The following is a 144,179-nucleotide window of genomic DNA, read 5'->3' as shown; positions in this document are numbered from 1 at the left end:
AGAAAAACAAATGTTTAGCACAGAAGAGAAGAGAAGAGATCTGACAGTGAGGTGGAGGCCAGTGAGAAACACCACACAGTTGGGAGAGGGTTTTGTAAGGTATAGGATAATGGAGATGCGCATAGTCAATGGGAACCTTTTTTTTTTTTTTTTTTTCTGGAGACAGAGTCTTGCTCTGTTGCCAGGCTGGAGTGCAGTGGTATGATCTTGGCTCACCGCAACCTCCGCTTCCTGGGTTCAAGCAGTTCTCCTACCTCAGCCTCCAGAGTAGCTGGGACTACAGGCTCAGGCCACCATACCCACAATTTTTGCATTTTTAGTAGAGACAGGGTTTCACCATGTTGGCCAGGATGGTCTTGATCTCCTGATCTAGTGATCCACCTGCCTTGGCCTCCTAAAGTGCTGGGATTACAGGCATGAACCACCATGCCCGGCCCTTTTTTCTTTTTCTTTTTTTCTTTTCTTTTTTGAGACAGAATCTCACTGTGTCACTCAGGCTGGAATGCAGTGGCATGATCTTGCTCACTGCAATCTCTGTCTCCTGGGTTTACCATGCCTGGTTAACTTTTGCATATTTAGTAGAGACAGGTTTCACCATATTACCCAGGCTGGTCTTGAACTCCTGGCCCCAAGTGATCCGCCTGCCTCGGCCTCCCGAAATGCTAGGATTCCAGGCATGAGCCACCACGCCTGGACCCATTCTCTTTTCTATTTGAGCACCACACAGACTCACACTAGAACTTTTGTCCACGCCTCACCACATGTGGAGAATCTAGGGAGTGGTGAGGAGATGATGAAGAAAGCCTAAAGTGTTTGAAGTTAAACAAAATCACTTCCAGATGGAAAAGTCAGAAGGATAAATTATTTAAATGTCATAAGTGACGTCAGAGGGGAAACTGATACCCATTTCTCAGTTATATGAAGGCGTATGAAATAAAGCATGTTGACAGTGCTGGCTGTCTCCCTTTAAAGACACTGGAGAGAAATGGCCAAACCCCTTGTTATGTTGAACTGATCACGCAAAAAGAGACTCTCTTTCAGTGATGCTGTTTAGATCTGAAAGGAAGGTACAGAAACTCATTCTATGGAGAACATCATAGTATCGAGTATTCAAACAGAAGATGTTTTTGGCTCTCTTGGATCCTGTAGGGTAATTAAAAAAAAACCAAACTTTTATCTCTTTAAGTTTTCGCCAGGTTCGGAAGGTGAAAAACCTATGCAACTATATTTAGAAAGAAGGTATTAGAGTAAGCAAGTTCTGCTCATTGAGCATTGATAATTATCAGAAATCTCAAAGGGGAGTCTGTTCCTGCAGGGTCTCTCTGTAGGAACTGAAAAACTCTGCAAATTCATATGAATGTTAATTTTATGCATGTGCCGAAAAGGACAGAGTTTGCTATTCTGAACCAAAACTTCAGAGCCCTGGAGGGTCACCTTTAGCTCATATGAATTATTTCTCTTTCATGGTGCCCATTTCCCAGAAGATCTATTTTGCAGGCACACAGCAATCGTAATTATCAGTCCATACTTTCAGGAACAGCATGTATGTGTGTTAAGATATTTACATTTTGTTGTTTATATCTCTTACATTTTTTATAATCAAAAATAATATTTATTATCTCTTCCATTTTAAGTGTATTGCATATTTCTTCAAAGTTAATTCATAGCAATTGAGTCAGGATGATGGTTGCTTTTTTTTTTTTTTTTTTTTTGAGACAGAGTGGGTATTACTTACTGAGAGGGACGTGAGAGGGCTTGTGGTGAGATGGAAATAGTCCTGATCTAAATGGTGGTCACCTGAGTGTACACATATGTAAATACTCATTGAGCTGTTTACTTAAGATTTGTGTACATTATTTAAATTATGCTTCATTAAAAATAAGCAATGCCATTCCTTAGAAAATATTTTTAAAATACAGAAAGGTAGAAAGAAAAAAAGTCATTTATTACTCAGGTAAAACTACCGCTAGCCTGGTAAAGTATTTACTTTCAGTATTTCTTTTAATGTATACTCTTTATGAATTAAGATTATAGTTCATATACAATTTATATCCATTTCTCCCACATATTTAACAGAATCATTTTTCATGTAATTATAAACCCTTGAAAAATGTCAGTTTCTCTGAAGATAATGGGGTTGAATTGTGGATGCCCACAGACAGAGGAACACTCTGAGCAACGTGGTGCTAAACCTCAAATTTCAGTGTGTCCTGGCTCAGTGCTCTGTGGGAGAGACATGTAGATTTGCATAAAACTATGGAACAGTGAGGTGATTGACAACTTCAGTTTGTCAAACGGAAATTAATTTTGGAATGATAGGGTGTGTGTAGGTGCTGGTGACCTGCAAGCAAATCAAAAGAGGTGTAGCTTCCTAAGAGATGCCGTCACATAGCTAAATCTAGAACATGTTACATTAAGAGATGGAAATGTGAATATTTACCTCAGAACTGCCTTACTGGTGTGCCATGGATGGGTTACAGTTGGGTCATGATACTTATTTCCTATTCCCCTTGGGTGTCTGGATGAGGCTTGAGTGGCTGGAACCCCTGGGTCACAAGCTGATGCCTCTGTTGACCTCAAGTGACATTCACTAAGCACATCCTAAAGTAAAAGTGGTTGGGAGTTCCAGCGCCATGTGGAAAACTGTCTCACCTTCCAAACTTGTTTGCGGCATGAGATTGAACATACACCTTTGAGTGAGCCATACTCTAAACAAACAGCATAAATTATTATGCAGTTTCTGCTGGAAGTTAGCACGTTGAAAATTGCTTTCACATCTCTTCTCAATTTGTCCAGACAAGAACCCTTAAGGTATGTGGTAGTAACTTATAACTGAAGAGTCCAGAGGTCATGGAGGTTGATTATTTTCCCAAGGTCACATAGTTAGTAGGTGGCAATGTTGGTGTTCAAATCTAGATTTTTCTATCTGATCCTTCTACTGTTTAGATGGTTTTTAATTCTCCGTTTCTTTTAAACTGCTGAAACTTTTTCTCCCCCCAAACCAAATATTTGGCAGAACCATAATAAATAGAAAGGGCTAAACACAGAGCTGCTGTGGTTGAAAAGGGAGTGGGGGACCTAGCGTGCTTTAGCAAAGCCCTCTGCTCATCTTCCTTGGCACCTGAGTCACCTCTGTGGGACCTAGACCTCAAGGGACCCAATTTGAAGATGCTGCCCTCTTTCTTATCACTCCATCAGGATTAGTCTTGGCAGTCCTTGACCATTGAAAGCAAAAACCCAGTCCTTTTATACTATGCACTAGTCAGTTTGGCTGCTATCACAAAATACCTTAGACTGGGTAATTTATAAATAACAGAAATTTATTGCTTACAGTTCTGGAGGCTGAGAAGTCCAAGGTTAAGGCACCAGCAGATTTGATGTCTGGTAAGGGCCTGTTCCTCATAAATGGCACCTTCTAACTGTGTCCTCATGTGGCAGAAGAGATGAACCAGCTCCTTTTTCATAAGGACACTAATCCTATTCATGAGGTCTCTACCCTCATGATATAATTACTTCCCAAAGGCTGCACCTCTTAACTCCATCACCTGAGGGTTAAGTTTCAACATATGAATTTTTGGTTGGGGGAACACTAACATTCAGACATAGACCAACATTAGTTTTCAGTTTTTGAGGTTTTAATTTTAGTTTATCTCTTGGTTCATTGGTCAGTTGCAGTGTGTATTTCCTCAAGAAACAACAAGGGTTATATTTTCTTGAGCTTGTACATATCTGATACTGCCTTAGTTTCCTATTATACAAAAATAATAACTCAGCCTGCAATGAAAATTCATATTCACGAACATTCAACCCCCAAACTCTCTAGATGTTGCTCCATTGTCTTCTTGTATTTAGTGTTGCAAACATGTTAACTCGCATACTATAATATTTACATCTTTCAAGTTAATTTCTTTCAGCCTAGATTTTGACAAAATGTTTTTTTGTTATCCTTGTAATAAAAAATACAACCAGAAGTCTAAATGAGGTTATCTATTTAAGATTCTACTTGTAATATGGTCACTCATTTCAATATTCAAGTTGTTTCTCAGGGTCGAAAATTTTCTATAACTCTGTCTTCATTTATTTCTTCAGTTTCAAGAGCTATAGCTTTTTCTGCATGGGTTTTTAGGTATGAAAGACTATGAACAAAGCTTAAATCTATCATTTTTTCTCATATTTTTATCTCTATGTAATTTTTTTCCAAATTCCAGGAAACTGTCTCAAGTAAGTTCTCCATATTATTCATCCACTTTTCTGAAGTTTTAAACTTGGCTCTTTATAGGTCCCAGGAATTATTTTAATTTTTCTATTGCATTTTAATTTTTTCTTGCAACCCTCCTTGCCTTATCTGTGTTCATTTTTATCTTATTCTAATTTCTTGTCATCTCACTCTCCTCTTTTCTTTTTCTTCTTTTTATTTTTTTAATGGTTTTTTTGTTCCTATTACATGTCCCTGTCTTTTCACCCTTATTTTCTTAAGAGTGAAAATCCATTAAGTTTCTCTGACTACTCATGTGTAAATATTCCATTATCATTGTCTATTCAGACATCAGTGCAAACTGTGGAGTGAGTTGAGTGAAAGAAATAAAGAGGACTGGACACAGTGGCTCACGCTTGTAATCCCAGCATTTTGGGAGGCTGAGGCAGGTGGATCACCTGAGGTCAGAAGTTTGAGACCAGCCTGGTCAACATGGCAAAACCCCATGTCTACTAAAAATACAAAATTAGTCAGGCGTGGTGATGTGCACCTGTAATCTCAGCTACTTGGGAGGCTGAGGCAGGAGAATCACTGGAACCCAGGAGGCGGAGGTTGCAGTGAGCTGAGATCATGCCACTGCACTCCAGCCTGGGCGACATAGCAAGACTCTGTCTCAGAAAAAAAAAAAAAAAAAAGAAAAAAGAAAAAAAAGAAATAAAGAATGGGTCTTCACCAGGCATTATAGTAGTTCCTCTCTCTTTCATAGGAGTTATGTTCCAAGAATCCCAGTGGATGCCTGAAACCATGGGTAATACCAAATCCTATATATATTATATAGGATATATAATATACTATACATACATACCTATGGTGAAGTTTAACTTATAAATTAGGCACAGGAAAATACTAACAACAATAACTAATAATAAAATAGAACAGATATAGTAATATGTCATAATAAAATTTATGTGAATGTGGTCTCTCTCAAATTATCTTACTGTATTGTACTTTCCTTTCTTCTTGTGATGATATGACATGATAAAATGCCTGCCTGATGAGATAAGGTGAGGTGAATGATGTAGGAATTGTGATATAGTGTTAGGCTACTGTTGGCCTTCTGAGGATCTGTCAGAAGAAGGACAATCCTGACATCCATCAGGAGCAGACGATGGTGTTGATGACTAATAGGTGAATAACGTAGACAGTGTGGACATATTAGACAAAGGGAAAATTTGTGTCCCATGCAGGACAGAGTGGGATGGTGCAAGATTTCACCATGCTACTCAGAATGGCATATAATTTAAAACTTATGAATTGTTTATTTCTGGAAATTTCCATTTAATATTTTCAGACTGCAATAACATAATGTTGACTGCAGAAAGTGAAACTTCAAATAAGGGGAGACAACTGTATTGGATAAACAGAATAGAGAAATATGATACAGCCATAAGAAGGTATTTAGTATAGCACTAAATACATAGAAGATGTTCACTACGTTCATTCCACGTAGTGAACATGGAATTTATTTTCCATGTGATTTTGCACATGAAATTTCATGAATGACTTAAAACATTATCACTCCTGATTTACAAATGAGGTTTAGGGAGATTAAATGATTTTCTCATGTTCACGCTGCTATTTGATGTCAGACTTAAATCTCCCACATTTCAGTCATGTAAGGAGATCCTCTGAGACCCAGAGGTCATCTGGAGACAATGTACTGTAACATCGTCAGGTTCCACATGAAGAAAGAAGCTTGCAGAAGAGGAGACTTTTTAAGGTTTTGTAACTAATTAGTGGTTGTGTCTGGACTGGAACACACTGCCCATAACTAAATTTTCCTTTCCTATTTATTGAAATTGTACAGAAAATAATCACATACAATTTGGCTTTATCCTTCCTTCTGCAGAATTCACCCCCCCGTCATGCTGGGCTGTTGTTTTTGTCTGCACAGCTTCCCTTTCTTTAGGGGAACCATTTCTCTCCTGTTCTCCGTCGTTCTGGTGAGATGGTCAGTCATAGCACCTGCCCGCCTGTCTGCATGTACAGCACATATAATGTATCTTATAATAAAGACAACGTTTTCCCTTTGTGTGCAATAATGTAAGTAAGTGGGGGAAAAGACTGAAATAATACTATTATTAATGATGATATTTGTGTTTATAGAGTAAAGAAGTTAAGTGTGTCTTTATTAGACAGTACTGGATGAACAGTACTGTGAAATGTGAAATAGCACGAAGGGCGTCTGTTGCACTTTATCTGCCATTCCCAATTCCCTAAACTGTTGCCACTCACATCAGAAAAGCTGAGGACAGCAGTATGTATCTTTGGAGTATAAGGTGATAAGCTTGTGGCTGGGAATTTTGTGGGTTCTAATAAAAAGACCCCTTTCCTCTTTTACCTTCTTTCTTACCTTACTTATGTTAATATACACACCCACATGTTCTGGGGATGGTGGTAATATTGATGCCATTTGTTTTCCTGAGTCATAGAGTACACTTGCAAGCTACAAAACCAAATGAGAGTACACTTTTAAGAAGAAGAAAGTGCAAATGAAATACAGAAATAATACTCCACACAGACTTGAAAAACCTAATGGTTTAACCCAAAGTCCAACCTGATGTGTGAAATAGCCTCTGAAACTCAAGCTAACTTTTGAACAGCCAGAGTGGTGTGGGAAGCAATTTAAAAATGATTACTGACAGTGATGTCTGTGTGTGCTAACTGATGAGAACATCACAAGCCGCAGACAGGAACCCAGGAGTCCTGATGTGTGGTGCAATCTCCTCACCCTCTGGAGAAAGTCCCATTGGAGGAGGAATGGGTGGCACATGAATCAGTTACCCAGGACAGAGTGCTTTCCATGGTGTGCCCTTTTATGCGGCAAAAATTATGCTTCTGGAGTTGTAACGTAAGTTGAGTCATTTGGACTCCTGGGGGTGAAGGCTACAAGTACTCAGTGGATTCTGTGAAATTATTCTGAGATCACCACTACCAATGATGGCCTGGAGGAGAAGAAGGAGGGAAAATTAGGGGCCTTATCATACTCTGCACCATGTCCTCCCTGCTGGGAAATGGGCTGTCGCAGAGGCCCAGAAGACCCAAATAGACCTACATCTGTGACTCAGAGCTCGCCTTGGCCTTGCTGTGATGGCTTAATTTGCCTGCTGAAGTGTTGGTGCCGTACCCTCTGTGAGTGAGTCAAGCCCCTTAATAGACGACATCCAAAGCCCCCGAGAAATCCACTCCACTTTGCCAAGGAATCAGCGGTGACTGCCTCTCCTTGGCTGTTCTTTTTCCTTCTTCCTCCTCACGTATTTTGCCAATGTGTAAAAAGTATCAGATATGTTAGGCTAAATTTTGTTTCCCAAAATTCATATGTTGAAGTCCCAACCTCCAGTACATCGGAATGTGACTGTTTGGAGATAGGATCTTTAAAGAGGTAATTAAGTTACAATGAGGCCAGTAGGGTGGGTTGTAATTCAGTAGGTAGGACTCTGCCCTGATACAAAAAGGAGATTAGGGGCCAGGGTGGTGCTTCACGCCTGTAATCCCAGGACTTCGGGAGGCCGAAGCGGGTGGATCACCTGAGGTCAGGAGTTCGAGACCAGTCTGATCAACATGGTGAAACCTCGTCTCTACTAAAAATACAAAAATCAGCCTGGCGTGGTGGCAAGCGCCTGTAATCCCAGCTACTCAGGAGGCTGAGGCAGGAGAATCGCTTGAACCCGGGAGACAGAGTTTGCGGTGAGCTGGGATTGCACCACTGCACTCTAGCGTGGGCTACAGAGCAAGACTCCATCTCAAAAAAAGGAGATTTGGACACTGACAGGTACAGAGATAAGTCCAAGTCAAGGAGAGGAGTCGCAGAAGACACCACCTTGCCAACGCCTTGATCTTGTGATCTTCCAGCTTTCTGCACTGTGAGACAGGAAATTTTTGCTATTGAAGCCACTGAGTCTATGGTACTTTGTTACAGCAGCCCTGGAAAGCTGCCACCCCAGGACTGTGTTCTGGCTCATGCCGTTGATGCTCACTGGGGTTCTGGAGGAGGGGGCCCATGCCTGGTGGGGTCTGAATGGCAAACACAGACCACTGGCTCGGGCCCACTCAGATGTGCGGCCCTGCAAACAGGGCCTTTACAGTTCCAAGTGCCAGGTGACAGATTTATTATTTTTTTTCACATTAAAAAACGTCAAGCTGATCAAAGAAACAAACACTTTTAATGAAACATATGTGGGACACTTAGAAGGAGAAGATTTATAGTGTGTCTGCTGTGAAACCAGAAGGCTTATGGAAAGTGTGAAGTAGGAGGAGAAAGATAAGGGACTCTGATGCCAGAGGAGACACGGCCTAAATATTAAACAGAAGGAAAAATCATTCTTGTCTATAAAATCACACTCATTTCCGTATTGAACGTAAATCACTAGTATACACATAGGCCATTTTCATCTAACTACACTCGGGTCTTTTCACACCCATCACAATAATGTACACTTTGATCTGAGGGAAGGAAATGAAACTTAGATATTGAGATGTAAAATTGTCAGGATTGCTTCAAAATGCAAACTCTAAAAATGCCCCCTCACCCTCATTAGAATGTTGAGGGTCAAGAATAATGCGGATGTATTTGTCTAGTTTTCACAACTAGGCAATATGTTAACTCCCTTTTGCAAATTCGGATCTAAAATAAAATCCTGCATAAAAATGGAATGCTGGCTGGGCGTGGTGGCTTATGCCTGTAATCTCAGTGCTCTGGGAGGCCAAGGCAGGCGGATTACCTGAAGTCAGGAGTTTGAGACCGGCCTGGCTAACGTGGAAACCTTGTCTCTACTAAAATTAGCTGGACGTGGTGGTGTGTGTCTATAGTCCCAGCTACTCAGGAGGCTGAGGCAGGAGAATCGCTTGAACCCAGGAGGCAGAGGTTGCAGTGAGCTGAGATCATGCCACTGCACTCTCGCCTGGGTGACAGAGTGAGACTCCATCTCAAAACAAACAAATGGAATGCTGCCGTATGAAAAGACAGCGAACGATTCCACTTTGGAATGCTTGTGCCACCCACAGTATGGGCAGGGTGATCCTATGTTTCACGTGGCACGAAAGCTGGTTTTGAATATTTTGGCTAGATATTAAATTAATGTTCATTACATTTCTAAAGAAGCCTGCAAAATATGTGTGGGTTTGTCTGTATGGTTTTAAGGAAGGATAGTATGTGCATTTGCTATGATATACAAATTATGACCAATACATTATTCCTTTCATAATATTTACAAAATATCTTGCCTTCAAATCAATTTGGAAATATTCACAAACCTGTTGTCTGTGTTTTCACAAATGTAGATTTTTCTTTCCTGTTGGCAATTTCAAGCTTGGGCTGGATAGCAGGTGGTAAGCTTAGGAAGGATGGGGCCAGGGAGCAGGGTGCAGCTGGGATTCACCCCTGGCCTGGCTGCTCTCCGCCTCTGGTCTCTTTCCTTTCCCTGGAGTGGGTCCCGGGAAGAGGGAACTCTGAACATCTGGAAGAACGGACTTTTCTTTTTCCTTCTTCTCAAGGGATCAAGGTCATCGGGAAGTAGAGGCCTGCGTATAGAGCCAGAAATGAAGTTTGTGTGTGTGTGTGTGAGAAAGCGTGTATGTGAGAGAAAGTATGTGTGTGGGAGTGTGTGTGAGAGAAAGTGTGTGAGAGTGTGAGTGTGTGTGAGAAATTGTGTGTGAGAGTGTGAGAGTGTATGAGAGTGTGAGAGAGGGTGTGAGTGTGAGAGGGTGTGTGTGTGAGAGTGAGCCAGTGTGTGTGTGTGTTTGAGAGAGTGTGTGTGAGGGTGAAAGTGTGTGTGTTTGAGAGAGTGTGAGTGTGAGAGTGTGTGAGAGAGTGTGTGTGAGAGTATATGTGAGTGTGTGAGTGTGTGTGTGAGAGAGAAAAGAGTGTGTGTGTGTGAGAGAGAAAAGAGTGTGTGTGTGTGTGTGTGTGTCAGAGAAAGAGAGAGAGTAGAGGACAAGATTGGAGGAATGGGAGGTTTCAGGGTGATTCCTGTCTGTGGGGTCACATAAGGAGATCCTGGAAGAGACATTTGCTTCTGAGTATTCCCAGCTCCCAGCTTGGGGGTGAATTAGGTTAGGGGTAAGAAATGTCTGTTTCATGAGTCCTGCCTGGCCACCAGCCCTCTGAAAGAACAGCTTCAGATACTATGACACTCTGCCTACCCCAGCCGAGTCAACCCCTCTTTCTTCACGTTTTATTTTTTATCTGAAACAAAGTTCATTGTTTCTAACATGTGGCCCAAATATCTTGGAGTGTCATAGAGATACTTGAAAAAGGCTATGAAGGTGTGAAGTCACTAAGCATGGCTCTTCAACAGAAATAATTATTTTTACCTGAACATAAGTTTGAATTCATCGAATGTATGCAGATCTCCCTTGGGATTAAAAAAATAAAATTTATTGTAAATCGTTGCTAAATTCAGGGAAATTTTTTGGTCATCTCTTTTTTCAAATCTGTGTAAATCACAGCTATAATCATTTGGAAGTCTGCAATTTTATTTTTTTAACTTCAGAAGAGTCTTCTTCATGGAATGGATTGTTCAGATCCTTCATATGCCCAACTGCACTCTGCTTATAAAATCCTAGTTTTATGATTATAACTGCAAACCCAACTAGCCTTTGGGTTACTGCTTAATGAGAACATGACAGTGTCAAGATGTAATACTCTGGGCAATTAAGGAGATGGTTTTATGAGGACCACTGCGATAGGGAGAATGCTCATTGATGAGGAATATCTCAGGGGAAAGAAGGAAGGGACTGTAGGGTTTTGTAGAAGCAGGTGAATGAAAGAGTCATCTACAAGTCATACGGTAGGCATGAGGAAGAAGAGTGATGCATTTTGTTTAGAATATAAAAGAGCAGCGTGGTTCATTGCATTTAACCCTTTCCAAAAATACCAATGGGTGCAGAGGAGGGCGGGGGATATCTTACTCAGCATTGTTTTCTAGAAGCACAGGACTCAAGTAAAGTTCAACCTTGTCACCAGAAACATTGTATATTGACTTGACTCAGCCACTCTGGCAGAATTTCTCTGTGATCCATTTGCTGAGTGTTAAGTTTAGTGTCACAAAACTCAGGTGTCCAAAGATTAAACTTCTTTTTCTGTAACTGAAATAAGATCTCAATTCTTTTTTCTCGCTGATGTTGGGGAATTAAATATCAGTTACTTTCATGTCAACTTAATCACCATAGGATTTTGGTCACCTGAGTATTTAGTCTTTCATTCAGAGCCAAATCTCTCCTTTCTCCTTCTCCCTGGGTGTTGATCAAAGTACCAGTTAAGTTCCATTCTGGTATTTGGAGGAGGCATTCCTCTGGTCTCAGATAATCAGCATCTCTTCTCTCTGTATTAATAGCAGGAGGGTCCTAAGGGCCCTTGTCTCTGTCCACGTGTTTCCCTCTGTGTCCTTGTTCTCCTGCATGTTAGGTCCCTACAGGTCTAGCACCATTCTTTCAGCACATCCGTGCCCCTGTTGGGTACAGCAGGGAAGAACACAAGGCTTGTGGTGAGAGGCCTAATTTAATTTTGAGAGCTACCTTTAAGAAACAGGATAAAAAATGATGATTTTCTGGAAGTTGAATATATTAATTGGTATATTTCCTGGCTTGGAAGCACTTTCATTTTGAGTAGGCATCAATGAAAGCTGAATGATTTACTTTATAATTTCATACCTCTTTTGACTGGAAGAACTTTCCATAGGCCAGCACTTGGCTCATACATTTTAAACCGTTCTCCTCTACTACCCATCTTGTTCTGGTTCTTGGTGCTGTAGGATATGTTTACATCATATTGTAACTTTGGGCTCAGTAACTTTGTGCCATGACTCTGGCTGGGTTGGCACAGTGGATGCTAGGAAGAGTTTTGGCACCCATTTGTATACTTGGATAGCTAGCATAAACAATTATACACAGAAGTGGCTGGGAACCATGTAAATATATCTGACTAAACTCAAATATAAATGTATCCTCAATTCAACTTCCTCTTAGCTGTATCCAAAATATGCTGATGGCTACTCCAACACCATCTGACACAGAGGGAAGTGTGACAGAGAGGAAGTTGCAATGAAAAGAAACAGTGGTCTTAACCAATTGCGTTAAAATATTTTACTGTTGTGAATTTCATAAAAACCTCAGACCATGTGAACACATTGCCAGGACTTCTTCTGGGGCTTTGTAAAGGGGGTATGCAAATGAGGGCTCTGAAGCTTCAATTTCCTTAGCTTCATGATAAACCCTTCTTTTTGTGCATGGAGGACTTCAGATGCTCTCTCTACCTCACCAGTATTGTGGAAGGCTCAGGGTATCATTATAAATCCTCTCCGCAGACATGTCCTACTACCATTTTCACTTGACTGTTGCAAAACTGTGTTGGAACAAGGGACTTCTCCATGAGACTGCTGATTACCTAGGCTTCAGCCTCTACTTTGAGGACCGATAAACCTTTTTTGAGATTCTTGAATTTAGAGTTTCTAGAATTTCTTCCCTAGTTTAGGGCTTGGCTTGGAGGGAAGGGGCAAACCATTTAAATCCACCAACATCTAAACTATTCTCTGACTCCCCTTTTCTTCTTCCTCCCTTCTTCCTTCCACATGCTGTTCAACATGAGTGTCTTTTTGGGCCAGAAAACTATAGTCACATCATCAGGCATTCTCTCTTCCTTTCTGGCTTAACATTTCAGACTATTAGCTTTTTGAAGGTCAGAACTCTTTTTCTTCTTCAAAAAGCTCTGCTCTTGCAATGGAAAGATTCAATTTTCAAGAACTTTGTATCTTTTGCAAATTTAAAATATCTGTTTATGTCCCCTATCAAGTTCTTTGTTTTGGGCTAATTCATTGAATACCATTGATTTAATGAGTGGAGGACTGTGGACGCAGTTATGGTCTTTATGTTTTATCTAGCCACATTCCCTTTCGGGCTTTGGAATTCCAGTTCTTGGTTGACAATTTTCTTGAGAAAACTTGTCATATGGGATTATTAAATTCTTGTGAGGTATGGCATTAGTGACTAATTTTCAAAATGGTATCTATGGCATTCTTTTACTGTTTATTCATTTATTAAAAAACAATTTAGTGATCACATACTACATTGATGCTACCATAGATGTTACAGTTTTGTTGGAGATACAAGTTGAAAAGACAGGCATGGTTTCCACCCTCATTTAGCTTACCATTTAATTGAGAGAATGTACAACAGATACAATTATATAATTTGTAGAATATTTAACTATATTATACACTACTAATGGAAGTACAAGTTGCCATGAGAGAGAATGGTAGAAAGATTTAATTCACATAATCTTAAAAAAAAGTAGTTTAGGCATTACAATGCCTGATACTTGGAATTTGTGCAATAATTATTTATTGAATGACCAACTGGATGAATGAATAATAGAAGGAAGTGGAGTTCTTCCTTCTTTCCTTCATGCCAAGGAACAGAGACAAACTTTCTAGAACTCTTTCTGTGTATTTTCTGCTTAAAAGACATATATTTCTGTTTCTTAAAGATCTAGTTGATATGGGACATGGGTAGGAAGATAAGGCATTAAACTTAGTTTTGAAAGATAGAATGTCAAAATTAATACCAAGGTGAAACTTTAGCTTCTAGACCAATTTTGTAAGTAGTACCATGATTCCTAATAAGTGCATCTTGTGGGATATAAATGGTCTTATAGATGAGGAAAGTGAGGCACAAACAGGTTAGGTGCCCTATCCTACTAGTTGTATTCTACAATCCAAGGCTATCACTTTCTTCATTGACACAGGGCCTCAGTCTTTGCCCACTGCACTACCCTGGTTACATACTATACTCAATTTGTTAATCATTTTTGAATGTCTCCTTATGTCATGTATCCAGGTACCAAGACAATCAGTGATGCCTCAAAGAGTTCACAGTTGGTAAGACAGACCACAACATAATTAATAGAAAAATAGAACAAATTCTAGTAAATGAGAGAGATAAGAATAGGCTTATATAGCTGTACTGTTCAATACCATAGACACTAGTGAAATGTAGTTATTTAAAGTAAGATTAATTATATAAAATTAAAATTAATAAATAAAACTGGAAATTTAGTTTCTCACTTGCACCAGTCACATTTTTGTTCTTAACAGCCACAGGAGGCTATAGGTCATCATGTTGGGCAGTGCCAATGGCAACATTTTCATTATCATAATAGGTTCTATTGTATAGTGCAGGTCTAAAGCTCCTGTTATGATGATGTGGCAAGTCCAAGGAAGCCAAGGGTGAACTCTTGTGATGATGGAACTATTACCAATTCTGGAGAGGAGTCATCTTTGACAGTCTGTGTATCAGTCAATAGATTAAAATGACACCAGTATTTTTTAACAGAAGGAATTAAATATAAAAAATTTATAACTAGATATTGGAGAAAAGGAAAAATGAACTAAAGTATCATCCCCAGAGTCTAGGAAACAAAGTGCAGTGGTTAGAATTATTAAAATTTAGAAACTTGGAGATGGGATGTGTGGAGCTGAAATTAAGACTTTTGAGGAGAGGCTACTAGCTGGCTGGTTCTAGTGTCTTTGGGGGACCCTGTGGGGCTGGGAAACAGACTTTTGAGGAAGAGATTCTGCTCGACTGGTGCTGGTGTCTCTGAGCTGGGAGAAGGGGCTTCATGGACTGAGACCCAGATGTCTAAGTGGGAGTGGTAACTGTTGATTGCTGGCTTGTTCTCATGTTTTTGAGGGAGGATAATGAATCTGGTTCTGGGAGTGTTAGGAAAACCACAAATTGTAATGGATAGTAGGTATTGAAATGAACTGCCACTACAGGGTGGAAAGTGTGGCTAGGGTGATGCCCCCAGGAACGGGAAGAAAACAGGAGGCAAACACAAAGCAGTAAATCTCTTCTTCCTCCTTCCAGTCTTCTTCTCACACCCCTTTGGTTAAGCCTAACAAGAAGCCAGCATCAAATGAGAAATGTAGTTTGCTGAGTCTGCCAATATAATGAAGTAGTCTATAGGGAGGAAGGAGGGTTTTTATAATAAATAATTTGACTGGCCTTTATCCCTAATTCTTAGGAGGGGTACTCTAAATACTTGGAATTTCTTGAGTAATAAGAGTGCTGTTTTATTCATGACCCCTTGGATCACACCTGAGCTTAGGCTAGTGAGATGACTCAGGTGGGGCTCATCACCAGAAAGATCAACCAAGTGATTAAAGAGGGACTTTGAGCCAATCTGACGTCTGGGGAAGAGAGGGGAGTTGGAAATTATTTAATCAATCATGTCTATGTAATGAAACTCCAATAAAAACTCTGGACACCAAAGTTCAGAGCTTTTTGCTTGGTGAACATATCAATATGCCTGGATAGTGATGTGCTCTGATTTAATGAGGTAAAGGCACAAAAGCCCTGTGTTTGGGACACTCCTAGACCTTGCTATATCTCACTTCGTTTGGTTGGTCTTAAGTTGTATCCTTTAATAACAAAACCGTAGTTGTAAGTATAGCAATTTCCTGAGTTCTATGAGTCATTCTAGCAAATTATTCAACATGAGTGAGGCCATGGAAACTCTCAGGATATATACCCAGTTGGTCAGAAGTGCAGGTATCCTGGGAACCCCTGAACTTGCAGCTGGTATATGAAGTGCAGGTAGTCTTGTTGGGGACCATGCCCTTAAACCTGTGGAGGCTGATGCTAACTCTGGGTAGTTGGCATCCAAATTAAATTATGTTGCAGTATTGCATGGGGATAAGTGAGAGACAGATTTGAAGCTCTGAATCAATAGTTTGATAAATTGGTCCAGTGTGGTAAAACTGCAAATTATTATGAAGTGGTAATATTCTGATTGTTTATTGCTGTGTAACAAACTACTCCCAAATTTCTGCTCACAGATTTTGTGAATCAGGAATTCAGAGAAAGCTCTTCCTGGCTTTATAATATCTGGAGTCTCAGTTGGGGTAATTTGAATGGTACAGTTAACTTGGATTATGAGGGCTGGTCTGGAGGACCCGTTTTGAGGAGGCTTCTTCATTCACATGTCTGGTGTTTGGGCTGAAGTACTGAAAGGTGGGCCCAGCCGGGACTGTTGACCAGTACATCTACATGTGACCCTGTTAGCTTAGAAGTCTCAGAAAAGTTGACCTTCTTACATGCTAGCTTTAGGGCTCCAAGTGTGCAGGTTCCAGTGAGCAAAGTGAAAGCTGACTTTGAGGTCACATAGCATCACTTCCATCATACTCCATTGGCCAAAACTGCCAGCCCACCTGATTCAATGGGAAGAGATAGAGACCTCACTCCCTGATCACAGGAGCACCAAATAATTGGCAGTCACATTTTAAATCTGCCTTAGGTAGCATCCAAAAGGTTATTGATGTGACAAAATTTGATGCAGAGAAGCTCAATTACAGCCTCTGCGGGAGAATCACAGCTATGTACAGCCCAGGCCCTATGGTGGGTGACTACACAACTAATGCAAAGGTGTTGTATCTGAAAATAACTCAATAAATACACTTTGAAATGCAACCAGTTACCATATTGCATTGCAATTGATTTTCTGTAACTCCACTTAAACTACAATCTTTGTGAGAGCAGGACTTACATCTGTGTTATCCACCATGGTATTCCTAGTGCCTGGTACAGTATTTGAGACATAGTGGGCAGAGTAGATACTTCAGACTTTTTTTCAATATCTTAAAATTTATTAAAACTTGTTTTGTGAACTAACATATGATCTATCCTGGAGAATGTTCCATGTGCACTTGAGAAAAATGTGTATTCTGCTATTGTTGGGAGGAATGTTCTCTATATGTCTGTTCAGTCCAGTTGGCCTGTAGTATGTTCCAGTGTTTCTTTTTTTATTGATCTTCTGTCTCTTTGTTCTATCCATTATTGAAAGTAAGGTTTTGAAGTCTTCTACTATTATTGTCACACTGTCTATTTCTGCCTTCAAATCTGTCAATATTTGTTTCATATATTTATGAACTCTGATGTTTGGTGCATATATGTTTATAATTGTTGTATCTTCTTGATGAATTGACCTTTTTATCATTAGATAATGTCTTTTTTTGTCTTAAATGATTTGGACTTAAACTCTATTTGTCTGATATTAGTATAGCCACCTCTGCTCTCTTTTGTTTACTATTTGCATGAAATATCCTTTTACATCCTTTCACTTTCAACCTATGTGCATTCTTAGATCTAAAATAGGTTTACTGTAGAAAATGTATAATTGGATTATCTCAGGAATTTTTATTTACTACATTTTTGTTTTATTTTTAATAATTTCAACTTTTATTTTAGATTCAGGGGGTACATGTGTGGGTTTGTTACCTGGGTATATTACATGAGGCTGAGGTTTGAGATGTGATTGATCCTGCCACCCAGGTACTGAGCATAGTATCCAATAGTTAGTTTCTCAACCCTTGTCCTCATCTCTCCTACTCACTTCCCTCTAGTAGTCCCCAGTGTCTACTGTTGCCATCTTTATGTCCTCAAATACCCAGTGTTTAGCTCCCATCTATAAGTTAGAACATACGATATTTGATTTTCTGTTGCTGCATTAATTTTTTGGGACAATGACTTCCAGCTGTATCCATGGTGCTGCAAAGGACATGATTTTGTTCTTTTTTTGTGGCTAAATAGTATCCCATTTAATCCCATTTTTAAACGTGAGGAAGGAGACCCAGAGAATTTAGGTAATTTGTCAAGATAGCAATAAGTGGTGCAGTGAGGTTTATTGAAGAATCTTTATGGATTTTAAAGTATAGATGAAGGGAAATAGTAGGAAGGGCATTCTAAGAAGAGAGAACACCATGAGCAGAGCCCCAGAGGCATGAGAAATATGGTGTGTCTGTGTGTGTCTGTGTCTCTGTGTGTCTATGTCTGTGTGTCTGTGTATGTCTGTGTACTATACCAAATGGTATGTTGGTAGTTTGATGTGTGAATGGTCAGGACATGAAGCCAGAGGGATGAACACAACCCATATCACCAAGGGCTTTGAATACTATGCTAAGGTGCTTAGATTTTTATCCTATAGATGATTGGGAATACTTTAAGTAGGAAAGACAAGCTTAGATTTATATTTGATAGCTTTTCATATGGCGCTATGAAGGATGAAATCAGGGAGGATAAGATGCGAGAGAGGCAGATGGTCAAGAACTCCTGTAACAATGTTTACAGAGATGACGAAATCCTGAAACAGGGCCATGTGGTGGTGTCTTCCCTCAAGACTTCCTAATTACAAGGCTGGATTCAGACCTAGAAACTAAAAATAAGGACAATACAAAACCATAAAGCCCAAAGCTTGCATGCATGCTAAAATTAAAAATGTGTCTTTTCAGATTTTGTATTGGAAAATTCTGGGTAAGTTCTTTGAAGTTGAACTTTTCTCTTTTATTGGTTGTAATTCACTGGTGTTTTTTGCATGCATTAGAACGTCCTTTAGGTAATCCAGCAGTGAATATCAGCAGCGATCTGCTGGTTACAGTGCCAGCTGGCCAGGCTGGAGGGTCATAATCTTAGGGTTGACCTTGTTGACATCTATGATATTAATGAGAGTATTAATATACTCATCCTACAAATTATAAAAGCACATCTCTATAAGCTAGGCCTAAGATACAGAAGCAGAGCTCTTCAGAGTAAATATTATAGTGGTCAGGATTTTAGAGCCAGACTGCCTGAATCTATATTATGCTTCACTACTTACTACCTTGGACAAGATACAAACAAACAAACCACTCTGTGCCTCAGTTTCTCCATATGTAAAGTGGGATCAATAACAGTATCTGCCTTATGATTTGTTATAAGGACTAATATCTTTAAGGTAGCACAGTGCCTGGCATATAGTAAGCACTCAATAAAGTAAGCACTGAGCTCCAGGCTCAGTTCTCCATACTCTCTCTTTTGCATCCTAGAATTCAACAGCCCTAGGGCTCTAAAGTACCCTTGGCATGTTGATGACTCCTAAGTATTTATCTCCAGCCCTGACTCTTCTCTGAGTTTTAGGGTTGAATGTCCAATTGTTTATTCTACCTCTCAGGATGACCTTGGGAGTTTGATAAAATGGGATAATGGTGTAGAGAAAGAATGATGGGTCATGACATCAGTTCTCATATGACTTTGCCACTTAACCAGGTATGTGACTTGGGACATCTCAGTTCTGTCACCTGGACTAGATGGCCTATAAGCTCCCTTCCAGCTCTGCATTTCTAGAGGCGAAAGTGATTTGCAAATAACGAGTCATGATACATACATAAGCCATTTTTAATATTATACTCTTTCCAGTCAACCCTGCACACAGTGGTTCCTTGGTGTTCCAAGACCTAAACTAGTTTGTCCAGTTGGTGAGCACTGTGGTGGTAGCTTCCTGGTACAGCACTAAGAGCTCAAGCTCTAGAGTTAGATCAGGTTCAAAATCTAGCTGTACCACTTGTCTGGCTGGCAAACTTATTGAACCTTTGTAATCACCCATTTCCTCATATAAAATAATCTTGCGTTCTTTGGAATGTATTTGGCTACAAGTAACTGAGCACCTGATTGGAAGTGGCTTAAAGAGTAAGGACATAAGTGCATTATCTCAACACAATGCTTGACAACAAGCCTGGGCAGAGGTGGTTCCAGAGTTGGTTTAGCAAAACTAGGTTCTTGTTTTCCTCCGAGATGACTGTCAGAGAAAGATGTAAAAAGACAGGAAGCACAGAGGGGGACTTTTCCTTTTCCATCTGTTTTTTTTTTTTGTAAGGCAGGAAAACCTTTCTAAAAGATCCCCTAGCAAAAATGTCCTCTGGTTCCATGGGCCAGGCCTGGGTTCCACGTTTATGCTTCAGTTACAAAGAATTCTGGGAAATGTAGAATATGTCATTTGCAGCCTTTGTCAAGTGGAGGTCAACCCTGCCCACAAGGAAAGGGGAAGGACGTAGATTTTGAGCAGGCAATCAACCGTGTCTCTGCCAAAAAAATCTAGCTCAGAGGATGATGAAAGTCAAATGGATATATATTTATTTATTTGGCTGAAGTTAATTTATAGCAGTTATTATATGCCAGGCACTGTTTAACATCAACTCATTTCCTCCTCATAACATCATGAGGGAGGTACCTGCACAACAGTGTCTCTCCAAAAGGTGTGTTAAAGCTTCGCACAAAGTGGGCTGCCTGGGAATGCTGATTTTTCCATCTCTCCTCTAATTCTGCCACGAGAGCACATATGCATACTGGATGGAGGGGCAATAATAAAAGTAGAAGCAACTACTTCAAATGCCCTCCTCCTACCCATTCTAGTTTCTGTGTTTAGTTTTCCTTCTCTGGTGGATTCCTGTCAGTTTCAAAAGAACTTGTGAAATCCATTCCAAAATTCGCTTCCCTACTTACTTTGTTTGAAGATGTGTATGCAAACGGTAATTTCTTTTTCACTCCTGATTGTTAATTTTTTATTTTAAAGTGACCAGATCACTAGGTCACCCAGGCTGGAGTGCAGTGATGCGACTGTAGCTCACTGCAGTCTTGAACTCCTGGGCTCAAGCGATTCTCCCCACTCACCCTCCTGAGTAGCTGGGACTACAGGCACATGCACAACCATGCCCGACTAATTTATTTTTTTTTTTTTTTTTTTGTAATGGCAGGTTCTTGCTATGTTGCTGAGGCTGGCACTCCTGATTTTTGGTAGCCCAAATCAATGGAGAATAAATATTTTCTCTTTCTAAGGAAGACTGAAAATAAGTTGCTGGAGAGACTAATAAGGCCTTATGGGGAATTGTCTTTGAGCATTCTCTTTTTGTTGGACAGAGGCAGCTTAGAGTGTAGTGAGAACTCTATGATGACATTGTCTTATAGTGAGATTGCTTTAAAATAGAATATTTTGAGTATATTGTCAATTAACCAGATTTAGATGACATTCAAGAAGGGTGGGCCTTGTAATGATTTCTGCTGCAGTGTTCACATGTGGTAAAAAGGCAGTGGGGTGGGGGGAGCCATTTTAGCGGACCTCCTTTTCTAAGGACGTGAAGGAAGTGAGCCAAGCATTTGTGACATAAACCAGTAACTCAGGAAGGAACAGGAAAGGATTATCACAAGTTTCCTAGCTTGGGACACTGAAAACATAAAAACAAGGTCACATGTCCACACAATGAAGAAAGGAACCCCTGCAAAGGGAGGAAAAAACAAGTGAATATAACTCCAAATAAAGACCATCAGAAAAACATCCTCGTTAGCCTGACAATCAACCAAGAATAACATATGAGTTCATCAAGCCCCAAATAGGGGAAAAGACGGATGCCTCAGCCAGCTAATTTAAAAATTAAGAAGAGCATTTCTCATCGTTATGCAGAGGACAGTTCCAAAGCAGATCCTCCTAGAGCAGAGCTAGCCCCCTGAAGCGGGGGTTTCCTGTAGCGACGAAGCAGCTGCACCTTTGATGACTCCTTGGATATTAGCAAAACACTCGCTAAATATAGATGAACATCAACAACTCATAAAAAGGGAACAGGAGTGGGAAACACCATACAAAAGGTGAGTGGGCAAGAACAAAGACATCTTTCTGCCAAGACAATTATCACGTGCAGCATCGAAGCATTAATCACAGAATCATTTAAAAGTCCAAAAGCCAAATAAGAATAAAAGTCTCATGCAGGAAACTGTCACATGTCGGGCAATGGAAGCAAACTGCTTCCCAGTGTCTTTTCCAGTGCTGTATTTCATGGAGTGGAAAGAAGGCACGGCATTGGTGAGGCCCTTGAGAGTGTTATAATGGCCAGGTGGCAAAGAGCGGCTCAGGCTGCTGGTCTGGAGTTTTACCTACATTCTTTCTTTCTCTGTTGAAATTTCCTTTACTGTATGGGAGGTGGTAAGAATTTTTATCTTGATTTCCCCCAAGTATGTGGGATACTCAAGGAGGCTGCACCTTGAGTGGGAGCATGTTGGACGACATCACTCAGGACCAGGCTACATCAGGCATCAGGTAAATATTGTTTTCTCAAAACAAAGCCAAATATGTCAAGTTCTCCTCTTCCCTCCTGCTTGGTGTTTTTTTTGTTTTTTTTTTTTTTTTTGAGATAGGGTCTTGCTCTGTTGCCCAGGTTGGAGTGCAGTGGTGCCACATAGTGCACTGTAACCTTGAACTCCTGGGCTCAAGCAATCCTCCTGCCTCAGTCTCCCAGGTAGCTAGGACTACAGGCATGCAGCACTATGTTCGGCTGTTTTTTAAAACAATTTTTGTAAAAATTACAAGAAATTTTTTTTTGCTGTGTTGGCCAGGTTGACCTCAAACTCCTGGCCTCAAGTGATCCTCCTGCCTTGGCCTCCCAAAGTACTGAGATTACAGGCGTGAGCCATGGTGCCCAACTGTGTCCAAATTAAACTCACTAAAGCTCTAAACAGTTCTTACTTGTTAAACACCATGTGTACATGATATTGGACTTGGCCCCACCAATAACACATCAAACCAAATAAGCAAGACCCTCCTTCTAGAAAGGCTTAGTCAAAGGAGGTTTTGACATGAACAGATGGAAAACTGTAGATGCTACTCCAGAAATATAGATAGTTCCTGCTAAACACAGAAATAATCTCATCTTAGTATCCTGAAGAAAACTTGGTGCCCAACACTGCAAATATAGCTTATAATACCTAAATTGCAACCTATCAAATAGTTCTTAAATGCTCAAAGGATCTATAGAAACAAATAACTCTGTTAGAAACCTCATATAAAAAATACATCCTCACATCATTTGGTAAATCCTCAGTCTGGTTCCATACATATCAGTGACCATTACTGAAATAAAAGTTAAGTCAGGGCAGGGTTAACTAATGAAAGGGGTTCAGGGAACCCCACGGATCTATTTATTTATTTTTTGCTGTATAGGGATTTTTGTAAGTCCTGGAGATTTATGAATTACTGCTTATTCATTCAACTGGATTGCTTCATATGCATCACACCACTTGTGCAAGACCACCTGGGCAACAAGATATATTCTTTATTAACCAGAGATTTTGGTGAAGAGCTTCTTCTACCCTTTGCACACTGTGGAACTGCTTCTCAGAGCTCGGGAGTGGCTGTCGTGAACTCTGTTCTCATTCTCATTGCTGGGGCAGATGTCCTCGGCAGCACTGCTGAGCTTCACTGCACATGTTGTGGCTGTCACTACCTGTATATCTCTCTTGGCTCAACATTTTGAGCTGTGCTTAGAGCTTCCTGAGGTCAGAGTTTAGCAGAGGGTCCATAATAATACAGCTTTAAGGCATTTTTGTCTGTGAATGTTTTGAAATGAACACAAAACCACAAAAAGTTGAAGTGAACATTTACCAGCATTTTGGTTCAAATGGAACCAAAACAGCGTTTTCCTTCTCCTTGGACCTTCTGTTTTCCTGCCCTCAAGAGCAGCCTTCAGGTGTGGCTTGTTGCAGGCTGTCATTTCCAGTCTCTAGGCAGTGTGGCAGCATCTGATCTCTATGTTCTGGCATCTGCTTTTTTTTTCTCTCCAATTGGTGGGAATATGGGAATTCCTGTGGAAACTTGATGTTATATGCTAGAGAAAGTAAAAAACCATCAACTTTAAGAAAACCATTATTTTGTGTTTTACTAAGAAAGAAAAAAAATGCTGTCAAACCATGTTATGCCATAGATTTCAAATGCATCCTGATTTGAGAGATGATAAAGTAGCTAAAGAAAGTGCATTTAAGATTTGAAGAAATACACTTCCATCATTTTTTTGGGACTGCATATAGAAATTTGGGGTCTAACAAGCATGGACTAAACACATCTATACAAGATAAAGATGCTTCCCCGGAAAACCTCTGTCTAATGTCTACCTGTACAAAGTTTGCTCCAGTGGGACTTCAGGACAAGATTCTTTGCTGGAGACTTTTTTTCAAATGTCACCCACCATAGGAGCTATTAAAATGGAATGGATGCATCAAGTCAACAAACTTTCAAGTGTTTTTTCAGTCTATGACATGGCAGAAAGACAAGCATGATAGATAACAGCAGCACGAACGACAACACAACCACAGCAGTGATAAGCACAGGTGTGCAAAGGGCTTTCAGAATCAATGCTATTGTATCAGCTTGTATTCTTCTCCCACAGTGTTGTGAGAAAGAAGCTCACATGCCTTCTGGAGAAAAGTTTTGGAAATAACTCACTATTTAAGACAAACTGGAGTAGGTTGTGGTCGGGAGGATGGTGCATATTTGTAGCCTTGATTTGGCTCTCATGCATCAATGTTTGTTTTAAAACTTAAAAAATAAACATATAATAATTCCAAAGAAATATGTCTAATATCTATATACAATTTCAAGACTAATGATAAAATGAACCCAGTAAGAGGAGAAATAGTATTGATATTTGTGGAGCCTTAGGCAGGACCTCCCCAGATTGTAATCCCCTCTTCTACTCTCCAGAGATAGTCACTATCCTGAATTTTGTGTTAATAGCACCTTTGGTTTTCTTTATGTATAGATATTCCTAAATAAGCTACTACTTACTTTTGCCTGTTTTAGAACTTCAGGTAAATAAAGGTTTATGTATGCATTTTTCCTGAAACTTGCTTTTTGATTGCTCAATGTTATACATTTCAGCTTTAACTATGTTAATGTGTGGCTGTATTACATTCCAGCATATGACTGTGTCATCATTCATTCATATATTCTTCTGTTTACAGATGTTTGGCTTGTTTTGCTCCAAAGAACAATGATACTGTGAATATTCTTATGTATATTGACTGGTAAACATGTGCACAAGCTTCTCTTGGCTCGATGTCTATATCTATATCTATATCATCTATATCTACATCTGGGATTGGCTGTATTATCTGGGAGTGAATACATCTGGGAGTGGCTGTGGAGTGTGCACAAGTTTATTTATTTATTTATTTTTGAGACAGAGTTTTGCTCTTGTTGCCCGGGCTGAAGTGCAGTGGCATGATCTTGGCTCACTGCAATCTCCGCCTCCAGGTTCAAGCAATTCTCCTGTCTCAGCCTCCTGAGTAGCTGAGATTACAGGCTCGTGCCACCATGCCCAGCTAATATTTTGTAATTTTAGTAAAGATGGGGTTTCACCATGTTTGCCAGGCTGGTCTCAAACTCCTGACCTCAGGTGGTCTGCCTGCCTCGGCCTCCCAAAGTGCTGGGATTACAGATGTGAGCCACCGCACCTGGCCTAAGTTTAATTTTACTAGGTGATGCTAAATAGTATTCCAAATTGAGAGTAACAACTTTGCTCCCACCGCCAGTGTTCAGGAGTGCCTGTTATTCCATATCCTTACTGGACACCATTTTAATACTTGATATGTCATACTTTAAAACGTTTTGCCACCTCATGGGGGTGAATGGTATCTCCTAGTGATTTCATTATGCATTTTCCTGATGATTCATGAACATTTCCCCATTTGTGTAATGGGCATTCATCTTGCGTCTTCTGTGAAATGCCCCTTCATCTCTTTTGCCCATAGGCTGTGTGTCCCCTCTTCGGTTGTTTTTTTCTTGAATCATTGAAGTTCTTTATTTTATGGATATTCTTCCTTTGTTAATTATAGTTATTATAGACATCTTCTCCCAGTTTTGGGGTCTTGCTTCTTTACTCTCTTTTGTTGTCTTCTGATGAGTGGAAGTCAATGTGGTTGAATCTATATTTTTTTCTTTATAGTTCTTTTTGTGACTTGTTTTCTCTCCTCCTTCATCCTAATGTCACAGAAATGTTTTCCTATTTTTTACCTAAAAATTGTGAAATTTTCTTTTCCATATGTTATTCATCTATCTGGAACTGATTTTAGTGAACAGTGTGTGTGAGGGGAACCCATTTTCTTTTCTTTTCTTTCTATCCTTCCTCCCCCTCCTTCCTTTCTTTCTCTGCTTTCTCCCCTCCCTCCCTCCTTCCCTCCTTCCTTCCTTTCCCTCTCTCCCTCCCTTTCTTCCCCTCCCTCCCTTTTTTCTCCTTCCTTCCTTCCCTCCCTCCTTCCTTCCATTCTTCCTTCCTTCCCTTCTTTTTCTTTCTTTCTTTCCCATTGTCCTAGCACCCTTACTGAGGTCTTTCCTTTCCCACTTATTTGCAATGTCAGATTTTCTATATATGTGTGAGTCTTCTCAGGTCTCTCTAATGTTTTCCATGGACAATTTGTCCCTGCACCAATACCACTGTGTTACTTATTATGACTTCATAATTAGGGCACGTTATAGTTTATAAGTCTGATTGAAATCTGAATTGGTCAGGAACAGGCGGATTGATATTGATAAATGAATGGTTTCCTTTAAATTAAAAAAAAAAAACCTCAGGAATATCAGTTCTAAAATGTGCTAGCTTTGATGCAGTATAAGAAAATGAAAGGATAAAAAGTCTTTCCCTTCAATAGCCCTATTTGAGGCAAATGTACATTCTTGCTTTGCAAATATAAAACAGAAAGCTAGGATATACTTTTCTGAAGACTAGTGATGATTACCTATTTTTATCTCTGCAGAGGCGTGAAGATACGTTTGGGTTCTCTTCTTACAGGAACCAGAAATTAAGCGATTGAAATGTAAAGTGTTGATGACATACACACTGTACTTTCACAGACTTTTACTCACAAGGACATTGATTTCCCTTTCCTCTTCCATTCACTCAAATTTCTCATCTGGGTGAGAAATTCCTGTCTTTATAGGGAGCTCTAGCTCACCCAAGTTGATCCCGTTTTATTTTAATGAAAAAAATGTATGCAATGGAACAGAAAACAGTTCTCCCTTGGTTCTCCCAAAGATGCCTTCTTTAGAGTTATCTAAAGTTTATCAGCAAAATAACTTTGACTAAGTTAAATGGCGATGTGTCACACACCCAAAACGTGTGAAGCAATTTGAAAAAATATTTTAAATATGCCATGGATTTGTAAATTAATGCAGGGCTCACTGTGCTTGAATTTCCATTTCTAAACTGCTTCATTTGCATGCAAAGAGTGGGCAATTTTTGTGTGTGTGAAAATTTAGCCTTAAGAAATGAAAATCAAAAACTCAGCAACTTGAAAAGAGCTGTTAGGCATAGAAATTGTTTAATCGGTTTCCAGCAGGGCCAATGGTGTTGGCATTTTGAAATACCAGATTGGATTGGCATCCTAGAAAAAAAATCCTCAGCTCAGAAAAAGTCGCCTAAAAAAGCCACCATCTACAAAGTGGTGAAAGAAGATAGCCGAGATATGACAAATGCCAATGAAATAAATTCTGCGATCGAGAGAGAGCCTGAAGTGTGAAATGAACAAATGTTAAATGTGATAAAATTTCTGTCAGTGCTACCCCAATCATGTACTCTGACAAATACAATGCTTGATCGAAAAAATCAGGTATTTTGTCTAAGAGCGTTTTCTTCATGGATATTTTACGAGGTCGCAACACTGTGGGTGCATTTTCAATGTGATGTTTCTCACTTTAGAGTGTAATAAAGGGTCCTTAATAACTTCCTTTCTAACCAACTTGAGATCCCCAACTTAGATTTTCATTCCAGAGTTTTTAAAATGCAAGTTTAAAATAAGATTTCATCTAGACACAGAACTACATTTTGTGGCACTTTTGTAGCTCAGACCTTGAAAAATAGACCAGAATACCATATTTTATTAGAGACCAGTTTTCTTTATCCACCATATCTCAAATGAAAGTACCAAGTTAGACTACCTGTACCTAATAATAATCATGATGATGAAAAATAATAGTAATAATAAAAAGACCATAATAATAATAATAATAAACACTGTGTATTCATTTATCACACACACATTTATTGGGTACCTACTTTGTGTGGGATATTATTCCAGGTTCTAAGAATGTAAAAATGATTTAGAAGCAAACCTATATTCTCAAGAATCTCATAGTTTCTGAAATAAGCTTCTTTCTAGTGAATTGTACAAGTTTCCTCATCTAGTTTTCTAGTTTTCTCCCAAAGGACCAGCTGAATACAAAAGACTTAGAAAACAAGGAAGTTGATTATATCCTTTGTTGTTTTTTCTTGAGTCCAAGCCTATGGAACCCGCTAAAAGAATATGATACTATTGTCTTACCATATTTGAGCTAGATGCTTTGCTCACACTGGTCTTTCTCCCCAGAGGAGAGGAGAACATTGGCATTTCTCTCTTCCTTTCCCAAGGCTGGGGATGGGATTCTTGGATAAGAATGAGAGGATACCATAACTTCTTATTCCTGGGATCAATTCTATTAGTGTTGTCACTGGGAAAAAACAAACCACACAGCCCAACCCTTTCAGATACGCGTCCTAAATTCTCAACACAATGCTCGTCACACACCAATGTTTGTTGATGGAACAACTGACAATTCAGGGATGACAGACATGGAGCTAGAGCGTCTTAGAAAACAGTTCTATGTGTCAGAGTACTCTAGTATAGTTTCAAAATAAGACAGAATCAAACAACAAATATAAACATATGCCCATAATGTATGTGTTCAAAACTAGTAAATCCTAGAATATGCATGTAGGAAGATGGAAGAAAAAGATTGTATATTTGGGGAAACACTGCAGAAATGGGCCCTCTGTGTAGATTCTGAGTCATTGCCTTTTCTTTTTATTTTTCTGTAGGGGATCTTGCAGACTGAGGTGTATATGGTTTATATGGCTCAGGCTGAACTCGAAGGGCCAACATTTGGGTTCTGTTTGAATAACTATCAAATTGCTGTTGAGTACTGAATAATCTTGTGATTTACCAACTCATAGTGGATACAAAAAAATTACTTCTAACATATGGCCACACATGTGAGGTATGTGTCCCTGTATCTAAATTTTATCTTCAATGAATCGGGATTTATTTTCTTTAGTCAAAAATCCATACTTCTAGTTAATGGGTACAAAAATACAGTTAGATATTAGGAATAAGTTCTAGTATTTGATAGTTCAGTAAGGAAGGTGTACTAAACAATCATTTATTATATATTTCAAAATAGCTAGAAGAGAAGAATTGTAGTGTTCCCAACACAAAGAAAAGATAAATATTTGAGGCGGTGGATATCCCAATTCCCCTGATATAACCATCACACATTGTATACATGTATCAAAATGTCACATGTACTCCCAAAATGTGTATAATGATTATATATCAATAAAAATTTTTTAAAAATCCATACTCCAAATGAGAGTAGATTAATCTATGGCAAATGCTTCCAGATGTATGTTAAATGATACTGAGCATAAAATCCATTACAAAACCTTGGTATAACTCCAACTAGTACACATTTGACAAAGAAGGTGAGGCAGAGGGTTGGGCAGCTACCCTCAAGTGACACATCTGTGAACTAACAGCTCATATCAGTTAGGAATGCTTCTAGCTTCCAGGAACAGAAAATCTGACTAACAGTGTCCTAGGCAATAAGTATTTAACTTTTGAAAATAACAAGAAATATGGCACCCCGGTCACCTGCACAAGGCGCGCGACGGCCCTTGCGAGTTCGCTCCTGTGGTCGTCGTTCCTCCCCGAAGTGTTCACAACGTCACCGGGGCGCAGGTGGGCCTGTCCTGTGAAGTGAGGGCTGTGCCTACCCCAGTCATCACGTGGAGAAAGGTCACGAAGTCCCCTGAGGGCACCCAAGCACTGGAGGAGCTGCCTGGGGACCATGTCAATATAGCTGTCCAAGTGCGAGGGGGCCCTTCTGACCATGAGGCCACGGCCTGGATTTTGATCAACCCCCTGCGAAAGGAGGATGAGGGTGTGTACCAGTGCCATGCAGCCAACATGGTGGGAGAGGCTGAGTCCCACAGCACAGTGACGGTTCTAGATCTGAGTAAATACAGGAGCTTCCACTTCCCAGCTCCCGATGACCGCATGTGATGGAGAAATGGTCTTAGAAACATTGATCATGGGATGATGGAAAAGTCAAATAACGGATCTTTGTGCTTCATGAAGAGTTGGAAAACCTGTGTGTGTAGATGACCCCTTTTGTGTGTTTTTAAAAATTAGATGCAAACTAGATTTGTATGCAGATGTAGTTTTTAGCAGGGCAAACAGTGAGAAACGGATTTGCATGTGGCTTTTTTATACTTTTGAAATGAATTGTTCCATGAGAAGTCTTTTTGTAATTACTCTCTTCCAGGGAGATCACAGAATGGCCTGTTTGCAATTTCTAAAGGGCTCGTGTCAGCTGTGACTCTTTACCTCATTTGTCTATGACCTATTAGTGGTGCTCTGTGACTTAGTGTGTGTTGTAGAAGGAGGGATGAGGGTCCCAGCTGTCCTCTGCCTGACTGTAACTTGCTGTGTGACCTGAACAGGTCCCTTCCCCTCTCTGGGCCCTGGTCCCTTCATCTGTGAGTATGGCATTTTAACTGGATGTTATCAATGTCCCTTTTAGCCCTGCCATCCTAGAGTAAGATGGCCTTTTGGGAAAATAACAGGAAGTGTGGTCTTAGTGTTCTTTCTAAAATGGTATTCCCTCAGAAACAAATTCCATTGCTTTACCCCAGTGTGTGGACAGCTGGCTGTAGCTCTTCTATTCCTAACTTTTTCCCTTTTAAGGAGATTTAGTTTTAGGTGGGATGCTTTACCAGACTCAGGAGCACCTTGGCTGGGTCTTTGGAGACTAGAGCATCCATTTGTTAGCCTAGCATTCTCTTTTTTAAAATTTTATTTTGAGACAGGGTCTCGCTCTATCACCCAGGCTGGAGTGCAGTGGCGTGATCATGGCTCACTGCAACCTCCACTTTCTGGGCTCAAGTGATCCTTCCACCTCAGCCTCCTGAGTAGCTGGGACCACAGGCATGCCCCACCACACCCAGCTATTTTTTTTTTTTTTTTTTTTTTGTAGAGACAGGGTCTCCCTATGTTGCCACCCAGGCTGGTCTCAAATTCCTATGCTCAAGTGATCCTCCTGCCTTGGCCTCCCAAAGTGCTGGGATTATAGGCATCAGCCACTGTGCTTGGCCTAGCCTGGCATTCTCTAAACAGGTGGTTAGAAGCGGTGGATACCAGGCTTCTGACGATCAAATTGTAAAAAAAGGGGTCAGGTGTTATCTCCAGACTGTGGAATTAGATTGTAGTAGAATATATTTTACCTACAAACATTTTGACCTCACCCAAGAGTAAGGCTCTCTTTTTTTTCTTTTTTAATGAAAAAAGAAAGGAGAATATTTGCTATCTTATCTTAAAAAAATAGATCCTTAGGTGATTACAATTTTAAAATAAGAATTGAGATCCCTTACTATGCACAGTCCTTTAAGTTCATAAAGCTTGATCCCAACTCTGGGAGATGGGGCAGGACAGGTGTTAATGTCCCTGCCTTTAGCAGATGAAGAAACCAGGCTCTGAGAGGAGAGGCTACTTGCCCAAGGCCTGAAGGCCTCTGAAAGAGGAGCAGAGCTCAGGGCACCTGGCCCTCCTTGGTCCCCTCTCTACTCCACGGTGCTGCTACTCAGGGTCATCTCAAAACTATGTAAAGGCAGATGTTGCCAATCCACAGGCTTCAGGGACTCTTATCAAGACTCATCCCAACTTTTAAGGCACACTTTCATACCACTCACATTGTGCATTACATTTTGGAGTCCTTGTTGGAAGTGAACTTTCCGCCTGTAAGCCTGCCATTCCATATCTAAAATATTGGGATGGCATCACCTTCTGTACTATGCAGCAGAAGGAGACTGGCCTGGGATTCTGGAAACATGAGATCCATTTGCATATTAATCCCCGGCTCACTGTGTGACCCTGAGCAAGTCTCCTTCACTTTCTGTGCTTCAGTGTCCTTATTTGAGTAAAAAGGGAATAAAACTAGAAAAATAAAAATAAAAATAAAAAAAAGAAAATAACAAGAAATACGCAGGTAGGCACTGTTAGGTTGGTGCAATGGCTCAGCAATGTCTTTCAAATTTTTCAAAGCCTTGTCACTCCATCCTCAGTGTATTGTTTTTTATTTGTTTTATTGTTTTTGCTTTGTGGGTTTTTTTTGTTTTTTTTTTTGTTTTGTTTTGTTTTGTTTTCCCTCATGGTTATCACCTCATGTTTGCAATATGGCTTCCTCAGCTCCAGGCGTCTCATGCTCATGCCAGTATCCTACATAGAAACTGGGAGCCAAAGGCTAAAAATCTTATCTTCTGAAACTCCATCTTTTTAGACAGTCAGGGGAGCCTTGAGAATTCTCTCCTTTATTTCTTATTGGCCATAATGGGATCACACATCACCCTACACCAGTCACTGGGCCAGGGGAATGGGATTATCATGAATTGTTAGAGCAGTCATAATTTACTCCCTGACACTGGGAAAGGCCCACCTTTTCTGGGATCTGGGGATATCTGCTTGCTACCTGAACTCTCTCTCGGATTTCTGTGGTCAGGGAAGAAGATCATGGTCAGTGTCTGTCCAGAGCCTGTAGATGTGGAAGGAGCTGACAGAAGCAGTATAGAGACTAAGGCAGTGGGTTAGACCAAGGGCTATGGAGACAGAAGAGCCCAGACAGAATTCTGGATCTGCTATAGTTGAATTATCTGTAATAATACCTATCTCAAAGGGTTGTTATGAGAATGAAATGAGATAATGTGGCTGAAGCACTTAGCACAGAACCGGGTATGTGGTCAACGACTAATAAATGGGGACCTTTTTCATCCTCCTAGAGCTGCAGGTGCAGAATGGAGAACCCTCTGCTGCTACATGTAGATGAAACTTTGGGGCTCACTTCTGGAAAGAGCACTGGTTTTAGAGTCAGAAGACCAGGGTTGTAATCCTGACTCTGTCATTAACTTGCTAAGTTTAGTGCTTGTGACTAAGTCATTTCCCACTTCAAGGCCTCAGTTTCCTCAAATGTAAGGTGGGGATTAGGGCTGAGTGGTGTCCAAGTTCCATTTAGCTCTGACATTCTAATGTATTCTGATGTATTCAACGGTGGACTTTTTTTTTTTTTTTTTTTTTTTTTTTTTGAGACAGAGTCTTGCTCTGTCACCCAGGCTGGAGTGTAGTGACACAATTTCAGCTCACAGCAACCTCCGCCTCCTGGGATCAAGTGATTCTCCTGCCTCAGTCTCCCAAATATCTGGGATTACAGGCATGCACCATGATGCCCAGCTAATTTTTGTATTTTTTAGTAGAGATTGAGTTTTACCATGTTGGCCAGGCTTGAAATCCTGACCTCAGGTGATCAGCCCACCTCAGCCTCCCAAAGTGCTGGGATTACAGGCATGAGCCACCACGCCCAGCCTCAATAGTGACTTTTTGTTATACACAGTTAGTGACATGGATCCTGGGGGGATCTTCCGGGGCCACTTGCATCACACTCATTGCTGACCAGTGACTTCCTATACTTTTGCAAATGGCACTGTTAGCCGTTGTCTACATGAAGGTGGAACATAATTTAGGGGCTCGTGCTCTCCCTGTGATTCATATGGGATCTGCAGTTCCAGTTTGTCACTTAAAACAGCCACCAGAATAAGTCTGATGCTGCCTCACTGCTAAAATGGAGAGCAACCTCATCTAAAAGTGACTCCCTGGATCCGAAATCCCAAGAAGCCTTCTCTGTCCTGCTTCCCGGAAAGACTTGATGTACATTTGGAGCCCAACTGGATGTTCAGAAACGTTCTGAGTTAACTTTTTACTTCTTTAGTTTCAATAAAAACAAGGCAAATGCATAATTAGCATTTTAACAATAAATAAATTAGAACTTGTGATTGCTGTAACAATATACACTGTTAGAAGAGGAATTGAAGAACGTCTCTAAAAATAAAGGCAAAATCATAAACATGCTCTCTTTTCTTTCTGGAAATCAGAAACACACCAATGGTTTTATGACAAAGGAGGAATAATGAAAGGAACTGAAAACTTTTCTTCCCACCTAACAGTGGGAAGGTAGTTGTGTGGAGTTGGATGGGGAACAGTTGTATCCAAAACAATAAACTTGCCCTAAAAGGCTTGATTATTATTTCCACTTAAAAAAAGCAACAACAAGGATAAATATAAAACTGATGTTAGGAGATTTTAAAAAGCTGCAACCTATGAAAACTAAGTAGGCTTTTGCAAAATACTGTTCCAATCAACAGAATTGTTCCCTTCAGAAAAACTGTCGGATGCTCCCCACACTCCATCCTGGCACAGCCTGGAAATTGTCTTTCTTCCTGTGGGACATGGAGCTGTTCAAACGCTTCATAAAGTCTGTCATGCCCTAGAAAATTCTGAGTATCATCGTGGAATAATCAGCCTCAGATTTAGTGTTACAAATGTTTCAGGGCCTGTTGCAATTCAGGGAAATTTGGGGCTCGTGGGGAAAGGCTGGCGAGTCCATGCTCAGACAAAGTGTTCCCCACGAGTAGAAGTCCATTGGAAGGGAGTGGCCCATGGTTCACAGCTTTGCATTGGCTTAGACTTAGATTTAACTGTATAACACAGGGACAGGGGCAAGGAGTATCCTGCGTTTTGAGTTTTTCTAAATTGCTTTGTGGTGATGAATCCTGAGACCTGTATGTCTTAGGAAACAAACTAATGAATGCACAAGCACAAGAAGAATTCTATGAAGGGAAATGATCCATATTCTGAAAAGTATTCTTCTATGTTTAATATTTTGTAGGAGAAAATGGATCTGGAAGAGAGATACTGAAAGAATCTTAAAATTTGGATATGCACATGAGTACACATGCAAACTCTTGAATTTTAACTCCCTTGTCTCCTTTTGGGGTGACTATGGTAACAACATTTATCTGGTAATGAACTTAATGAACTTCTCCTCTTCTCTCCACCCCTACCCTCTGAGCCCTGGCCCCCACTTTGGGAGGAGCTTTAAGAACATGACTGTGTTTAATTAAAATCTGTGGAAGAACATATACTTGAGTATATGAAGGGTCCCTATGGACTGGGGGAAACTAACGTTGGGTAAAAAAAAGTAGAAGAAAATTTGTAATAACAAAAGCTCCCAAGGTAAGAAATAAGCTAGGGCCCTAGGAGCAGCTTAGAGGACTGGGGAAGGACAAGCAGGGCTCCCTCAGGCCAAAGCTCATTAAATAGAAACGGAGCTGAGGGAAGAAGAAAGTGAAAGAATGGGAAAGGCAGACGGGCTGTACGTTCACAGGGCTTTGCAACCAGCTCATAGCATTTGGAAGCTGATCACAGAAATTTAGAGCTGGAAGGGAGCTTAAAGATCACCAAGTTCAACCTCTTCACTTTGCAGATGAGGAAACAAAGAGGAGTGCTTTGCCTAAGGTCCTGGCTACATCAGAGGAGAAGCAGAGCTGGGGTCCAGGACGTCCCACTGTCAGGCTGGAAGTGCCCCAACACTGGGCAGGCAGTGACCCATTTGCTTATAGATTCGAACTTTTGTGCTCCCTGAAATTTCACTAGGAAATGATAAAGAAAATTTAGGAAAACAGAGTTTAAAAATAACTTAAAAAGTGACAAGGGAATAATAACACAGGTTATGGTGTAAAGCCAGGGTTTTTAAATGCCAGATGTATACTACAACCACCGAGGAAGCTTGCAAATAAATACCATGATAAGCCTCCACATCAGACTAATTTACTGAGAGTCAATGTAAGTGAAGCTCTGACACGGATCATTATAAAAAGCTCCCAGACAATCTTAATGTGCGGCCAGAATTGGCATAAAAGATTTCAGTTTGGAGACCAGCCTGACCAACATGGTGAAACCCCGTCTCTACTAAAAATATAAAAATTAGCTGGGCCTGGTGGTGCATGCCTGTAATCTCAGCTACTCAGGAGGCTGAGGCAGGAGAATCACTTGAACCCGGGAGGCAGAAGTTGCAGTGAGCTGAGATAGTGCCACTGCACTCCAGCCTGGGCCACAGAGCGAGACTCTGACTCCGTCTGAAAAAAAAAAAAAAAAAAAAAGATCTCAGTTTGAATTCCGCTATTGGCTGTGTAACTTGAGTCAAGTTACTTAACATCTCTGAGACTTGTTTTTCTCATGTGTGAAATGGAGCCAATAATATCTGCTTTCTAAGGTTGTTGAGAGAATAGATGAGATAAAGCATATGTCCTGTCTGGCACAAAGTAGGTACTTGTTATTAAATGTTTCCTGTATGAGAACTTCAATCTCAGTGATTATAATTGGCGACTCGGTTTTTATTCTGTAAGCTATAATTAGTGAGTTTCCTCTCCTATTGTGTTCCTAACTATCTGAGCACATTCTCAGCAATCCTCACCTAAAATTCAAGAATCGTTCTCAATTTTCAAAATAAGGTAAAGGGGAAGAGTGTGTAGCCACTGAGAAAGTCATACATAATTCACTGACAAGGCTACTTCTCCAGGGATTCTGGTAGGCTGCCTGGAGGAGGCAAGGCTACTGGCTGGTGTTAGGGATAGTGCGAGGCTTCCGAGAGTGTGACCACATGGTTGGTGATACGGAAATACAACCTTAAATGACATCGAGTCACGTATTGAGACAATCATTGCTTTTCTAATCTTCTTTCAGTGCTTCTGCTGGTATTAAGGACATTTCACTTGATAATATCACTATTTAACAGGACATAATCTCAGAACCTTCTTACTTAGAACTTAACATTGTATCACTTTCATTCTGTTTATGCTTATGGTGCCTTTTATTTATTGCAAGTGGTACTGGTTTTCCATTATAGTAGTAAATTTCTGTAAGGAAAAAATATGCCAACTTCAAGACTTTTAAGTAAAACTAGGTAGGAGGGAGCAGATACAGCAAAATTTATGATGTCATATTCCTGGGTTTTGGATTCCTGGGTTCTCTTTTTGGATCACCTATGAGACCTTAGGCTGGAACAATAACACATCCTTCCTTGGCCTCAGTTTCCTCCACCCTAAAATAAAAGTGTTACGACTTGACAATGCCTAAGATTGCTTCCAGTTTAAGCGCACCTGATAGTCAAATCCAACACAGCTTGGTGTTTTAAGGATTGTCTCGCTCATCAAAGATACATAGAAACCCCATTTTAAAAAAAGAAAATGGTGGGAAGGAAGTTAAAATTTTCTCTCTTTGTTCCTATCCCCAGAAGAAGTTGTGGGTTACTGGTTCTAAATAAAGCCATTCTTTACTGGGACCTATGCTTGTCTGCGAGAGTCCTCTTCTCTTGCTGATAACCCACATTCACTAATTTTAAAGATTGTTATGAGCTGGGCAATTGCATGCATTCAGGTGTAATGCCCAAGCCAGGTGGTTCTTTTGTGAATCTCCCAGATCATTCCATCTATAAGTTATTGCTAGGTTGTGTATTCCCCTCTTTTTAGCACTCCTGAAAAATCTGAAACACAGGACAGTTTCTCCCCACTACAGAGTCGTAGTAAAATGTGAATTGGTATAAAACAGCATTCATCTGGTGGTTTGGACACAAAGTTGGCAACAGCACTCTGCCCATTGTCACCAGATTCCTACCTGCGTGAGTGTTGGTCCATAGCACACAGATGCTGAAGGTGGAGGGGTGCGGTACGGGGGCATGAGGGATGGTGGAAGACTTTCTGTCATTCCCTGAGGTTGAGAAGGGCAGGGACTGGGACGAGGCCAGCAAGGTGCCCCGGGGTGCCAACTTCAAGGAGGCACTCACAGGTTCCTACAGGTGTTTTCCTCAGTCCTGGCTCTCTGCAAACTGCTTGTTCATGGGCTGCTGAACAAACAGTTTAGAGTGATCTCAGCCTACAGCTTCTCTCCACACTGTGCTGGGTGATAGAGTACTACTAAGTCATTTACTAATTTATTACGCACGTCAGCCTTCACCACGTGGCTGCATGGTTATTTTCAGTTTTCAGTAAGCTTCCCTCCTCCACCTCTTTAAAGTCTCCTTTTTCAGTGCCCACTCCTGCACCATCCATTTGGCTGTGGTTTGTTTCTCAGATAAGAATGTAAATGAACTCTGACAATAAGGGTTGTAAAGATTCAAATTCAGCCAGATCTTCTCAATGTCCTGAGTCCCAGGAATGGTCCTAGACCCTTTCTTGTGCATTATCTGATCTAATTCTTTCTAATACTATTACACCAACATCAGCAAAGGAGAAACTGAGGCTCCGAAAATGACCTAGTTTGCCCTCATGTAATAATGGGTTTCTGAAACTAGTGATTTTACATGGCCTCATTCTGCAGAGAGTTTTTTGTTTGTTTGTTCGTTTTTGAGTTTTCTAATAGAGGAGAAATAGTGGGGGCATTTTCCTGAAAGTCAAAGTATTTGGAATGAATTGCAGCTTCCCTTGATTAGGGATGGAAAATACTGCTTGACTAGATACTGTAATTCTTTTGGTTATAAGTGTTTCAAAGAATAAGGAAGAGAGAGGTGGATGCCTCAATGAGAGTTGATTCTAAGGCAGGAGATCCATGGGCCGTGTGACTTTAGGTATCTTCATAAAGGGAAGGGCGGAGGGGCTTGGGTATAAAGCTACAGGCAGACATTCATGAATCTTATTCAATGAAATGACCTAGCAATGGTAGGCAGCTCTGGGCATGAGAATAAATTGTTTGGAAGTGTGAGAAAATTTTGTGTTATGAAATATAGAGGTTGTCAGCAATTGAAATAGAGAGGTTGTCAGCAATTCATAAATTCATATATGACTTCATGCACTCATTTGAACATACTTAGTGAGCAGCTACTAAGTGCCAGATGTTATTCTTGTCATGAGAGGCTATAGTGGCAAACCATCAGACAAGAGCTTGGCTCTCTGGAAGCTGTAGACTGAGATCACTCCAACATTTAAAAGTTGAGCAGAGAAGGGGGAATGAGTAAGGAGACCAGGAAAGAAAATGACCAGTTATGTGGCTGGAAAATTAGGAAGGAGTGGTTTTAGGTAAGCCTAGAGAAGAGTGTTCCCAGACAAGGAACAACAAGGCCACCAGCCGTGATTTAGGGGACATGAAATTAAGGACAGGGAACTCCACCCCTGCACCCTGACAAATTGCAACATTTCCTTTTCATCCCTTTCTCACAAGGCTCTATTGTAACATCATTCACATCTTGACAGGGTAAATGACACACACGACAATAAGAAAGCATGTAGACATAAATACCTATGTTTGCAAAAATGCTGGGCTCTTGCTGCATTCTTCTGGGAGGCCAGTCTTCTTGAATTTTCTGTGCCTTAAAGTGAAACATTTGAAGTTGTGTTCTTTTGTGGGGTCAATGCAGAGCTGAACACTATACATAAATGTGCAGCCCTATGAATATGGCACAGATTCCTGAAATGATGTATGTGTCTGCCAGGATCAACCATGGGCCTTGCCAGATCGTTGTGGGAGACGAGGTTCCAGAGAGTAGCCTGCCACACAGAGAAAAGCTGAAATGACAGCAGCCCCTTCAAAGGCAGGAAATTGAGAAAATGTTCCTCAGAAACGAATTTCCCCTTGTGCAATAATGACAATGTCAATATACCAACCCATTTGATCCTGAGAATAATTACAAGTAACATTTGTATAATCCTTGGAAGTTTATAAAGTGCTTCTATGGGTGTTATCATATTTATTTTATTTGAGCTTGGAGTGTGTGGACAGCTCAGATGAGGAGTGCTCAAGTCCTTGCGAGGCAGCTTGCTTAAGTCTGTCTGTCTCCTTTCCAAAGTGAAGCCATGGAAACTGTGGCAGCCCCATAGGATGTGGTGATGTCCTGCCTTTAAATGACTTGCTTCCTGGAATTCTTGGAAGTGAAAAATCAGGACTCTGAATCATGAGATTATGAGACATTTTCTAATTTCCTTTTTATATTTTAGAGTTTTCCATATTTTCTGTTACAAGCATGGACTACTTTTGTGATTTAAAAAAAGTTATTTAAAAAATTAGGGAAAGAAAGCTTCTGAAATGTACCCCAGTTGACAAGACTTGCATCCCAGGGCAAGGCTGACCAGCAGGATTGGCGGGCTGCTTTGACTGAGCTTCCTGAACCAGAAAAGTCATTGCGTTTTTGAATAGGGGCCATGGAGATCTTCTAGTCAACCCCTTAGCACAACAGTCAGTGTGCGGAGAAAATAACCAGCCAGAAACAGTGTCCTACTTCTTTAAAATAGATACTTGGAAAGCTTTAATGCCAGCAGAGCAAAGCCAAAGATATTGATTCTTTTAGCTCAAGTATGATGAATTCTGAACATGCTATTTTCTCTTTATTTATATTCTATTAAATAATATGAGCTCCTTAAAGAAAATGTGTTGAATTAAAATTAAAAATATATATACATTTTTTATGCACTAAATATGACCACAAAATTTATTTCCCCTAGTCTTTTTTAATGGAAGTAGGTGAATTTTTTTTTTTTCTTGCAGGTTCATTAGTTCAAGTGTGGTTGTCTGAAGTAATACCGCGCAGGGCTACCAGTCCTTTTACATTATGACTTCCTTGAGTTGAGTTTTCCTAATTTTAATTCTAATTTTAAAAGAAGGGCAAGTAGGTAAGCTATCACTTTTGCCTCTCCAAGACTTTCTTTTTCATTACTCAAAAAGATGAATTGGCTGGGTATAATACTCTTGGTTTACAACTTTGTCATATTCAAAATATATTAATCATTACCTCATTTTTTTTTTTTTTAGCATTTAGAAGAAAAATGTATGAGGCCAGCCTTTTATTTTATGTAAACTGATTTTTTTCCTACCTATAAATGTATAATGTTTAAAACTTTATCCTAGTGGTTATACATTTCTAGATGGGTCCATGTGTTTATTTCTTTCCACTGTTTTTCTTGGAACATGGTAGATGTTCATCAAGATGTTATTTTATATTTCCTCCCAACATTTTAATTTTTCTCTGAATATTTAATTTTCTCTGAACTTCTGAAGTTTTCCCCCATATCTCTAATCGATTTTCTGCAGTGTCAATTACACTCCTTTTTGCCTCCAGTGTAGTTCTATATTCTGTTATTGCTTTTCTAATTCCTCTGAAATCTTTTCTATTTGACTATATCACTATATCACTTTTAATTTTATCCTGTTGACTTTTGTCCTCAATTATTTATCGCTTAGTGGTTTTTTTTTTTTTTTTTTTTTTTTTGGCCTCATGGAAGTTAAATTGTTCTCTATTTAAATGAGAATTCCAGATAATTTTTCTAGATTCCAGTTTTTATAATAAATTTTTTCAGAAGTCTTTTCATTTTCCGAGTTTTCATAAAATGTTCTTTCCCACTTGTATTCAATTTACATGCTTTATTTATTTATTTTATTATTTCTACAAATACATGGAAAGAATGCTTCACTCAGTCTTGGCCTTGCTTTTTGGTGCTGGTAACATTTCTTTCTCAGTGGTATGGCTAGATATCATTTACAGGGTGACTGTTTGGGACCAAGACGGGAACTTCTTTCTGTATTTCCTAGCTCTGATATTCTGAAAAGACTGAATGCACAAAAATGAAAATTTCTGTCATATAACGGCTACTAAAGCTCTCCATTTCTTTGCTTTCCCTCAGCCCTTATATCACATCACTCGAAAGGACAGTATCTCCTGTGATCCTAAATGCTACCCTATGTTACTCTGTATTTCTTGACAAATATCTTATAAGGGCTGTGCTATAATCTAATCGTTACTTGCTCAAGAGTCTTGTAATCGGAGTTTACATCCCAGTTCTACTTCTTCAAGCTTTGTGAACTTTGCAAAATTGTTTCATATCTTTGAACTTCAGTTCCCTAAAATGAAGATAACAATAGCATTTGTATTATGGAGTGTTGCAAGGTTTTTTTTTTTTTTTTCATTAATTAAGCTCTTTCTAAGAGACAGGTGGCATTAGGTGCTATTATTGCAGTGGTAAACAAGAGAACCTAGGTCCCTGCTTTCATGAAGCTTATATTCTGGGACAAGAGACACACAAGCAAGAAATGAAGACATAAAATCATAAAGTAATGACAAATTATGATAAATCTGAAATTAAATGAGTGAAACAAATGATGAAATAGATATTAACTAGGGGTAGAGGGTAGAAGTTGTTTAGATGTAGTGATCAGGGATAACTGTTTAGAAGAATTGCCGCTTGAGCTACAAACTGTAGGATGAAAATGAGCCAGCCATGTGGAGACCTGGGAGAAGAATCTACCCCTCAAAGGGAACAAGGGCAACAATACCTTAAATACAATGTCATAATTACAAAAAAAGACCCCTCAAAAATACCAGTTATCAGCAGATGGCAGTATCCATATAGATAAGAAAAGAAATATAGGTCAATAGAGTTTGAAATATCCAATTGTTTCAGATTGCCATGTCTTAAATTGGATGTCCAGTATGATTCACCCTAATTTGGAATGAGTAAGTAGCTATGTTTTTAAAGCCAACTCAAGTCAAAATTACCAGCCCTGTTGACACCCTACTACCTGAAAGGTTCTTCTCTCTAAGGGTCCCTGCCACAGTTGCTTCTTCTCACTTTCCTTTCTAAGCTTCTTTTTCTGTATTCAACTTTTTTCAATTTTAATTTTTTAAATTTTTCCATAGGTTTTTGGGGTACAGGTGGTGTTTGATTACATGAGTAAGTTCTTTAGTGGTGATTTGTGAGATTTTGGTGCACCCCTCACCCGAGCAGTATACACTGCACCCTATTTGTAGTCTTTTATCTTTTGCTCCCCGCACTCTTCCCCCCAAATCCCCTAAGTCCGTTGTATCATTCTTATGCTTTTGTGTCCTCATAGCCTAGTTCCTACGTATCAATGAGAACATACAATATTTGGTTGTCCATTCTTGAGTTACTTCATTTAGTAGTCTCTAATATCATCCAAGTCACTGCAAATGCTGTTAATTCATTCCTTTTTATGACTGAGTGGTATTCCTTGTTATATATATACCACAGCTTCTTTATCCACTTGTTGATTGATGGGCATTTGGGTTGGTTCCATGATTTTGCAATTGTGAATTGTGCTGCTATAAACATGCATGTGCAAGTGTATTTTTTATATAAAGACTTCTTTTCCTCTGGTAGATATCCAGTAGTGGGACTGCTGGATCAAATAGTAGTTCTAGTTTTAGTTCTTTAAGGATTCTCCACACTGTTTTCCATAGTGGCTGTACTAGTTTACATTCCCACCAGCAGTGTAGAAGTGTTCCCTGATCACCACATCCATGCCAACATATACTGTTTTTTGATATTTTGATTATGGCCATTTTTGCAGGAGTAAGGTGATATCGCATTGTGGTTTTGATTTGCATTTCCCTGATTGTTAGTGATGTTGAGCATTTTTTCATATGTTTGTTGGCCATTTGTATATCTTCTCTTGAGAATTGTCTATTCATGTCCTTAGCCTACTTTTTGATGGGATCGTTTGTTTTTTTTCTTGCTGATTTGTTTGAGTACATTGCAGATTCTGGATATTAGTCCTTTGTCAGATGTATAGATTATGAAGATTTTCTCCCACTCTGTGGGTTGTCTGTTTACTCTGCTGACTAAGCTCTTTAGTTTAATTAAGTCTCAGCTATCTATCTTTGTTTTTGTTGCATTTCTTTTGGGCTCTTGGTCATGAAATCCTTGCCTAAGCCAATGTCTAGAAGGGGTTTTCCAATGTTATCTTCCAGTGTTTATAGTTTCAGGTCTTAGATTTAAGTCCTTAATCCATCTTGAGTTGATTTTTATGTAAAGTGAGAGATGAGGATCCAGTTTCATTCTCCTCCATGTGGCTAGCTAATTATCCCAGCACCATTTATTGAAAAGGGTGTCCTTTCCCCACTTTATGTTTTTGTTTGCTTTGTCGAAGATCAGTTGGCTGTATTTGGGCTTATTTCTGGGTTCTGTATTCTGTTCCATTGGTCTCTGTGCCTATTTTTATACCAGTGCTATGCTGTTTTGGTGACTATGGCCTTATAGTGTAGTTTGAAATCAGGTAGTGTGATGCCTCCAGATTTGTCCTTTTTGCTTAGTCTTGCTTTGGCTATGCAGGTTTTTTTTATGGTTCCATATGGATTTTAGAATTGCTTTTTTCTAATTCTATTAAGAATGATGGTGGTATTTTGATGGGATTGCACTGAATTTGTAGATTGCTTTTGGCAGTATGGTCATTTTCACAACATTGATTCTACCCATTCATGAGCATGGGATGTGTTTCTATTTGTTTGTGTTGTCCATGATTTCTTTCAACATTATTTTGTAGTTTTCCTTGTAGAGGTCTTTTGCCTCCTTCATTAGGTATATTCCTAAGTATTTTATTTATTTTTTTGCAGCTATTATAAAAGGGGTTGAGTTCTTGATTTGATTCTCCACTTGCTTGCTACTGTTGTATAGGAGAGCTACTGATTTGTGTACCTTAATCTTGTATCTGGAAACTTTGCTGAATTCAGTTATAGGAGATTTCTGGAGGAGTCTTTAGAGTTTTCAAGGTAAACAATCATATAGTCAGCAAACAGGGACAGTTTGACTTCCTCTTTACCAATTTGCATGCCCTTTGCCTTTTATTTCTTTCTCTTGTCTGAATTCTCTGGCTAGGACTTCCAGTACTATGTTGAAGAGGAGTGGTGAGAGTGGATATACTTGTCTTGTTCCAGTTCTCAGAGGGAATGCTTCCAACTTTTCCCCATTCAGTATTATGTTTGCTGTGGGTTTGTCATAGATGGCTTTTATTACATTAAGGTATGTCCCTTGTATGCCGATTTTGCTGAGAGTTTTAATCATAAAGCAATGCTGAATTTTGTCAAATACTTTTCCTGCAGCTATTGAGATGATCACGTGATTTTTGTTTTTAATTCTGTTTATGTGGTGTATCACATTTATTGACTTGCATATGTTAAACCATCCCTGTATCCCTGGTATGAAACCCACTTGATCATGGTTGATTATCTTTTTGATATGTTGTTGGATTCAGTTATCTAATATTTTGTTAAGGATATTAGCATCTATGTTCATCAGGGATATTGGCCTGTAGTTTTCTTTTTTGGTCATGTCCTTTCCTGGTTTTGGTATTAGGGTGATGCTGGCTTCATAGAATGTATTAGGGAGGGTTCCCTCTTTCTCTATCTTGTGGCATAGTGTAAATAGGATTGCTACCAATTCTTCTTTGAATGTCTGGTAGAATTCTGCTCTGAATCCATCTGGTTCTGGCCTTTTTTTGTTGGTAATTTTTAAATTACCATTTCAATCTTGCTGCTTATTATTGGTCTGTTTAGGGTATCTAATTCCTCCCGATTTAAGCCAGGAGGATTGTATTTTTCCAGGAATTTATCCATCTCTTCTAGGTTTTCTAGTTTATATGTATAAAGGTGTTTACAGTAGCCTTGAATGATCTTTTGTATTTCTGCGGTGTCAGTTGTAATGTCTCCCATTTCATTTCTTATTGAGATTATTTAGATTTTCTCTCTTCTTTTCTTGGTTAATCTTGCTAACAGTCTATCAATTTTATTTATCTTTTCAAAGAACCAGCTTTTCATTTCATTTATCTTTTGTTGCAAAGTTTAAATGAGGTAATGCTTGTAAAGCACTTAGCAGAGTGTATAGGAAATTCTAAGTAATAGCTGCGGTTGTCAATATTAATATTATTATTGCTGTCTTTGAGTAGAGATATATAGAGAAATATTGATTGGAGTAGAGGGCACTCCAGTGCACCCCCATGATGGGGAAAATCAGCTCTCCAATTTTGTGATTGGCACAGATGATGAATGCCTGAATCTTGGTTGACAATGGGAGCATTTTTTCAGCCCGACATACAACTGTTGAGTCACGAAGCAAGTTTTCCAATCTGGTTTATTGCTTCTTGATTAGTAGAGCTTTCTCCAAAATTCTGGTAAGAGTTTGACTGCAAATCCCAGTTTTCTTATTCTGTGGTGTTTCATCTTCTGGGTCTTCATAGATTTTATTTATTTTATTTTTTTTTAATTTTTGAGATGGAGTCTCACTCTGTCACCCAGGCTGGAGTGCAGTGGCAAGATCTCAGCTCACTGCAACCTCCGCCTCCCAGTTTCAAGTGATTCTCCTGCCTCAGCCTCCTGAGTAGTTGGGATTACAGGTGTGCACCACCGTGTCCGGCTAATTTTTGTATTTTTAGTAGAGACGGGGTTTCACCATGTTAGGCTTGTCTCGTACTCCTGACCTCGTGATCCACCCGCCTCAGCCTCCCAAAGTGTTGAGATTACAGGCGTGAGCCACTGTGCCCAGCCTATAAATATTTTTATGGAAAGGCTGATGGTAGTGTGTCCAGAGTTGTAATCCAGTTATAATTTTAAATTGGAAGGCTCAGGTTTTCTTCCTTACAGTTTTCAAATACAAATTATCAAATTTCACCAGTTAGATACATAAAAATAAAACATGTTGCATAGGGGATATTTTTAACTTCCTAGAGTTGCTATCAGCCATTCTGCTTTTATCCAGATTTCATTTGTTAAATGTGTTCTCTAAGCCAGAGTTGATGGAACCTTCTCTTTTGCTTCATTATCATGTTGATACCATATCATTCTCATATGATACCATAATGGAATTGCATGTTTTGCATTCTTATGGACCTTTTAAACCACTTATTTGTATTTTCTACAGCATTGTTCAGGATCAAGCACAGAGAGGAATTCAATGCCCTTGGCACTGAAATTTGAATGTATTTGAAAAGGATGCTTGAACTCCACTGTATGATATAGCACTCCTGCTGAAACCATTGTTATGCTAAAAAAATAAATCTTGGGGTATAGATTATCTCTCCATGTTATGGAAAGATACATTTTTAGTTGCAATGTTTTGAGATAACCTCGATTTGGCTCACTACAGTTCAGATTCAAAGCTGCTGTATTTTCTTATTGATGGGAGTGCTGGGAGGAGCTTTTTTGGTAGTGATGAAAAGAATAGCTTTCCACTGGGTAGGGGTGGTACTGTCCAGCCTGAGTTTTGCTAAGGCTGCATCCAATTACCCACTAATAAATTTAGCACTGATGTGGCACTTAATTGTAAAGTGTTTTCAGTTCTGTGAAAAAGTCTCCTTGGACATAGGTTATTACCATTATCACCCCATTGTTCACAGATTCTAATGTAATTCCATATGTCCCATGGGTTTTGGGTTTCTTTAGTTATTTCCACTAATATTTACTGAGGTGACATTTGGTTGTTTGTACCATGACAAATGAGGGTGAGGGTAGAATGCCTTGTTCTGTGGTTGGGTCATTGGGACATTGAGACATGGAAAGGATGCCTTTCTTTTGAGCATAAGAAATACAAGAAAACGGGCCAATTAGCCCTACAAGTGAGTGCGGAAGATGCCAGGGACATGTGGTTAAGTTACATAACCATGAGAAAGTCAAAAGAGGTACCGTTCTAAGGCCAGAGAAACGGGGTCACTGCCTTGGGGATCTGGCCTTATCTCAGGTGTGCTGACATTCATGGGGCCATCGAGGCTCTAGTTTCTCCAGTATCTATTCCTGATGATAAATAAGCTAGTGGAAAGGTAGATACTAACCTGAACTACAAAGACTCAATATGGCCAAGGATTTTTCCAGCAATGCTCTCCTGAAAACTGTCAGCACATTTTGCGCACTTGTCTCTTCCAGTCTGTTCTGGGGCTTTAGACACAGTCACTTGAGAGTATACTGGTTATAAAAATCCCTTTTTCAAAGTCCATGGGACAAAGCAGAATCACCCTCAGTTTAAATTAGAGCCACGTCTTAGGAATCAAAGTTGCACTGAACTGTCATCTGTCTCAGGGGAGAGGGAGGTAGGGAAAGACATCACTATTTCCTGTGTTTGAGATGATGTGTTAGGTAGTTTACACACATTGTTTTGTTTAATTCTTACATCAGTCCCTTGAAGGTTTTCTTATCATTATCCCCTTTTTCATAGAGAGGAAACTGAGGCCAGGAGATGTGTTTAACTTGCCCACAGTACCATGGTGTCCATGAGTCTGGATTCAGTCCTAGTAAACCACTGGTTCTCAAACTTCAGCAGGTATCCGAATCAGTTGCAGAGCTCTTTAAAACATGAATGGCTAGTCCTCATTTCTAGAATTGCTGATTAATTTGGTTTGGGGTGGGGCTCAAGAATTTGCATTTCTATGTCTTTTGCAGCAAACTGGATGGAGCTGGAGGCCACTATTCTTTTTTTTTTTTTTTTTTTTGAGGCAAAGTTTCACTCTTGTTGCCCAGGCTGGAGTGCAATGGTGTGATCTTGGCTCACCGCAACCTCCACCTCCCAGGTTCAAGCAATTCTCCTGCCTCAGCCTCCTGAATAGCTGGCATTACAGGCATGCGCCACCACGCCCAGCTAATTTTTTGTGTTTTTAGTAGAGACCGGGTTTCTCCATGTTGGTCAGGCTGGTCTTGAACTCCTGACTTCAGGCTATCTGCCTGCCTCGGCCTCCCAAAGTGCTGGGATTACAGGCGTGAGCCACCACGCCCTGCCTGGAGGCCATTATTCTAAGTGAGGTAACTCAGGAATGGAAAACCAAGTATCCTATATTCTCATTTATAAGTAGGAGCTAAGCTATGGGTATGCAGAGACATGCATAGTGTTATAATGGACTTTGGAGACTCAGAAGGGGGAGGATAGGAGGGGGATGTGGGATTAAAAAGTAAATATTAGGTACAACGTATACTATTGGGATAAAGTGTGCACTGAAATCTCAGAATTCACCACTATGCAGTTTATCCATGTAATCTAAAACCATTTGTACCCCAAAAGGTATTGAAATAGAAACATTTTATTTTTTTTAAAAAAAGAATGTGCATTTTTAAAATAAGTTCCCAGGTGAGTCTGAACTGCTGGTTTCTAGACCACTCTTTGAGAACCCTGTTTTACATGGTACTGTATCTTCAGAAACATGAGTCTAATGGGACAGGTGGGCTTGGTTGACCGACTTAGGATTTTAATCCTAAACATGAATCCAAACCCCATTAAAGGTACTCAGCCTGCTTTTGCAAATGTCCCCTGGGTCCCTGGGTTCATTTTAAATTACCCAGTCTATGGTATTCTATTATAGCAGCAAAAAATTGACCGAGACAGAGGTGATCCCACTCAACCTTGGTAGATGAGCTGGGAAGTGATAGGAAAGGAAAGGAAGCCAATAAAGGGCTCAGCCTCATGCCACTTACCTCCGTGGGCAGCTGAAGGTCTTGTCTTGCTGAGGAATTCTGGCAGCCATCTGGAGTTACCCAAACAGAGGGGTGAAGAAGGTGGGGGTATTTATCTACTCCCCTCCATTCACCTTTGGCTGAGAGCTGTTTCTGGGGCATTAACTTTCCCATACTTCTGGCTTCTCCTACTCCTAAGGCCAGAATAGACCCTTCAGGCAGAATGTGAGCAAGCTTCAAGGTGTGCAGACCTGAATGCCCCCAAGTGGTATTGATAGGCAACTGCTCCACCAGAGCGAGAAAATAAAGGAGGAACAAGAGAACCCAAAAGACATGCGGGGGCTCCTACTGTTTCTTGCCCACTGCTTGCTTCTAGAACACCCACGTTTTTGGCTTTTTCTGTTCAAGCCCATCCTTCCAGCCTTTCAAGGTGCCTTCATGTTACTTCGTCCTTGAGCCTGTTTACAACATCTCCTAATTTAGTCTCATTTGAAAATTTAATTAACAGGCTATTTACCCCTCTTCCATATCATTAATGAATTTGATATCTTTTTAATGAAGATATCAAATAAGACCAGATCAAGCATCAATTCATGAAGCTCCCTTCTTTATCCTCCCTGCCCCTGCACCTTCCCTGTTGCATTTTCTCACAACTCAGCGACCATTTACTGTCACTTTGGCCCGCCAGGCCTTCAAGCCATTTCTTGGTCCTTGTCACAAGTCATAACCAAGATAATCTAAGTGAATTTGTCAAAGAGCATTTAATGAGACACTGTGTTAAATGTGCTGCTCTAATCACAGAGTATTAGCTGCATTTCCTTTGACCAACTAATTTTTCAGTTTTCTCAGTAAATAGTTTCCTGTGGCAAGCATTCAAACAAATTTTAATAAATCCCAGTGTTGGTAGAGCTTTATTGTGGGGAAAAAAAACCCCGATGATACCACTTACTTTGTAACTACAATATTTCTGTGAGAGGTGCGAAAACATACAAACATACATATATTTTATAGGTGGGGTTAAATGATTCATCTAACGCACCCAAACAAGACACTTGAGTCCACAAACAAGTCCTGATCCTGTCTCTGATTGATTTCCAATGTCCACTTGTTTCCACCACCCCGTAAAGTCTTTTAAAACCTATCTGACTGATACGGTTTGGCTGTGACCTCACCCAAATCTCATCTTGAGTTGTAGCTCCCATAATCCCCATGTGTTGTGGGAGGGACTCAGTGGGAGGTAATTGAATCATGAGGGCAGGTTTTCTCGTGCTGTTCTCGTGATAGTGAGTAAGACTCTTGCTATCTGATGGTTTTATAAAGGGCAGTTCCCCTCCTCACGCTCTCTTGCCTGCCGCTATGTAAGACGCGCCTTTGCTCCTCCTTCACCTTCCGTCATGATTGTGAGGCCTCCCCAGCCATGTGCAACTGTGAGTCCATTAAGTCTCTTTTTCTTTACAAATTGCCCAGTCTCAGGTATGTCTTCAGTATGTATCCGTATCATGCACTGGATATGGAGATAACCATCCTTCCTGATACTAGGTACTAGGCAGCAATACCTTGACTTTGCTAGAATTAATCCCCCCAGCCCAATTTATTTTTTAATTCATCAGACATATCTTCTTACTTTCATAATAAATGGAACAAGAAATTATGAAAATGTTATTTTATTAAGGCATCTTAATGCCTAAGATATATAGAAATATAGAGCCTGAGAGTTGGAAAAGACATTAGAAGTTATCAGTTTAGGCCTTCTTAATCTGGGGTCTGTGGGTGTCTTGAAATTCTGTGTGCTTTTCTGCGTACCTGTGCATTTGCTTCCATGGCTTTTGACAGCATCTCCCAGGATACCACAGTCCAACTCTTGCTTTCAAAAGGAATGTGAACCCTGAGATGGGCAGATCATCTAAGGTCAGGAGTTCAAGACCAGCTTGGCCAACATGGTGAAACCCTGTCTATACTAAAAATACAAAAATTAGCCAGGCAAGGTGGTGCATGCCTGTAGTCCCAGGTGCTTGGTGGGGTGAGACAAGAGAATCGCTTGAACCTGGGATGTGAAGGTTGCAGTGAGTCAAGATCGCACCACTACACTCCAGCCTGGGTGACGGAGCAAGATCCTGTCTCAAAAAAAAAAAAAAAGGAATATGGACCACTGAGAGTTGAAATTGTTTAATGGTAATGCAACCCACCAAGTATTCCCAGCTGTGGTCTACCTCTGGACACATTTATTTATCCATGCAGATGTGAAAACAAGCAGGCAAGCCATGGTAAGCTTGGGAGGCCTCCAAAGTGAGCCTTCTGCAAACTATGAGCCTTTCCAGGCCTTGGTATCTCAGTCTCCCTTTTCTTTCAGCCCGTGCCACGTATGTTGATTGATGCTCCCAACACCTCAAAATAGCCCTTTCCATTGGTGGACAGAGAGTTCTTAGAAAGTCTTTTTTTTTTAGAAAAAATATTGAATTAAAAATAATCTTCCAGGACTATGAGCAAGCCATCTAATAACTTTTCCACACAGCACAATTCTTCTACTTGATGGTAGCCTCTATGTCCTCCCAAGAGATCTTTTTTATGAACATCTTTAATTCTCACAACAGGTACTAAGAGGATGTGGTTTTAGCCATTCAACTCACCCAGCTGACCTCTCCTGGACACCCTCCAGCTTTTCAACATTCTCCTTAATGAGTCACTCACTTGGAACTTAAGCCAGGTGTACTCTAACCTGTTAATGTGCAGTTGATTTCTAAAGCTTTTTAAAAAATCAATCAAGCAATCAGCAAGAGTTTATATCCTTTAAATGCTTCATATAAATACTTAAAGTCTGAAGGCAAAACAAGATGTAGAGAGACTCAGGGATGTATCAACATGCACAAGTTTAAGGGGGGAGAAGCAATTTTATAAATTCTTGGTTCTTGAAGCCCTCATGAGGAAAGGAAGTGTGGTTTTAAATAGTGTGCAGAGACACCTAAAACAGCGGTTCTTCAGCATGGGAAATACTGTAGCCACACTAGCACAAATCCAGTCAGTGGTACTAAACTCTACTGGTGGTCATTGTATTCACTACTGTCATGCATTCATGGGAAAATAAATGCTAGTTTTACTTAAGAATGTTCTTAATGAAGCAATAACAATTATTAAGTTTATTAAATCTCAGCTCTTGAGTATATCTTTTTTGGGTTCTGTGGAAAGTGTGTGTTTATTTCTATTTTGTTTTAAAAATAGGCATTCTGACGGGTGTGAGATGGTATCTCATTTTGGTTTTGATTTGCATTTCTCTAGCGATTAGTGATATTGAGCATTTTTTCATATGCTTGTGGGCTACATGCATGTCTTCTTTTGAAAAATGTCTGCTCATATCCTTTGCCCGCTTTCTAATGGGGTAGCTTGGGTTTTGCTTGCAAATTTGTTTAAGTTCCTTATAGATTCTGGATAGTAGACTTTTGTCAGTTGTATAGTTTGCAAATATTTTCTCCCATTCTGTAGACTGTCTGTTTACTCTGTTGATAGTTTCTTTTGCTGTGCAGAAGCTCTTTAGTTTAATGAGATTCAATTTGCCAATGTTCATTTTTCTTGCAATTGCTTTTGGTGTCCTTGTCATGAAATTTTTGCCAAATCCTATGTCCAGAATGGTATTTCCTTAGTTATCTTCTGGTGTTTTTATATTTTTAAGTTTTACATTTGTCTTTAATACGTCTTGACTTGATTTTTACATGTGGTATAAGGTAGGGGTCTAGTTTCAATCATCTTCCTATGGCTAGCCAGTTATCTCAGCACCATTTATTAAGTGGGGAGCCCTTTCCCCATTTCTTGTTATTGTCAGCTTTGTCAAAGATCAGATGGTTGTAGATGTGTGGCACTATTTCCGCACTCTGTCCTCTGTTCCTTTGGCCTATGTGTCTGTGTTTGTACCAGTACTGTGCTGTTTTGGTTATTGTAGCCCTATGGTATAGCTTAAAGTTGGGTAATCTGATGCCTCCAGCTTTGTTTTTTTTTGCTTAGGATTACGTTGGCTATTCGGGCTCTTTTTTGGTTCCATATGAATTTTAAAATAGTTTTTTCTAATTCTACGCAGAATGTCATTGGCAGTTTGATAGGAGTAGCACTGAATCTGTAAATTGCTTTGGGCAGTATGGCCATTTTAACAATATTGATTCTTCCTATCCATACACATGGAATGTTTTCCATTTGTTTGTGTCATCTCTGATTTCTTTGGGCAGTGTGAGATCTTCACTTCCTTGGTTAGCTGTATTCCTAGGTATTTTATTCTTTTTGTGGCAGTTGTAAATGGGATTGCATTCCTGATTTGGCTCTCGCCTTGGATGTTGTTGGTATATAGGAATGCCGGTGATTTTTGAATGTTGATTTTGTATCCTGAAACTTTGGTGAAGTTGTTTATCAGATCAAGGAGCTTTTGGGTAGAGACTATAGGGTTTTCTAGATATAGAATCATCTTTTCTGCAAGCAGGGATAGTTTGACTTCCTTTTTTCCTATCTGGATGCCTTTTATTTCTTTCTCTTGCCTGATTGTTCTTGCCAGAACTTCCAATACTATGTTGAATAGGAGTGGTGAGAGAGGGCATACTTGTCTTGTGCCAGTTTTCAAGGGAATGCTTCTAGCTTTTCCCCAATCACATGATGTTGGCTGTGTTTTGTAGTAGATGGCTCTTATAATATTTTGTAGTATGTTCCTTCAATACCTAGTTTACTGAGGATTTTTAACATGAAGCAGTGTTGAATTTTATTGAAAGCCTTTTCTGCATCTATTGAGATAATCAGGTGGTTTTTGTTTTTAGATGTCTTTATGTGATTAATCACATTTATTGATTTGCATATGTTGAACTAAACTTGCATCCCAGGGATAGAGCCTAGTTAATAATGGTGGATTAGCTTTTTGATGTGCTGTTGGACTCAGTTTGCTGGTACTTTGTTGAAGATTTTTGTATCTGTGTTCATCAAGGATATTGGTCTGAAGTTTTCTTTTTTTGTTGTGTCTCTGCCAGGTTTTCGTTTCAGGATGATGTTGGCCTTACACAATGAGTTGAGAAGGAATTCCTCCACCTTATTATTTTTTTTAAAATAGTTTCAGTAGGAAGAGCATCAGCTCTTCTTTATACATCTGGTAGAATTTGGCTGTGAATCTGTTTGGTCCTGGGCTTTTTTTTGGTTGGCAGGCCTTTTATTACTGATTCAATTTAGGAACTTGCTATTTACCTGTTTAGGAATTCAATTTCTTCCTGGTTCAGTCTTGGACCAGGAATTTATCCATTTCTTCTAAATCTTCTAGTTTGTGTGCATACAGGTATTCATAGTAGTCTCTGATGGTTTTTTGCATTTCTGTGGAGTCAGTGGTAACATCTTTTTTTTCATTTCAAATTGTGTTTATTTGGATCTTCTTTTTTTCTTAGTCTAGCTAGTGGTTAATCTACCTTGTTAATTTTTTCAAAACAACAACTCCTGGATTCATTAATCTTCTGTATTTTTTGTGTGTGTTTCAATTTCTTCAGTTCAGCTCTAATTTTGTTTATTTCTTGTCCTCTGCTATCTTTGGGGTTGGTTTGCTCTTGCTTCTCTAGTTCTTCTAGTTGTGATGATAAGTTGTTAATTTGAGATCTTTCTAACTTTTTGAGGTGGGTGTTTGTTGCTATAAACTTCCCTCTTAACATGTCCTTAGCTATGTCCTAGAGATTCTGGCACATTGTATCTTTGTTTTTATTAGTTTCAAAGAATGTCTTGATTTCTGTCTTAATTTCATTGTTTACCCAAAAGTCATTTAGGCGTAGGTTGTTTAATTTCCATGTAATTGTAGGGTTTTGAGTTATTTTCTGGTTTTCTATTTGTATTGTGCTGTGGTCCAAGATTGTGGTTGGTATGATTTCATTTTTTTTTTAATTTGCTTAGTATTGTTTTGTGTCTGATTGTGTGGTCAGTTTTTGAGTATTTAATATATGGCAATGAGAAGAATATACGTGTTGGCTTGGGGTGGAGAGTTCTGTTGATGTCTGTTAGATCCATTTGGTCAAGTGTTGAGTTCAGGTCCTAAATATCTTTGTTAATTTTCTGCCTCAATAATCTAGTACTTAATAAGTTAGTAGCATGTTGAAATTTCCCACTATTATTGTGTGGGAATCTGAGTCTCTTTGTAGGTCTCTAAGAACCTGCTTTATGAAAGTAGGTGCTCCTGTGTTGGGTGCATGTATATTTAGGACAGTTAGGTCTTCTTGTTGAAATGAACCCTATATCTTTATATAATGACTTTCTTTATCTTTTCTAATCTTTGTTGGTTTAAAGTCCATTTTGTCTGAAATTAGGATTGCAAACCCTGCTTTTTAAGTGTTTTACTTAGTAGATTTTGCTTAGTAGATTTTTCTCTATCCCTTTATTTTGAGTCTTCGGGTGTTGTTGCATGTGAGATGGGTCTCTTGAAGGCAACAAACCATTGGGTCTTGCTTTTTTTTTAAACCAGTTTGCCACTCTGTGCCTTTTAATTGAGACATTTAGTCCATTTACATTCAAGGTTAGTATTGATATGTGTGGATTTGATCCTGTCATCATGTTGTTAGCTTGTTATTAGGTAGGCTTGCTTGTGTGGTTTCTTTATAGTATCACTATTCTATGTACTTAAGTGTGTTTTTGTAGTGGCTGGTAATGGTCTTTCCTTTCCATATTTAATGTTCCTTTCAGGACCTCTTGTAAAGCAGGTCTGATGGCAATAAATTCCCTTAGCATTTGCTTGTCTGAAAAGAATCTTATTTCTCCTTCACTTATGAAGCTTAGTTTGGCTGGATATGAAATTCTTGGTTGATTTTTTTTTTTTCATCAAGAATGGTGAATATAGGCCTCCAATCTCTTCTGATTTGTAGGGTTTCTGCTGAAAGGTCCATGTCAGCCTGATGGGGTTCCCTTTGTAGGTGACCTACCCCTTCTGTCTAGCTGCCTTTAACTTTTTTTTTTTTTTTTTTCATTTCAACTTTGGAGAATCTGATGATTATGTGTTTGGGGGATGGTCTTCTTGTGTAACATCTCACAGGGGTTCTCTGCATTTTCTGGATTTGAATGTTGGCCTCTCTAGTGAGGTTGGGGAAGTTTTCATGGCCAATATTCTGAAATATGTTTTCCAGTTTGCATGCTTTTTCTCTGTCTTTTTCAGGGATGCCAGTTAGTCATAGATTTGGTCTCTTTATATAATCCATATTTCTCAGAGGTTTTGTTCATTCTTATTTATTTGTTTTTCTTTATTTTTGTCTGACTGAGTTATTTCTGAGAGCCAGTCTTTGAACTGAGATTCTTTCCTCAGCCTGGTCTAATCTGCTGTTAATACTCATGATTGTATTATGCAATTCTTGTAGTGTGTTTTTCAGCTCTATCAGATCAGTTTGGTTCTTTTTGTAATGGCTATTTCATCGATTAGCTCCTGTATTTTTATTTTAATTATGATTCTTAACTTCCTTGGATTGGCTTTTGACATCTCGTGAATCTTGATGATCTTCACTCCTATCCATATTCTGAATTCTATTTCTGTCATTTCAGCCCACTTAAGAATGCTTGCTGGGGAACTAGTGTGTTCATTTGGAGGAAAAAAGGCACTCTGGCTTTTTGAGTTGCCAGAGTTCTTGTGCTGGTTCTTTCTAATTTGTGTGATCTGACATTCCTTCAGTCTTTGAAGTTGATGTCTTTCGGATGGATTTTTTTGCCTTTATCTTCTTTGATGCCCATGGGAGTTTGATTATGGTATAAAGTGGATTCAGCTGACTGGCTTCAATTCTAATCAGCTCATGGGTTTTGGAGGAGCCTTCTCTGATTACTCTCTCTATGCTTGCATTTTTTTGTTGTTAGATGTTTTGGTCCAGAGGGCTTTCGCAGGCAGGGGCCATGGTTGGCAGAAAAGCTGTATCCTTGCCAGGTCAGCCCTAATCTAATCTGCTGTCTGTGTCCTTCCTGGGGAAACACAGGGTTGTTTCTGGCCACTGAATTCAGGTGGAAGCAGGACCGCTGGGTTGGAAGCTCTCTAGGTGTCACCCATCTGACTATGGGAGGTGGGGGTCAGTGGAGTTGTCCACCCTACCATCCAGGTGTTTCCAGGGCAACAGGAGGCTGTGCTCCTTGGCAAATTCAGGCAGAAATAGGACTGCTGAGTTGTAAGTTCTTGCAGGCATGGCTTGCCTGGCTACAAGCAGTGGAGATGGATGGGGCTGTTACCTTGCTGTTTGGATTCCTCCTCAGACAAGAGGTCATGCCAACTGTCTGAGTTCCCATGGAAGCAACATTACTGGGCTAGAAGCTCTAGTAGACATTGCATGCCTGGCTATCCGTGGTGGGGGGGTGGGTGGGGTCACATGCTCTGCTGCCTGGGTGCTTCCCAGTACATCAGGAGGTTGCATCCTCCAGCTGAGTTCCCACAGAAGCAGGACCACTGGGCCAGAAGCTCTAGCAGATGTTGTCCGCCTGACTACCAGTGGCAGGGGTGGCTGGTGAGTATATATTTTTAACATTTTGTATGATTAAATGGGAAAGATGGATAAGACACTTCTGATGCTAAATGAGGTATGATGGTCACCTTGAGGAAAAGTACCTGTGAGATCATTTGTGCTGTGAACTGATCTAGCCATTTTTTTCGTGGAATACCATTTTTACTTGAAAGAACAACTGGCAGAAAGGCGAGACTTATTCAGATCTGTTATTTGGCAGACACATTCTCAAAAATGAAAAAAGTGAACCTGTCACTTCAAGGGAAACAACTGACAGAAGTTGTTGCCTATGATAAAAATTTGAGCTTTCAAGTGAAAATTAGAATTTTGGAAGACTTCTATCTACCACCATGAACTTGACAGCTTCACAATACTTAAAGACTTTTGTGATGAGATTGCTGGTGATAGTAACAAATACAATTTTTTAATATTGTATAATTAAATGTGTCAACATTTGAAAGATCTGCATGACTCAGGGAACCAATATTTTCCAAATGAATAATGCATGATGATATAAAATCACACATGGGCAACCAATCCATTAATGTGTAAGATAGACCAACTGATTTTACTGTAACAGATTACAAACATTTCACTGATATGGTTTCACATCCCATATTAAAACCAACCTTAAGAAATTACCCATGTTGAGTGTTGGGTGTCAAAGAAGAAAATCTATAATTATCTGAAAAGGTTATGAAAACACTTCTCCATTTTCCTTCTATAGATCTGCATGATGATGAATAGTCTTAATTTGCCTGAACTAATCCAACATATTCCAACAAATAACATGCAGAAGCAGATATGACCATCCAATTATCTTCCATCAAACCAGATACTAAAGAAATTTGCAAAAGTATGAAACAATGTCACTCTTCCCACTGCTCTTGTTTTGTAGCAGAATTAGTTTTCACAAAGATATGTATGTTAACATATAAAGAGATTGTGAGTGCTATTTTAAGATGCATTAGTATTTTTTAGAATTTCTCAGTGTTAACATCTGATATAATAGGTACTCATAGATATAATCCACACAGACAAAAGCTCATTGATATTCTTGATGATTTTTAGAAAGTGTCAAAAGGTCCTCAGACCAAAAAGTTTGAGAACCATTGAACTAAAAACCAGAGTGGAAGATGAATGGATAAATGAACAGGGGAAGGGATTAAATAAACTGGAAATGATGTGGTGGATGGGATTAAAAGTGCAGGTAATAGAGAAGACTGAGATATGTAAAGCATGCAAGAGGTAGGTCTGGGGTGATGATTGGTCTGCAAGGAGCACTTATGGAGGACAGAAATAATTTATGACAAAATCAAGAAAAGAGATCAAGGGATTGAAAACAAATCACAAAAATTGAAAGAACTTGTATTATGAACTTTGAAAATGGGAACATTTGAATATAATTGTTATACTCCTTATGCCCCTTTGTGCTAATGATCAAATGGGCTTAAATAGTAGCATAGCAATCTGAGCCACAGAGATGGGATAAAAGTATTTCATATTTTGGACTATTGGAATATTTATTTAGTAATAACAATGCTCTAATTTATTGGGTATAATCTATGTGCACAGTAATATACTACGTAGTTTATTATTTTATTTTAGAACCTCTTAAAGTGAATTTACCTTTGTGTATGTATTATTAGTATAAATTTCAACAAATTTTATTTGAGTGGTGTTCAGCCAAGAAAGGTGAAAAGCTAGTATATCCTAGGTTTGATCCTAAACATGATTTCAGTTTTAGACTTTAAAATGATGTGGACATTTTGCCGAAGAAACTATTCTCTTTCTTTCTTTCTTCTTTTCTTTTCTTTTCTTTTCTTTCTTTCTTTCTTTCTTTCTTTCTTTCTTTCTTTCTTTCTTTCTCTTTTCTTTCTTTCTCTTTCTCTCTCTCTCTTTCTTTCTTTCATTTTAGGCCTTCTTCCTCGTTTTTTTTGTTTTTTGTTTTTTGGTGACATTGCTTTTTAATCCTCATTCAGACAATGCAATCCACATAAAGCATTAGAGAGAATCCTTTTGTATAGTGTATTTTGCTTAGGTACTGAGTCAACTGTGTATCATCAACTCTGTTGATTTACCCTAAGATAGCTCTTCTCCATTCCTTTTCCATGCATATACTTTTCTTTGACCTGTCTAAAGAAGCCTTTGTTAGAACTTCTCTATGTAAGGGGTGTCTTTCCTTGACAGCTTTATGATTCACCTTTATTTGACTGTTCCAGGTTTGTACTTGGCCTTCTGTCCTTAAATTAGAGGCATATTTCACTCTTTTTTTGAGAAAAAGAAAATTTTGTAGACATTTTTTTTGTTTATGGTTCACAGATCTTGAAACTCCTGATTTGATCTTTCACCTCCATTTCTTTGGATTATTACTTCATCCAGTCTCATTCTCTTCAAAATATAGTATGAAGTAATTCATCTTAATGGAGTGATTGACTTCCTCATACTCTCATCCAAACGCAGAACAAATCTGCAACCTGGGTGAACAGTGGTCTTGGGGTCCTGGGTGCTAGCTACCCCTGGGAACCCTCAGATTGCCCAAGATCTCTCAGAAAAATGTACCCACCTCAACCATTCCCATTAATTCATCACACTCAGTACCTCACAAAGGTTACCCCCATTTAATTCGCGCAGTGGCTTTATATCAAGTTTTTAGCCAGCGAGACTAACCAATGGAGAAGTTTACTAACTTTCCCAAAGCTCAAAGAGAACCAGAGGCAGAACTGGGATTTGAACCTAAAAATATCTGACTCCGAATTCTACATTCTCCACTTTCTCTAAGGATGCTTTAAAAACAGTATCAAATCTCAACTTCTGGCAAATTTAGGTCATGCTCAACTAATTTATCCCTAGGAATTTTTATGCTGTGAGTTTGACATTACATGTAAGAAAATAAGAAACCATTCATTAAAGATGATGGATAAAAATAAATGAAACAGAGTCACCTACACATTTTTCTCTTATATTGCCAATTGCTTTTAAGTGTTCTGTTGAATACCAGAAAAGTGTCAAGGAGTCATAGATACAGCACAGAAGGTCTTCACTTCATTTGCTTCATCCTTGAAAAAAGAGTAAATTGTAATAGAACAACTCAGATTAGTTTTCTGGTTTTTGTCTTTTATAAGAAAATTCATTTTGATTTTCACGGCCCAAAATATAACATAAAGTACTTCATCTACTAACCAACATCTACTCAGTTATTCCTATGGACTCCAGTTGAAATTATGTCCAAATTCTTCCATGAAAGAACCATCTTCTTGATTTGTATTTTATGTTAATGGGAATGGTAATGGAGATTGTAAAATCCATTTATTTTAATGTTATCTTAGACTATGAGTAATGATTAAGTAGAAAATCCTCACCTTCAAAAGCATGTACATGATAAAGGTTTTTCTTTTTTAAAAGTAAAGAGAGAGAAAGAGAGAAACAAACCTCAACCCCCACATACCCAAATCTTCTCTAAGACACACATGGAATCTTTTAAATTACATTTGTATCAAATTAACTTGGGTGGTCTGAGAGTCATCAGGCATGCAGAAAAGGGTTCTCTTAAAAAGCTAATTTAAGAAAGTTGTTAGGGCATTGACAATAGAAGCAACCTGTTCCCTTGTTGTCAATGTGTTTTCTTTTAGGGAAATTTGCTTTTTCCTGCCCATGCTGAAAATATCTACATCGCTCCAAGAGCTCAGCCTTAACATCTTCATGGGTGGCTCCAAGTGGCTGCCATTTTTACCATGTGCAGAGTGACAGCTTCTCCTTATGCTTTTTCAAATAGTATAATGATTAAAATATTGTTGGGTAGACTCATATGTGTGCATTTAAGTCAACAGCACTCAAAACTTACCAACTTTTTTTGTAGTCAAATAATATTTCAGCAATTCAATTATTCTTTAGAAAATGAACAACTCTGGAAAATTTTGTTTATTGCATTGCTCTCTAAAATATCCAAGGGATGGTGCTGCACTATGAAACCATAAACAGCAGGGGTAGATTGTGAATGCTGAGCTGCTGTTAGAGGAAGGAATGAGAAAACAGAGGGCAGCGTGGGAATAGGATTGATGAAATGCATATTTGTACAGGACTATCATGACTCAACTGGGGAGCCACCTGTATTGCCTCCGGAAATGATAATGATGCTGATCTCAGCTAGAATTTATATAAAGGCTTATTAAAACAAGACAAAACAAAACTCATAATGTATGGTATGCCTCTTCTCAGGACAAATTTCAAAGGTTTTGGGAAAGGTTGGTCTGTGAGACCAAAGAATGGATGCTTGATTCCATCTAGTTCATATTCAAATTGTTCATCCAGGTGAAGTGTTGGACTTTGTACCATTTTATCCCTTAATAAATATATACCATAAATATATATTGTATATATATGTATATACATGTACATATATATATAATATGTAATATACCATATTGTATAATATGATAAGTATTTAAAATACTTACCATAGTAAGTATTTAGTTGTAGATATTGCACCCAGTGCTGGAAATCCCATCAGCCTGTATTGGCTGCTAGCAACATGTGTCACTTCAAAGATCTGTAATTAGGGAAAGGAGTTGTTTGTTATAAATATCCAACACTCGTTCAATAATGACTTGGTGCTAGGCACTGTTCTAAGTGCTTGACTTCTGCTAAACTCATTTAATCTCATAATTTTAAGAAGTATAATTTCATGCACGTCCGTGTGAAGAGACCACCAAACAGGCTTTGTGTGAGCAATAAAGCTTTTAATCACCTGGGTGCAGGTGGGCTGAGTCCGAAAAGAGAGTCAGTGAAGGGAGATGGGGTGGGGCTGTTTTATAGGATTTGGGTAGGTAAAGGAAAATTACAGTCAAAGGGGGGTTGTTCTCTGGCGGGCAGGAGTGGGGATCGCAAGGTGCTCAGTGGGGGTGCTTTTTGAGCCAGGATGAGCCAGGAAAAGGACTTTCACAAGGTAATGTCATTACTTAAGGCAAGGCCCAGCCATTTACACTTCTTTTGTGGTGGAATGTCATCGGTTAAGGTGGGGCAAGGCATATGCACTTCTTTTGTGATTCTTCAGTTACTTCAGGCCATCTGGGCGTATATGTGCAAGTCACAGGGGATGCCATGGCTTGGCTTGGGCTCAGAGGCCTGACATTCCTGCCTTCTTATATTAATAAGAAAAATAAAACAAAATAGTGTTGAAGTGTTGGGGCGGCGAAAATTTTTGGGGGGTGGTATGGAGAGAGAATGGGCGATGTTTCTCAGGGCTGCTTCAAGCGGGATTAGGGGCAGCGGGGGAACCTAGAGTGGGAGAGATTAAGCTGAAGGGAGGTCTTGTGGTAAGGGGTGATATTGTGGGGATGTTAGAAGAAACATTTGTTGTATAGAATGATTGGTGATGGCCTGGATACGGTTTTGGATAAATTGAGAAACTAAATGGAATAACAGAAGGAGAAAAACAGGTATAAAAGGTCTAAGAATTGGGACGACTCAGGATATCTGATTAGAGAGTGCCTAAGGAGATTCAGCATAGTCCTGCCAGCAAAGATTATTTATTTACTTCAAGAGTTAAGAATGGCAGTTTGGGGCTAGCACCAGGCGATATCAACTGTGATGGCTTGGAAAAACAGTGTAAACCGGCAGCGTAAACAAGAGCAGAGCATGTGTGAGTAGTTGAGAACAGTGAATAGGAGTATGACTAGACAGAAGATAGTAGGGATGACAAGTTTTTTGGGGCACAGTCTAAGTTGGTCTGGTGTCTGGAATGAGACTGGGGCCTAATAAAAATGAGCGTCTATACAGGAGCTTAAATGGGCTGTACTCTGTAACATTCCAAGGACAGGCCTGAATTCTGAGAAGGGAAAGTGGTAAAAGTATTGTCCAGTCCTTTTTAAGTTGGTGGCTGAGCTTGGTGAGGTGTGTTTTTAAAAGACCTTTAGTCCATTCTACTTTTCTTGAAGACGGAGGACTATAAGGGATATAAAGGTTTCACTGAATACTAAGAGCCTGAAAAACTGCTTGGGTGATTTGACTAATAAAGGCTCGTCTGTTATCAGACTGTATTGAGGTGGGAAGGCTAAACTGAGGAATTATGTCTGACAGAAGGGAAGAAATGACTGTGGTGGCCTTCTCAGACCCTGTAGGAAAGGCCTCTACCTATCCAGTGAAAGAGTCTACCTAGACTAAGAGGTATTTTAGTTATCTGACTCGGGGCATGTTGAGTAAAGCTAATTTGCCAGTCCTGGGTGGGGCAAATCCTCGAGCTTGATGTGTAGGGAAGGGAGGGGGCCTGAATAATCCCTGAGGAGTCGTAGAATAGCAGATGGAACACTGAGAAGTTATTTCCTTGAGGATAGATTTCCACAATGGAAAGGAAATGAGAGGTTCTAAGAGGCGGGCTAGTGGCTTGTACTATAGCATAGCCTGCCTTTGCTGGTGTGTGGCAATTAGGCCTGGTGGAACTGCCATCAATAAATCAAGCGCGATCAGGGTGAGGAACAGGAAAGAAGGAAATTTGGGGAAATGGGGTGAATGTCAGGTGGATCAGAGAGATACAGTCATGGGGGTCAGGTGTGGTATCAGGAATAATGTGGGAGGCTGGATTGAAGTCTGGGCCAGGAACAACGGTAATTGGGAGACTCAACAAAGAGTGAGTATAGCTGAAGGAGCTGGGAAGCAGAAAGTATATGCATCAGGTATGAGGAAGAAAATAGATTTTGGAAGTTATGAGAACTGTAGAGAGTGAGTTGAGCATAGTTTGTGATTTTGAGGGCCTCTAAAAGTATTAAAGCAGCGGCAGCCGCTGCACGCAGACATGAGGGCTAGGCTAAAACAGTAAGGTCAAGTTGTTTGTACAGAAAGGCTACAGGGTGTGGTCCTGGCTCTTGTGTAAGAATTCTGACCGCGCTAACCATGCCTAGGAAGGAAAGGAGTTGTTGTTTTGTAGAAGGTGCTTGGGTTTGAGAGATCAGTCGGACACGATTGGCAGGGAGAGCACGTGTGTTTTTATGAGAATTATGCCGAGATAGGTAACAGATGAGGAAGAAATTTGGGCTTGATTGAAGTAATGGGGGCTGTCTGTGAAGCTTTGCAGCAGTACAGCCTAGGTAATTTGCTGAGCTTGATGGGTGTCAGGGTCAGTCCAAGTGAAAGCGAAGAGAGGCTGGGATTAAGGGTGCAAAGTAATAGTAAAGAAAGCATGTTTGAGATCTAGAACAGAATAATGAGTTGTAGAGGCAGATATTGAGGATAGGAGAGTATATGGGTTTGGCACCATGGGGTGGATAGGCAAAACAATTTGGTTGATAAGGCGCAGATCCTGAACTAACTTGTAAGGCTTGTCTGGTTTTAGGACAGGTAAAATGGGGGAATTGTAAGGAGAGTTTATAGGCTTTAAAAGGCCATGCTGTAGCAGGCGAGTGATAACAGGCTTTAATCTTTTTAAAGCATGCTGCGGGATGGGATATTGGCATTGAGTGGGGTAAGGGTGATTAGGTTTTAATGAGATGGTAAGGGGTGCATGATCGGTTGCCAAGGAGGGAGTAGAGGTATCTTATACTTGTGGGTTAAGGTTGGGGGATACAAGAGGAGGACGCAAAGGAGGCTTTGGATTGGGAAGAAGGGCAGCAATGAGATATAGCTGTAGTCCAGGAATAGTCAGGGAAGCAGATAATTTAGTTAAAGTGTCTCAGCCTAATAGGGGAACTGGGCAGGTGGGGATAACTAAAAAGGCGTGCTTAAAAGAGTATTGTCTAAGTTGGCACCAGAGTTGGGGAGTTTTAAGATGTTTAGAAGCCTGGCCGTCAATACCCACAACAGTTATGGAGGCAAGGGAAACAGGCCCTTGAAAAGAAGGTAATGTGGAGTGGGTAGCCTCTGTATTGATTAAGAAGGGGATGGGCTTACCTTCCACTGTGAGAGTTACCCGAAGCTTGGCATCCGTGATGGTCTAGGGGGCTTCCGAGGCGATTGGGCAGTGTCGGTCTTCAGCCGCTAAGCTGAGAAGATCTAGGAAGGAGTCAGTCAGACAGCCTTGGGCCAGAGTCCCAGGGGCTCTGGGAGTGGCTGCCAGGTGAGTTGAACAGTCCGATTTTCAGTGGGGTCCCACACAGATGGGACGCAGCTTAGGAGGAATCCCGGGCTGCGGGCATTCCTTGGCCCAGTGGCCAGATTTCCAGCACATGTAGCAAGCTCCTGTGGGAGGAAGTTCTGGAGGAACGCCTGGCTGCTGCGTTTCAGGCGTTTGGAAGTTCTTGTGTGCTGGAGATGTGGCTGGGGTTTGTCTCACAGTGGAGGCAAGGAATTGCAACTTTTTTCTATTATTGTACACCTTGAAGTTGAGGTTAATTAAATCCTGTTGTGGGGTTTGAGGGCCAGAATTTAATTTTTGGAGTTTTATTTAATGTCGGGAGCAGATTGGGTAATAAAATGTATTTTGAGAATAAGACAGCCTTTTGACCTTTTAGGGTCTAGGGCTGTAAAGCGTCTCAGGGTTGCTGCTGAACGAGCCATGAACTGGGCTGGGTTTTTATATTTGATAAAAAAAGAGCCTAAATGCTTCTGATTTGGGATAAAGAAAAAGGAGCATTAACCTTGACTATGCCTTTGGCTCTAGCCACCTTTTTAAGAGTAAATTGCTGGGCAGGTGGGGGAGGGCTAGTCACGGAACGAAACTGTAAGCCTGACCAGGTGTGAGGAGGGGAGGCCATAAAAAGATTACAGGGTGGAGGAGCGGAGGCTGAGGAAGAATTGGGACCTAGCTTGGCCTGGCGAGGAGGGGAGAGTTCAGATGGGTCTGTAGAAGAGGAAGATTGGAAAGACTGAGTGATGCTTGGGGTTGGGACTGAGGGGACAGGCAGGAGGGAAAGAAGGAAGATTTTGGATGAGTTGCACTGGGCACAGAGACTAGGAAGGGACTGATGTGTAAAAGAATGCCTGGACGTCAGGCACCTCAGACCATTTGCCCCTTTTAGGACAAGAATTATTTAGATCTTGTAGGATGGAAAAATTGAAAGTGCCATTTTCCAGCTATTTGGAACTACTGTCAAGTTTGTATTGGGGTCAAGCGGCATTGCAGAAGAAAATAAGATGCTTAGATTTTAGGTCAGGTGAGAGTTGAAGAGGTTTTAAGTTCTTAAGAATATAGGCTAAGGGAGAAGAAGGAGGAATGGAAGGTGGAAGCTTGCCCATAGTGAAGGAGGCAAGCCCAGAGAAAAGAGTAGAGACACGGAGAAGGGGTAGGGGTTTCTTGCCATCCAGAAAAGCAGAGAAAGGGTTGGGGCATGGAAATAAGGAATTGGGGCACAGAGACAAGAGGTTGGGGTGTGGAAATGAGGGATTGGGGTGCAGAGATATGAGGTTGGGGTACTTGCCCCTCCTCTAGAAAAGCGGGACTTGCCGCTAAGAGTGAAGGAGAAGGGATTGAGGGGTACTTGCCCCTCCCCCAGAAAAGTGGGACTTGCCGCTAAGGGTGAAGGAGAAGGGGTTGAGGGGTACTTGCCCCTCCCCCAGAAAAGCAGAGAAGGGGTAGAGACAAGGAGAGAAGGGGTTGGGGTACTTGCCCTTTCCCCAGAAAAGCAGACAAGGGGTAGAGACAAGGAGAGAAGGGGTTGGGGTACTTGCCCCTTCCCCAGAAAAGCGGGACTTGCCACTAAGGGTGAAGGACCAAGGCAGGTGTCCCTGTGTGGTCTGACACCTTTGAAACGTGGGTGAATAATCAGAGAGGTGTCCCTGCAATGATTAAACACCAAGGGTAGGCTGCCTTCCCAGTCCGTGACCGGTTTCAGAGTTTTGGGTCCACGGATAAAACGTGTCTCCTTTGTCTCTACCAGAAAATGAAAGGAATTGAAATTAAGAGAAGGGAGAGTTTGAAGTGTGGCGCCAAGATTGAAAGGAGAAAGAGGTTGAGGGATAGTGAGGGAGGTTGGAGAAGAGAGTAAAAAAGAGGCCTCTTACCGGATTTGAAGTTGATGAGGTGTTTCTTGGGCTGGTCGGTCTGAGGACCTGAGGTCGTAGGTGCATCTTTCTCATGGGGCAAAGAGCAGGAGGACAGGGGATTGATCTCCCAAGGGAGATCCCCCGATCCAAGTCACGGCACCAAATTTCACCAAATTTCATGTGCGTCCGTGTGAAGAGACCACCAACCAGGCTTTGTGTGAGCAATAAAGCTTTTAATCACCTGAGTGCAGGTGGGCTGAGTCCGAAAAGAGAGTCAGTGAAGGGAGATAGGGGTGGGGCTGTTTTATAGGATTTGGGTAGGTAAAGGAAAATTACAGTTAAAGGGGGGTTGTTCTCTGGCGGGCAGGAGTGGGGGTCGCAAGGTGCTCAGTGGGGGTGCTTTTTGAGCCAGGATGAGCCAGGAAAAGGACTTTCACAAGGTAATGTCATCACTTAAGGCAAGCCTGGCCATTTACACTTCTTTTATGGTGGAATGTCATCAATTAAGGTGGGGCAAGGCATATGCACTTCTTTTGTGATTCTTCAGTTACTTCAGGCCATCTGGGCGTATACGTGCAAGTCACAGGGGATGCGATGGCTTGGCTTGGCTTGGCCTCAGAGGCCTGACATATAATAATAACCCTATCATTATTTCCATTTTTATAGATGAGAAAACTGAGGCACAGAAAGATTAATTAACTTATCCATTTTATTAGTCTATTCTCATGCTGCTAAAAAGAACTGCCTGAGACTAGATAAATTATAAAGGAAAGAGGTTTAAATGACTCACAGCTCTTCAGGGCTGGGAAGGCCTCAGGAAACCTATAGTCATGGCAGAAGGGGAAGCAAACATGTCCTTCTTCACATGGTGGAAGGAAGGAGAAGAATGAGAGCCAAGTGAAGGGGGAAGTTCCTTCTAAAACCATCAGATCTCATGAGAACTTATTAACTATCATGAGAATAGCATGGGGGAACTGCCCCCATAATTCAGTTACCTTCCACCAGGTCCCTCATACAACATGTGGGGATTATGGAAACTACAACTGAAGATGAGATTTGGGTGGGGATACAGCCAAATCGTATCATTTCACCCTGTCTCCTCCCAAATCTCATTCCTCACATTTCAAACACAATCATGCCTTTCCAACAGTCCCCCAAAATCTTAGTTCATTTGAACATTAACCTAAAAGTCCAAATCCAAAGTCTCATCTGAGACAAGGCAAGTCTCTTCTGCCTATGAGCCTGTAAAATCAAAAGCAAGTTAGTTACTTCCTAAGTATGATGGAGGTACAGGTATTGGGTAAATACACTCATTCCAAATAAGAGAAATTGGCCAAAACAAAGGAGCTACAGGCCTCATGCAAGTCTGAAATCCAACTAGGCAGTAATTAAATCTTAAAGCTCTGAAATCTCCTTTGACTTCATGTCTCACATGCAGGTCACACTGATGCAAGAGATGGGATTTCACAGTCTTGGGCAGCTCTGCCCTGCGCCCCTGTGGCTTTGCAGGGTACAACCCCTCTCCAGCCTGCTTTCATGAGCTGGTGTTGAGTGCCTGCAGTTTTTCAGGCACATGGGTGCAAGCTGTCAGTGGATCTACCATTCTGGGGTCTGCAGGACTATGGCCTCTCATTGCTTCACTAGGCAGTGCCCCACTGGGGACTCTATGTGGGGGCTCTGACCCCACATTTCCCTTCCACACTGCCCTAGCAGAGGTTCTCCATGAGGGCCCCACCTCTGCAGCAAATGTCTGCCTTGATATTCAGGCATTTCCATACATCCTCTGAAATCTAGGCAGAGGTTTCCAAACCTCAGTTCCTGACTTCTGTGCATCTACAGGCCCAACACAATGTGGAAGCTGCCAAAGTTTGGGGCTTGCACCCTCTGAATCCATGGCCGGAGCTGTGCCTTGGCCCCTGTTAGCCACAGCTGGAGTGGCTGTGACACAGGGCACCAAGTCCCTAGGTTGCACACAGCAGGGGAGCCCTGGCCCCAGCCCACAAAACCGTTTTTTTCTTCTTAGGCCTGGGAGGGGCTGCTTTGAAGGTCTCTGACATGCCCTGGAGACATTTTCCCTATTGTTTTGGTGAATAACATTCAGCTCCTCTTTACTTATGCAAATTTCTGCAATGGGGTTGAATTTCTCCCCAGAAAAATGGGTTTTTCTTTTCTATTGCATTGCCAGGCTGCAAATTTTCCAAACTTTTATGCTCTCCTTCCTCTTGAATGCTTTGCTGCTTAGAAATTTATTCTGCCAGATATTCTAAATTATCTCTCTCAGGTTCAAAATTCCACAGATCCCTAGGCAGGGACAGAATGTGTCCAGTCTCTTTGATAAAGCATAGCAAGATTCACCTTTGCTCCAGTTTCCAACAAGTTCCTCATGTCCATCTGAGACCCCCTCAGCCTGGACTTCATTGTCCATATCACTATCAGCATTTTAGTCAAAGCCATTCAACAAGTGTCTAGGAAGTTCCAAACTTTCCCACACCTTCCTGTCTTCTGAGCCTTTCAAGTCTCTAGAAAGTTCCAAACTTTCCCACATTTTCCTGTCTTCTGAGCCCTCCAAACTCTTCCAGCTTCTGCCTGTTGCCCAGTTTCAAAGTCACTTCCATGTTTTTCAGTATCCTTTTAGCAGTGCCCCACTCCCTCTGTACCAATTTACTGTATTAGTCTGTTGTCACATTGCTATAAAGAACTGCCCATGACTGGGTAATTTATAAAGAAAAGAGTTTTAATTGACTCACAGTTCTTCAGGGCTGGGAAGGCCTCAGGAAACTTACAATCTTGCGGAAGGGAAAGCAAATAAGTCCTTCTTTACATGGCAGGAGGAAGGAGAAGAATGAGAGCCAAGTGAAGGGGGAAGCCCCTTCTAAAACCATCAGATCTCTTGAGAACTTACTCACTATCATGAGAATAGCATGGGGGAAACCACCCCCCTGATTCAATCACCTCCCACTGGGTCTCTCCCATGACACATGGGGATGATGGGAACTACAGTTCAAGATGAGATTTGGGTGGGGAGACAGCCACCATGCTCACTTTGTAAGTGGCAGGACTGGGGCTTGAACCTGCACAGTTTGTTTCCATTGTCTGTGCTCAAGGGCAAACCTCCTCCATTACTTGGGTTCAAAGATTGATGAATGGGATCTCAATGGTGTCCTGATTCTTTGGCTACTCCTCAGGATGAGAGGGCAGGCTAACCTGGCTTCTCTGTAGTGTTCCTTAAGGAGGCTACTGTTCAGATTGGGGCTGGCTCTTCATAAGCTCTGTCTCACTTAGGGCAGGTGTATCAGTTACCTGAGACTGCTAGTTCAAATACAAATCCTGCCCCACTTCTGGTTCCCTGCCTGCTGGGTGAGGCCTGAGAATGATGAGGGGTTCCTGATGGCTCATGCAGGGGATCAGCAGTCCACATTGGAGAACTGATAACATTTTAAAGACAAGTTCCAAAAGCCTGAATGCCTTACAAGTGCCTTCCATTAGGTTTCCTAAGGGGCATCTTTCAGCGTGTACAGAGCAGTCACTTTATGGGTCCAAGATTGAATTTTGTTTTTTTTGTTTTTCTTCATTTATTTAACCCTTTTGAACCCAAATGATTTCATGTGCAAAATAGTACCCCCTTTTGCTTATCTCAACAGAGTGTTACAACAACACTTTAAAAACTCTAACGTGCTATACAAATATAAGACATTAGTATTCGTTGTTGTTTTTTCTGCTTATCACAAGTACCGTCAACTTCACATATGCTCTGTTAATAGCCCGCTTTCAAATTGAGTCAACATTTTAGGTGATTCTTAATGGACTTGAGTGTATTTCATTTGGGAGCTATGTACTGCTGCTTCTGGCTGGCTCTGGGAGTAACAAGATGAGGAACAAGAAAGGACACAGAGGAGAGGGGCTGGCAGCTGCCAAATTCAGCCAAAAGTTTAGAAAGGCACTTAGGTCAGATGAGTGAGGTGCCCAGACTAGACTCTTGGCAACAGGCAGTCTAAATCCAGCATGGGGGTTTGAAGCTTCCAGGGAACGCATGACTCCGATGCAACGTGTGGCCGCCCTCCTGCAGTATATGCTGTTAGAAAAAGCATATACTTGGGCAGCCAAAAAGATAGCATCTCCAGAGGCTGTATTTTGGCCATGGCAGCTGGGGTATGTGTGTGTGAGGGGAGGGGTTGGGAAGTGGATTGGGAAGAAGGAAGACGGAGAGATAGAGAGAGAGAAAGAGAGAGAGAGAGAGAGACACTGAGGGGGAAGAGAGAGGAAGAGAGAAAGAATGACAGAGAGAGAAAGAGAGAGGGAGGGAGAGAGAAAGAGAAAGAGAAAAAGAAATGGGAGAGACAGAGAAAAAGAATGAAAAAGTGAGAGAAAGAGGGAGAAGAGAGAGAGAGGAAGAGAAAAAGAATGACACAGGGAGAAAAAGAAAAAGAGGAGAAAGTAGCTTTAGGGAAATTTCTCATGGAGCCACTGTATAAGGTTTGCATTAACTCCGCATCATTTATTCAACTTATTCACCTCTTTATTATTATTATTATTATTATTATTGAGACGGAGTCTCACTTTGTCGCCCAGGCTGGAGTGCAGCAGCGCGATCTCAGCTCATTGCAAGCTCCGCTTCCTGGTTTCATGCCATTCTCCTGCCTCAGCCTCCCAGGTAGCTGGGACTACGGGTGCCCGCCACCCCGCCCGGCTAATTTTTTTTGTATTTTTAGTAGAGACGGGGTTTCATTGTGTTAGCCAGGATGGTCTCGATATCCTGACCTCGTGATCCACCTGCCTTGGCCTCCCAAAGTGGTGGGATTACAGGCGTGAGCCACTGCGCCCGGCCTTTTTTTTTTTTTTTTTTTTTTTTTAGACAGAGTCTCACTCTGTTGCCCAGGCTGGAGTTCAGTGGCACAATCTCGGCTCAAGGCAAGCTCCGCCTCCCGGGTTCACGCCATTCTCCTGCCTCAGCCTCCCTAGTAGCTGGGACTACAGGTGCCTGCCACCTTGCCCGGCTATTTTTTCTTTTTTTTTAAAATTTTTAATAGAGACAGGGTTTCACCGTGTTAGCCAGGATGGTCTCGATCTGCTGACCTAGTGGTCGTCCCGCCTCAGCCTCCCAAAGTGCTAGGTCATTCACCTTTCTATGTTCCGTGTGATTATTCTGCTGCATCTCTTTTAGATATATCAGTGTTGCCTCCTTTTGATATACCTGAAGCTGTGGCTACATGATGCCACTTGACCAATGGTTTTGCACAGGATGTCTTGTCATATCAGTAAAATAATCAGCTATTTAGGTGAATAGTTGACCTGATCTCCCTCATAAATACATCATTATGTGATATATACCAAGTATGTAGAGCCCCAAAAGACAGCAGCTCCTTCTATAAGCAATAGGGTTCCTGGCACAACCCAAAGTATAAAGAAAAGCTAATTTAGTTAAGTATACACTTGTTTCGATGATTTAAAAAAAAATGTTGTTGAGGCAACTATGTAAACTATTTCAGGTAAAAGAGATTAGTATTATTTGGTATGACCTGTGCAAGACCTGTCTTGTTTTTAGTGGCAAATAGCTCGAAGTTCCTAATCTGTTTGAAGGCTGATCTGTTATGGCACCCAAAGCATATTCTTCTATTGGTTTTATTACATTTGCTTACTTGGAATATTGGGTGGAATCAGTAGAATTCAGAAGTGACTATAGAACTGCATGGCGATAAACTTAATAGGGATTTTATCTTTTGGTTCTTTCAGGTGAAAGTAGTATATATGTCAAAGTACCCAAAAGATTCCTAAATGGAGCTGTATGCTTAGTTCATTCATTCATTCCTTCAGTGAAGAACATTGCTTCCTGGGCATTGCCTGTGTTAGATACTTCCATCAGGGAGGGAAAGATTTATAAATCTCAATTCCCCTCACCCAAGTTCAAGTCAATAAAATAATAGTATTCAGGTTCAGAATTTTTTCTGAAAACTAAACAATAAAAATATGTGCAATATTTTATGCAATGCTAATAATTTTCAGTGCCTATAATTTAAAGAGATGGTATATTTTATATAAATATTAGTATAGTGATTTCTTTCAATTTTATAATGGTCAGTACCTTTTTGTTATTTTTATGATTTTCCAAGACTTGAGACATTTTTAGGAACAGAAAATTTCCTCACATGTTGAAACCTTTTGGTAATTCCCTTTTGTTGAACACTTCCTTTCAGATGAATATTAAAATGTTAAATGAAAGAAAGGAATAGAGAAGTTATAGGCTAGAGAATTATAGAGCTAGGGAAAGAGAGATGCCATTCCAGAATTCAATAGTCTAACTTCCAGACAATTAAATTAATATTAAGGTGGAATGAAGTGAAACTAGATTGCTTACATTACTTTCATCTGGTCATATTCCTTGAAGAATTCCTGTTTCCATGAATATTTAGCTTTCCTAGACTCAGGAATGAATCTGATTTTTACCGTGAGGAAACACATACCATATATGTCCTGAAAAACACAAATGCAAATTCAATGAAACCCCTTAATATTGAACCCACCTGTATTGAATCCCTGTGTATAGCAATCAAATTGGAAATCCAGGTCTATTACACGCACATGTAATATTTCTAGAGTATATCAAATTCCATCCTATATCAAATTTTTTCCTCGGGTTCCTAGAAATTTAATATAAGCAAGTTTCACTCTATTTGAAAAGGACATGATGCAATATAATGTGTTTTTCAATAAATAGAATTCTTGGTAATTCGATTTATGTTCAGAACTTCTTAAAGGCAACTTACTTCATAGAGGTCTCACATCAGAGTCCAGTTCTGAGAACCTTACTCAGGTAAAATTTCTTTTGGCTTGAAAGATTTGTGAAGGAAAATAAAAAAGAATCTTGGTAATTCATACACAGTGATTTAAAAAATAACCACTCCACACCCTAGTCAAGTAGAGAAGGGAGACATATTTGGGAGACCAGGCAAATCCTTGATTCGGGTTTATAATATATGGCTGTCCTCAGGACAGGTGGCTTCTTGTTGGTGGGACCGGTACCTTCTTCCTCTTTGTGTCCCCAGCACTGGGCCCACACATAGCAAATGCTTGGGAAGACTTGGCTGAATTACCAAGTTCAACTGGTGACAGGACCAAGGTCATAGGCATGTAGTAAAGCTTAAAAGTCAACACCTCCTACTACTCTCAAGAGGTCAGTTTTAAAAAAAATCTGTTTCTGTAATTTAATAATTCAAAAACCCAAAATTGTTATTTTTCTATTGGTCTCCATTTTTTGCCAAAGTTTCTTTAAAAATATTTTTCAGATAGCCAATCTCTGTTTCTAGTTGATTTTCATTTTATACACATATCTATGTATCACATAACTCTGATTATGGTTCTTGTTAAATAAAACATACTGTTATAGTCTATGTTCAGCATCCCCTGAGTAGTAAACCAGGCCTGTAAAAAATGATATGCACTCATTAAAGAAATTTCATTTAAAATCTTGGAAAGCCTACATTAAGAATATTTTCTCGTATTGCTCTGTCAATCTTTCCTGCACCTGTTAGCATGTTTAGAAAATGGCTTTTTATAAATCACCCATCTTATTGCAAGTGGAAGAAAATTCACAAAAGCAATTCCAATTATTCAAATTGTTTTGTAAAACATAAAATTAAGAACATATCCTATAATAAGCACTAATAAACTTAGCAACTAGATATAAATAAAATATAGGTTATTAAAGGATTCTAATATGATAGGAAAGAGTTAGAGGCTCATATAATTATCCTTGCTGAATGTAAACAGTTTCTGAGATCGTTTTAACTATTTTTAGTGCTTGAAATCTTGAAGCTTTCTTGGATATACCTGCAGAATTGGCACAGCTTCCAGCATTACCGCTTTTGGCTTTTAACTCTCCAATGCCTAATAAACCTATGAACTCCATTAACTGCAATTGATATGCATGCAAGGATGTAAAGGCCTTTCCCTGGCCCTCTCACTGACTCAAACAAGAAGCCAAAATGAGTATGACGCCAAATCCCATGCAAGTAATCAGGTACGTCATTTTTCATTTGAAAAGAAGTCCTCTCCAATAATAGAAATGCTGAGAGAGGTTATTACAATAACAAATGAGTTGGCAGGGTGATTTGTGCTTGAAACAAATGTACCTTTGGATGGAATCCTCTTTAATTCCTTATCAATCCTCTGCTTAGTGGACAGGTCTGACTCTGGGAACCCGGCAGTTGAATGCCTGCAGTACTTTGAATTCACTTGGTTCATTTCTTATGAACCAAACAGCTGTTTCCCACAGTCCTCCCAGCAGGTATGTTTGGGGATTAGTAATGCTTCATGTGGTCCTGCAGCACAAGAAATGGATGTGTAATTACATTAAATATGCTTCATCTCTTTGGACTCACATATCCCAAGTCACTGATATTGGAGCCATTCAATAACAGTTCTCCATCAACTGGTTTGCTTTTTAAACAACAACAACATCTTATATGAATGCAGTGGTTTCAAGTCTTCAAAATGCTTCTGAAAGCTTTCTCCTTAGGTTTGTCTTTGAGGGCATCTGACTGTGTTTATCTAAATGTAGTGTTCCTGAGTGAGAAGATCTTTCTGAGTCCACCCAAAAATAGAAGTGGATGTGTACATCTTAAGGATCTGAAAAAAATTCTGAGGAGAACTTAGAACATGGAAATGGTCCATGCAGGATCATAGACTTTCAAACTGCAGTGGAGCGTTCAGGTGGGTTGGACCACTGGTGGTCACCTAGAAGGGCTCAGGAAAATACTCTACTTTAAGAAGAGCTCTGCCATTCTTGCCAATTCAGCTTTGTTATGCTTTCCCTCCAATTAGGACATGTGGTTGTTAAAATTAAATGCACTCTTCTAGGTTTAGCTCAAAAAGTCTACCCAGATCCTTTCCCAAGAAGAATTTTTCTCTATGTCCTTGGAAATTCTGTAGTGTTTTGCATCTTCCCAATAGCTCTTCCATTTATTTTAGTTGTTGTATTGAAAAGTTAGCCAGCTTGCTTTAGGCAGAAAATAAAAAAAGGGTTCCCAGAGAACCTCTGACCTGTGTTTTATGCAGATAAGGGAACTTGCACAGGGTGCTTGCCTAAACATGCTCACAGTGGACTAAGGGCCTGCATGTGCACTGGGGGGATGGAGTGGAGCCACCAGGAATTTGTGCCTTATACAAATAGGGAACCCAGCCCCATCAGCTGGTATGTACAAGCCCTTGTATTCACCTGTGAAGGGGGCAACCAGGAATGTGCTTTCAGGACCCCTCTCTTTGCTGAGAGCTTTCCTTTTGCTTAATAAACCCTACTTCACTTACTCTGTGAGTGTTCATGTGCCTAATTTTTCCTGGTTGTGAGACAAGAACCTGGACCTAGCTGAGCTAAGGAGGAAAAATCCTGCATCAATATTAGTTTCCATAGCCTTAATGCACTCAAAATTATTATTTTATGAGGGTAAACTTTCAATAATAACCCCACTATTTCTGGATATCTCTTTCCCTATCCATTTCTAACAGGGGGCAGGGACTGTGACAAGAACTCACTCTTGTGCCACCCAAACATCTACCACAGTGTCTTGCACATAGTGGATGCCTAATAAGTTTGTCTTATACTACATTAAATTAATTTAATAAAATGAATAATGCTTGAAAAATGATTTAGTTAAATCTAAAACAAGGGTCATGATCAGGATACTTGTTGAATTATAAAATACTCTTGGTAAACTTTTTGATTTCATTCACTCATTCAATGAGTATGTATTGATTGCACACTGTGGGCCAGGTGTTATTCTAGGCACTAGTCATACAGTGGTGAACAGACAAATAAGATCCTTGCTTTCATTCTGGTAGGGAAAGACAGAATAAACAAGAAGACAAATAAATATGATAATTTCAGAGAGTGACAAATTCTATGAAGAAAGTGGACTAGGGAAGTTGTGAGAGAGTGTGCCAGGGATAGAAAGCAGAGAAACACGTTTTTGAGAAGATGATATTTGGGCACAGACCTGAATCATGTGATGAAATTATAATGCAGCAACAAGCATGACAAGTTTTTGGAGTAAACAAAGAAGACCAATGTGACTGGAGCAAAATTAACTAAGAGAAAAGTGGGGAAGATAAGAATGGAGTAGTAGGAGCACTTACAGGGTGTTCAGGGAATCAAAGCTTATTGGAGTGAGTTGAACAGGCAGGATAGAAACTTCCAAACTGTTGGAAATGGGTAGTGAGGTGAAGACTTTTCCTCTCCTCTCCTCTTCTTTCCTCTTTCTTCCTTTCATCTCCTCTCCTATTCTCTTTCTTTGTCCCTCCCTCTCTCCCTTCCCTCCTTCCCTTCCTTCCTTCCCTTTTTTCCTTCCTTACTTTTTTCCTTTCTTTCCTCGCTCCTTTCCTTCCTTCCTTCCCTTCTTTTGAAGTTGGGAAATACTAGCGTTTGTTTGTATTCTGATGGAAATGAATCATTAGACTGAGGGAGAACGAAGATACAGGACAAAGAAGGTGAAATTTCAAGAGGGCAGTCAATGGGAAGGCAGGAACACAAATAGCTGCCATAGGGATGGGGTGGCGATGTTGTGATGAGAGGGATGGGAGATAGTGTGGACACCATGCGGTTGGGTTCTTATATTTAGTAGTGGGACCATGAGAGGACCTTGGCTGGTTTGCGTTAATTTTCTTAGAGGAGTATGGAGCATGGCCATCAGCTGGGAGAGGGCAGGTGGAGGAGGTGCAGCCAGTCTTAAAAAGGAGAAAATATGAAATTATCTTCTGGGAGGGTGGGTGAACAAATCTCTCAAGGAGGTATAGTAACAGTGTCTGGAATTGTTGGAATATGGGATTGGTTACTGCATGTGGTTTATTTTGAGACTGGCACATTTTAACAGAGGCATAAAGAGAGTCCTGTAAGTGGAGCAGGGTTGAAGAAAGGTCTAAGAAATGTTTCATATGCAGAACGACTAATGGAACTGGGCTAACAGAGTGTTTGGCTTGAAGAAGAAAATACTTAGAAGCAAAGTGTGGTGGTTAAGACCATGGGTTGTGAAGTCTGGCAGACTTGCATTTGAATCTTGGCTTTTGTGTTATTAGCTGTGTGACCTTGGAAACGTTACTACCCTTTCTGAGCTGTAGTTTTTCATCTATGAGAAACATAAATGAACTTTCTACAGCAGGTTGCTACACCAGGGATTCAAAGATACCTGCTATTTATTCATGGATTTGTGTGTGTTGGGGCATTACTCTTTAGATAACTAAAGAGCTACTATCTGAAAGAGACATCAGGCCTATTCTATATAGCATCAGAGAACAGATCTAGAACATGAGGAATTAAAAAGTTGACAGTAGAAACAACTTTCTTGTAGCTGGAGGTGTTCTAACGTGGAATAAGCCTTCCTGTGAGGGAGTGGACTTTCCCCCATTAGAGATGTTTACACCAGGGCAGGGTGGCTGCCTGTGAAGGGTTTTGTAGGGTCTATTCCTGCCTTAGTGGGAAGGTTGGAATAAGATGCTAAATTCTATAGCAAATATATTGATATGCGTGGGGATGTTCTATATATTTGCATACACAACTTCTAATTGTAAATAATTTGCATCACAAGTTTGATTTGTCTGTGTACAAACACTTTCGTTCTTGTGAAGCCTGAGAAATCAAAGTATTATGTTTGTGCACACGTTACATTATTGGATCATTTTAAGAATCCTATTGGGTAGATATTATTATTTTGTTTTATAGACTGGGAATAAAAGTGAAGAGAAGTAAAGTTATTTGGCTATGAATTTATAAGAAAATTAGTATAGAGATCAAGACTCAATCCTATGATTTGCCCAATAATTCCCACCTCAGTTCCTTCAAATTGAGTGCATTAGCATTTATAGACTATCATTAAGCAGTATTCAAAGTCCACTCTCTTTATTAAATATAATGAAAAGGATGATTTATATGGCAGATTTTGAGATAATAATTCATTTTTATAATGCTCTATTATTTAAGCTAATTTAACTAATCAGTTCTCCTATGTTGATGAGCAATCTTAGGGTCAATTTGTAGGGTACTACTACAATTTTCTAGTATTGTAGTATTTCTGTTAAACAGCACTAAGGTGCAAAGTGTTATTACTTCTAAATTTTATGATGAACAGGGGAAATGGCTGGAGACATTCGTGGGTGACACTATATGCAAACTTTAAAAAAGCATTTCATATTATTATCGAAACAGAGAAGCTTCAGATAATAGAGTCACATAAATCCAAATGGATTAGTTTTTGTTGCAAGAAAGACTAGCTCTCCATAAGACTTTCTCCATAATTGAAGGCTTTTACCAATTATGCTCAAATATTGTGTGAAAGGAAAATATTTTCCATTACTATTTCTGGTTACATGGAGAAAATATTTCACTCCAATGAGAACCAGAGTAGCATTCAGGTTTTTTTTTTTTTTTTTTTTTAACATTCAATGCAAGCTGACTAATGCTTCTTTCTAAACTGGAGAGCAAATATTACAAAGCTCCATTTCTTAGAGATGGAAAATAATACCATGCTTCAGAGGAAAAATGAATACTTTGTTAAGCAGATCAACTTCTGAGTTTTCTGGAAAATTATATAATCTAAAGAAAATAGCTGAAGCTTCAGCAGCATTTGCTAGAAACTGGAATATAGTTAAAGGTGGTTGAATGGGGGGAAATTGGAGGAAACGGAGGAGAAAGCCATGCAGTGGATATGATTCAGTTCTGGCAGATTAGACATGATGGTAACCAGATCTTTTGATTCAGTAATCAGCCTGATACTAAATATCTTCAGAGCATAATGACTTACAGAAGAACTCTGGGTTTCTTTTTTCTCCCAACAGAAATGTGAGGTAAAAATAAGGAGGCTTTCCTTGTAGTTGTAACAAGAGTGGAACTTAACCCAGTGTTGTAAAAAACAGCATCTTTGATCACTGGAATATTTTCAGAAAAGGAGGACTCACAGCATTAAAATGGCTAAAGGTTGACTCATGCATAATTGGCTCACTCTCTTTCACCATCTCTTAAATGACATCAGAAGGGATTTTAATAAAGTGCTGTGTCAGTTTCCTGGGGCTGGCACACTGGGTGGCTTAGAACAACCAAAATTTGTTGCCTCATGGTTCTGGAATTGCCAGAAGTTCAAAATTAAGGTGTTGGCAGGGCCATGTTCCCTCTGAAGGCTCTGGGGAAGGATCTGTTCCAGGCCTTTCTCCTGGCTTCTGGTGGTCTCAGGCCTTTCTGGGCTTGTAGATACATCCCTCCATCACGTGGTCATCTACTTCTTGTGTGTCTTCCCATCATTTTCTCTCTGCATGTCCGTTTCTGTGGCCAACCTTCTCCGTTTCATAAGGACATCATATTGTATTGGATGAGGGCCCACCCTAGTGACTTCATTCTGAACTTGACCACCTCTAGAAGGTCCTATTTCTAAATAAGGTTACATTTTGATGTGCTGGGGTTGGGACTTCAACATATCATTTTCGAGGGACACAACTCAACCTGTATCAAGTGCTTCAAACATATTTTTTCCTTTTTTGAGAAGACAACTGAAGAGTTAATCTTGTATGGAGAAGCCACAATTTATTCTACTTCTCATTACAGAATCAGAAAGATATGTGAGCACATTATGATGATATTTACTGTCATTATAGGAGTTTGACACAAAATAAGTGCCCAAAATGTATATTTTGATGGGCTGATTGTGTGATCACATGATGTGGTCATTCTTCAAAGTTCTGTATAATCTTTAACTCACTCTGGCACCATTCAGGTGTGACACTTGATTTGTTAGCTAAAGCCAGAGAAAACCTCCTCCAGTGTCCTTGTCACCTCTGAATTATCTACCAGAGAGCACAGCTGAGCAGAGCTTACTTTGAGTAAGAGAATATGGAGACCCTTTGATAACATACCTAGGACCTGTAAGTGAATTTAAATAGGACTCAGGGTCCTGGGCACTGGGCTCTGGAAGAGCTGAGAGGAGAGTTAATGATGATATACTGGCTTATTTTTTTTCCTTGGCCCTGCCAGGGTTCCCACGTTTTCCCACTCTGCTAGTCTTTTCTGGTCTCTGAAATGAACAACATGTTTACCTGACCCACTGTCTGCCTGGGCGGGCCCACTTCCCCTCCTTCCCTTCTCTTCCTCCTCCTAAATCCATCCACCTCCAATGCCTGTACTTATTTATTTCTGCAGTACGGATTCTTCTGCTTAGGATTTTGCAGCTCTGGTAAACGACTTTTCAGGATATCCATGTGCCCTATTTTGGGACAAATTTGTTTTATTTTTATTTAACTCCTAAACATTGTGTGTGTATGTGTGTACATATATATGCTACAGATATATATAGTGCACACAGATATGCTACACATATATATGGTGCACACATATGCTACACATATGTTTGATGCACAGAGATATGCTACAAATATGCATGGTACACATAGATATGCTACACATATATATGGTGCACATCTCCCCAACCTGACTTTGAACATCTTATGGGCAGAATATGTTTATTTCTCTAGTCCCACAGAGCATGGTACATAGTGAATACTCAGTGAACTGATAATTAAAACTGTAAAATGCTACTCACTTCCAGTGGGGCATCTCCTTGTGGTTTTGCTCCAAGAGTGCGTGTGTATGTGGTTTTTGTAAATGAAAATGATAGTTTCCCAATGATAAGCCACATTTTCAGAGAATCTCATGTTACTTCTGCTAATCCTACCAAATGTATCATTAGAATATTCTGGCAACTCAGGAAGGGGGCATGTAAACCTTCCTGATGTTATAAGTGATAATATCGTGGGTTGTGATTCTTTGCCAAGATCCTGTGTTTTTCAAATAGGTACAAAAATAGACTTATAGAATATTAGATGTGATTCGATTTGTGGAAGCTAGTGAAAGATCTGGTTTTGTGTCCAGATTGCCATAGGGATAAAACAGAGCAGCAGAAGTGGACAAGTGACAGCCAACATCTGGATGACGCACCCCACGGGGCTGTCAAGATGGTTAAATGTACTAATGTACATAAAGCTCAAGGGCTAAAATCAACAGGAGTAAACATCACTTTGATGGAAGTGCCATTTATTGACTGTGTATATATCCACATCTTTGCAATGGAATTAGACACCATTGAATTAGATATTTTAATTTCCTGAAGTGTGTCTTTCCTGAGACTCACAGAATTGGTAATGTTGGCTTGATGGTCCACAGGAAATTGAAATAATAGAAACTTTTGGTAGCATATGAGTTGACCCTGGGTATAGAGGCTGAACATAAATGGCAGATTGAGGAGTAAATTCTAATTCCTTGATTATAAAGGCCTTTTCCCTGAGCACAGCACCTTGCCATCTGTCTTTTTAATATCTGTAAGGAATACCCGAGCCTGATTCCAAACTCTCTTGCTCTGTAATGGGAAATCTCTCTGTGTTTGATGAACCTAAGTGAAAAACGCAGTCTCATATCCATGTATTTATTAAATCTCTGGTTGTATAAAGGCCTTACTCCAAAGTAATGTTCAAAATAAATTGCTTCCATGATTGTATTGTTAGAATGCACATGTATGATTTCTTCTCTCTGCATTCTAAGATGACAATGTATCTTGGGGAACATTAATGATGCAAATTCAAACTACCAGGGCAATCAGCTACAGACAGATCAGAAAATTGTAGCGATTGGCCTAAAGACTCCTTCTGAGTTCTTCCTAGAGCGAGGAGGGCTGGGAGACCTCTTCAAGGAGATTCTGCTTATCACATTTATTTTCCCCCCTACAAAGACTCTAAGTCAGAAAAAATGATTTTTGCTCAGAGCATGGCAGTTCTTCTCTGTGCTTGGGGTTCACCTGAATGCTTCTTCAAAATGCCAAATCTGCCATCACAGCCAACAAAACTTGGATGGATCTCACCGCTGCACTAAAACCTTGACACTTCTCATTCTTCCAGCAATACACATTGGAGCGTGGCTTTAGGACAGGTCATTTTCAATTCAGTGTGGTGCTTTCTGCAGTGAGAAAATGCCTTCCACCTCTTGAATAGGTTTGGAAACCAGCAGTGTGTCAATGTGCTCCTGTGGTGTTCTTGCGGCTCTTGGATTGTTAGTAACTGAGTGGTCAGAAACATTCTTTCCTAGATGGCCAATATTTTTCCATGGCTTAGCAGGTACTAAGCACTTTGCTTAGTTATCTAGTTTAATTCTCATAACAGTCCTATGAAGAAGGTATATTTATCATCTCCTTTTACAGCTGGAGAAACTGGGGTTTAGGAAGGTTGAAAAATGTGCTGATGTTTGCTTGGTCAGTAAGTAGTAAAGTTGAGACTTGGACACAGACAGGCAGACACCAAAGCCTGGGGGCTTGGCCATTCTGATATATCTTTAAGGCATGTAGGTAGTAGTTAACAGTCCTGCTGCCTGGGACCCAAGGGCAACTCTGTCACTCTCTCCTAATGGGATATTGGGCAAGTTTCTATACCTTCCTGAGGTATAGCTTCTATCTTGTGGAATGAAGCAATAGGACCCTGCCACCCAGGCCTGTTGAGAGAAGTAGGTGAGATAATGCATGTAATACACTGAAGCAAAATGTGCTCTACACATGTTAGCTATTGTTACTGAACCATATCCTGCAGTTTTGTGTGTGTCTGTCTCTAACTCTCTAGTTTAAAGGTTAGCCTTGTTGTTTCTTCTCATCAATAAGAGAGAGTCATAAGTTGTCTGTGTTAAGAGAATCTAATGGAGGAATCCTAACTTCTTAAATACAATGAGTGTGCTCATTGGCCTTCAAGGCTGAACATAAAAAAGACACCTTGATGTTCTTGCTTATGGAGAGCTTTGGCAAAGCTTGTTTTCAGGGATCTTAACTCTAATCATTTTACCTCTCAATACAGAGCCAGTGGGGAGTGGAGCTCAGAGTCCTTATCTGAGAGCAAGGAGACCTGGCTTCTAGCGCCTATTAGGTCAGAGTAAGTGGGATTTTGTTATAGCTGGTACTTGGAGTTCTCATTCACAAAATGAGAAAACAGAATTAGGTATTCCTAAGGATTTTTCTGCTCCTTGTGTTTATAAAGTGAGTCCTACATGTTTCTTAAAAACCTCTTTTAGTATTTGCCTTAAACAAGAGCTGCATGCTGGGATCACGGAAGAGGAGTGGGCCATGTGTAAGAAAAGAGAGCAGAGACGAGAATGCAGATACATGTGAGAAGTGGTGAGTAGGTTTACACTAGGGCAGATGAGTAGAAAAAAATGACAGAAAGAAAAACCAAAAGAAAAAGACCAGATATGATCAACAGTGGTAAAGCAAGCAAGAAAAGGGTTGGGAAAAATGATTCCATTAAGTTTGATCAAAAATAGTGTGATAGGATGCCTTTAACTTGACAGGTGATGTCTTGTGTTTACCTCATTTAAACTAAGATAATATGGTGCTGAACATGTTTTAATCAAAAGAATGCATGTAGGCCGGGTGCGGTGGGTCACGCCTGTAATCTCAGCACTTTGGGAGGCTGAGGTGGGAGGATCACGAGGTCAGGAGATCGAGACCATCCTGGCTAACACAGTGAAACCCCGTCTCTACTAAAAAATATAAAAAATTAGCCGGGCATGGTGGCCGGTGCCTGTAGTCCCAGCTACTCGGGAGGCTGAGGCAGGAGAATGGCATGAACCCGGGAGGCTGGAGCTTGCAGTGAGCCGAGATTGCACCACTGTACTCCAGCCTGGGCGACAGAGCGAGACTCCGTCTCAAAAAAAAAAAAAAAAGAATGCATGTAACAGATAAGAAGTGAGAATTCTTCAGCTGACCCAATATTCTTAAAAATCAAAACAATAACTTAAGTATTGTGATGATTTTAAGAAGATAAATTCACAAGACCAGTGCTCTAACCCCTGAGCTATGGAACCACTTAAGAAGATAAATTCAAAGTGGGATCAAGAGTAAAGCCTTTAAAGTCTATGTTTAAAATAGTCTCAAAACAGACTAAATTATATATAAAAGTTATTATACAATATATAGATGATGTTTCAAGTCAATGGAAAAATAATGCTTTCAAGTAATTGATATTGGAATGAATTTTTAAATTATTAAATTACTAACATTTTAACTTATTAAAATTTAAATTATTTTTAAAAGATTAAATTTTTAGTTCACATATTTTTACTTAAATTAATTCTGATCAAATTAAGTATTTCTAATGTAAAAAAATGAAACCATAAAATAACAAGAATGATATTCTAAGATAAAATTTTTGCAATGGAGAGGAAAAGGCCTTTCTGCACCACACACCAAGGATAGAAATCATAAAAAAAATTAATAGGTTAGACAGCAAAAAGTAAAAACAAAACAAAATGAAAATGCAGAAAACAAAATCTCATATGACCAAAAATAGTGTTTACAAACAAAAAAGGACAAGGTGAGAAATATATTTGAACCATACATCTCAAAGGAATCTTTGCTTTAAATGATACTAAAGACTGTTAAATCAATAAGAAAAAACATACTCCAATAAGAAAAATAGGGAAAAGGAGATAAATGGGAATTTTACACAAAAGTTGACCCTAAATGCCTTCCAGATTTAGGAAGGAATATGAAATACAATGTTGAGATAGCATTTAAAAAACACATCAGATCATTCAAAATGAAAAAAGATTAATCTTATTATTGGTGAAGTAGCTGGAAATAAGCAATCTCCTATTTTATTTCGGGAATGTAAATTGTGTAATAATTCTGAGTGAAAAATAGAAAAAGTCACTCTTTTATCTATTCATTTAAATTATATATTTTTCTATGAAAAAAACAATAAATTGAAAAAATCTGAACACTAATTTTAGTGACAGGAAACCAACGCAAATCACTATCAATGAGGAATCGATTTAAAGGATTACGTTATATCCATGCAATGGAATATTATGAAGCCATTCAATACTTATGTAGAGCAATCTTTAATTCATATGGAAAGATGTCTGCAAAGTAAGAAGATACATTATGAGGCCATTTGCATAGACAGTAGGAATTTTTTAATTAAGGCATGTTAAGTACATATATGAAGAGAAAAGTTACATTATATACATCAAAATATTAAAAATAATACCTATGTGATATATTACATTGTACAATTTTTACTTTTAATATTTGCATTTTTCTAAAATTAATAATGAGCATATATTAATTTATAATATTAAAGATATTTTATTTTAAATACAGATTTTGTGAAGAAAACGATAGCTATTAGAATCATACATGGTTCAGCATGTTTCTGTGAGTTATAGAAAAAAAAGAAGAAAATTGATTTATTGGTAACACTGTGTTGAACCTAATAGGGAGTAGGAACTTACAGTATATAAACACTGTGTGCTAGGTATTATTCTGATGGTTTTTAAATACATACCATTTGATCCTTACACTAACATTCTTTATTAATTAACTCATTAATTCATTCATTCATACACAATTCAAAAAGTATCTCCTAAGCGTGAACTATAAGACAGGCTCTGTGGCTTCTTATTCCTATTTAGAGAGCTAGGATTTAAACCCAGATATATCCTTGTAAAAAGTTTATATCAGCACTGTCCAATAGAAATAGTATGCAATTTAAAACTTTTCAAGTAGATACATTAGAAGAAGGTGAAAAGATACAGGTATAATTAATATTAACAATGTATTTGATTTAACCCAATATATCCAAAGTATTATCACTTACACATTTAATTGATAACAAGTTATTAATAAGATATTTTACATTCTTTTGTATGTACTAAGTCTCTAAAATCTGGTATGCAATTTACACTAATAGCACGTCTTAATCCGGACTGGCCACATTTCTAGTGCTCAACAGCCAACTGAGGCTCATGGCTGTGATACTGGACATGCAGGTATATTGTTATTTGCACTATATTATTCTCATTATCCTCCCTTACAGAATAAAAGTTAAGAAAGCATTGTTCCAATTATTAGCGAAATTACAAATTAGTTGGAAATTTAAAAACATAAATATGTGAGAGGGTTAGGAAGTGACTGTAGTTCATTTCAATCAGAAGGAAGTAATAGCAAACCAAGTCTTCAATCATGGTGAGAGCTACGGTTTGAATACCCAGTGCTTTGCTCTCGTGCATGGGATTAACACTCTCACAGAAGGGCTCAAGATTGAAGGGAGCTCTATCTCTTTTGCCCTTCCATCTTCTGCCATGTGAGGATACAGCATTCCTTTCCTCAGGAGGGTGCAGCAACAAGGTGCCATCTTGGAAGTGGAAAGCAGCCCTCTCCAGATACCAGTCCTACCAGAGCCTTATCTTGGACTTGCCGGTCTCCAGAACCACCAGAAATAAGTTTCTATTGTTTGTAAATTACCCAGTCTGTGGTATTTGATTATAGCAGAACAAGCAGACTAATACAGTGAGGATGGGGTAACTCAGACTAAGCTCTTTAAGATGGTAATTTTGAACTAGGTCTTAAAAAATGACATAGAAGGCCAGGTGCAGTGGCTCACACCTGTAATCCCAGCACTTTGGGAGGCCGAGGCAGGCAGATCACGAGGTCAGGAGATCGAGACCATCCTGGCTAACACAGTGAAACCCTGTCTCTACTAAAAATACAAAAAATTAACCGGGCATAGTGGCAGTCACCTGTAGTCCCAGCTACTCGGGAGGCTGAGACAGGAGAATGGCATGAACCCAAGAGGCAGAGGTTGCAGTGAGCCGAGATCGTGCCACTGCACTCCAGCCTGGGCAACAGAGCGAGACTCCATCTCAAAAGGAAAAAAAGAAGAAATAGAAGATTTAGAAATGTTATTTAGCAAGTCGTGTATAAGGCTTGGCAAATGAATGAGCACAGCTGAAACAAAGAATTTATATATGAAAACAGTAAGAGAAGAGACTGGCAAAGCAGAGGGGATTCACTATGTGGAAGGCTTTGAATATTGGCCTGATAAGTCTCAACTTGATAAGGGAGGTCAGGGAAAAATCAAGGGAATGAATGGAAGTTCTTTAGGGGAATGAAGATATGGGGAGGCAGAAGAAGATAGGTAAAGAGATGCTCGAGAAGGAAGTAAAGGGCAGTGATAAAGTGTAACACCTTTTAAGTCCTGTTTTCTGTAGATTTAGGAGCAATTAGAAATGGGTTGTACCATAAACAAATAAGACATTTGTTGGGCCAACACCCCTTATGGCAACTTCTCAAGCAAGTCTAGACAGTGAGCGAGAGACTAAAAATGCTAGAGTTCAGGAACTTTGCCTTTTCTGAAATAGGAATGTGCTAAGATTAGATGACAATCCTTGAATTAGGCTCCATGAGGCTAGGGACCAATTTTTTCTTGTTTATAGCTTAGGTTCAATTCTTCATACAATGCTTGGCATTTAGTAGGTATTAAAAAAATTTGTTAAATGAACAAGAGGAAGTAGGTACTAAAAAAAACATAATAAGTGGCTGACTGATGCCATTTCCCTCTTACATTAGGGGGATTCAATCTTAGGGTTCCCTGAAGCAGACTCTGAGATCATAATTATTGTGCAAGTAGTTTACTTAGGAGGTGATGCCAGGAACATCTCTAGGAGAATAAAGAACTGAGATAGGGCATGGAAAGAAGTCAATATGAGTTAATGAGTAGGTTAAGATCTGAGCAACTGGGACTCTGGGAGACAGTATTGAGCATGCATCAGGGATGTTACTACATCCAAGGGCTGAAGGAGCCGGGGTATTTGTCCTCCATATCTCCATTCGTCTTTGGCTGAGAGCTGTTCCCAGAACCCAACACTTCTAGGCAGCTTCAAGTGTAGTTTGAGAGGAAGCTCTCTGGCAGAGGTGCAGGTGCCTCAGTAGGATGGCGTGGAATGTATGAGAACAGTGGGTGGCTAAGGGACCTGAGTGTGGCACTGATAACATCTGCTGTAGGGGCTGAGTGAGAGCAGAGAGAAAGGACTCAGACTGCAGTTTGCTTTCAGCTTGATTTACCTCTGAACCAGCAAAGAAGCAGTACAAAGGACATATGTGAGATTAGGATTCACGAAAGTAAATGCAGGTATTCAGGATGCTTTCTTCCCTCCCTGCCATGCTCTGCCTTCCTGGTTTGTCATGGACATGCACTTGAAGTCTGTGATCTCTGAGACTCCGACCATGTGGGAGAAGCCTAGAGCTTCAGGCTTATGCCTTTTAAGCCTTTAGACTGAGGGATGGGTGATGGTAGGCCCCAGGGCCCATCTTATTACCTTATATTCTAATGTTTGGATGTTAATTTTCTTCTTTGTTCCAATTTTTACTAAATCACTGGGTCTATAGCATGTCTGGTTCTACTATAAGATCAATGTCATAGATTGATTTATAGTCCATCTTGCTCCTAAAACTGATTTGAGATGGCTAAGAAAAACACAAATAAGATGACTTATAAAAATATCAATATAAATAAATAGGAATATCAGGGGAAAGGAAACATCTGAAAACAAAAATAAAATCAAGTAAGAGTTAGTACAACATCCACGTTTGTTGTGCACTTTGCACACTTGTGAGAACCGAGCCACATTTTTGGGGCTCTGAACATTCTGACATTCAAAGCAAAGAAAAAATTATCTAAGAGAAGGAAGATGATCACTTTAAAGTGACAGAGTATTCCTAAGATTAAAACAAAATAAAACCCTCAAAGATACAAAACATCAACAAAAAGCAGTTGATGAGAAGTACAGTTTTCTGAGACCTAAAAGAGGACGCCGAGTGTTCTGGGAAGATAACATCTTCAACACCAAGCTTCAACATCAAAACATATGCTTAATACAGGGGTGATTATTGTTCTATTGTCCCACTGTTCCATTGTTTCTTCAACGGTTCTGTCTGTCCCCTCAAAGCAAACTTTGGCATAATGCCAAAGCAAAATTTAATAAAAGCATTTTAGGATGCAAATCAACGCAACTCAAGCATACAGTTTTCTAATTGTTTAGTTTGAATGAAGGACAGATTTAGACTATCCAGAGAAATGGATAGAATATAGACTCTTCAGGAAATCTATGCATATTGTTTTTTACAATTAAGCTTTTGATATAAATCTTTAGAGAGCATCGAGTCCAAGGTAATGTTCTCTGGAAAAATTATACAGTGAGTTTTTTTTTGTGCAATCAGTTAAGGACAGATTCATATGTTTTGGCAATCAATCAACCAAAGGATAGAACTGGTACTCTCTTAAGAAAATTATGAAGTGTAACTAGGATATATGCTTAATAAATGACTTCAACTATCTCTCCATAGAGAGATTTCCACACTGTCTATTATACTGCTAACACTTAAAAAATTTCTTTATTTATAGTCTATAGGTTTAGCTGTTTTTTCATCCTTCTAACTGAAGGATTATTATTATTATTTTTGTGGTTGTTGTCTTGGTATGCAGTTGAAAAGTGTCATGTAACAAAAATATTTATGGCATGAGCATTTTGATATCTTTTTAAAACCTGTGCAATGAATTGGCTTCATAGCCTGGCATTTTCAGGGAATGTGTGAGCAAGCAGCCTCATTATTGATAAATATTTTAAAACACGTGATATTTACCCAGAAGGTCCCAATGGCTCAATGTGCCTCCTGCAGAAATGGCATGTAATAAAAAACTCCAGAATGAAATTTCAGAGGAAAAAAGGATACTGCACTTAAACAAAAATTCAATAAAAGAAATGTTAGAAAGTCCCCAAAGCATTCCAACCAAGTTATGGATTAATTGCTTGGCACGTTTCCTTTTTTAATTCCAAGCTGCCTTTTTGTTAGCTAAGTAAACAAAGCATCTAGAATCAGAACTTCAGCCAATGATGACAGCCCATTAACATCATGACTGATAATAATGATAATTCCCAAAGGCTTTGACAAGGTCCACACATCAGCAATATTTGACCAGCAGGGACTGAGTTGAGAAAGAAGGAAAAAAGACTCTTGTTATCCCTGCTGATAAAAAAAAAAAAAAAAAAAAAAGTGAATTCAGTGGGCAGAATAAGGGCCTGTCTTATGCCTGGACTCCCATACTGTTGATTCAGGGCTGCTTGTGAAAGGGGCTTAGGGAAAGAGCTTGCAATCCGTCCTGTGAAGTATAGGAAAGGGCAGAGAAATTCTTAAATCCCAAATCCAGAAGTCTTTCTAAGGCTGTTATAACAGTAGGTTTTAGGGCTGGAAAGCAATTGATTGCTCTATCACAAAATTGGGAGTTAATACACTTGTTCACACCTCAAGGAAAATGTTTTCATTAGAGATTATTTTATTTACATAATGTAGATTCTATCTCCTCCTTTCCTCCCTGAATTCTCTCTGAGTTCCAAAAGAGCAAGGGCCCTGTCTTGCATATTGTTTGCAGAAGGTGTATAGTGAATATTAAACAATATGCAGCCACAAACAAGGGGCATTCAGATTAGGTTTGTTAAAAAAAACCAACAGCGACTGTACAGCACTTCTCCTCTACCCCCACCCTCCAAATAACTGTGAAAATAAATCAAAACTTAAATTTTGGTTCTAAGCTTTTGGCAATGCCCTATTGTGTACATTATCATTCTTTCTACTCTCTGACTTTTCACGAAGATACCGTGATAGAGAGATGCATTAAGGAAGAATTCTCCTAATGCATTGGGAAACCATCTCTTCAGAGGAATAGTGTAAGATAACCAACCCAAAATCTCTTCCACCTTCAAATTCTTGGCATTGTACTCATATAGTTTAAAGTAAAAACTTTGCCCATATATACCAAAGAGGAACACCGTTTACGCCTATATTTCATGAGTGAGATTGCTGCTTGCGTCTGTGAATGCCTGAAACTGATGGAGAATATGGATGCTCATTATGTTTTGTCCTCTCTGGTTATTGCATTTTTACTGAAATACTGAGTTATCTCCACCCATCCTATTTTAACCTAGGCCAAAAAGGAGTGCTCAAAAAAAATTATTGGTTTTTATAATCTGAAAGGGACAGTAGAAATCAGTTAGTTCAACCCTTTAATTTGACAAATGAGAAAACTGAGTTCTAAAGGGGCTTTGTATCTGATCCAAGAGCATGCAGTACTGAGATGCAGAGCTTAAACAACCACATCTTTATTACGGAGCACATTAAAGCAGTTAAGAATGAAAAGAAAAGATCCATCTTTTGGAAAACACAACTGTCTGTGTATACTGGGATTATGGCCAGATACTTTGTAAGCTGTTTTCGACCTAAGGTTTAGGTTTAGGATTAGCCACTGGTGACTGCTGGAAAAATCTTGTCAAAGACTTTTATAATAATATGTAGTTCTATTTTCTGGATTTAAGAGAAATTTGATGCATCTTTTTCTTCCGCAAATATTTGTTGAGCAACTATTCTGGGTAAGACATCATGCTAGGTGGGATGAGGATATGCAACAATGCAAACATCGTGGCCATTGCCAGGGACTTAAAGTCTGGCAAGGGAAATAACAAAGTGAGACAAGTACATAACACAAATCAGAATGGGATTTTGGCCTCTTGGTGGCATAAAGCACAATGGGAAGTTTGGAAGAGGAAAAAGTAGCTTTAATTGGGAAATGAGAGAAACATTTCTTAGCAGATGTGGTCTTTGGCTGGCACTGAATGAGGATGAAGGATTTGACAGATGGTATTGAGGAAAATCCTTCTAGGAGGAGGAAAATCAAGGAGCAAAGACATAAAAAGCATAGGATGCTTTGGGGAAATCGCAAACTTAGTGATTTGATTAACGCAGTGGAGAATGGGAAGAATTTTGGTGGATATGAGATAGGCATGGGACTAGAAAGTGGGGGCCTTCAACCACAAAAAACTAAAACCCAAATTTGATGTGTTACTTTTTATTGCATTACATTTTAAAAATCTCCGGGAAGCAAAGTGGGTTGAACAGATATAAACCCTTTCCTTCTAAAGAATCCCAAGGAGTTTAATAATCCATTGAATTTAGATGTCCTTTTGTCTATCTCTAGAATGAATTAATCACTTAACCAGTGTATGACTAGGAGGCTGCAGAATCAAGCAGGGTTATCCATCAGCAGAATACAGTTTACATCAAGCAGTTCAGGTAACTGGTATATATCAGGAGATGTTGGGATCCCCAGATCGTGTCTCACGTGACACAGGAATCAACTTCTCAATCACCTAATGAGAGGCTGGGGATAGGAGAGGAGATGATTATCTTGAGTTTCAGTGTTCATATTTTTTCTCTCCTGTCAGTTCATTCATTATTCATTGAACAAAATTTAGCAAGCACTCTTAATGAGTCAAGCAATGTGCTAAGGACTGGAAAGCAATAATTTTAAAAAATGATGTGGTTCTTGACATTGTGCAGTTTGAAGTCTAGAAAGGAAGACTTGAAAGGTTTAAAAAGCCAAAATCATGCAGCCCTAAAATGTATAAATGCCGCGGCCGTTGATGGGTTCAGCGACATACAGAGTCCAGGCAGTTCTGAAAGAGTGTCTAGGCTGAGACTGGAAGAATGAGGAGCCAGCAGGAAGGCAGAAGTGGAAATAGTCTTTCACACAGCGAAGACTGAGGCAGGAGCACAGGGCATTTGGAGAAGGAGAAGAATTTCTGTTTGGCAGGAGTGTCGATGAGGCTGTAGAGTGTGGCAGAGGCCAGGCCTTGAAACTCTTTGTAAGCCACGTTAAGAAATTTGGACCAGAGACATCTTCTTTCTTCCCTTGTTTTCCTTTTTTTTAGTTTGGCTTTGTTTTGTTTCGTGGGACAGTAATTCCGGAAGTTTAAGTTCAAAGCTAGGAATACATATATAAGTAGTTGGAAGGAAAAGCTATGATAAGTACTGTAATTATTTTGAACTGTGTTGTCCCATTCAGTAGCTGCTAGCTACAAGTGACTCCTGAGCACTTGATGTGAGCCTGGTCCAAACTAAGAGGTGCTGTAAGTGACAAATGCAAACTGCATTTTGAAGCCATAGTACAGCAAAAAAGTCATAACTATCTCAATAATTTTCATACAGATTATATGTTGAAATAACAATATTTTGAAAATGTTGGTTAGATAAAACATATCATTAAAATCCATTTTACTGGTTTCTTTTATTTTCCATTGTGGATATTGGAAAATTTAAAATGACATATATGGCTACTTCTGTTGGACGGTGCTGGGTCAAAATAATTCTGTCGTTCTTTTTAAGAGTAAGGCAAGCAAGCACGTGTAATTAAGTACTTCACGGAAATGCCTTCCTGAGTGTTCCCTAAGGAAATGAACACTGGCAACTAGTTTGACCACAGGCTTGAGCCTATTTAAGAATAATAACGTAACAATCTTCTAGGATCATTCTTATATTTGAATAACTTAATGGGAAAATTATGTGTAATACAAATATGTATTTATTGTCAGAAGATCTTTATTTGGCAATAATTTATTACAGCTAAAAATAATATAGTTAGTATTTTATAATTAAGATTTCAAGAAAGGTCATTCAGATCTCCTAATAAATCTAAATTAAAGAGGTTTGAGTTTATTTCCTGTGGCTTCATCCATTGGCTTCTCTTAATTCATTAAGCTGAGTACTAATGTTACAAAGATGAGGCCAAATAAACAGGCAAAATGCCTCCCAACTAAAACCTGTTAGGCAACATACTTCTAAAAATATCCTGATACAATTTAGGTTTAAGAAATGAGCACATTGGCTCATTAAAGGTGTGAGAGGTTGGGATCCTGGAATGGAGCAGAAGTTAATTATTATTACTATTATCATTATTGTTATTTTTATTATGGGCAATTTGTTTTAGCTGTAACTGTAGCACATTTTATAAGGCAAGCAGGTGTGCATGGCAACTGGACCACTCATTCCGGGGTGATGGCAGATGAAAACTGTCCATCCCGCTGTCCAGTCAAGTGCTCTGTGGGCTGACAGACCTCAACAGAGGAAGCTGAGGAGATGCTTGCAAATATAACCCCAGATTTATAGGAAACAGCCCATTAAGCTCGAAATCTCAAGTGCCCTTTTTAAAAAAGCAATGTTCACACTTAAACCAACTGTATTCTCCACTTTCCATGGAGGGGAATCTAGTAAAGAATGCATGATTGACCTATATACCAAGACAAACAGTCCGCCTTTCATTGCAATAACAAGAGACAGAGACAAGCATGCGTGTTTTAATATGGGGAACCTTATGTCTGTGCAGTGATTCATCCCATTGCCTGTTCTGCCCCTCCCTACTCTCTTTGCCCCTCATAGTTCCATAGAAGACTGCCATAGTCATTTATTCTAGGCCCAAACAGGACCTCCTTCCAATTCATTTTTAAGATTGGGCATCTTTAATTGAGTCATCATTATTTTATCTAAACATAGAAAGTAAAACCAGAAAATTTCCTAAGCTGCCATCATACAGAAGCTGTAGGAAATTGATTACAGAGAAGGCACAGAGGCTGTTGTATTAACTTTCCTACAAGAATGCCTGATTGTTTTAGGATTTCAGTATGGTAGATGGATTCCTTTGGTGAGTACAATTTTAATGCATGGAATAGGGCTTGTGATGGCCTATTCACTTATAAAATAAGGCATTTAGTAATGTAATAGTCTTAACATTTAAACCTCAGTTGTATTTCCATGCACAAATGGTTAAGAACTCAAAAACAAGTAATTATCAATAGCATATGTATGCAATAAGAAAAGCATCAACTGAAAAAAGTTATATTTATGACATTGGCAAGGAAGATACATTAATTGACTGCAGAAAGAAGCCAACATAATATTTACTCTGCATTTTCAAAAGGATGTAAAGAAGATCCTAGAAACTTAAATGCACTTAACTTTATTTTGGGAAGAAAAGCCCAGGGGAACACTAATCAGAAGAGAACTGAAGAGAGTCTGTCTAGAGCCTTCTGATTTCATTTTAGACACCCAGATGGAACCAATAAGTGGATAGTCTCACAACTAATGCACAAGATAACAGTTTTGGGTGTGTTAAGAGAGCTGTGGTTTTCAAAGTGGTGGAGAGTTAATAAGAGACTTCTGAGTTTAAACTTTCTGTAATGCTGGGCATGATCCTGCCTTTCCTCATATAAGGCTATTTTTAAAATGTTGGATTTTCTTTATAAAATTAATTCTCTTCTCTTCCTAACTCTGCTTACCAAATATTACCATATATTAAGGTTGAGCTCAAATCTATATATTTGAAGAGAATACAGATTTGATTCTCAACCCCAGCTTTACAGAAGGCCATCTTTCCTTTCCATAAATGCCACAGCCATTCTCTCTCTCTCTCTCTCTCTATCTATCTATCTATCTATCTCTCTCATTTTTTATTCATTATATTTATGTGCTGGACTTATTTCCCTTACTAGATTGTAAACGTTTAAGGGTCAGGCTCTGTGTCTTATTTGTTTTGATCTTCTGCGCCCCCCTCGCTCCCTCCCCATCCCAAAGTGCCAAGCAGAGGTTTTACACATGGAAGATGCTCAATAACTATTTGTTGAAAGAATCAATAAAAGGAGTGCTAAGCTTGCTGTGGAAAGGATAACGTATCAAAGATCTGGCTTCCTAATAATTTAATTCTGTGAGTCAGCTATAATAGGTCCTTGATATTATGACTGATGATCTTGTGTGATCACACTCCGAAGCCATCCATTTGATTCTCTGACCTTCCCGGCTGAAACCATGAACTCCCTCTACTAAAGTGCTAAATAGATGGAAGAAAAATACCTGAAATGCAGAAAAATTAACATAGTTTTGAGGAAGTTGAGATAGGTCTTGAGGTCATTGTGTCATTCTCTCAGGGTGGCACACACAAAAATGGAGAATACTTTACAGCCAAACAAAATTAAAAATCATTAATAAGAAAATGCTATTTTAATGAACATGGTTTATGGGAGGAAGAGAGAGAAAAACCCTAGATTTTCTTTTCTTTCCTTTCTTTATTTGAGACAGAATCTTTCTCTCTATTGCCCAGGCTGGAGTGCAGTGGTGTGATCCTGGCTTGCTGCAACCTCTGCCTTCTGGCTCAAGCGATCCTCCCACCTCAGCCTCTTGAGTAGCTGGAACTATAGGCACACACCACCATGCCTGGCTAATTAAAAAAAATTTTTTTTTTGTAGAGATGAGATCTCACTATATTGCCCAGGCTGGTCTTGAACTCATAGGCTCAAGTGATTCTCCTGTTTTGGCCTCCCAAAGTGCTGGGATTACAGGCATGAGCCACTGTGCCTGGTCAAGATTTTATAATCTGAATCTTACTTTCCAGTTACCTTTATCTTGTGTGTATATGTTATGTCAAGTAACAATGAAGACATAAGACAAATACTCAGAAATTTCTACCTAAAATTATTTTTGTTTGTTGTATCTAGCTAGTAGCCAAAAGTGCTTAAAGAAAACCCTGAATTATCTTGATGATTTTCTCAGTTTTATGCTAATTACTATAATGAGAAACCTAATGACCTCATCACTCCTCAAGGAGAAATTGTTTGGCACATCAATTTCTGGTGGAAGGATGTAGCACATACCATGGTTTTAAGAATATGTGGCTCCTAGCCCAGGTTACAAAGCTTGGAAACTATTATGGTAAAAGAGAGGCATCATCTTGCTATGACAAGGTCCTTCTGGCCATATTTTACATTTAACCTCAGTCTTGAAATAAGCATCAGATTTCCTTGGTGATTCTCCCAATCTATCTGCTCTCTGTATCTTGTTTGCCTCTGCCATGTCCTCTGAGGAGCTCTCCAACTTGGCTTCTCTTTCTGTTATTTCTTGCACTTCCCTTAACATCATGTGCTTCTCTGAGAATAATCCTTGTCTAAATCAGGTTAGCTGAACCGATCAGATTGTTTTCTCTTAGCTGGAGAATGATCCTTATTAGTCCAGCGGTAGAGGGAAGATGCATCTTTTAGGGACTGGGTCTTTCCCCAGAACCAGAATGTACCCTACGGTCACAGCCAGTCCCATGTCCAGATCCCATCTTCCTCTAGGGTGTGGTCTCCCATGTGGTCCTACCTCCTGAGCCACAGCACTCTCTGGGGCCCAGAGCTCAGGTCCTCCCACGTGCAATTTTGCAATGTTACCAGCCTGTATCCTGCTTTTCAGCTGACTTTCTGGATCAGTGTCATTATTATTTTCACCAGAAAATTCCAGTTCACAATTATGGTGGGTGACAGCTTGCTCAGAAAGAATGAATAATTTTCTTCTGTTTCAGTTTGTTAAAGAAGGTGATGTATTCTAGGAAGATAGAGGTCTTATCTCAGTTGTCTAAATTCCAGTGTTAGAAAGGCCAACTTTACAGGGTCTCATCCCAGATGGACTGATCAGTAGGCTTTGCTCTATTTCTATTTTTTTCCCAAGCATTCTCTTTGCCTCTGCCTTCTCAGTTATAGTATATGAAAATAGTGTTTTATATCTCATGAGGCTGTTGAGATAGCAAATGAATTAATACTTTAATTCTTGAAACAGGCATGAAGAAAATTATCAATATATGGTAGCTATTGTTATATCATTATTATTGTTATTCATTCAGTATTTCAACAAATTACTTAGTACTTCCTATGAACCAGGCTCTGTGCTGGGTGCTGGCTATTCACAATGAATTGATCACTTGAAAGAAGACCAACAAGGAAGGAGGGAGAGATTGACAGGGGACAGAGCCAGGGCCACAGACTAGGGTAGGCAACCCTCGTGGTTTGCCTACACTGAGGAATTTCCTGGGATGTGGGACTTGCGACGCTAAAACCTGGACAGCCCTGGGCAAACTAGCATAGTTGGTCACTTTAGCCCAGACTGTGCCCAAACCTTGGCCAACCATCATTAAGATGGAAGTCCTAGGGTTCAAAGTGAGAGAGCCAAATGATCTCTTCTCTCAGGGAAAGACAACTCAAAGGCCAAGAGCTACTGATAATGGTTGTTAACATGGACTTTGAGAGACAGAACAAATGTACTGAAAGCCCTCACAATTAATTTGCAAATTAAAAACTATTTATCAACTCATTCAGTCCAAATAAATCTGCCTTGCCCCCATCCAGATTTGGGATTAACTATGTAGAAGATGCCAACTTCAATGGGTTTGCCCCAGCTTCCCTTTAAATGTGTTTCTTGTATTCTTAAAAAGGTGGGTTTCAAGAGAAGAAATTTCTAGCTAAATGATGCTTACATTTGGTTCTAATTCCTTTAAGACCTCAGTTAATTACTATTGAGACTCTTTATTGTTTGGGAAGGTATTGGTGTCCTAGAGTTCCTTGCACTCTTTCAATGACGGAATTTAAGACTTCTCTATTGTGATGGTTAATTTTTTGGGTCAATTTGACTGGGCCATGGGGTGCCTAGATATTTGATCTAACATTATTCTGGATGTGTCAGTGGAAGTGTTTCTGGATGAGATTAGCCTTTAATTGGTAGACTGAGTCAAGCAGATGGCCTTCTCTAATATGGGTGGGCCTTGTCCAATCAGTTGAAGGCCTGAATAAAACAAAAAGGCTGAACCATCCATGAGTGAGAGGGATCTCCTGTCTGATGCTTTTGAGCTGAGACACTGTTTTCTGTTCGTCAGCTTTCAGACTCAGATTGAAACATCTGTTCTTCTTGGGTCTCAAGCCTGACCTCCTTTAGAATGGAAATGCACCCTTGGCTCTCCTGGGTCTCTGGCTTGCCAACTGCAGATTTTGGGACTGAACAGCCTCCATCATTGCAAGCGCTCATCCCTTCAAATAAAGGTCTTTTTATGAATCTATATAGAGATCCTATTGATTCTGTTTCTCTGAAGAAGCCTGTCTCATACACCTGTAGTTAAAAAAACACTCCAATTTTTATTTCTTTTTATATATATATATGGTATATCATAAATATAATATATAATTAAATATTTTAATAGGTCATTAGAAAAAAGACAGATGGGAAAGGACTAAATCTATACTCTTTTAATTTGCATTTCCACAACAAATTGAAAAAAAAAGAGCTGTATGAATTTGCTTCGGTCAAAGTTAAGGTCATTCACTACGGTCTTGGGTCTGTTGTGCTTTCTTCAGCACTACAACAGCTTTCTCAGGAGTAAAGTAACTCAGTTGCTACAGGCAATGGGAAAAACTGACTGAAGGAACAGGGCATGTGGAATTTGAAGGCTCCCAATCATATCTTTGGATATAAGTGGATACAGTCATTTCTAACTATCTTTATTTTTCTTTTGAGGCCCATGCCAATCTTTTTCCCTGGTGCATTGGGTTTCAAAAGAACCAAGCACTCGGCTGCGGCTGGAAGTAGTCTAAGAGGTCAGCTGGCACCCAGCCTTCTAGTACTCAGATGATACAACAGAGCCTCCAGAGGGGAGGGTGAACAGACAAAAGACCTCTTAGAACCCAGCTCTTGGCCGCTCTCATCAGCATTCTTCTTTTCATACCAAATGTGGGAGGGACACATATTTCCCCCTCAAACATTTTCAGTTTCTATTTAGAACAGTCCAGGTAACAACAACAACAAAAATGTATACAGCACATTTTTTTTCCCTAAGAATAAAAAATAAGTTTGTGGTAATTTGCTATGTAAAGGGCAAAAGAGTTCAAGACAATATACATAATGTCACAGTAAATAAGACTAACGTGTGTTTTCTCTTTAAAAATTAAACTCCAATATCAGCTCTCATATCCTCCTAATAGTAGCCTTTATCGTAGGCTTTCATTAATATTATTCAGATATAATTTGCATCCAATAAAATTCACCAGTTTTAAGTGTTCAATTCAGTAAGTCCTGACAAATGTAAACACCTGTGTAATTGCCATCTTGATCATAATATAGAACATTTCCGTCCCCCCAAAAAGCTTCCTTGGGCTCTTTTGTATCCAATTCCTGTATCCATGCTATAGCTCTGGAAACCACTGTCCTACTTTCTGTTACTACAGTCTTATCTTTTCTAAATTTTCAAATAAGTAAAATAATATATTATAAAGTTTTTATGTTTGGATTCTTTTACTTAGCATAATGATTTTGAGTTTCCTAAATCTCTGAAAGTTGGCATTGTCTCTTGTACTCTTATGTATATATATGGGCCAAATACATATTTGTCCTTTTAGACTTTTTCCATATTTTGTATGCATACATGTATATGTATAGAAGCAACATAGTATTGAGGGTGTGCATGTGTGTTTGAACATAAGTGGCATAATCTCCTGCAATAATCATTTTTACTCAATATTATATTTCTGGGTTCATTTCATGTTTTTATAATAGATCCAGCTCATTCCTTTTCAGTGTTGTGTAGTATTCCACTGTACAAGTCACCCACAATTTATTCAGCCATTGCCTTGACAAACAACATTGTCATGACCATCGTCATACGTGTCTCCTTGTGTTCTATACAGGGATTTTTTAGGCAGACATTGCAAATTGGAATTGCTGGGTCAAAGCATAAGCTCATTTTTAGTGTCAAATGACATTGCCAAACCAAATGGCTTTGTTATAAGCTTTGTAAATATGTCATTAACTTGCTGTCAGCTAAGTAAATAAAATTTGTAATAGGTGGTTCTGTGAAATTTGGATTTTACATTCATTCACCAAATGTTTAGGAAACATTGAGTTTGGGCCAGGAAATGCTAAGGGCTGGGATGTGTTGATCTATTTCTGGATTCTCCTTTCTCATGCAATAGTGCCTTCTGGAAACACTTTGGATGGGGCCTGGCACAGATCGTTCAGCCAGAGCAGGCTGCTCCTTCCTGCCCGCTCTGTCTTCCTATCACATTGACACAAGTGATTCCTCTCTCTTGTAACTCAAAGTATCTTCTGCATTACTATTTGTTTAGAATTTGGTACTTATCATGTTGCCCTTGCATTGTTAGTTATCTTTTTATGCTTGTAACCAGGATAACTATTAGCGAGCTTCCCTGGGCAGTCCTTCTAGGAATGCTATCAAAGTTTGGGACCATGCGGGGAGCTGGTGGGGGTTTAGAGAGCATTACTTTCTTTTTATTGTAAAAAACACATAACATGAAATCTATCCTCTTAACAAATTTTTAAGTGTATGGTATGGTATTGTTAATTATATGCACATTGCTGTACAGCAGATCATTAGAACTTTTTCATCTTGTATGACTGAAGCCCTGTACGCAGAGCAACTTTTTATTTCCGCCCTCCTCAGCCCCTGGCAACCACCATTCTGCTTTCTGCTTCAATGAGTTCGACTGCATTCGATAATGAATAAAATGGAATCGTGCAGTGTTTGTTCTTCTGTGCCTGGCTTATTTCACTTAGTATAGTTTTGTTTTTTCTTGGGTTAGGGCTATGGTCAGGGCAGATCTTGTGACCCCCATATAGAACATATTCTCCTTTGGCTGGTACCATGGGGCCTGAGTGGAGGGGAATAGCTGTGTTAAGGGCCTATTTCTATGATAGATGCTTTCTTCACATGACCTCATTTGAGTATCTTAACATCCTAAGAAGAAGGTTCAGTGACCCAAGTTTAACCAATAAGGAAAGAACCCAAAAAGGCTGTTCCCCTTGATCTAGGGTCATATGGCTAAAAGGTGGGGATGCAGGGACTTTAATCCAGGTCTTTTGCAAACCGAAGTTAGTGTTTTTAAACAATAGCCTCATGCTGCTTTTCTGTGGAGGTCTCAGTCCTCCAGTTTTTAGTTATGAGATCCAGAGATGGCATGATTTCTAAATTTGTGAGTCTTTAGACAAGCCTTTGAAAGCTACATGTTAGCTTCCAGATCTCCTCTGTCTCCTGTCTTCCATGGACTCAGTGTCCCACCTGCTGTGACCCACCCAGGAGACCTGGGAGTCCTATTTGTCTCCTCTTTCTCCCTTATATCCAGTCCATATGAAAACTGAGCAAGAGCCATTCTTTACTTTTAACAGACTGTGCTAATGTCAACTGTGGTTTTGCACGTTTCCAAAAGTTAAATTTCAGCTTTGTAAGTGAGGCTTACTGATGGTGGTAAACCAGTGCTCCTCTGAGCATGAGTAGGTGAAAACCAGCTCTACACAGTAATCCCCAAACCCTTCCTCAAGCTCCTTAACCCCCCATTCCCTTTTATGGTGTTTTCCTAACCTAAGCTGTCCGGCCTTCCGGGGAATGGAGTACCCCTCTAGTTACTGTCCTTACAACAGGTGAGGGAAAATTGCTCATCCCCCGTGAACATGAGCAATAGTAAACATGAAGACTCATTAACTTTCCTTGTTATTTCTTCAAGATTTCTTCCATTAAGCATTCTATTATCCCGTCAAAATCCAAAGTATACTCCAGCAGCCCTTATGTAGCCAAATATACTATGGGTCCATTCATTTAGCATATTGTCGTTTTCAGACTTTATGTCTTGTCAAAGAAAGACACTCACAGAAATAAAACAAAAGAACAGAAGTCTCCAAATGAATGGGCTCGCTTCATGGAGGAGAAAGTTGAAGTATTAAAATCGCTCATCAGATGTTCTGAAAAATCATTTCAGCTGCTCCAAAAAAAAAAAAAGAAACAAAATTTTATTTTGAAGGATGTGTTCCAAGAACTTCCCCTTTGATTTTTTTAAAAAACCATCTGTCATGTTTGTTTCATTCCAGCCTTGAAGTAAATAGATTTAGAGAGTGTGCGGCGGCCATTGAAACCTTCCGCAGAAGAACAGAAACAGCCTGCTCTGTCAGTGCCCTTCTGGTACACTTTAATCAAAAGGCTTTGAAATTAAAAAAAAAAATTCCGTAGACATTTTGCTTGAGTTTGGAATATGGTGTGCAGAACACAGAATGTTATTTTGACCTATTGTTGAATGTCTCAAAACTTTTGCTTTGAGCAGCAAGGAGAGACTTTTTATTGGCACCGGGGAATTTATTTCTCCTTTTTATGTTTGATTTAACCACCTGAACACAAGACTTCATTTTTCTCATAGAAGTGAGCCTTGGGAATGCAATTCTTCACTTAGAATAAAGAAGCTTGGCATTTTGAATCCTCTTGCTTATTTAACCTCATGATGTAGCTTTCACTTTCTTATTCTACCACGAGGAGTTTGTCCTACCCCCATCACTTCAGCCCCTCCCCATGAGAATCTCCAAGGTATTTGGATGCTTTTCCTAATAATATCCTTGAACTTGATGCTTTTGTCCCTTCAAAGCCACATGGAAAGACCCATGAACTGGGCACAGCTCCCTCCCATAAAGCAGATTGCTCCCTGGAATGAGGAGACTTTCACAGATCAATAACGGCCTGGGAGCATGAAAGAAAACAAGAATGTGAGAAGCTCATTATAATATAAAAATATTCTAAATAAATAAATGGCAAGTACTAACATGCTCAAAATAATAGTGTGGAAGTGACTGACAAAGTGTGAGCTTGTAAACTCAGATACATAGCTGTGCAAAACTCCGTGATGATTAAAAATGATGATGCATATAGACTATTTCCATGATAATTCGTTTAAAATAGATGGGCCAACTCCACCACTTATGTGTGTAGATAGAATACAAATTAACATACTTTGTGGGATGTGAAGTAGCCTGATAAATACCTAAAAATATCAAGGATTCATTAAAATGTAAAGGAAACTTAAAACTCAATGTGACAACATTGAAATATTTACAGAAGAAATGCTACGATGTTTGGGATTCATTTCAAAATAATCTGGTCTGGCTGTTAAGAAAGAGAGGTCAGGTGGGCATTCAGATGGAAACTAACTAAGTACTGATCATCACTGGAACTGTGTGAAGGGCACTGAGGGAGCATTACACATTCCTTGTACTTTTTATATTTTTGAAATTTTCTATAAGAAAAGTAAAAGGATTGGAGGGAAATCAATGTAACAAACTGCAGCGTATTTAAATATTAGAGTGTTTTATAAGAGACGTTAAGATAGCAAAACACAGTTGGGTATAGTTTATTTTACAAGGTTCCCCCTAAATATTGATAAGTAAGACGATAGACACATGAGGGATGACCATTAGAAGCTCCGATGCTCAAATCAACAGAGATTAGAAAGCACAGGAAAAGATGTGCCAAGTGATTCATTTTCATAGAAGAATGATGTCTTAGAATTCAAGTATTTGCATGTTTTATTATATCCTCGAATAGAGGGTAAGTACCTTAAATTGATGGCTTCATTTCTTGAATAACTTTATACCTATCAAAGAACCTAATATTGACCATTGTCTGTAGTAAGCTCTTAGTACCTATTTGGGTATTGGGTGAATTATAACTTTAAAAATTAATATGTGATTAAGCATTTTAGATTCACAACTGTGCCTGGATTCCTTATTTACAAATACATGTGCCCCAACAATATTAAAGGCAGAGAGATGTCACTGTTTTTATTAATAAATAAGAAGAGCATAATGGAAAAAAATAACATTTTTTACTCCCCACTTTCCCCACCTTTTAAATTGGATCTTGGAATGCCCTGTGCAAAGATATATGTAATTTAGAGCTGTTTGACAGGGTGAGCTCGCATTTTCAAGCTAAATTGAAGGGGATGGCTTATGTCACTGACAGATCTACTAGGGTTGGTTTTTCCAAAACAATATTCTGTGAAAGCTTCAGATTTTTCAAAATGCTTTCAATTTAGTGATGTTGTTGGAAAAATATTTGCTTCCAAATCAGTGTGCAGCGTAAAACAGAAGGGCCCAGGCCTTGCTGCTTTGCATTAGCAGGAATGAGGAGTATTATTACAGCCGTTGATTCAAACAGTGTTTCCTGCCGCTGCGGAAGCTGAGCAGTTCTGTAAAAAGTAGGAGGCGATTGCTAGAGTTAATTTTCTTCAAGTCGTTGAAAATACCAAAGCTTACGTTTTAGTAGTGGATGGATTGATAGCTCAAACTGTGGTTGGGAATACTTTGGTAAACATCTTGATATTTTTACATCGTGTCTGACCTAAGAGTTGAAAAAAGAAATGTACGTATGTGCTTGGTTACGATTCTGTTACAATTGCAGTGTGCAGTAGCTTCATCCCCACACCTGGAGATGTTTATCTAGCACCTTAGACATGAGCTTATAACCTTGGAAGTCTTTCCTGCTTGGCATCAAAGTGAAGCTGACAACAGTCTATTTATTTTCTTTTCTGAGAAAGAATATTCTGGAAGAAGTCGATGGGAAGAACATCTATGGACAGTCTTCTGAGTGATGCTCAGAACAAAGTTTAAAATCAGGCATTTTCACTTCAAACTTTTCCATCCTTCTACCCTGAAGAGAGACAACCTGAAGTTTCAGCCCCCAGGGCAGGAGCCCCAGGTGGGTTAAGGGGAGTGGGCTTATTGGACATGGAACCCTTCTGTCTGCATACCCCTTTAGCAGAGTCAGCTTGGGGCTCCTGATGGCAACTGTTTTCAAAATGACTATTTATACCACCTTTAAAATAAAATGCTAACACAAGAGAGATATAACTGAGGGAGTGTCACTTAAATTATATTTTTAAATGACTCAGCAGACTCTTTAGTTTCTGGGGATAATTATGGACTTCACTCGCTTTCAGCAATTCAGAAAAATTTGACTGTGAATCTAATTCCTCAGACTGGAAGCAAAATCTTTGGGTCTGGAAAATTCCCTGCAGAAATAAGTATTTGGAATAGGAGGTAACAGAGGCTGTCCTTGGTCTATTCTGAGAAGGTGACACTTGTCTGTTGTACTTTCCAAACTCCTCTTCTAGGCCCCATGATGTCTCCCTGCTTCATTCCTCTCAACTCCTCATGATTTTTCTTTCCTTTTCTCCTCTCCTCTTCTCTCTTTTCTTTTCTTTTTCCTCCCTCTCACCCTTTTTTCCTTTCTCCCTCTCCTTTTTCCTTCCTTTCCTCTCTTTAACTCCCTTTCTCCTATATCATCACATTCTCTTTTTTCTTATCAAAACTTACTTCTTGTAAAACATCTGAAAAAAATCTCACACAGATAACTAAAGTATGACCCCTCGTTGGCACACAAATATCGGGAAGTTATCTGAAAAGAAATAAAAAGTTAAAAAACGAACAACTAAGCCTGAACTTCAGTATTTTAGGCACCAAAAATAATGGATAAGGAAGGTGTATTTTAGAGCAGAAGAATTTGTCCTTGAGGCAATTGGTGACCTGTGGGATCTTTGGGTATTGAAATACTGTCACCCACATCTCTAACCTAGGGGAAGCTTGTGCACACTTCAGAAGAAAGGACAGGCCAAACAGAAAATAGAAAACCGAAAAAGTGGACTTAGGGAGAAAATGGCCTGAAATACCTGGAAAGCCTTAATGTTTAATGAGTGTGTATGTGCTTTCACATGAAGCAATTTACAACCAGACAGCGAAGAGCAAGTGAAGTTTGAGTCCAAGTAGCTGAACAGCTCCTCGAAGTTTGCTATGTGTTTGGCTATGCCCTTTGGGCTCTTGCACAGACTTGCCCGGTGCTCACAGTTGGACACCTACTGACAAATGCACCTCAGGGCCTGGTTAACACATCTGTCCAGCCTATAATTTGGAAGGCATAATTAGTATTATTACAAAAGCCAGGAGCACATTTGGCATTCTGCAAAACCAGATGAAAATCCTGGAGTTCCCTCCTTTGCGAATTGGGGTGTGACAGCCCCTGTCCTCTGGCTGCCAGCACTATGCCTTTGATCTGGTCTATGAATCTGGAAAGGCTCTTTAACCAATTTGAAGCAGGTAGTGCTGTGAACAGAGAGTCACACCCACGCTCATGCATGGGACAGGCTTTGGGATCAATTTATATCAGAGAAAACTTCTCAGGATTTGGAAACTGAAAAAGAGAGAGGCAGATGGGTTCCCCTGAAACTTTATCATCTACTTAGAGCATATGGGGTGGCCTTTCTCTACCTTTATAGGAAGAAACTTAGGTGTTCTTAGTGGAAATTCCTGGGACTGGGCTCTAATTCAGGCAAGACCCCCAATTCAGGACTAGGTAGTGAAGGTGAAGGGGGAAAAAGAGGGATAGAGCCAAGAGGAAGCTGACATGTGAGCCACCAAGATGGGAGGGGGAGAAGAGTTTTACATTAAGATACCAGTTTGAAACAGGAACTGTGATCTACAAGTGTCTATGTTTAAATAATGTCTTCCTTTGAAAACTCAGAGTTTTGGCCAAACGCGGTGACTCACGCATGTAATCCTAGCACTTTGGGAGGCCGAGATGGGTGGATCATTTGAGGTCAGGAGTTCGAAACCAGCCTGGCCAACATGGTGAAACCCCGTGTCTACTAAAAATACAAAAATTAGCCGGGCATGGTGGCGTGCACCTGTAGTCCCAGCTACTCGGGAGGCTGAGGCATGAGAATTGCTTGAACCTGGAAGGCAGAGGTTGCACTGGGAGGCGGAGGTTGCAGTGAGCCGAGATCTCACCTCTGCACTCCAGTATGGGCAATGGAGTGAGACTCTGTCTAAAGTCTAAAAAAAAAAAAGAAAACTCAGAGTTTTAATACCTGATTTTTAATGGCCTGAGGCAAAATGGGAAGGTACAAGGAACATTGGATCCTTCTCCTGAGTCTCCTCTGATTATTCTGACCTTTAGGGTTTCAGAAATAGCAAACCATGAGAGAAAGAAGAAGAGGCAGGGGAAGGAGGAGGAGGGCTGTGCCACTCACTGGAGTTTGTTTGTTGGCAGCAAGCTCTGATCTAAGAAAATGAAACTTCTGAAAGCAGAGGGCTTGGTGTGAACAGGTGTTCTAGAAATTCCACCAAATTTGTTCTGTAGTTAAAGGGCAATCCATGTAAGTTTGGGGTTTCTCTTTCCTGATGCATTACCACTCATTTCAGGAACAATATTTAATCTAAGGGCTTGTGAATGCATAATTTTCAATGAAAATATTTGTGCTTCTATTTCTCTTTCCATTTAACTTGTGCTGAGTCATTTACATTCAGCCTCTGGTGATGTCTGTTCTAGCTACCTTCGACTCTCTAATATGCTTTTCTTAAAGGAACAGCACAAGGTCATTAATGACTTGCAGGGAACAAGTGCAAAAGAAGTTCCAGCATTTTTGGGTACATGGATAAAGACTTCAGTGTTTGTTTACACCGGCCAGTACGAGGGAGACTTTAGATTCTGCTTCCAATAATTCCAAGAGGGCTAAATCCCAAACTCATCTCGCTTTATTGCAATAGAGTTTATAACTGAAAGTGACCTGCCTTAATATTTCTGTTTTGCTTTCATCTTGATGACCCCTGTGTGGTTACAGATAATTAGCAGGATCCTCAGACCAGGTGAGGGGTAATTTCTCCTCTCTCATCCCATACCCATCCATGGCATAAGATGATATTTCACAATGGAAACCTGTAAAAACTCTGAAGCAGCTGAGAACATAAAACAGGATGGTGCATGAAATCACCTACTTGAATTGTGTAATCAAAGATATTGCAAATATTTTCAAATTTTCTTCAAGGCAGAATACTCTACAGGAAAAAAAGAGATAGGTCAATCCCATTTCTGCCTGAAAGTTTTTCTCTCTGTTTCTACGGGAATCCTAGGAACCCTGAAATGAAATGTAGGAATCTGTGAGCTCTTTTTATTCAAAACCCCTGACGGATATTGCATACTTACCAGAAATAAGATTGCACTGAAGTTATTCCCACTCAGTGTGGTTGATCTGGTCTAAAGTTCTTACTGACTGTTATCTGGGTCTGTAATAAGTAAAATGTTGAAAAACAAGGTAATTTTTTGTTTAGTAACTTTTTAGATGACTAAACTTTATAAACATTAGGTTTCATAGAAGAAAACATAATTTAAAAAGGAAATGCAAATTTCTGTGCTCTAATAGGCCATTTGTCATTAAGATTTTTGGCTGTAGAGTACTACAGCATACATCCTGATGGCAACTGTACAGCACAGTACATCAGCATTCTTTGATTTTTATATCAAGATATAACCACAAATAGGTTAGATTCTTTAATGAAAGAATTAACGTGGTTATTTAGTGACATTTGGAAGGTATCTCAGCCAACTAACAACCAAAACAGCATGACTGCATAGTATACATATATATAGTAGCACTAGATAAAATATTAATAACTTTTTGAACAGAAATAAAAATAATGTGAATTCCAAAAAAGTATAAAATACTCTATAATTCCAAAGCTGGGGGAGCCAGGAGCATTATACAGTTAGTAACGCCCTTGCCGCTTGGTAGTGTCACTTGAGATTGGCCACAGAGCTACTCACCCTTCTTTACCATTATCTTGTTTATTGTTTTTTTTTTTTTTTTAACCTGCTTGAGAATCTCTATCATTTGGAAGACTACTGTACTATTATTTTGACATTTACCATTATTACAATTAAAATTCTGTTACCTAGAAGAGTACCTAGCTCATAGTGCTCAGTAAGCCCTGGAAAATGAATGAACTAATTTTTTTTTTCTTTACATCCTCTAAGGGTATCATCCTAGCATTCATTAAATGGTGATGTTAATGCCCGTCTCAAAATGTGCTGAAAAGATAAATAATATTGGTATTGAAGTATTGAAGTTAGATGTGATCCTGTTATTACATATCTATTAATTTGATTGTGTGTGTGTGCATGCGTGTGTGTGTGTGTATGAGAGAGAGGGAGAGAGAGAGAGACAGAGAGAAAGACAGAGAGAGAGAGAGAGAAAGAGAGAGAGAAAGCCTGTGCTTTAAAAATGAGTTTTACTGGCCAACATTGTGAAATTGCTCTACTCGGGAGGCTAAGACAGAAGAATTGCTTGAACCCAGGAGGCAGAGGTTGCAGTGAGCTGAGATTGCGCCACTGGACTCCAGCCTGGTGACAGAATGAGGCTCCATCTCAAAAAAAAAAAACAAAAAAACCCAAAAAGTTTCAAAAATGGGTTAAGATACAAAGGTTGTAGATTTTTATACATTCTTCTATTTACATCTATTCTTATGGAAACGAAGTCTTAATAAGGTGAGTTTTGATTCTGTGAGGTCTTCAGCCACACATATTTTCTCATAAAGTATATTTGTCTGGCATACAAAGTTGCTTAAATGAGCCCAACTCTGCCCAAGAGAGACTGTTTGGAACAGATGTTCACACCTCTGTTGGATTAAGGCAGTCACTCTTCCCTTTGGGTATGTTTGAACCGATGTGGGGTTTTGATCCAATTGCACACTTATACCCCAATTTCATATTTAGGATATTTGGTGATCTTTTGTCATTTGTTTATTTCTCAATATTATTACCTAAGATGCAGCCATGTTAGCAAAGTCGAATTTTGCAGCTTCTGAAATTCAAGGTTATATTTTTTAAGTGTTTGGAGTAAATAGGAGAAAGGTCAGGTTTAAATGAAAAGCTTTTTTTTTTTTAACACTCTTATTGCACTCTGAGGATGCTGAAACAATGTCTGTTACTGTTTAAAACTAAACACTGAAACTTGGGTAGGAGCTATTTGGAAGACAAACGTTATTAATAAAGATAAAGGCAGACCACGGATCTCTTTGCAGTCTAAGTGAAAATTCACACTAGTTATCTTTTGTAGTAGCTGTCTGTTTCTCCTTGAGGAGGGAGGATACAAGCCATTTGCCATCTTTCTACCTTATTTTCTATTTTGCTTATTTGAGTCAACGTATACAGGGGTCAAGGCCAGACTTGGAGACTTCCAAGATGAGATTCAAGTTGGGAATTTGGGTCTCATGAAGACAGTATAAGGGGCCATTTAATCACCATTTTTTAATGAAATTTAGGAATGTCTTCATGGATATTGGTACAGATTAACAAAACAATTGATCCCAATTATCCAAACATTAGACTTCTCATCTATGGAAATAACTCTATTCATGATTTATGCAGTTGTTTGAGGTCTATTTTGTTACGTCAATCTTCCTCAATAATGAAGATGGCATATCTTCACAATGTGATAATTCTCCTTGTAAATGATTCCACATCTCTTATTTAGGAATTTTAATATTTACTTAGTAAGCTACGAAGCTTAAAGGTGTTCTGTAAAATGAGAGTATCCATAGCCCAGATTTTTCTTCATTCCACTGTATTCACTCCAAGACTCCGGCAACATGTACCTGCAAATCTACTTAGCCTACTATATATGTGTGTATTTTTTAAATTAGAACTTGGTATATAATAGGAAACATTCTTTAACATCCACCCTATTACAATGTCTTGCAATGGAGAATGTGGTCAATTTTAATAATCCTCAATTCAAGTGATGAGTTATTCACTTTCTGTGCTTGGCCATTTTGACTTTGTTTCATTGGTGTTCTTGGATGATCATCAGTTTTGCAGAGCTTAACCCTCGGAGATAGAGAAATCCTCTTCCTTCTTCCCTGCATGGTTAAATGGGAAAATCTGCCAGGACTGATGAGCAGCCCATCAGCTATACATGGTCAGCCACAAAAAGACTATAGAAAAGATTATAAACATCTACAGTGTTAGTTACAGGAACATTACCCATAAAGCATGTAATCTTATCCAAACCTTTCTATAACAGTTTCACATTGCACCAGAATTATTAGGATATTTTCTATTTTCAACCCGTGATCCCATGTAATACATAGTCTTGGCATTTCTTATCACTGCCAACCATGCATTTCTCATTTAAAAAAAAATGTTTGTTCCAAATTTCTATACTGTGCATCCTTTTTGCCTTAGACCAAATGCCTATCACACATTCTCATCATTTTAATTAAACTCGGGCCAATACAGGGCAAATGTTTTATTTTTACTCAAAAGGTACATGCAAATCACAAATTCTATGGCATTCAGAATGGAAATACTTCCTGTAGCTTTCTTTCAGCATGTGGAATGAAACAGTCTGCCAGATTTGTAATTGCTCATCATTAGAGAGAAAACCTGCTGATTCAAAATTAGAAAAATAAACCCATGTCCACCCTATGAGTAAACATCATGCATCTATAGTTTTAAGATCATCAGTCTAAAGAAACAAAAGCCTGGGCCTGGAAGAAGGCAGCCCTTGGTTTTATCCCAGCATCAAGTGAACAAAGAGCTAACTGGCCACACATGTTAGAACCACTGGGCCACAGGAAATCATACTTGGGATCTGCAATCAGGAACTCTTGAGTTCCTTTGACTCCTCTAGTGCTCTCCCTCTGCATGGCCTTGAGCAAGAAAATTATTCCTTTTCCTGGCCTATAAAATGGAGGAAACACTAAGGAACCATGTCTGTTACACATTTTTCACAGTTTGGATGGCCAACTAGGGCCTTCAAAGAGGCAGTTCTATAGTTGCTGAATTCACTTTCATGAATCAAGCTTTTATATAAGCATTGATAACTGGGAACTCACCAAAGAGAAATTCATAATAAAGAATGTTGTCAAAGCAAGCTCCTTAAAATCCCCTTCAGGGATGTTTGTTGCCCTTAGTGCCTTATAGCAATATTACAAAATAGTATTTTGTGGGGAAAGAGTTTCTGCAAAATCAATTTGGGATGTGCTTCTCTGTTAGAAACATTGTATAATTCAAAATATTTACAGGCAAAGTAACAGCTTTTTTGACTTTATCACTATGCCTTGGAGGAGGGGTGTGGAGGTTTAGTGGGGGCCTGACTTTGCAGTGTAGGATGCCTACAAATGTTGAAGTGGTCAAAGGGGACAGGTGCCATTATTAATGTCCAGTGAAATTAACCATAGTATTTAGGGAAATTGAGAGTTAAGCAACAATGAGAACAAGGCTTGCCCGTGAATTTTTCTGAGCCTCCCTTTGGCTCCATTACCTTCTCAGTGTCTGTATGCCCGGATGAAATGCTCAATTATTACCATATTTACCCAAGTACCATTATGAACAACTTGCAATCAACTGACTCAACCTTCCACGCAGTGCAGCAGTCAGTTCAATAATATATTTTACATGTTTATCTCATTAGGATTCATAACATCTCTGTGGTATGGATGTTATTGTTATCTCTGCTTTATAGATGAGAAAACAGAGGCTTAGAGAATTCAAGTGACTTGCTTAGGTCACACAATAAGAAGCAAAACCAGAATTTGAGCTATAGTTTTCTTTACTCTATAATCACACTTTTAATCACTCTGCTACACATCTTTCCTAATTTAGAAGTTCATTTCATTATTGAACATCTCTAATGAATGCATTAAACTGAAATCTGCCTTTTGGTCTAGTTCTGTACTTTGGAGTAACAGAGAACTAATCTAATTACACTACTCACATGCTTCAACACATATTGGGCCTCTGCTATTTTCCAGGCACACTAAAAATTAAGCTTCTAAAAATTGTTGTTAGATCATGGCGGATGGGAAGCAGGACTAGATTGCAGCTCTGTACAGAGCAGCATGTGGAGGCTTGCATTGTCAATTTTAGCTCCAGATCAACTGCAAGAACAAACCAGCAATCCTGAGTGGAACTGCAGACTCTCCGTAGGAAGTGGACTGCTCCTGCAGGACCCAAGAGACACTTCGAATACTGTGAATGCTCCAATTGCAGAAGTGGGAAAGGGAGACCCTCCTCTCCCGAACACCCCCACTGGAGAAGCTGAAGGTCTGTTTGTGGGAGAAATTACAACTTTGCCTGCAGCTGAGTCAAGTTAGAGAGCGGAGTGAAATACAGGGGTAGAGGAAGCAGTGGAGAGGCCCTGGGAGCTCGCTGGGTCCCCAAGCAGCCCATTCCTGCCTGGCACCACAGGGATCCAACAGGAGGGTGGCCAGAGGAGTAGGGGGTAAAGCTCCACAGGGAGAAGGAAGTCTCTAGCTGAACTTTGTAACAATTTGCATGGGGACAGAAGCCTCCTGGCCAGAACTCAGGGGAGGGCACGAAACCGGCTTGCAGACTTCACAGGCGGGGGATGAACTAAGGCCTTTTTCTTTCGCAGTTGGGAGGTGGAAACCCTCAGGCAAGTTTTCAAGCCTGTCTTGCCCTCCACCTGGAAACAGACTCTGGGCTGTTGGTGGGGGCATGGTGGGAATGAGAATGGCCCTTTGGTTTGTGTGGGAGCTGGGTGAGGCCTGTGACTGCTAGCTTTCCCCTACTTCCCTGACAACCTGCAGGACTCAATAGAGGCAGCCATAATCCTCCTAGGTACACAACTCCAGTGACTTGGGAATCTCAACCTCATCCCCCATAGCAGCTGCAGCAAGGACCACCCAAGGAGAGTCTGAGCTCAGACATGCCAGCCCCGCCCCCACCCGATGGTCCTTCCCTATCCACCCTGGTAGCAGAAGACAAAGGGCATATACTCTTGGGAGTTCTAGGGCCCCGCCCACCGCCAGTCCCTCTCTACACTACCACGGCTGGTGCTCTCCGGAAAGCACCACCTCCTGGCGGGAGGCCAACCAGCACAAAAATAGAGCATTAAACCACCAAAGCTAAGGACCCTCAAAGAGTCTATTGCATCCTCCACCACCTCCACCAGAACAAGCGCTGGTATCTGTGGCTGAGAGACCCATAGATGGTTCACATCACAGGACTCTGTGCAGGCAACTCCCAATACCAGCCTGGAGCCAGGTAGACTCACTGGGTGGCTAGACTGAGAAAAGAGACAACAATCACTGCAGTTCAGCTCACAGGAAGCCATATCCACAGGAAAAGGGGGAGAGTACTACATCAAGGGAACACCCCATGGGACAAAAAATCTGAACAACAGCCTTCAACCATAGACCTTCCCTTTGACAGAGCCTACCTGAATGAGAAGGAAACAGAAAACCAACCCTGGTAATATGGCAAAACGAGGCTCATCACACTCCCCCAGACTCACAGTAGTTCACCAGCAATGGATCCAAACCAAGACAAAATTTTCCCTGATTTCTGAATTCAGGAGGTTAGTCATTAAGCTAATCAGTGAGGAACCAGAGAAAGGCAAAGCCCAATGCAAGGAAATCAAAAGATAAATGAAACAAAAAGCTGGTTCTTTGAAAAGATAAATAAAATTGATAGACGATTAGCAAGATTAACCAAGAAAAGAAGAGAGAAAATCCAAATAACCTCCTAAGAAACAAAACAGGAGATTTTACAACTGACACCACTGAAATACTAAACATGATTCAAGGCTGCTATGAGCACCTTTACACACATAAACTAGAAAACCTAGAAGAGATGGATAAATTCATGGAAAAATACGGCCCTCTTAGCTTAAATCAGGAAGAATTAGATACCCTGAACAGACAAATAACAAGCAGCGAGATTGAAACGGTAGTTTAAAAATTACCAGCACAAAGAAGTCCAGGACCAGATGGAATCACAGCATAATTCTACCAGACATTCAAAGAAGAATTGTTACCATTCCTTTTGATACTATTCCACAAGATAGAGAAAGAGGGATCTATCCTTAATTCATTCTGTGAAGCCAGCATCACCCTAATGCCAAAACCAGGAAAGGATGCAACCAAAAAAGAAAACTACAGACTGATATCCTTGATGAACATAGATGCTAAAATCCTTAATAAAATACTAGCTAACTGAATCCAACAGCATATCAAAAAGATAATCCATCATGATCAAGTGGGTTTCATACCAGTGATGCAGGGATGGTTTAACATACACAAGTCAGTAAATGTGATACACTACATAAACAGAATTAAAAACAAAAATCACATGATCATCTCAATAGATGCTGAAAAAGCATTTGACAAAATCCAGCATTCCTTTATGATTAAAACCTTCAGCAAAATTGGCACACAAGGGACATGACTTAATGTAATAAAAGCCATCTATGGCAAACCCACTGCAAACATAATATTGAGTGGGGAAAAGTTGAAAGCATTCCCTCTGAGAACTGGAACAAGACAAAGATGCCCACTCTCACCACTCCTCTTCAACATAGTACTGAAAATCCTAGCCAGAGCAATCAGACAAGAGAAAGAAAGAAAGGGCATCCAAATCAGTAAAGAGGAAGTCAAATGATCTGATCATTTGCCTTGAAAAACCTAAGGACTCCTCCTGAAAGCTCCTAGACCTGATAAAAGAATTCAGCAAAGTTTCTGTATATGAGATTAATGTACACAAGTCAGTAGCTCTTCTGTACACCAACAGCGAGCAAGCAGAGAATCAAATCAAGAACTCAACTCCTTTTACAATAGCCACACACAAAAAAATCCTTAGGAATATGCCTAACCAAGGAGGTAAAAGACTTCTACAAGGAAAACTACAAAATACTGCTGAAAGAAATCATAGACAACACAAACAAATGGAAACATCCCATGCTCATGGATGGGTAGAACCAATATTGTGAAAATGACCATACTGCCAAAAGCAATCTACAAATTCAATGCAATCCCCATCAAAATACCATCATCATTCTTCACAGAGTTAGAAAAAACAATTATAAAATGCATATGGAACCAAAAAAGAGCCCTCATAGCCAAAGCAAGACTAAGTAAAAAGAACAAATCTAGAGGCATCACACTACCTGATTTCAAACTATAAGGCCATAGTCACCAAAACAGCATGGCACTGGTATAAAAATAGGCACAGAGACCAATGGAACAGAATAGAGAACCCAGAAATAAACCCAAATATTTACAGCTAACTGATCTTTGACAAAGCAAACAAAAACATAAAGTGGGGAAAGGTCACCATTTTCAACAAATTGTGCTGGGACAATTGGCTAGTCACATGTAGGAGAATAAAACTGGATCCTCATCTCTCACCTTATACAAAAATCAACTCAAGATGGATTAAGGACTTAAATCTAAGACCTGAAACTATAAAAATTCCAGAAGATAACACTGGAAAAACCCTTCTAGACATTGGCTTAGGCAAGGATTTCATGACCAAGAGCCCAAAAGCAAATGCAATAAAAACAAAGATAAATATCTGGGACCTAATTAAACTAAAGAGCTTTTGCATGGCAAAAAGAACAGTCAGCAGAGTAAACAGACAACCCACAGAGTGGGAGAAAACTTCACAATCTACACATCTGACAAAACACTAATATCCAGAATCTACAACGAACTCAAACAAATTGGTAAGAAAAAAAAATCCCATCAAAAGTGGGCTAACAACACGAATAGACAGTTCTCAAGAGAAGATACACAAATGGCCAACAAGCATACGAAAAAATGCTCAACATCACTAATGATCAGGGAAATGCAAATCAAAACCACAATGCAATACCACCTCACTCCTGCAAGAATGGCCATAATCAAAAAATCAAAAAACAGTAGATGTTGGCATGGATGCAGTGATCAGGGAACACTTCTACACTGCTGACGGGAATGTAAACTAGTACAGCCACTATTGAAAGTAGTGTGGAGATTCCTCAAAGAACTAAAAGTAGAACTACCGTTTGATCTGGAAATCCTTCTACTGGGTATCTACCCAGAAGAAAAGCAGTCATTCAAAAAAGATACTTGCACATGGATGTTTATAGCAGCACAATTCACAATTGCAAAATCATGGAACCAACCCAAATGCCCATCAATCAATGAGTGGATAAAGAAACTGTGATATGTATCTATATACGTGCAATGGAATACTACTCAGCATACAAAGGAATGAATTAACAGCATTTGCAGTGACCTGGATGAGATTGGCAACTATTATTCTAAGTGAAGTAACTCAGGAATGGAAAACCAAACATTGCATGTTCTCACTAATGTGTGGGAACTAAGCTATAAGGACGCAAAGGAATAAGAATGATACAGTGCACTTTGGGGACCTGTGGGGAAGAGTGGAAGTGGGGTGAGGGATAAAAGGCTACAAATATGGTGCAGTGTATACTGCTTGGGTGATGTGCACACCAAAATCTCACAAATCACCACTAAAGAACTTACTCATGTAACCAAATACCATCCGTACCCCAATAACTTACGGAAAAATAAAATTAAAAAAATAAAAAAAATAAAATCTAAAAAATAAAAAATAAAAAGACAAAAACATTACTGTCACTATGCTTTTTAAAATAGCTTTTTTGGAGGCATTACTGACAAATAACAAATTACACATGTTTAAAGTGCAATATTCAATACATTTTGTAAATATCTGTGAAATCGTCATCACAATCAAGATAATGAACACACTTTTCACCTTCAAAAGTTTCCTCATGCCTTTAAAAATCCCTCCCTCAAAATAATGGCTTTAATTATTTTGAGATTTATCCATGTTTAATTATTTTGAGATTTATCCATGTTGTAGAGCATATCAATAGTTCATTCCTTTTTATTGCTGAGCAGTAGTACATTGTATGGCTATAGCATACTTTATTTATGAGCATTTGGGTTGTTTCAAGTTTTTGCCTGTTATAAACAAAGTTCTATGAACATTAGGATTCAAGCTTTGGAATGGACATAAACTTTCATGTCTCTTTAATAAATACCTAGGAGTGGAATAGTTGGGTCATATGGTAGGTGTATGTTTAACTTGTTGAAAAGCTGCCAGTGTTTTCCAAAGCAATGCTAGTATCTTGCATTCTCACTTGCAGGGCTTCAGTGTTGTAGTCACTCCAAATTCTTTCCAATGTTTGGTATAGTCTTTTTAGTTTCTAGTAAGTATGTTGTTGTATCTCATTGTGGTTTTTACTTTGCATTTTTCTAAGACTAATTACATTGAAGAGTTTTTTAAATGTTCATTTGTCATAATATACCTTTTTTAGCATAAAGTGTCTGTTCAAATCTTTTCACCATTAAAAAGATTGGGATGTTTGTTTTCTTATTATTGCATTTTAATACTTTCTTATACAATCAAGATACTGGTCCTTTATTAGAGATATATACTACAAACTTTTTTCTCTCAGTCTGTGGTTTGTCTTTTTATTCTCTTAACAGTGTGTTCTAAAGAGTAGAAGTTTTAGATTTTGTTAAAGAATAATTATTAATTTTTCTTTTATGGAGCATGAATTTAATGTTGCATCTAAGAAATCTTTGCCAAATCCAAAGTCACAAAGGTTTTCATCTATTTTCCATCTAGAAGTTTTATAGTTTTAAGTTTTACATTTAGTTCAATAATTCATTTTGAGATAATTTGTATATGTAGCAAAATGTATTGATCAGGTTCTTTTTTTTTCACATACAGATATCCAGTGGTTACAATAGCATTTGTTGAGAAGATTATTCTTTCTCCAATGAATTGCCTTTACCACTTCATTGAAAAATCACATATGCCCATATATGTATGGATCTATTTCTGTAATTTGTATCCTGTTCCATTTATCTATTCCTCTGTTTAAGATAAATACCACACTGTCTTGATTGTAATACCTATTAAGAAGTTTTGAAATCAGGTAGTATTGGTCCTCTAAGCATGTTATTCTTTTTCAAAGTTGTTTTGACTATTCTCTATTTTTTGCATGCAAAGAATGTACAGTTCCAGAAGCGACTAGCCACCAGAGTGCAAGCAAAGAATAGAGAAGAGTCAAAACAACTTTGAAAAAGAGTAACATTTTAGGCTGGATGCAGTGGCTCACACCTGTAATCCCAGCACTTTGGGAGGCTGAGGCAGGTGGATCACCTGAGGTCAGTTTGAGACCAGCCTGGCCAACATGGTGAAAACCTGTCTCTACTAAAAATACAAAAATTAGCCAGGCATGGTGGTGGGCACCTGTAATCCCAGCAACTTGGGATGCTGAGGCAGGAGAATTGCTTGAACCTGGGAAGTGGAGGTTGCAGTGAGCAAAGACCATGCCACTGCACTCCAGCCTCGGTGACATAGCCAGACTCCATCTCAAAAATAATAATAATGAAAAAAATAACATTTTAGAATCAGTTGGTCATTTGTTATTAAAAAATAAGCCTCCTGTGATTTTTTATTGAGATGAATTTTTTATTGAATCTAGCTATTAACCTAGAGATATTTGATATCTTACAATATTGAGTTTTCCACCCCATAAGCGCAAATATTTCTTCTTTTATTTAAATCTTTAAAATTTTTCTCAGCAATATTTTGTAGTTTTCAGTGTATAAGCCATTCACATTTTTGTAAAGATTTATCTCTGTTTCATATTTTTGATGCTATTAGAGAGATGGTATTGATTTTTACATTTCAATTTTGAATTGTTCCTAATATGTAGAGATAGTTGATTTTGTATAGATCATCTACTATACAATCTTACTAAATTCATTCATTAGTTTTAGATTCTCTTGGACTTTCTATATAGACCACCATGTCATTAGTAAACAAATATAATTTACATCTTCCTTTTCAATCTGGGTTCCTTTTATTCTTTTTCTTGCCTTATTGCATTGGTTGAAATCTCTAATACGATATTGAAAATAAGTTGTGAGGGAAAACATCCTTGTCTTATTTCTGATGTTTGCAACTGTTTTTCTTGTTTTACGTTTTGCAGGGAAAGAGCCTACATTTTTTCCTCTTTGGATCCCTACTCCTTAGCACATTATTTAGGAAATAGCAAATATTCAGTAAAGGGTGATCAAAAAATTAATGTAAGAAATGTGGAATTCACTTCTTACCCACAGTTAATGGGGGAGAGAAGAGAGACAGACACTGGAATACAAAGTTCTACTACAATATGAAGGGGCTTTTATGGATAATAACAAGGTATAGAGAGGGAGAATGTCTAGTCCTCTGCCCGTGGCAGGGAGCAAGAAAATGAAAAAGGATTCATGGAAGGTCTCTGGAGAAGGTGTTCCTGAACTGGATCTGGAGGGATCAACAGGCAAGAGGAGGGGGAGGAGCACTTGAAGTAGAAGAAACTGCACAGGTAGAGACCTTACAGCCTGTTTTGGAAAATACAAGAAATGCAGCATGGGCTGGGTACAGTGGCTTACGCCTGTAATCCCAGCACTTTGGGAGGCTGAGGCAGATGGATCAGTTGAGGTCAGGAGTTTGAGACCAGCCTGGCCAACATGGTGAAACCCCATCTCTACTAAAAATACAAAAATTAGCTGGGCATGAGGGCATGTGCCTGTAATCCCAGCTACTAGGGAGTCTGAGACAGGAGAATCACTTGAACCCAGAAAGTGGATGTTGCAATGAGCCCAGATCGTGCCATTGCACTCCAGCCTGGGTGACAAGAGCAAAACTCTGTCTCAAAAAATAAATAAATAAATAAAAATAAAAATAAATAAATAAAAAGAAATGCAACTTGAAAAACATTCAAACATTTGGGTTTTTAATCTCCTCCATTCTCTTCTTGTCCAGATTCACAGTCCAAGTTATCTCGAGTGTGCGCCCCATGAAATAATTCCTGAGGCATTCACCACTCTGGTTTCTGACTCTGGAGACTTTCCAGCTATCTTTCTCAAAATAGATCCCCCCTCCACCCCTGAATTGAACCCAGTTCCAGGTGCAGCTAGCCAACCAGAGTGAGGTGCATATCACTCTCTCGGCCTGAATATTGCAATTACAGGATCCAAATGAATGTGACCCACTTACCCACACCTGCCTCCTCCATATATAATTTTGATGTTTTAAGAGAACTAAACCTGGCAGTAAACACTACGCCACTTTCATTACATTTGATTCAGAATCCCAACGAGTCTTGCTTGTCTTGTAATATCTCTTGTTACATAATCTAGCCAGAGCTTAAGTATATAAGGGTTTGCTCATTTATAAGGCTCTACTTTGTCTTCCTGGGGCAAAGCAGTCATTTTACTTCAGTGGAAATTTCTAGGAGATACTTGAATGAAAAGGCAGTCCTGAGGCCTTGGGGGATTATGCTGCTGTTCTTCCTAACATTTCTTAGGATCTTTGATGAAACTTAGTGGAACATAGTAGTTTTTACTCTATACAGTGGAAGATAATATTAAATACTTCTGGTATAAAATAATTACTAGAATTTGTCTCAGTAACATTTTGTGTCTTAAGTACACAAGTCTTTAGTTGAATATCCACCCTGCAAATTGTTCGTGGAAAAAACATGCTTTTAAAGTATTTTCAAAGTTCTACGGGGTGGATGGTAAGGTCCTATATCAATACATTTTATTATTATTTATTATTCCTTGTTTACTTTTACTTCTCTATAGAATATGCAACTCAGCAGGCAGTTCTTTAGATAAAGAGACACAAATACTTTCCCGCATACACTGAAACACACACGTGTGCATACAGGCAATCATGTGGGTACAATACTCACAGACACACAGAGAAGAGCCTCTTTATCCACCACTGTAAGCTAAGGTATCTTAAGAGAGGATGTGTCCAGAGAGGGAGATACTTTGTTAGATTCTGGGAAGGGAGGAGTTTCTTGTAAGGGCCTCTGGAGGGACATCTTTTCAATGGGGCTTCTTTGTTTTGTTTGAAGTAAGGTCAGTTCCTCAACATCAGACCTATCTTTGTCAACAAGAAGTCACGGAAACACATTTCAGAATCTACAGCGAAGGGAAGTGGAGAAGGGTCAGATGCTGCCCCCTTTTGTGATCCTGTGCGGCAAGCTCTACAGGACCTTCAAAGGCTTAATTTACATACAACATTTAAAATGATCGGCTTTGTTTACATATCCTGGTCTATTGGTACTTCCCAAGGAATCAGGGTGGCTGAGTATACCCTGACTGACCTCCAAGTCAAGATCAGACTGGGGAGACCACATTAGGAGAGGCCACATTTGGGCTCTGAGGAATTGCACTACCCTCTTCTGATGTCATGCTCTTTTTTACCAGCAGTTTGTATACATCTGCGTACGGTTTATGTCTTTATTTCTTAACTGCATTTAGTAAACCTTTTAGAGCCATATCACCCAATAGAGCAATGACCTAACCATTCATCCTATTACCCTTTCCCATCTCCTCTTACCTTAACAATTAAATGAAACTGAACTGAATCAAATTGGTTGAAGAAGTTGCTGTCAGCTAGTCCTGAACCAGTCTTCCTTTTCTTTTTTTTTTTTTTTTTCTGCTGTAACCTTAGTAGCCATCCAGAACTAAAGCTTTTTTGGTCTACTCTTCTCTTAGTCCATTGCTTGAAATTTGTTTTTCCTTTGGAATAGTGACTTCTCTGTCTTTGAGAAGGAGGCAGCAAGAGGAGGTGTATTAGTCCATTTCATGCTGCTGATAAAAACATATCTGAGACTCGGGGAAAAAAAGAGGTTTAATGGACTTACACTTCCACATAGCTGCGGAGTCCCCGCAATCATCGCAGAAGGCAAAGAGGAGCAAGTAATGTCTTACATGGATGGTGGCAGGCAAAGAGAGAGGGTTTGTTTAGGGGAACTCCTCTTTTTAAAACCATCAGATCTCATGACACTTATTCACTATTGTGAGAACAACACGCAAAAGACCCGCCCCCACGATCCATTACTTCCCACTGGGCCTCTCCCCCAGCTCATGGGAATTGTGGGAGTTACAATTCAAGATGAGATTTGGGTGGCAACACATCCAAACCATATCAGGAGGGATGCTGTGAGGTACCAGAAAAGTAGGGAAGTGGTTAAGGATGAAGAAAGAAAAAGAGGTGCAGACCTTTGATCAGTTTCAGGTATCTCATACCCTATTCATGGCAGATACTACCACCAAGTAGTAGTATAATATACTCACCTTTCCCTGTGTGGGCATATCAGGAGTAGATGTCCTCTATGTAGCTGGAGACTTGTGGATCAAAGCTGAGGAGGGGATGTTTGCTGGCAACAATCTAGCTGGTGTTGGGCTATCCCCAGCCCATTGCATTTTGCACAGCTGTGCTGTACCATGGCCTTGCTTTAGCTAGGCCTTGGCCCTGTATTTTAGAGCTTCAGGAATGCCTGCATAGAACCACTTCACCATCTGGCATACTTAAGATTCTTTTGTGTCCTCTAGGTACATCTTCCTTCTAGCCGGCCTTGTCTAAGAATACAATGTCCCACCCTGCTACACTACAGATTGTTCCCTGACTCTAATGGAACCAGAGGGGATTAATTCAAGAAGAAACTAGTGAAGCCTATTTCCTCCTAGGCTCTCTACTAAGTTGCTATGGAGTCTTTTCTGAATGTTTACAGGATACCTTGCCCCATGCAATTCCCCATTTTCATGCTGGTTAACAAGAAGTGGGGGCAATGTTCTGGATCTGAGGATAAAATTTCTGACTCTCTAGCAAAGAAAAGCCCTAATGTCACTAGGGAAGTGATATAGACGAAGACAAGTGGTGACTTTCCTGAAACTCAACCAACCACAGCTGCATTAAACCAATGACCTAAGAAATCTGGTATTTTGTTAACATATAGGATACAGCCCAATATCAACACTCTGAAGGAAAAACATGTGTGAGAGGCAACTTAGCTTCTTCCAAACATAGGGATAAAGGCTGACCAAGTATCTGGAAATTTAAGACAGAGATACAAATAACACAAGGTCAATGATTGCTGACCATGTCTCTCTTTGCAATAGGCAGAACAAACTCAGAAAGTTTCTCAGCCCACAGAAAAGCCACCTCCACCCCATTAAATTAGAGAGCTATATGTTTCACAATCAATTGAGAGTTGAATACTCCTGATTGGTGACATCGAGTTTAATTTCTGCGTCATTTTTCTCGTAGTCTGGTTTAGTTCAATTCAATTCAGTTCAATCCAAAAAAATATTTATTGACCACTTACTGTGGACTAGACTGTGTATTACAAAGGATATGTGAATGACTAAGTTTCTGCTTTCAAACAACATAGCATATGCTGGGGAAACAAAGATTTTTTTTTTTTTCAAAGAGAAGCAAAAAAAAAAACTAGCTCCATATATGTATATCTCCATCTATGTATCTATAGATGGAGCTAAATATATATATTTTTAATCACATTTATATATCACAACATTCTTATCCACAAGGGGAAAAACTATCCCAGTTGAGATAGACACAGATAATTATGAAAAGAGGGCTGCATTAGGAACCCTCCACCCAAGGGAAAGAAAAGGGTGCTCTGGATCCTTAGGAGAAAACTGCAATGGCTCGGTAGACAAGAGAACATTTGAGCTGGGCCTTGAGCACTGAGTAGAATTTAGTCCAGTGGAATTGGGGCATGGGGGCGTTGGGGAAGGGTGAGAAAGGACATTTGAGAGTGAATTAAGGGACTGATCAAAGACATTGGGTTGTGAAATTTCATTGTATATTTAAGAAACAGTGACTAGTCTGATATGGCTTGTATGTAGCATATTGGGAGACAGGCTATAAACGTATGTTAGGGCAGGATTGTGAGGGGCCTTCAATGACATGCCAGTGAGTTTGACTTTCTGATGTTGAAAAAATTAATTTATTCAATGAGTATTTAGTGAATACCTTCCATGTAAACATTGACATTGTGGTTATAGTAGTAAATGAGAGAGAAAAGTTCTCTTCTACAGTGGGGCTCATATTCTAGTTGGGGAGCTAGGCCATTAAAAATAAAAAAACAGACAATAACTCGGGAAGATAATTTGAAAGATAAATAATTGCTGGGAAGGAAATAAAGCAGGGTGAGGTGAGAGAGATATAATGGAGGTGGTCAAGGTTGACCTCTCTGAGGATGTGATATTTGTGTTGTGACCTAAGGTCAGAATGGGCCTTGACTACCCCTATTCTGTCTTCTTAACTGAGGAGGAGATGTCAGTCATGCAAAGGTGAGTGGGGAGAGATTTTGATGCCAAGAAGTTGGAAAGAACAAACTCCAAGAGAGGAATGTGTTTGGCATGTTTGAGGAGCAAAAGACCAGGAAGTCCAGAGCACAGAAAGTGAGGGGACAATGGTATGAGATGCGGTTATAGAGGGAGCATGGCTTGTTCATGTGGAGCCTTGCAGGCCATGGTAGAGCTTGGGTTCTATTCTGAGTGTAATGGGAAGCCAGTGTGGGGTTAGACAGGGAAGTAGCACATTCTGGCTTGCACTTTGCTCTGCAGTGAACTGACTGTGGTGTATTAAGGGTAGAAACAGAGAGATCCATGGAGAGGCTCTTGAATTTCAGAAGGTGAAAGACGATGGTGGCTTGCACAAGATGGCACTGCTGGATATGGAGAGAAGGTGACTGCCTTGGCATATATTTGAAGTTAGTGCCCACAGGACTTGGTGTTGAATTGGATGTTGGGTAAAGGGAAAGAACAACCAAAGATGGCCCCTAGGGTCTTAGTCTGAGCAGGTGATTTGTCATTTGCTGGGACAGGAAAGGCTGGAGGAAAGATTGACTGATTTAAAGGGTACATCAAGAGTATTTTTTAGGTAGATTATTAAGTTTGAGTTGCTTGTTGATCATCCAAGTGGTGATGTCTAGACAATGGCTATTATGTGAGTTGCTTTTCTGACCTCAGGGAAAAGGTCATGGTTGGAAATAATGTATTTAGACATGTACTTAAACCTAGAGGAGTAGATAATGTGAGTTGACTTATTTTCTTTAGTAAAAATCTGTGTGGGTTTTTTTTGGGGAGGGGAGGGGGGAAATTACTAATGATATTTAAAACTCCATGAATATTGAAATATCTATGAAAAAGATTGCTTAATCCCCAGCCTAATATTCTAAGCCTAAAAACATCATTGTTTTGTTAAGGAGGAAAAAAGAATAAAAATGAAAATATTGACTTTGACTAAGTTGTAAACTTTCAAGGACTTGCGTAGTGCAAATGCCTGCATTTATTTCTGTGAATTCATTATGCTATGATGAGATATAGGAAGGTCTGGGGGGTATTCCTGGGCCAGTAAAATCTTCTTGTAGACTTGGGACATTTTTCAAAGTTAAATAAATTAGCTCCCTCTACACATTTTTTAAAAATAACTAAATTCCTTGTCAACAGGGAGGAAAACTATAGAAGTTGAAACATTTTTCAACTGGTTTGGTTTGAAGTTGTGGTCTTCTTAATGAGTACATTAGATCTGTTCTATTGTCTATTGGTTGATCCCACAGAAACTATTGACCATTTGACCCAAACCAAGCAAACCCCCAAACAAAACCAAATAGAAACTACTAATACCATAGTTACAATGGTGTGAACTGTAAATCAAAATAAATGTACATTTTGTATTTAATTTTTTGTTTTTGTTGAGATTAGTTATGCTATCAAGTGTTGAGGAAAATCTTGTTGATGATTTATGAAATATTTTGAGCTCAGTAGAAAAAAAAAGGTAGTCTACATATTCTAGTCTAACCATTATAGCATCTTTTAAATTCGAACTGAAATTTTTCCTTCATGGTTTCTGAATTTCTAATTTTTGGGCCATGGAATTAATGAAAAGAAAATGATTGAGAAATACTACCAGGATGCTTTAGAAGAGAATACTACCTAAAGGCTCTGTAAAGCTAAAAATATTACAGGAATGCATCAATAAATAAGGGCAAAGGACATGAACAGACACTTTTCAAATGAAGACATACATGTGGCCAAAAATCAATGAAAAAAAGCTCTATCAGATGGTATCTCATGGTGGTTTTAATTTGCATTTCTCTGCCACAAGTCAAAACCACCATGAGATACCATCTCACACAGTCAGAAGGGCAATTATTAAAAAGCCAAAAAATAACAAATGCTGGCAAAGTTGTGGAGAAAAGGGAATGCTTTTACACTGTTGGTGGGAGTGTAAATTAGTTCAGCCATTACGGAAGACACTGTGGTGATTCCTCAAAGACCAAAAGACAGAAATACCATTCAACCCACCAATCCCATTATTAGGTACATACCCAAAGGAATATAAATCATTCTATTACACAGACTTATGCATATGTATGTTCATTGCAGCACTATTCACAATAGCAAGGACATAGAATCAACCTAAATGCTCATTAATGATAGACTGGATAAAGAAAATGTGGTACATATATACCATGGAATACTATGCAGCCATAAAAAAGAATGAGATTATGTCTTTTGCAGGAACATGAATGGAGTTGGAGACTATTATCCTTAGCAAACTAACACAGGAACAGAAAACCAAATGCCACATGTTCTTACTTATAAGTGGGAGCTAAATGATGAGAACACATGGACACATAGAAGGGAACAACACACACTGGGGCCTTTTGGAGGGTGGAGGGTGGGGGAGGGAGAAGATCAGGAAAAATAACCAATGGTACTAGGCTTAAGACCTGGATGATGAAATAATTTGCATACCAAACCCCCATGACACAAGTTTACCTATGTAACAAACCTACACTTATACCCTTAAACTTAAAAATAAAATTTTTAAAAAGTCACTGAAATGTATACTTTAAATGGGTGAATTTTATGGTATGTGAATTATATCTTAATAAAGTTGTTATAAAAACAATAATAATAAAAATCATTAAATAATTTTCATTTATATATGTTAATTTTGATAAATAATCATCTGGTAATAAATAACGAGTAAAATACTTCAATAAATATAATCATATTAATAATAATAAAGTGACTCAACAGAAATTTATTAGATTTTCTGTCTCCATGTGGAATCTTTGAAAGGATGCTTTATGCAGCTGAAATGCTCTCTTGCGCCATGTGCAAATGAGGATGAAATAAAGCCTGAGAATGTGGTCAGGGAGACTGAGATGAAATAAGCAAACCAAAAGATGTGAACCAAAATGTAATGCATGAACTGAAGTACATCTGGTGAGTATGCATGCCGCTGCTCTATGCTAGAAACCATTATAAACCATTTGGGGTGATCAAAAAATTGCTGCCCAGGTGCAGCAGTTTCTATTTTGAAAATGAAGTAAATCTAGTGGATACTATGGATGAAGAACTTGCAAAATCTTATTAGAAAAATAAATCTGTTTTGAGTTAGAAGATTGAAAAAATCCTAACAAATTACGGGAGTAGAAGTGTTGCAAAACTGAATGCATTCATGTTTATTCAATAATCACACGCATGTTCCATTAAGAAATGCAGAAAAAAAGTGCAATAAATATTGACTTTCACAGCAAAATGTAGAAGTATACGTGCAAGGAATAATGAATCCTTTTCTTGACAGTTTGAGAAAAATAGAAACTTTAAGTCATTTACACAGGTTGAAAAATAAAGCTGTCCTCTTTATTAGCAGAGGAAAAATAGTTCAAGTTAGTTGTACAGAGATTATTCATCTGACTTGATTCTTTACAGGCGGAAAAACCAGTCTGTATTTATTAGGAATGTAGGTTTGCGAATGCAGGCAATCATGGGGCAAGATCTGGGTTTGGAGCTCTTTTTGTTTGGGAGGGAAAAGAAAGCATGGGTTTGCTTCCCCACCCCTCCTATTCCCAACACTGAGGGTCATAGAGGGTTTGGGGCCTTGGTGGAAATTATGTTGTGTTCAAAATATCTCATACCACTTCTCCTACCCCCCACAATATTTCTATTCAGAAAAAATCATGTGAAAATTGAACCTTGAAAGCAAACTTGAGCGGGGAAAAAATTACAAAAGAATATTTTGGGAACGCTAATGCTTGCTGATCAGAGTATAACTTGGTTGTTTTTTGGAGGGGGTGTGCAACTAAAGGACATGTACCAAGACCTTTAAAATGTTTGTGGCCTTTAGGCAATCAATTTCATGGGATCATAAGAAAATGATCAGAGATACTTGCATATAACAACTTTCATGCAACCATATTCATACAGTATTTTTTTAAAATAGCAAAAACTTGGAATTGACAAAATTTCATTGGTAAAATGATTTAATAAATGAAAAAATGACTTAACATGGACTACTATGAAACCTTTAGAAATCATGTTGTGAAGAACATTTATTTACCTGCAAAACTATTCATGATGTATTTGTAAAGGCAAAAAGCTGAAACGTTATATATAGTGCATGCAGTTTGGCCTCATTATATGTGTGTTATGTGTAACTGTATAGAAAAAAGACTGGAAGGAAATATTTAAAGAATGATAACTGCTTAATTCTGGGAAGTGAAACTTTGCATGATTTAAATGATCCTGTCTTTTTGCTTTTTGTGTATTTTCAAACATTCCTATGCTGGTAGTTGCTTTTATACCCAGAAAGGCATTACCTAGTAAATGTTTATTAAACAGAAAGGCAACTGAAAAGGTGTATGTGGAAAGTGAAAGGGAAGGTTTTGCCTTAGTCATTGGGAGAAGCAGGCAAAGCAGGCAGAATGTAAGTCTTTGTTTTCCTGAGTCAGTGGGGAAAATCCACCCTGCGTCTCCTGGATCTCCACCCAGCAGGCAGTAGAGTCCAGTCTCTGAATGGGGATCTGAGTCAACAGCTCCACAATGTGAACCTCTGGTTGGACCTAAAAGGGTACCCAATAGTTCAACCTGAAGGAGCTAATCTCTGGAAGTAACCAATCTGTTGTGTGATTCCTGGTGGGACAACTGAGCGGCAGGCTTAACCCTCAACCCCCCGCAGTGCAACGTTTCCACCAGCTTCCCCACTCACTTCTGAAGAGTTCCCAGGATTATCATCAGCTCGGTGGGGAATAATGCAATGAGAGAAATGGGCCCTGGGTTTTGCAGCTCCATGAACAAATGCGGACACAATCACTTGTCCTCAACATCATAAGATCATATAACAATGCTTGGTAAATTGCTTTGAGATCCACAGGAAAGTGTGGCATTTCATTACCAGTCTTTAATCGACATTTCTATTCACTCATGTAAGAACCATTGAAAACTATTGGTCCTGAACTTTATATAGTCACCAGCAAGCAGGTCTGGGGAAGTTTCGATGCCAAGATCACAGCAAACTAACAGGATAGGCAACCATAATAGCATTAGGCAAATAAAATCAGTGGAGAACAATGTTAATATGAAGATAAAGGAAATTTATTGAGGTCAGAAATTTCCTGAGAAATAATGATCTATGAGAAGAAACTGAAATGAGTAGGAATATCCACTACTGCTCTGTTATCATTTCACTACCTCCTTCTATTAGAACACACATTTGAGAGCTGACTTTTATCATCACGTAGACTAATTTCCCAGTTTGAAAGTTTTCAACCATAATACTCCATATAGCAGTGTGAAGATTTTAGCTTTTTAGCAATAATTATTAAGAGGAAATCTTTCAACACTTTTTTTCTATGTTCCACTTACATTTATGCAGGTGTAGTTTGTACTATGGATTGCAGTGGCTCTGCCCTGCGCAGAGTCCCAGCATGCCTCTACTATGAAGGAATGGTGGTACACTCTGGAAAGTTTCTACTGGTTTTATATGTAGCTGTTGATTATTGAGTTTTTTTTCACAAGTGTTTGTGTACCTTGTTTGCCAATTAATATTATAGCTCTAGAACTAGTTTTGTACTGATCCACCCATATATCTACCTTTTTTATGCCTTGTGTCAGAGATAAGTTGAGATGCCTTACAAAATATAAAATAAAATTATAAAGTAACAGTTACAGAAATGAGATAAAGACAAAATAGTAAGAAAGAAGAAATAAAGCTAAGAATGAGTTTAGCAGGTCTTCTACCTATTCTAGAAGCAGGCCATAAACTCTAGTGGCTAATGCATAGAGAGAGAAAGAGTCAGAGACATCAAATCTTGGTCCCTTGAAGCCTTTGGCTTCCCCAGAAGTAGTAAGGGGCAGGTACAGCAGGTGAGAGCAGGCCAGCTGTAATGTTTCAATATCCTTCACCAACCTGTTCAACCAGAAGAGTTTGTTTTATATGGTGTGAGATTCCGCATAAGATTTAAGGTTTAAAAAGCATCCTTCACTAAAAGACATATTTGAAAGCCAGAGAATTCACAGTGGTTCTAAGAGTCAAGCCAGCTTGCCTGCAGGTAAACATACCCATTATTTGTACTATGAATGGAGGGCAGTATCCTTAACAACACCTTTGAAGAGAATTGTGGCAGATAACATATGCTCCTAGCTGAAGGTTTAAGTATATTCTCCATCAATTTATTTATTCAACACAAATTTATCAAACACTCACCATGTGAATTGCTTATAGCATGGAGATAAGAGGTAGGTGGTATACTACTGAATATAAAGTATGTTTTTGATTTTGAGAAATATTCTCTGGGATCAGTCATACGTGAACAATTAAACAACAATACAGACAGTAAGAGTAGAACCATCAAGATCAGACAACGAAAGTTTTGTAATCAGAGGAAAGAGTGAATTTTGCCAGGGTTATCATAAAGTCTTCTTGGAATGAGACAAACCCGAGTTAACCTTTAAAGAATGTCCAGGGTCCAGATATACGGAGAAACGTGGGGAAAGCACACAGGTATATTGGTGTGCTGAACACACAGATCACCAGAGAGGAAATAAAATAGGAGCTTTTAAGAAAAGGTGCTGCTGGGTGTGGTGGCTCAGGCCTGTAATCTCAGCACTTCGGGAAGCCAGGGCAGGAGGATGGCTTAAACTCAGGAGTTTCAGATAAGCCTAGGCAGCATAATAAGACCTGTCTCAAAAAAAAAAGTAAATTAGTTGGGCATTGTGATGCATACTTGTAGTCCCAGCTACTCTAGAGGTTGAGGCAGGAGGTTTGCTTGAGCATAGGAGTCTGAGACTGCAGTGAACCATGATCATGCCACTGCACTCCAGCCTGGGTGACAGAGCAAGACTCTGTCTCAAAAAAACAAACAAAAAAAGAAAAAGTGCTAAGCATGTGTATTAGTTTATTTTCACACTGCTGATAAAGACATACATGAAACTGGGCAATTTACAAAAGAAAGAGATTTAACTGGACTTACAGTTCCACACTGCTGGGGAAGCCTCACAATCATGGTGGAAGGCAAGGAGGAGCAAGTCAGGTCTTACATGGATGGCAGCAGGCAAAGTGAGAGAGAGCTTGTGCAGGGGAACTCCTCTTTTTAAAACCATCAGATCTTGTGAAACTTATTCACTATCATGAGAACAGCACGGGAAGGATTTGCCCCATGAATTGATTACCTCCCACTGGGTCCTTCCCACAACATGTGGGAATTCAAGATGAGATTTGGGTGGGGACACAGCCAAATCATATCAGCATGAGTTTTTGATAGGAAAGAGAGAGAGAGAGAAAGAAAGAGAGGATGAGGGAAGACGAGGAGGATTTACACCCTGTATGTGAAGACCCTGGGGTTTACTGATGTTCTACTGTGCATAATATGGCACCTGAAGATGCCAAGTGCTATTTTTCCCCATGGTGTAGAGAATTTATGTGTAACAGACATCTCAGCTACAGAAGGGAAAGAAGACATCCTAGAGTGGAATGAAGTGCACAAAGTAGGGCAAATAGCAGCTTTTGAGATTAAGGCTATACTTACCAATAAGTCTAGTTCAATCACTCTTTTTTTACAAAACTTCCAGCATTATTCCACATTTTGTAAGATGTTTGATTTTAATAAAGAGTCATTCTTTTGGAGGCAGTGTATTACATAAAAGAATACTGAATTTGCACCCCAGCTATTACTTGTATGGCCTTGGATAAGTAATGGCTTTTCTGAGTCTCTCCCTTTCATCATTTTCAAAATGGAGATAATAATGGATAATCTCCCTAGTCACAGAGCTGTAGCGAGAATTAAATCATCATTGTATCTGTAAAAGCTGCCATGATTTACGTAGCTTAGAGTATCCCTGGGAGGATACACAAGAAACTAACTGATTGCAATATAGGTGGAGAAGTGATAAACTGGATAAGAGGAGCAGGGGAATAATGGTTAGAGAGGAGAAGGAAGACTTTTTTTACTTTTCACTGAATAGCCTTTGGACTTTCTTGCATTTTGTACTAGGAATGCTCATCACCTATTCAAAACTAAATAATAAATAAGGAATAGACTTAATTATCAGAAAAAATAACTACACAGTTATGTTATTATCTAGGTCAAGGATCAGCAAATTATGGCTCTCAGGTCAAATCCAGACTGCTGTCTGATTTTTGTAAATAAAGTTCTATTGGAACACAGCAACACCCATTACAAGTTATTTATGGCTGCTTTCAAGCTGGCCACTAAGTTACAACTTCAGACTTGATTAGTTGCAACAGGGTTGGCTTGGAGAGCCCAAAATATTTATTATCTGGCCCTTCCTGGAAAATGTTTGCCAACTCCTAGTCTAGATGTTATCCAATGCTTTGAAATTTAAAGCATCTGGTTCTCTTTTTTGAAAAAGTTATCTTTTTATGTGTGCTTTCTTTTCTCTCTTTCTCTCCTAATGAAGGGGGACTGTAGTTGATACCTCTTTCCACATTCTTAGCACATACCAGTGCGCCTTCCACATGGTAGAGCTCAGTGTGTTGTTGATTGAATTTACTTTTCATTCTAATGAACTTGAGAACATAAATAGTTAATTTTGCCATGCTGAGTATATATAATAAAAATTTTCCTATTGAAATTCGATATAATTTCATTCATTTTTAGATGTAGTTTATTATTCTGGTTGTGGCTCAGAAATCTAGGCTTATAGTCAGAAAGTATTGCTTAGTGCTTTGATAACTTATGACTCCCTATGTGATGCTGAGTTTGAGCTGAAGTTTCCATATCTGTATTCTGGGGATGATAATACCGCATCCTGCTTTCTCCACAGGGATGTTCTGAAGACACCCAGGGTAGAAGCACTGTGTCATTCAAGCATTCCTGATGGCTGGAGAGCCATCCTCAAAGTGGCACTGGCAAAGTAAGTTTTCTGACTCTTATTTGTTACAAAGGTAAAAAGATGTGGCTATGGAAATGTTCTCCATGCAATTAGGAAAAAAAATATTTGCTAAGAGTAAACATGAGTGTTTACATTGATCGAGACTTTTCCTACATGTAGGGCAGTATCTTCATGATAGTCGGCTTTTACAGCATCCTGACATTGACATTCCCAGGAGTGCAGGCGTTAGCAGCACTATCCTTTCTCTGGACTCTGTCTGCTGCCATTAACCCATGCTCCATCCTCCTCTCCAATACTGCTCAAACAGTAGCCCTTTTTCTGAGTGGGAAGCTCATTAACAGGGCTAGGCTACTCACACTTCATACGGAATCACACGGATTGTGCTACAGCCTAAAAATCCCTTCAGTAGGAGGTTCTGGCTCTTCACTTGCAACAAGTTTATGCTCATTTTGTTAATTCTGAAAATGTGACAATTTATGGGGATATTGCAACCAGCATGTGGAAAATCAAGTGATACCTCGATCTCCTGATAGACTGATACCGAAATATAATTAGAATGTGTATCATATAACCATGATGCATAGTGAGCCAAAAGGGGGAAAGGCAGTCAGGAGGGAGTATTTATTTTACAAAGGTAATTCCCAGATCTTAAAGTGATAGTATTGGACATCTTTCAAGTTTTGTTGCTGTTATGTATTTCTTCCTTCAGCACAAATAATATCTTAGACAAAAAGAGAATTGCAAAGATACATGCATGCATATGTTTGTTGCAGCATGATTCACAATAGCAAAGGCATGGAATCAACCCAAATGCCCAACAATGATAGGCTGGATAAAGAAAATATGGTACATATACACCATGGAATACTATGCAGCCATAAGAAGGAATGAGATGATGTCCTTTGCAGGAACATGGGTGAACCTGGAAGCCGTTATCCTCAGCAAACTAACGCAGAAACAGAAAACCAAACACTGCATGTTCTCACTTGTAAGTGGGAGCTGAACAATGAGAACACATGGACACAGTGAGGGGAACAACACTTCCTGGGGCCTGTAGTGGGAGGGCAGGGTCGGGGGGCGGTGGGAGAGAATTAGGGAAAAGAGTTAATGTATGCTGGGCTGCATACCTAGGTGATGGGTCGTTAGGTGCAGTAAACCACCATGGTACATGTTTATGTATGTAGCAAACCTGCACATTCTGCACATGTACCCCAGAATGTTTTTTAAAAAATAAAATAATTTTAAAAAGAGAGAATTGTTATCATAATTTTAAACTTCCTCTGCTTTCCCTTGCCTGCAAATTGGAGATAATGATATTTCCCGTTAATATACCTCTTGAGGATTAGAAAGAAAGTTATATTTGTCATCATGATTGTTGTGATCAAAACCATAGTCAATCTCAACCAGTTACTGAATGCTCTTGATTTTGGCTATTAGACTTTAATGAGTAAATATGAACATAAAGAGTCATCCAGAAAAGGCATTCTGCTCTCCCTATCCTTTCCTTCCTCTCACCCTCTTTTCTTTTAAATCACTAAGAATCACTCCATTCCCAGTGTTTTTGCCAGCAGTCATTTCATAGGAGGCAAATATTACTTTTAAGCAGTATATGCCTGACCTTTAAAAAAATGGTAGATATATGTTTGGCAACTTAGGTTAACAGAACACTAGTACTGTATTGCCACTCAAATAATGAGTCCATATTCTGTTTTAGCATCTTGAAGTTGTCATTGCAGTCATTTAATATCATTCATTAAAAAGTATAGCTAATTACATTTCCAGTGTCACTATATATGGAAAATCAGAATATCAAATATAATGTTTATTTTTTCCTCATGCAAAGGGAAAAACACAAATCCTTTTAATTGTATCTTTAATAATAAAAAGGAACATTATCATTACGAGGAGAAAAATGTATTACTTTCATGGGGCTTTGCACACCAGCATTTTGTCCTATTACTTCTCTACTATACTGAACAACACTAATTATGGGGGCCTAATTAGGCAAAATTACAGTATAGACCCTAATGAAGTCTCTGGATTCTTAACAAACCCTAACTGTCTTTCCACATCATTCTGAAGTCAGCATTAGTTATGTAAAGCAGCCTAGCCTTCTTTTCCTACCAGCTTGTCTCTGAAATACTTATTTTTCTTGGTTCTCTGGTCAAAGTTTGAAAGGTGTTTTTGTTTTTTAAATTTAGCTTTGTTTTGTTTCTAAATCTACCTTAGTGCTGTTAAAGAACTATCCACTAAAAAAATTCTGGACCAGAAAATAAAGGAGCAAGGGGCTGGAGAGGACACTCAAGTCTGTTATTATTATTATGTTGAGGAGTGCCATCTGCTTTATTGAATCTGCCAATTTAAATGCTAATCCCATCCTTAAACACCCTCACAGACACACCAGAAATAATGTTTAATTTGGGCACTCCATGACCCAGCCAAGTGGAAGCATAAGATTAACTATCACCTGTACCCCAGTTTAGTCTTAGTATGTAAAACCATTGACCCATTCCAGAGTTTTTTCCTAGCCTCTTGGCTACCTGACTAGCTTCAATTCTCATGTTAAATAATTATCTTGTCTGACCTTCTTGGCTCAGGGACCATCCCTGTCTCTTCTGGTTTTGACATCAGTTGCCCTCTAAGGTTTTGCCCTTGGCACAAGGTGCCTATGGGATTGGGACTACCTACCTAATTGTTATTACTTTTGGACATATTTTCTGTTCTAGTCAGACTGGAGAGAGTCTATGCTTATTCCTGCATCTTTGAGCATTTCTACTTCCTCTCTGCCCCAGTGTAGCCTCCTTTTTCATTTGCCCATCTGAGTGAGTCCTCCTGGTTCCAATCTCTTCATCAATCTAGGCCCAGTACTCCCTGAGGCTTTCCTTGATCCATACGTTTCATGCTGGTCTCCTGTTCAGAGGTCTGTGCTTTTCCTTTGGGTGCATGCTGCCTTTCAATGTTGCTTGGCTGCCTTCCTCCCTGCAGAGATCCCCATTTTTTGGGAGCATGGGCTAATGAAGCTTCTTGGGGATGAGCATCAACCTTCATAACTTAGATAATGTGTCTAGGATTTGGAAAGTTGAGCTGGGTACCAGAAGTAGGAGATGGAGGGAAAATTGGTTTGTTCTGGAAAGAGGTAGGGAGAGGAAGGGAGAATGCTTTGAGGAGAAGGGACATTGAGCCAGAGAAATGACAAGTGACAGATTTTCTTTCTTTTGTGAAAGGCCCTTTTCTATGTAGTTTGGTCTCTCTTCTATATGCAATCTAAAATCAAGACTACAAAAAGAACAAATGGGCCAGGCGCGGTGGCTCATGCCTGTAATCCCAGCACTTTGGGAGGCCGAGGTGGGCGGATCACCTGAGGTTGGGAGTTCGAGACCAGCTTGACCAACGTGGAGAAACCCCATCTCTACAAATAATACAAAATTAGCTAGGCATGGTGGTGCATGCCTGTAATCCCAGCTACTCAGGAGGCTGCAGCAGGAGAATATCTTGAACCAGGGAAGCAGAGGTGGTGGTGAGCCGAGATCACACCATTGCACTCCAGCCTGGGCAACAAGAGCAAAAATCCATTTCAAAAAAAAAAAAAAAGAACAAATGTCACAATCTTTTGTATTATGAATTTCCTGTGGTCTGGGTACCACATAATGTGATACCTAAAAAGAGTTACTGTTATACTCTTTTTTTTTTTTTTTTTGACAGAGTCTCTCACTCTGTCATCCAAGCTGGAGTTCAGTGGTGTGATCCCAGCTCACTGCAATCTCCATCTCCCAGGTTCAAGAGATTCTTGTGCCTCAACCTCCTGAGTAGCTGGGATTACAGGTGCACACCACCACAACTGGCTAATTTTTGTATATTTAGTAGAGATGGAGTTTCACTATGTTGGCCAGGATGGTCTTGAACTCCTGGCCTTAAGTGATCTGCCTGCCTCGGCCTCCCAAAATACTGAGATTTCAGGCATGAGCCATTGCACCCAGCCCTAAAAAGAGTTATTCTAACTAAACATGGGATCATTTCACATATCTATGGGAGGTATTCAATAAACAATAGTACAATGGGGCATAGGAGTAAATTTCATGGCCTATGTTCCATCTCGATGCATACTAGTCAAGTTCTTTAAAAATGAGTGTTGAAAGTACAGAGATAATTTTCAGGGAGGAAATAAATGGAATTTAGTTTATGGTCTCCCTTTATGCCATTTATACATTTATATTTTAGTGTCAAACTAAGCTTTGTGTGGGAATAAATAAAAGCATCATTCTCAATAATGCAATATTCCTTCTGTGCATGCTATGTCTCGTGAGAATGGCAATGGAGAATGTGCATCCCAACCATGCATGATCTTCATTCATCCTTCTACTTAACCTCACCCACTCGTGGCTTCCCTACCGAGAGATCATTGTTTCTTATCATTATGCTTCTCCCTTGCCTATTCAGCCACACGCACGATCCAATCTTTTCTTGCTAATTTGGATTCTTAGTTTTTCACCTCCTTGGGTCTAATTGCTCCTGAACAACACACTTCTTGTCTTGACAGGCTCCTGGGAAGTTCCTTTCCCACATGTTCCTTCTGTGTGCAGCTTTCTACCTAGTGTATTGTCCTGCAGACCACATATCTTATTTGAGATGGTATTAATCCTATCAGAAGGATGATAACAGGAGTGGCAGGGATGATGTGGTGATAAATTTGACGGAGTGAGAAAGAATAGATGACCCTCTTAAAAAAGCTGGTCCAATGCTCCTGGAAGAGTGATTTGAATCAAAGAGAGGAATAGGAAAAAGAAAAAAAGGGTGTGTCATTCTAAAGTGAAGTGGAGAAGGAACATTTTCTGGATAGTGTGGGCACAACTGCTTTCATTTTTCAGGTAACAGAGGGTCACCACTCATATAGCTGGAGAAAGTCTTTCAACATTTGTTTTTTCAATTAAATCTCCTAAATCTCCTAAATTATGAGTTATGATTATACATTTTGCTTTTCTTCCTGATAGGCTGGAATAATCACCTATACTGGGTTCAACTTATGTGTTTTGGAGGTCCTTATGAGCTTAGGCACCTAGAGATTTAATTACAGAGCTCACAACCTTTCTCTGTTATTTTCATAGACAGGCCCCTGTAATCAAGCCCATCCTTGGCAACTCTTCACTGGAAACTCCTTTGACATCCATCAAGTTACTCTCTTCATTAATGCCTTAATAAGTCTTCAGAATCAAAGAACAACTTAAAAATAAACATAATTTCAGAGGCCAGAGCCAAAAAAAGCCGTAAGTTAAAGAGTGTTTGATATGCCACAAATAGGAACAAGAAAACATTGATTAGGGAGATATGAAGGAAATCAGTAAGCCCCAGGAAATATTAGATGAAGTGATGATAAGTTTGGAATTTGGGAGATTTGTGTAAACTTGAACATTAACTTCGAGGCTACCTGCAACATTTTGGCCACACTTAGCTTTCAAAACTTTTGGAAAAGCACCAGAATATTTTTGAGAGACTGCCTCCTTGAAATGGTTAGAATCCAACTTATTACTGAAATTACATTGACAGCGAAATGTTCTAGTAATAGCTGAAATGTAGCATGGCATTACTGAAACTCTCAACAAGATCCAGGAAGCTGTATCCTGAATACAGTAGTCAGGAAAGAAAGAAGTATTGGTAACATGCTTAAGCCCGCTGCTTCTGAAAACGTGATTTGAGTTTGTGTCCATGTGGATAAACTAGATTATTTTAGTAAACAAAAAGCAAACATCACCCAGACCAAAGCCAAAATGATTAAATTAAGTAAAGAAAGCCATTAAGAACTTACCTAGGTCACGCGCGGTGGCTCACACCAGTAATCCCAGCACTTTGGGAGGTTGAGGCAGGCAGATCACTTTATGTCAGGAGTTCGAGATCAGCCTGGCCAACATGGCGAAACCCTGTCTCTATTAAAAAAAAAAATACAAAAATTAGCAGGAGTGGTGGCAGGTGCCTGTAATCCCAGCTAGCTACTCAGGAGGCCGAGGTAGGAGAATTGTTTGTTACTGTGAGCCAACATCACACCACTGCACTCCAGCCTGGGTGACAGAGCAAGACTCTGTCTCAAAAAACAAAACAAAAACAAAAGCTGTATCTAATATTTAGAAAACAGATTGACTAAATGTTTCACTTTGTTGCTGAGACTGTGAGAATACAAGCTCATGTACTCATAAAAAAATTATCTCACGTAAGAATCCAAATCTATTATCATTTCCATTTGCTGGATCAGCAAATGAACTCACTTCTATTCCTAAAGAAAATAGAAGCCATTTTAAAGGTGTTTCTCTGCCTACAGACACACATGCACACCCCAACTTTACTTTTTTTTTTGCTTTTACCCCAACTTTTTAAAATCCTCCAAACCTATGTGTATCTACGTCCATTCTTTCTTTCAACCTCCTGTTAGAATAAGGAGTTGTTCTTCCTCCTATCTAAAGTCACCTCCTTCTCTTGTGTTTGGTTTCCATTCATTCTTGCTTTTCAGAACATTTCTGAATATAATCTCTCTGCTCTGTCTTTACGATTCACTTCTCCACTAGTTTTTTTATTCAGCATTTCACTACCATAAAGTCTCATTCATCTTAAAACCATCTTCCTTCAATTATACCTTATCTTTTAGCTCCTGTCCAGTCTCTTTCACCCTTTTATAGCTAAGCCATACCTACTTTCTTCTCATCATTTACTCTCTCCTCAGCCCATTTCAGTATGCATTTAATCCCCATCACTTCAATGAAGTGACTCTAAGTTGCTTACGACCTCCATGTCACTGACTACAATGAACATTCTTCAAATCCCATCATGGTTGATCTCTCATAAATGTGGACCGGTATCTCTTTGAAATATTTGTGTATCTCTTCCTTCTCGATTTTTATTTTATATCCTTGGTTAGTAGTGCTTGCCAACCTCCTTTAAAGGGTCATTCCTTCTTTACCTGCCCATTGAACATTGAGGTCCCTCCAGGTTTGGTTCTGTTCTTCTTTCTCTTCTCACTCTACATTCTTTCTCTAGACGTTATCTATCATAGCTGAGTCTTCAGTTGCCATCTGTGTGTCAGAGATTCCCACATGTTGATCCCTGGTTCAGAAATCTCTCCTGAGCTCCAGAACACATGTACCCGAATAGTTTGTAACCTCCAATGGGAGGTTGCACAGGCACCTCAACACTCATTGTGGTTTAGCCAATACTCATGATCTTACCCTTGAAGCTTGACTTTCCCCTAATAATTCCCTGGTTTAGTGAAATCCACTACCACCCACTCCAGTTGTCCAGTTACACCCCTGGGAGCTCTACTTCATCTTAACTTCGCCTGCTGAATCTACCATTAAACCTTTCAAATGGGAACTTCTAAATATCTTTGGAATCTGTCCATCTCCCCCCATCTCATTTTCTTCACCCTCATCCAAGCTAATATGATCTCTTGCTTAATCTTTTGAATATCCCCTCCCAACTGGTCTCATGCTGCCAGAGTGATCTTTTAAGAATTCAAACTGGATACTACTCATTAGCTTAAAACTCTTCAATGGCTTCCCAATAGTGAAGGATCTTCATAATCTGGCTTTGACATTTTCCTGGACTCCTCTTGCAACATTTTTTCCCTTGACCTTTGGTCATCAGGCATATTGTTTTTTTCCACCTTTTTTCTGTTTAACCACTGGGCATCCTTTAGATTGCTGCTCAAATATTATTTTCTCAGTAATGTACATGAGTTTTATAAGAATGGGATTATTATGAATCTACATCTTGCATTTAAACTAAGGAATCAGGCTTCATAAATATGTCTGCCTTTTCTAATAAATACACGGATTTTTATGTAAGCTCAGAAATATTTATCCTTCATAGTGTAAGGGAAAGCTCTTCATTAATTCATGAAATTGCTAATTGTTTGATTCTCCTTGGAGGTAAGCCCGTACTGAACAGGTGGCAGCCTATTTGGAGGCCCATGTGCAGTGTCATGTCAATTAGAATTTTTACTTATTGACCTAGCTAGACCAGTAGCTGTGACCTTCTACTCCAAGCCTAGAAGGCAGCTGCCAGGGAATAATTGCTTTTCTTTTCTTTTTGTGGTAGATGAACTCTGAGATGGTGACAAATAATTCTCTTCTCCTAGTATTCATTCATTTGTGTAATCCCTCTATCTGAATATGGAGCAGGGGGCCCTGCAACCAGCATTTAACTAATAAAATGTTGCACAGGTGATGAGATTTTGCTTCCATGATGATGTTACATAAGATGGTAACTTCAATCTTGCTAGTAGACTCTTTCTGTTTCTGGCTTTGATGAAACAGGCTGCCATATTGTGAACTGCCTTATAGAGAAGCCCAGTGGCAAGAAACTGAGGGACATTTCTGGCCAATATCCAGCAAAGAACGAGGCTCACCATCTGATATGGTTTGGCTGTGTCACCACCCAAATCTCACCTTGAATTGTAATAATCTCCACATGTCAAGGGTAGGTCCAGGTAGAGATAATGGGGGCAGTTTCCCCCATACTGTTCTTATGGTAGTGAATAAGTTTCACAAGATCTGATGGTTTTAAAAATGGGAGTTCCCCTGCACAAGCTCTCTTGCCTGTTGCCATGTAAGACATGTCTTTACTTCTCCTTTGCCTTCTGCTATGATTGTGAGGCTTCCCCAGCCATGTGGAACTGTGAGTTATTAAACCTCTTTCGTTGACAAATTACCCAGTCTTGGGTATGTCTTTATTAGTAGTGTGAGAACAGACAAATACACCATCCAACAATCCTTCAGGAACTGACCCCTGCCAAAAACCACTTGAGCTTGGAGCAAATCTTCCCACCAGTCAAGCCTTCAAATGACATCTCA

At 39.4% G+C, this 144,179-nt stretch overlaps 1 long non-coding RNA gene across 1 annotated transcript; it reads left to right on the top strand.

Moving 5' to 3' along the window:
• Positions 1–30,362: 30,362 nt before the first annotated feature.
• Positions 30,363–140,606, top strand: LOC134808615 (uncharacterized). Its single transcript, XR_010151950.1, has 4 exons — positions 30,363–30,447; positions 106,245–106,405; positions 135,277–135,366; positions 140,448–140,606. It is a non-coding gene; the product is annotated as an uncharacterized LOC134808615 (long non-coding RNA).
• The last annotated feature ends 3,573 nt before the right edge of the window (positions 140,607–144,179 follow it).

Source organism: Pan troglodytes, chromosome 17 (assembly GCF_028858775.2).
Source record: "Pan troglodytes isolate AG18354 chromosome 17, NHGRI_mPanTro3-v2.0_pri, whole genome shotgun sequence".
Taxonomy (NCBI): Eukaryota; Metazoa; Chordata; class Mammalia; order Primates; family Hominidae; genus Pan; species Pan troglodytes.
The sequence above is the reverse complement of the archived record's forward strand: the minus strand, read 5'-3'. Positions and strand labels throughout refer to the sequence as shown.